Source organism: Mobula birostris, chromosome 1 (assembly GCF_030028105.1).
Source record: "Mobula birostris isolate sMobBir1 chromosome 1, sMobBir1.hap1, whole genome shotgun sequence".
Taxonomy (NCBI): Eukaryota; Metazoa; Chordata; class Chondrichthyes; order Myliobatiformes; family Myliobatidae; genus Mobula; species Mobula birostris.
The window spans coordinates 46,013,605-46,157,783 of record NC_092370.1 but is presented as its reverse complement, the minus strand read 5'-3'; the positions used below and the strand labels follow the sequence as shown (position 1 = coordinate 46,157,783).

The window sequence follows — 144,179 nt, the reverse complement described above, 5'->3', positions numbered from 1 at the left end:
CAACAAAATGTTGTGACTTGCCATAAGCTGCTCCAGGCTGCACTGTTTCTACTTCCACGGACACATCCAAATGCTGCTGTTGGTTTGGTATAACATTTGAAAACCTTTGCTGACGGAATGTAGCAGCCAAACCAAACCAAAATAATTGCCACTGCCAGTGACCCAACAGATTTGTTATACTTGCATGACGCATCCTCAATCCACCGTGATTGCTCCAAAAGTCGAGGATCCCTATTCTGATCCTTTATTAACAATTAGCAAACTACAATATTGAAGCAATGAAACTAAGCATATTCATAAGGTAAGGTAAATGTAATTGAGCATTACTGAGTAATATATGATGTACACTGGTCCCAAGCTACAAACTGCATAGAGCATAGAACATAGCATGAAGATGTAACTTATTCCCTTTGCTGTTACCCCACCCTCACTCATGTGTCTAGTTATCATAAGCGTAATAAATGTGCAACATAGAATACAGTGCAGATAGAAAACAGATTCATGACTCCAACAACTCTTATTTTACCCTTGATATGTATGAGTTTTCCATTGCCAATTTTGAACACTGCTGTGGCATCAGCTGCATGCTCACTTGCTACTTTCTCACAATTGATCTGATATGGTCCACTTTGTTGATCCTAGGTTGAAATACATTGAAGGAAAGATGACAGTAGGAAAGCCTACAAGTTACAATGGTGCTAATAATGCAATAACTGTCCCTTACCTTTGCACCTTGTCCAACTGTTGACATGAAAACTAGATTCAGAGTGGTTGGCAACCGCCTGTCCAGAAGGACAATGGGTGATGATGATCATCATCACAAGACTAGGCAGAAAGTATGGAGATCCTGAGATGCCCAGTCATCAAAATCTTCCTCTCGGCCTCAGCAGTGTAGGGCTCCACTCCGGATTTGCTATCTAGGTTGACTCTCATAGCCTTAGTCTCTCCTGAGATTACCCACAAGGCAATTGGTCTACTTACTCACAAACAAGAGAACATCTGCAGATGCTGGAAATCCGAGCAACACAAGCAAAATGCTGGAGGAACTCAGCAGGCCAGGAAAAAAGTACAATCAAAGTTTCAGGGTGAAACACTTTGGCAGGACTATTTACTCATAGCTGGGGGTCTGATTCACAAGCAGCAGGGCATGTCCACACCCCGGTGGACCTGCGTGCTATGGGTGCAGGAGCCAGACTTCCTCCCTGTTCTCAGTCTGAATGGAGTTCATTTTCTGTGTGTCACCAGCAAGGAGGCACCCTGTACATGAGGCTTGCTGTTGGAGAGTCCATGTACTGGCAGGGAGAGACTTGCACATTCAGCTCTCCTTTTCACAAGACTGCTAGCCAGCAGTGGAAGCTGAAAGTGAGAGACAAGCACTAGCCACTACACTACCACACTAGATGCATCACAGTGACCATTCTGATCCAGAGTAACACACCTCCAAATGCTTCAATCCAACATGAAGCTGATAATCTGTGTGACAAAGGCCCGTCACTAACTATGGACAGCACATGGTGCACTCGGTAAAACACTCATCCCCAGCAGTAATAGTGACTGGGACTGAAACAGAGGTGCTCCATGGAGCTGTCTCATATAGAGGCAGCAGCAACCTGCACAGGTGGGCTGATGGTGGAGGATACCATCTTTAATTGGATAATTGAGTTAATTAGCTTTTGGTTGGTCTAGGGGGAGGGGCTTAGCAGTTATAAGCCTCAGGTTACCAAGGCTTTGGGGTGAATTCCCTTTTGTGTTTAGTCTGAGAGTGGTTTTATTTATATATATTCCTGTGCGTGCCCCCCCCCCCCCAAAGTTTTTGTCTTGTTTTGAGGTAAATAAAAGCACCTCCATCTATTTTTGTGATTCAAGCCATCTGGTTATTTTTCTTAAACAATTGACCCACAGTTTTTTGTGACATTCTGTCCCACAACTCCTCACACTGCTCTGCCCACTTCCTGGCATTTAAATGTACCTGTACTTCTGCCTTTATCAAGACCAGTTATCTTCTGTATGAAGATAAGCAGAGGATAACTGCTTATGCAAACTGCAATATAAACTCTGGTGATTTTGGAGACCTCTACCAAATGAACTCAGATCAGGTGAAAGCATTAATTCCCAAATAATTCTTCTGGCTCTCCTGATTTCTAGAGGCAATTTTAAACTGATACTTTTCAAATTAGAGTCATACTGAAATAATTGATGTACAATTTATTAATGGCAGTTCCTTCTCAGATGGGTTGGAAGGTTCCAAGCTGCCCTGTCAATCCACACGAGCTTGGTACTCACTCTAAGGGGGCTTCAAATAACTTTCCTCCCAATCTCCTTAGACCAGGCCTGAATGCAAACGGGTCCTCTCCCAAAGATGCATGCACTCTCCCAGGTGGATCCAAGAAGTTTGAAAGGAGCTATTTCAAGGGAAATCAGGGGAGTTCTTCTCCCAGGGCTGGCCTGGTCTGGCATAATTCAGGTAGTTACAAGATAGACTGCCACCCCTGAGTTATGAGCCATTCAGGAAGTTACCTGGGAAGCTGTGAACTAGATTCCACTCATCAACTGTGTTGTAAGATTTCAGAAATAGTTGTAGTTCAGTTGATTGGTGGAATTTGCGTGTGGGGAAGAAGGAATCACGGAGGAACATGCAGTCGCCACAAGGAAGCCAATTAGCAGAAAGTGGAAGTGATTTTAAACCTCCATGGGTCCAGCATACAAGTATGCCTGAGCTAAGCAATATCATTTGCAACCTAGAACTACCTGCTTCTGTATGGTGGACACTCTCGGGCTGTAGCTGGGACTCCACTGGATGACAGGAACAGGGAATATTATGTCACCACACTGTAAAATGGCCACACAGTGAGGGTTTATTCACCTGCAACACAATCTACACTCAGTCACTAGCATGAGTTCTTTCAGGCTGCAGCCAGAATTCCACTCAGATATAGAGTTATGGAACTCTACAGCACAGAAACAGGCCCTTTGGCATGTATAGTCTATGCTGAACCATCAATCTGCCTAGTCCCATCAACCTGCACCTGGATCATAGCCTCCATACCCCTCTTATCCATATACAGTACCTATCCAAATTTCTTTTAAATGTTGAAATCAACCCTGCATCCACCACTTGTGCTGATAGCTCATTCCACAGTCTCACAATCTGTTGAGTAAAGGAGTTCCCCCTCATGTTCCTCTTAAACATTTCACCTTTCACCCTTAACCCATGACCTCCCAAATGTAGTCCCACCCAACCTCAGTGGGAAAAAGCCTGCTTGCATTTACCCCATCCATACTACTCATAATTGTGTACACCTCTATCAAATCTCCCCTCAGTCTTCTACATTCTAGGAAATAAAGACCTAATCTAGTCAACCTTTGTCTATAACTCAAGTCCTCAAGTCCCCAAGCCCCAGCAACATCCTTGTAAGTTTTCTCTGAACTCTTTCAATCTTATTTACATCTTTCCTGCAGGTAGACAATCAAAACTGCACACAATACTCTAAGTTAGGCTTCACCAATGTCTTACACAATTGCATTTCCTATACTCAGTACTTTGATTTATGAAGGCCAATGTTCCAAAAGCTTTCTTTATGACCCTATCTACCCATGCCACGAGGTTTCGTAAATAAAAATGGGGTGAGGCATTTTACACTTAAGAAAAATAGCAACTCATTCACTGTACTCCAAACACTAAACTCAAAGCACAGTAGAAGGGAGCCCCAACTCAATGTCTGTAGCTGTGAATTATGTATGTTTCCAGCAATTACATTACCCTACAACACCATTTTCAAGGAATTATAGATTGTATTCCCAGATCCCTCTTCCTTACAGTCCTACTGCTCACCGTGTAAGACCTACCCTGATTGTTCCTCCCAAAGTGCAACATTTCACACTCGTCTGATTTAAATTCCATCTGCTATTTTTCAGCCCATTTTTCCATCTGGTCCAGATCCCTCTGCAAGCTTTGACAGTCTTCCTCACCCCAGAATCTTGGTGTCATCACAAATTTGCTGATCCAGTTTACCACATTATCTTCCAAATATTTGTCACAGAGTTACAACTAATCAAGAGGCATTTGATGCAAAGGGCTGAGCTGTGCAAAATACAGAAGCTGTTTATCTCCTGTAAAAAGCGTTTATTCACAAAAAAAAATGCACATTTGGGAAATAGATCACACTGAAGACCTAGAGTGAGGATCCACACTGAAACATTTTAAATCCTTTGTCCTCTCCACAGGCAACAAGTATTTTGCAGCTTAATCAATTTAAGTCTCAGACAGTACTGTAAACAGATATGATTATCATTGATGATTCCCTTGACTGAAGAACACTGAACAAAACATAATGACAGTCCAATGTACCTATAAACAAGTTTATCCTCTGACCAATTTAGGTAATTAATTGTTGGGAACAGCAGACACAAATTCATTCCTGTAGTTAAATGTCAGATTAGTACACCTAGAAATTAATCTTAATTAATAGTGGTAATCTCCCTCATGCAGTTTTAAAATACTTCAGGAGAATGTAAATTCATTATTAGATGGTCCAGTGTAGCACTTGTGGGCTCCCTCAGACTTTTTCAAAATAATAGACCTTGCAGTTCAAATTTCCCAGATGTCTGATCGTAATACCAGCTCACCATGTACCTCTAATCACACCACTGTATGACCTCTTCCAGCTTGGGGCGGGAGGCGGGGGGGGGGGTGGAGTGTTGGCAAGGAACAAGACCTTGTCCCAGAGATGGGAGGACTGATGACACTGTATTCTCAAGGGAACAGAGTAACTTTCAGAAGCTTCTGCAGAACAAAGAGCACAGTAGGCTATCTCTCATGCAAAAGACGTTTATAGCAAAAACTTGATAGAGAAGTGCTTGTGAATGTTTGCCCTGCGTGGCAGCCAATGTGTACGAAAACAGAAGTTAAATTGACAGGTAGTAAAAGGTTCGCTACTTTGCTGATACACCTTTTTTTGGAATTCTGGATTACAGCAATAAGCAATAAAGAGTCATAATCTGATGCTTAGAGTCATACAGCACAGAAACAGGCCTTTTGTCCCATTTTATTCATGTCAAACTGTTATTTTGCCTAGTACCACTGACACACATCTGAACCCTCCATTACCCTCCCACCCATGTATTTATCCAATCTTCTCTTAAATGCTGCAATCAAACCCATATCCATCACTTCCACGGCAGCTCATTCCATTCTCCCACCACTCTCTGAACGGAGAAGGTCCCCCTCATATTCCTCTTAAATGTTTCATCTTTCAGCCTGAACTACAACCTTTAGTTCTAGTCTGGCCCAACCTCTGTGAAAAAAAGCCAACTTGCATTTGTCCTATCTACACCTCTCACAATTTGTATACATCCATCAAATCTCCCCTCATTTATCTCTGCAGAGAAAGCCTGTGTGGATCTTCAGGAAAGGTTTCTGAGAGTGAAGATGACTCACCCTTTGATATTTTCAGGGGCCATTGCTGTGAGTGATGATAATGTTATAGAGTTACAGCACAGATGCCTTTTGACCCATTAGGTCCATGCTGATCATCAACTACCCACTTTATTCTCCCCACGTTTCCAGGTTTTACCACTCACCAACTCACTAGTAGCAATTTGCTGTTTCTAATTAAGCAACCAATTTGCACATCTTTGGAATGTGGGAGGGAATTGGTACACCAGCAGGAATCCCACACAGTCTTGTGAGAAGATGAATCCAAGGTCAGGATTGAACCCAAGACTCCACCACTGAGAGGAAGTGGTTCTTATAACTATGTCACAGTGCTTTGTGAACATGGGACCACTTCACTTTTTGCTGTTTAATTTTGATGAGGAACTTGCTAAAGCCATCTGAGGATGTGATGACTGGGACTGCTATTTGGGATTTGTTCTGCAGGGAGTTGTGCAAAACCTTGATACTACCGCAGAACTGTGTTTGACAGCTAAATCACAGTGCCTTCATCATTATTAAAACTGATTCTTCTGGGAGTGAACTAGGCTGCTGAGATACTTCCTTGGATGTGCTGGGACACATAATCAGTGATGTAACCTGGGGTCATTGGGTGTTTTGATTCTTTCAATATCAAACACTCTCACCCAGATGACTCAGCCAGGGTTGAGCAGGCCCTGGCTTGTGTCTCAGCAGCGTTGGTCCTTTTGATCGCTTGATCAATAGCCATCTGGAGGCTCGCACAGCAGCCTCTGTGATGGTCCTCATGGCTCTTTTCTTTGCTTCCCCCCTCCCCCAATATCAAGGAGAGAGTAGGTCCTGCACAGCAAGCAGTCAGAAAAGCCTCTACATCCCACTTCTATAGGCCATTAATACCAAAATCTGGTTTTGATCATTATAGTGAACATTACAGTGGAAATAAAGTGACAAGATACAAGAAATTGTTGTACTAAATGATCTATACCCTATTAACAAATTGTGGTAACTCTATCAGACATGTACATTAATTCTTTAACAGTATGTTATTGCACATTTTTGCCTGCGTAAGAGTGGTTTTGCCAACATTTGGCAGATAAATTTAAGTGTTGCAGCAACCTAGGATCTTGGCCCAGAATTTGCCATTTTAATGATAGTGAAACTGTTAGTGTTCAGTGACATTACTGTTTAAAACTGGCATGTGCACTTTCACATTCAAAAGTTGCTATGGTTCCACTCTCACTTGATCTTGTGATCTGCATTGATGCTATGAGAACAGAGACAATGAGTTGACATGAAATTCATTTTCTGCACTTTTCTCACCATTTCAACCATATTTATTGATGTTATTTACTGAATGAACATGCGATTGATAGTAGGAGCTGATTATGTCTAATCAACCATTCTCACCATAAGAAATTAAATGTAAAAATGACACTTGTAAATTTGTTGGATTTAAAATATAAAAAAAAATTTGTTTTACTTTAGAAAATATTTTGCAGATATCAACTCAAAAAATGCTTGGGATTAATGAAGACAGAAATATCATAAGTTACAAGTTGCTGGTTTAATGTTGAAAAGAATTTTTCAACCTTATTGATTGCTTGATTACTTCACTGGCTTGATGCCATGTGTGTTTATATTGAATAATAAAGCCTAGTGATTGTGCCTGGTTTCCTAAATGTAGCAGTTTTATGTACGTTCAGATTGCAGCAATAATTTATAATTTCTACATTTAAACTTTAAACTTGATGTTTTCTTTAACAGTTAACAGTTTTTTTTAAAAACAATTAATTGTTAATGAACATATTACAGATCTCCACCCCATTCAGGTGCTAGTTATCCTATTAACTGAAAGTGATAGACATCTATAAGGATACCCTGTCAAGCATCAGGGAAGCTTAAAATTAAGACAAAAGTAGTTAATGTAGGGAGGATTTTTAAAGAAAAGGTAGGCATTCATATTCTTTTTGATGATATTAGCATACATAAACAAATATGTAAATTAAGATGTATGGAGCCTTGTTGAGAAGAGACACTTACAGTTTAATGAACTGTACAAGTTTTCACAATGTTTTTCTTACAGTTAATCATCATAATTGTTAACACATTTCAGAAGAGAGATAATGAAATTGAGAACAAGAGTAAAATTATAAGGTATAGCCAAAGTCTAATGTTAAACCACTAATAAATCCTTGAAAATTATTAGACAATATAAAAGCAAGTGAATGACCACAGAAAAATAGAAGTAGGAACATGAACATTAAAGAACACTTAGTCGCTCAGAACTATTTGGTAACCAACATGATTGTAGCTGATCTGTACTAGTTTCCTTCCATCAGGCTGCCAACAACTCACCCTTTAATACCAATGGTCTAACATCAAATAACAGTTGCCAGCTGACCAAATGTATTGTTATTTATAAAAATTTCTACATCCTTTTGCTTTCATGTTTCCCTTCCTCCTGGTTGTTTCCCTTCCTCCTGAAAGCCCTGATTCAAACTATTAAGTTGCCTCTCCATGCTTTAACAGTGACCGCAAATAATTTCTTTTTCACTGTTCTGGTTCCTGACAAAGAGCCTAGCCATCTTAATAAAGTTATCTTCCATATATCCCCTAAAGGTAATATTACTTGGTAACTTAATCTTAACAGCCAAGTTACTGTTTTATTAAGCAAAGGAGGCCGGAACAGGAGAAGGCCAATCTGTCCTTTAAGCCTGCAACACCATTTACTAACACCAATCTTGGCACAACACTGTGTTCCTGCATTTTCCCCAGAAACCCTGATTCGTTTCTGCATCGACTATCTGTCAATCTCTGTCCTGAGTATGTTCAGTCGCCTTCATAGCACACTGGGGTAGATCATTCTAAATATTCATGATGCTCAGAGAAAGTTTTTTCCTCATTTGTCTGAAATAGGTGACCCTTATTTTAATATTCTGACCCATATTTTTATGTACCTCCACTATTATTAACATCCTTCAGCCTCCACCCTGAAATGTGCTTCAGTGTCTCATGTTTCAGTAAGAGCCCCTCTTGTTTGTTATACATTATTGTGGTTTATACATCACCTGCTCAATCTTCATATTGCTGACTCCTTCATCTCCAGAATCAACCAAATGACCCTTCTCTATGCTACTGCCGATGCAAGTACATCTTTCCTTAAGCATAGAGACCAATTGGCACATAGTACTCCAGATGTGGTCTCAAGGTCACCTTGTAAAAGTTGCATTGAAACTTTCTTTTTCAAAACTTTATACTCTATTTAATAAAGGCCAACATTCCATTAGCCTTCCTAATTTCTTGTACCTGCATACATTTTCAGTAGTAGACTAAGACAGCTGCACTGCTCCAAAGAGTGCTAAATGAGGTCATTCTCACCCTCAGCCATTAGGCTTTATAATGAGTTAACCTATAGTTGGGGAAGTGATGACTCCCCCCTGTTACACTTTTATTAACCTCTGTTTACGCTCTGGCTCTGTTTTATTTTTAAGGTAACTTATTTTTATTTTTTCTTACTTCTCTTCTAATATTTGTGTATCTGTGCACTCATAATGCTACAGTGACACTGTAATTTCCTTCAGAATTAAAAAGTATCAATCTATCCAACATGTTATTTTGTTTCATGAACTACGATCCCAAAATCACAATGTATATTTTATAATTTTGGTTCATTTAAATAACTTGATATCTTTCATTCTTATTTTATTTCCTTTTTTTCACCATACAGCTCACTTGCCAACCTCTTATCCAGTTATTTATATCTTTGTAAAAACTGTCTCCCTCACAACTGGCCCATTTTTCTAACATCAGCATATTTGGCTACAGTACTCTCAGTCCCTACATCCAAGACATCAACACGGTGTATAAATATTGCAGCCCCAAACCAATCCCTGTAACTGCAGATTACGAATCCAAAAATGACTTATTTATTTCAAATGTTTGTTTTCCTTTCATTTCCCCTGACATGTTTTACCTTTATTCTGCCTGTTCTTATCTTGAGGAGTAGTTTTTTTGTGCAAGAACCTACCAAAAGCTTTCTGGAAACCCAAATACATTGCATCTATTGCTTATTATGTCCTTAAAGAGCTTTAATTAACTCGTGAAATATTATTTTCTTTGCATATAAAATTAGTGACTTTGTATTCAGATTTTCTAAATGTCTTGCTGTTATCTCCTTAATAGTGGATTCTAGCATGTTTCTATTGACAAATCTTAACCTAGCTTGCCCTAGTTTCCTACTTTTTGATTCCTACTTTCTTAAATGGTGGCAGTAAGTTTGTGGTTTTGCAAGTCCTCTAAGACTTCTCCAGATTCCAGGGAAGTTTGGAGATTACAGCCAATGCATTCATTATCACTGCTGCTATTTCCTATAAAATCTTAGTTTACAGGTCACCAAGTCTAAAGGATGTGTTAAGCTTTATCTTCATTAGTGTGCCCAGAACTTTCTTTCTATTAACAGAGACCCTTTTAAGTTCCTCTCCCTCTAACAACCCATTAGTTATCTGTTGTTATTGGGATATTTTCAGCATCTTTTGCTGTGAAACATCAATTCAAAATAATGATTTAGAATTTCTGTTGCTTCTTGTTACACAATACCAGTTTATCAGTCTCCATCTTCTAAAGAACCAGGGATTTTAACTACTCTTTATGTATCTGTTTCTCTATCATTTGCTAGTTTACCCTCATAGTCTATATTAATACTTCTTTAAATATTTTCCAGTCATCATTTGCTGATTTCTAAGAAAAAATGATTCCGAACTTCTGCCCTACCATGAACCTATGCAACATTGTTTTGTCTTTCGTTTAAAATGATATGGCCTTTGATTGGTAATTGATGGTGCAAGTTGTTGAAAAAAATTCCTCACCGAAATATGCTACTGCAAGAAATAACATCATACATATCTGCTAGCTGATCTACTGTCCTACCGTTCAATCTTGTTTCCTAGTCCAGTTTAGCTAACCTTCTCCTTGTGCCATTGTAATTGCCTTTATTTGATTTTAGGACATTGGCTTCAGACCCAAGTTTATCAATGTTTGAAGTTCAGGCATGCAGCGATAGCTACAGTAGTTCTTTGGGGATAGTTCACAACAAAATCATTGATTAATCCTGTACCGTTTCACAATCTTTTGTTTCGTTGTTTCTGAGGGTGAAAAGTTTACTGAGTGTGAGGGACACCAATGTTAAAGGAATACCGAGAAATTGCAGATTTTGAGAAAACTTTGGATCTCATATGATTAAATCAACTGGTAGTTTAAGGGACAATCAAAATTTAAATATCCATTAATTCAGCTTAGCAGATGTTGTTCCCTTATTCAAGGAAGGGAGTAGAGATAGCCCAGGAAATTATAGACCAGTGATGCTTACTTCAGTGGTTGGTAAGTTGATGGAGAAGATCCTGAGGGGCAGGATTTATGAACATTTGGAGAGGCATAATATGATTAGGAATAGTCAGCATGGCTTTGTCAAAGGCAGATCATGCCGTACAAGCATGATTAAATTTTTTGAGGATGTGACTAAACATATTGATGAATGCAGAGCAGTGGATGTAGTATATATAGATTTCAGCAAGGCATTTGATAAGGTACCCCATGCCAATCTTATTGAGGAAGTAAGGAGGCATGGGATCCAAGGGGATATTGCTTTATGGATCCAGTACTGGCTTGCCCACAGAAGGTAAAGAAGTGGTTGTAGATGGGTCATATTCTGCATGGAGGTTGGTGACCAGTGGTGTGCCTCAGGGATCTGTTTTGGGACCCCTACTCTTTGTGATTTTTATAAATGATCTGGGTGAGGAAGTGGAAGGATGGGTTAGTAAATTTACTGATGACCCAAAGGTTGGGGGTGTTGTGAATAGTGTGGAGGGCTGACAGAGTTTACAGCGAGGCATTGATAGGATTCAAAACTGGGCTGAGAAGTGGCAGATGGAGTTCAACCCAGATAAGTGTGAGGTCGTTCATTTTGGTAGGTCAGATATGATATCAGAATATAACATTAATGGTAAGACTCTTGGCAGTGTGGAGGATCAGAGGGATCTTGGGGTCCGAGTCCATAGGACACTCAAAGCTGCTGCACAGGTTGACTCTGTGGTTAAGAAGGCATATGGAGCATTGGCCTTCATGAATCGTGGGATTGAGTTTAAGAGCCAAGAGGTAATGTTGCAGCTATACAGGACCCTGGTCAGGCCTCACTTGGAGTACCGTGCTCAGTTCTGTTCACCTCACTACAGGAAGGATGTGGAAACCATAGAAAGGGTGTAGAGGAAATTTACGAGGATGTTGCCTGGTTTGGAGAGCATGCCTTGAGAATATGAATTCGGCCTTTTCTCCTTGGAGCAACAGAGGATGAGAGGTGACCTGAAAGAGGTGTACAAAATGATAAGAATTGATCGTGTGGATAGTCAGAGGCTTTTTTCTAGGGCTGAAATGGCTAGCACAAGAGGGCACAGTTTTAAGGCGCTTGGAGGTAGGTACAGAGGAGATGTCAGGGGTAAGTTTTTTACGCAGAGTGGTGAGTGCGTGGAATGGTCTGCCCACGGTGGTGGTGGAGGCCGATATGATAGGTTCTTTTAAGAGACTGCTGGATAGGTACATGGAGCTTAGGAAAATAGAGGGCTATGGGTAACCGTAGGTAATTTCTAAGGTAAGGGTATGTTCGGCACAGCCTTTGTGGGCTGAAGGGCCTGTATTGTGCTGTAGGTTTTCTATGTTCTATGTTTTATAAGATAACAGTAAAATATTTTGTGCACATGTTGAAAAAAGTAAGATTGAGATTAAGTAGGATTTTTAATAAGTAGTCAAGAAAAATCCATTGATTACATCATAATTTTAAGCATTTAATTTGCTTTGATATTTGCAGGAAGATGAAATAGCTGGACGTGACTTTGATAATGAAACCAGTACTGAAGTAGGTGAATTTGAAATTTAGTAAAAAGACATAGCTAATCAGACTTGAAGGATAAATCTCCTGATCTGGATGGATTGCTGATTTTAAAATAATCTAGGAAAAGAATAGTGAAGGTATTACAGTGAAACCCCTTTTTACTGGATGTCTCTGGAGATGCAGCTCGTTAGCCACTCGCTAACAGCCACTGGACTCAGTGGTGAGAAAACCACACAGAATGCTGGAGGAATTTAATAGCATCTATGGAGAGAAATAAACAGTCCATGTTTTTTGCCAAGACCTTTCATCAGGAAGGAGGAAGGAGGAAGAATCCAGAATAAGAATGTGGTGGAGAAGGAACTCAATAAACTTCATATAATAATTCACTGGAAAATGATGCAATGGTAGAAGAATTGAAGAAACTGACGTAATACTGGTTCTTAAAGCAGAGATAGGACATACCTTTGAGGTTATAGGCCAAAAAGCTTAATGTTAAAAGTACAAAAATAATGGCGTCCCCACTAAAGGAATAGAATAACATCCAAAAAGAAAAATGAAGAAAGGTTAACATTGATTTCAAAAGGGAGAAACCTTGCTTTAATAGGTAGGGAAAAAAAGAGATGACAATAGCAATGCAGAAAATATGATGTATCTGGATGTTCTAAGGTTTTAAACCATAGAAGACAATCTATCTTGCAAGATTCATTTTTAGTCTAGAATTGAAAAGTAGTCAAGTTCTACTAGCTGTTTATCAAAGCTTGGTTCAACTACAATTGTATCCTGCATGCAGTTTTAGTTATATTGTAGAAAGGTAATGGAAGCAGCAACTCTTAAAGAATGGATGAGGGTATGACCTAATAAAGATCTTGGAAGTGATGGAAATTTGATGGAGTAGGTACAGTTAGAGTGTTTTCATTTGTAGGGAAGAGCATAAATGGAATCCACTAAAAAATCAACCAGGAATTAAAATAAATTTGTTTATCCAAACTATAAAGTGAATGTTGGACTTGTTTATATAGGGAGTATATAAACTAATGAAGTGAATATTATCAATCCACTTGAGGGGAGAGGAGGACAAAAATGAGTTAGAAGAAAACAGAAGGTGAGAAATGATGGGAGATGGTTCAAGCACAGTACAGATACTAATTAGGCTGTAGGGTCAGTTTGGTCTGTATATCTTATGTTTTCTGTCTGATTCTGATTGGTTGTCCATTGTATCTGATGATAATAGTTAGATCTGTGCAGTTCTGTTGTGTGTTTGTAGGTGGCAGGTGGCTGCTGAACCCAAGTTGTCAGTGACATTTACATCCTGAATAAGGACATAAAAACTGTGCTGGATCCGGAAGTGGAGCGGTTGCTATTGCTTTCCTTCTTTGTCGGAAGTGATTAGCACTGCTCGGTGTTTCTCCTCCAGGTTGTTGTGAGTGGTTCCAGCTGGGGCTCACCAGCCACTCCAGTCTTGCGCACTCTGCTCCAGCCATTTTGGTACAAGCGCAACATGTGTAATATTAGCTTTCATGCAGTTTTTGAACCTCTTACGGGGCCTGCCGCGAATCCGCTTGTCCAGCAAAAGCACACCGTATGGTAGCTGCTTGGAGACTCGGGAATCCTTCATGCATATGACGTGCCCTGTTCGCCAAAGCTGTGCTTTTACAATCATGGCCTCAACACTTGTGGTCCCTGCCTTGCAATCTGTATTAATATGAAAAACATGCCAAATGCTAGGCAACAAATGTCAGCTGGAGGAACTCAGTGGGCTGAGCAGTAACTGCAGGAGGAAATGCATTGTCAATGTTTTATGTCAAAACCCTGTATCTGGACTGCCAAACTTTAACCTTACTTCATAAAATCCAGGGGTCCTTTCTTTTGCTTATCTTTGAAACATTACCTAGACTCTATTGTACCTCTGGTGGTAGAGTAATTAGTAGTTACTTCCTTATCCAAATTAGTACCTTTGCATATTTAATCCTCACGCAAAAGTAACTCTGTTTCTAATAAAACTTTTACAATTAGAATGGTATTTCATAGGTTTTTTCTATGAAGAGGGCTTCTTTTTCATGTCCTGTGTGGGATGGTTTTGGTCCATTTAACATGTATTTAAGATATCGATTAACAACATCGATTAATCGATGTTCACGCCACCCTGAGCAGGGTGAATATACGGAAGGCAGCTGGTTTGGATAGAATACTTAGCCGTGTTCTCAGAGTTTGTGCCGGGCAGTTGGCCGGGGTCTTCATGGACATTTTTAATCTACCCCTGGCCCAGGCAGTTGTCCCCACAAGCTTCAAGATTGCCACCATCGTGCCAGTGCTGAAGCATTCCACGGCTACAGGCCTGGATGACTTCCACCCAGTTGCACTTACCCCAATCATTGTAAAGTGCTTTGAGAGACTGGTTCCATCACATCTAAAATCCTGTCTGCCCACTACCCTGGACCCCCATCAATTTGCCTATCGCACCAACAGGTCAACAGACAATGCCATCTCCACGGCATTTCACTCTGCCCTGACCCATCTGGACAGCCCTAACTCTTACGTCAGAATGATGTTCGTTGACTTTAGTTCGGCATACAATACTGTGATCCCCCTCCAGGTTGAGCACCAAACTTTGCCAGCTTGGTATCAGCTCATCCTTCACCAATAGGACCTTGGACTTTCTGACTAACAGACCGCAATCAGTTAAGTTAGACAACCTCTCCTCCTCCACTCTCACCCTGAACACCGGCGTGCCTCAAGGCTGTGTGCTGAGCCCTCTTCGGTTCTCCCTTTTCACCTATGACTGCGTTCCTGTACGTGGTTCTAACTCCATAATCAAGTTCGCAGACGACACCACGGTGGTTGGCCTGATCAGAGGGGATGACGAGACGGCCTACAGGGACGAAGTCCAGCACCTGGCTGCGTGGTGTGCCGACAACAACCTGGCCCTTAACACCTAGAAGACCAAGGAGATCATTGTGGACTTCAGGCATGCTAGGAGCCACACTCATGACCCCATCTACATCAACAAAGCTGTAGTGGAGCGGGTATCAAGTTTCAAATTCCTTAGTGTCCGCATTTCCGAGGATCTCACCTGGTCCCTGAACTCCTCCATCCTGATCAAAAAGGCGCAACAGCGCCTTTATTTCCTGTGGAGCGTCAAGAAAGCTCACCTCTGTCCCAGGATACTGATGGACTTTTACTGCTATACCATTGAGAGCATACTCACCAACTGCATCTCAGTGTGGTATGGCAATTGTCCAGTATCAGATCGCAAAGCACTCCAGCGTGCGGTGAAAACTGCCCAGCAGATTATCGGCACCCAATTGCCCACCATTGAGAACATCTACCATAAGTGTTGCCTGGGCAGGGCAAAAAGCCTTATCAAGGATGCATCTCACCCTAACCATGGACTTTTTACTCTCCTCCCATCCGGTAGGCGCTACAGAAGCCTCTGCTCCCGCACCAGCAGGCACAGGAAGAGCTTCTTCCCTGAGGATGTGACCCTGCTGAACCTCACATCACAGCGCTAAGCAGTATTGCACCCATATTGTACTGTCTCAGTACTTTTATATTTGTGTGCTGTAGCACTTACTTTTTATTCGCAGTTATTTTGTAAATAACACTATTCTTTGCATTTCTGGTCAGATGCTAACAGCATTTCATTGGCTTTGTATCTGTACTCGGTATAATGACAATAAAATTGAAACTAATCTAATCTAATCTAAAATTTCCTCTGGAATGCTCCTATTAACCATTTATATTTCACCTTCATTACGATGATACGTAATCATTACTTATTGAGATGGAACCTTATCAAAACTTTTCCTAAATTGTAAGTGCATTGCTTTTACTTATTCCATTGTATTTCTTCTGCTCATTAAGGCTTTGAGAAAAGGGGGTGGCAGTGAACAGTACAATTTCCTTGTTGTTGTGTGTTTGGAACACTGTGAACATAGAGGCAGGATTTCCTTTTATATGTATTATTTTGGAGCAATTTACTAATTTGCCAGAAATAGAGAATAGAAAATCAATGCTATGCTTAAAGCATCATGAACCCAGACTTAAAAGTTAACCCAACCTTCCCTGTCGCCTCTTCATATTATTTGATTGATTCTGTAAAGCACGTTACTTGGTTTTAATGCAAGGATGAATAGCTTAAGCAAAGAACCACAGAAGATGAAACATGGATTTGAAAGTCTCAAAATTAGCTCGATATTAAAATTGCCTCTTATTCCACTTTTATTCTATAGAAGTTAAAAGCCTTAGAAATGAAGCCATGGATTATGATTTGAGAGGTTGTTAGGTTTAATTTTATTTTATTTATGTCTATTTTACCTTTATTTCATTGTGTGAGTTATGTACAGTACAATTGATATTTATCATATTCATAAGGCAGTGAGCTGCTGCCAAAAGCTTATTTTCATGTCATTTCTAGTCTGGGCATGTGTGCTCATGGTTATGAGCACGAACTTGAACTTGGATTCATTACATAGGTAAGCGAGTGGGAATTTTGAAATGTATATGAAAGGTGGGGATTAAAGGTGGAGAAAAGATTTAACTTCACTGTCCAGCCTTTATCATCTGAATGTTGACCTATTGGTCGGTCTTGCTTCCAGCAGGCTTAAGTCCTCTGAGGCAGACTTCAGGACGGAAGACCAACTCCTGTCTGGTAGTTCATGCGCAGGTCCTAGTTATACACCAATTCCCTTTCTCTCCCCACGTCCTAGTCCTTGATTGTGGGATGTCCATTCCCAGGACATTTCTAATCTACAGTCCCAGGTGTCAGTCAGGATGTTAGATTTCAAACATTGCAAATTGATTTCTCATTGAATGATATTGAAAAGCATGGGCTGATCCCTTGCAGTGGGACCTTGGGAGTTGGCTGAAGGCCCACAAGCAGGACTGTGAAGGGACTTCCTGTGGAACTCTCCGTGACTTTATGCAGCTGCTGAGTTTTCATTATGCCTAGGAAAGCAGATTCACCATAAAACCAACAAAATAGGTGAAACTGGAGGCATGCAGACTTATTAATATAATTGAAATGGCAAACCTATGTCTTAGGAGTAAGTCCCCACAAACTGACAGATTGGAGCTGACTCCCAAACTAAATTTATTTTTTTTGTGGACTTGATGTCATCCATTTCGTCATTCCACCTCCCCACCTTCACTGTCCTCCCGACTTCAAAACATCTCATAAACCAGGACATTAAAATTTCCCTAAAAATAACACGACTAACAGTTTTTTTGGGAGATTTTAAGTTGAAGATTTTGGGGGAATTCTACTATTCCTGGCTATCTTCTGAGACAAAGACTCATTTCCCTAGAACAGGGGTTCACAACCTGGGGTCCATGGACCCCTCAGTTAATGGTAGGAGTCCAGAGCATAAAATAGATTGGGAATCCCTGCCCTAGGGCCATTGGAGAAACACTGTGCTAACTTAATCCCTCCTGGAGAAATAATTTCACAAGGGTCCCTGGGAAGAACCACCAAGCCACATGTAGTGGATTTATTCCTAGAATTGAATAAAGTTTTCAGTATTTACACTTATTAATCCATAGTTGCACAGTCTGCTAGTAGCTGTTTTAGCCTTGGGCCCTCTGCTTAAATATTGATTACTGCCTGAGATTGACGCCTGAATACCCTCCTGCTCATATCTTGTTGTGAGATAGAAACATAGAAAATAGGTGCAGGAGTAGGCCATTCGGCCCTTCGAGCCTGCACTGCCATTCATTATGATCATGGCTGATCATCCAACTCAGAACCCCGCCCCAGCCTTCCCTCCATACCCCCGACCCCCGTAGCCACAAGGGCCATATCTAACTCCCTCTTAAATATAGCCAATGAACTGGCCTCAACTGCTTCCTGTGGCAGAGAATTCCACAGATTCACCACTCTCTGTGTGAAGAAGTTTTTCCTAATCTCGGTCCTAAAAGGCTTCCCCTCTATCCTCAAACTGTGGCCCCTCGTTCTGGACTTCCCCAACATCGGGAACAATCTTCCTGCATCTAGCCTGTCCAATCCCTTTAGGATCTTATACGTTTCAATCAGATCCCCCCTCAATCTTCTAAATTCCAATGAGTACAAGCCCAGTTCATCCAGTCTTTCTTCATATGAAAGTCCTGCCATCCCAGGAATCAATCTGGTGAACCTTCTTTGTACTCCCTCTATGGCAAGGATGTCTTTCCTCAGATTAGGGGACCAAAACTGCACACAATACTCCAGGTGTGGTCTCACCAAGGCCTTGTACAACTGCAGTAGTACCTCCCTGCTCCTGTACTCAAATCCTCTCGCTATAAATGCCAGCATACCATTCGCCTTTTTCACCACCTGCCGTACCTGCATGCCCACTTTCAATGACTGGTGTATAATGACACCCAGGTCTTGTTGCACCTCCCCTTTTCCTAATCGGCCACCATTCAGATAATAATCTGTTTTCCTATTTTTGCCACCAAAGTGGATAACTTCACATTTATCCACATTAAATTGCATCTGCCATGAACTTGCCCACTCACCCAACCTATCCAAGTCACCCTGCATCCTCTTAGCATCCTCCTCACAGCTAACACTGCCCCCCAGCTTCGTGTCATCCGCAAACTTGGAGATGCTGCATTTAATTCCCTCATCCAAGTCATTAATATATATTGTAAACAACTGGGGTCCCAGCACTGAGCCTTGCGGTACCCCACTAGTCACCGCCTGCCATTGCTGAGTACTTGAATGACAACGTCATGGAATTGGTTGGGTCTAGGTGGTCATGGGAGATGGAGTCTTGAGGATGGTCATGGAAGTTCTCATGGAACTCAGACTGGACAAGCTGTGCTTTACTAGACACTCCCACTGTTTTGGCGAATGTTAAGTTGTTAATTTAATGTTTCCTTTAAATAAAAGATAAGTGTTGTCACAGGGTTAATGAAATTACCTTCATTTTGAGAATGATACAAGATTTTTAGTTGACTCCCGTGCAAAAAAGGACATGAATATTGGTTAGATTTGATATTAAGCCACAAAATTTGAAAAGTTGTTTAGTGACATAAAATCACATCTGTGCAGTGAACTCTCAATGTATTTTCTGTTCACATCCGTAACTTTGCATTGTGCATTGAAATCCTAAAAATACAATACTATTATACTTAAAGTTGGAACTTGTCATTCTTTCTATCAGCAAGGCTAATTTTTAACAAGTAAAAATGCCATTAGTTAGTTGAGATAAGTTGCCAAAACTTTAACCCCTGGAAACTGTATAATTAATCCATTCCATTGACCATAAGACCATAAGACCTAGGAGCAGAATTAGGCCATTTGGCCCATTGAGTCTGCTCCACCATTCAATCATGGCTGATCATCCCCCCCCCCCCGACCCCCTTCAGCCCCACTGCCCGGCCTTCTCCCCATAACCTTTGATACTGTGGCCAATCAAGAACCTATCAATCTCCACCTTAAATACACCCAATGACCTGTCCTCCACAGCTGCCTGTGGTAACAAATTCCACAAATTCACCACCCTCTGGCTAAAGAAATTTCTGCGCATCTCTGTTTTAAATGGATGCTCCTCTATCCTGAGAATGTGCCCTCTTGTCCTAGATTCCCCCACCATAGGAAACATCTTTTCCACACCTACTCTGTCTAGGCCTTTCAGCATTCAAAATGGTTTCAATGAGATCCCCCCTCATCCTTCTAAGTTCCAGTGAGTACAGGCCCAGAGCCATCAAGAGTTCCTCATATGATAACCCTTCCATTTCCAGAATCATCCTTGTGAACATCCTCTGGACCCTCTCCAATGCTAGCAGATCTTTTCTTAGATAGGGAGCCCAAAACTGTTCACCAGTTCCTTATAAAGCCTCAGCATCACATCCCTGCTCTTATATTCCAGACCTCTTGAAATGAATGCTAACATTGCATTTGCCTTCCTCACCACTGACTCAACCAGCAAGTTAACCTTTAGGGTGTTCTGCACAAGGACTCCCAAGTCCCTTTGCATCCCAGATTTTTAGATTTTCTTCCCATTTAGAAAATAGTCTGAACATTTATTTCTTCAAACCAAGTGTATGACCATGCATTTTCCAAGACTGTATTTCATTCGCCACTTTCTTGCCAATTTATGTTATCTGTCTAAGTCCTTCTGCAGCCTATCTGTTTCCTCAACACTACCTACCCTCCACCAAACTTCATATTATCTGCTAACTTGGCAACAAAGCTATCTATTCCAGCATCTAAATCATTGATATACAGCATGAAAAGAAACACCGAGCCCTGCGGAACACCACTAGTCACTGGCAGCCAACCAAAAAAGGATCCTTTTATTCCCACTCACTGCCTCCTACCAATCAGCCAGTGGTCTAACCATGCAAGCAACTTTCCTGTAATACCATGAGCTCTTAACTTGGTAAGCATCCTGATGTGTGGCACATTGTTAAAGGCCTTCTGAAAGTCCAAATATACACCATCCACTACATCTCCTTTATCCATCCTACTTGTAATCTCCTCAAAGAATTCCAATAGGTTCATTAGGCAAGATTTTCCCTTAATGAAACTATGCTGGCTTTGTCTTTTCTTGTCCAATGGAATCAAGTACTCCATAACCTCATCATTAACAATTGACTCCAACATCTTCCCAACCACTGATATCAAGCTAACTAGTCTATAATTTCCTTTCTGCTGCTTCCCTCCTTTCTTAAGGAGTGGAGTAACATTTGCAATTTTCCAGTCCTTCAGAACCATGCCAGAGACCAATGATTCTTGAAAGATCACTACTAATGCCTCCACAATCTCTACCACTACCTCTTTCAGAACCCTAGGGTGCAATTCATCTGGTCCGGGTGACTTATGTACCTTTAGGTCTTTCAACTTTTTGAGTACCTTCTCATCTTGTCATAGTAACTGCAAATGAGAAAATCTGCTGATGCTAGAGATCCAAGAAACACGCACAAAATGCTGGAGGAACTCAGCAGGCCAGGCAGCATCTACGGAAAAAAAGTACAGTCATCATTTTGGGCCAAAACCCTTCAGCAGGACTAATAGTTACTGCACTCACTTCTCTTCCCTCACACCCTTCAATACCTAGCACACTGCTAGTGTCTTCCACAGAGAAGACTGATGTAAGATACTCATTTAGTTCATCTACTATCGCCTTGTCCCTCGTCATTATTTCCCCCGCCTTATTTTCAATCGGTCCTGTATCCACTCTCATCTCTCTTTTATTTTCTTATACACTTGAAAAAGCTTTTTCTATCCACCTTGATATTGTTTGCTAGCTTGCTTTCATATTTCATCTTCTCCCTCCTAATGATTCTTTTAGTTGCTTTCTGTATGTTTTTAAAAGCTTCCCAATCCTGTATCTTCCCGCTTATTTTTGCTTTGATGCTCTCTTGCTTTCACATTTGACTTCCCTCGTCAGCCTTGGTGGTAGTATTTTGCCATTTGGGGGTGTATAGGGTGTCAGGGAGGGGTAGCACCTCTGGTGGGGTAACATGTCGTGTCCTTTTCAAGGCGGTTAGTCCACCTTTGGTCCCCACCTGACACTCAGCTCTCACCTGTGGCTCCCCGTAGCTGTTTGCATGTGACAGTGGCCACACCCCAGGCAACGGCTTCGACAAGCCAGCTAAACCAGGTGAGGGTAGCTGACGGGTCTGAAACCCTCGGTGAGATAGGGAGTTGACTATCCCAGCATGTGAAGACAGACTCCGGCAGATTGAGCAGACGAGATCAATGGAAGGTCCAACGGTCAAGAAGGCGGTCTCTGCAAGCGTCGTGGAACGTGTAGAGCAGGACAAGACACAGAAGACGTCCTGGTCATCCACTGCGCCTAGTCCCATCTCCAGCCATCTCGACTCTGTCTTGCCACTGGATCCAGATGGGAATTGGGAAGAGAGAGTGAGGCTGACGCTGCGCAACTCTCCCTCACTTAAATCCAAATCACGCGCTAGTGTCGACACCATCATAATGGTGTCGAGGTCCTCATCAACGTACGATGGACGAACAACATTTTGCCATTTGAGTATTTCTTTGTTTTTGGAATACACCTGTTCTGCACCTTCCTCATTTTTCCCAGAAACTCAAGGCAATGCAGCTCTGTTGACATCCCTGCCAGTATCTCCTTCCAATTTACTTTGGCCAGCTCCTATCTCATACCACTATAATTTCCTTTACTCCCCTGAACTCTATCATATTGTGATCACTGTCTCCTAAGCGTACTTTTACCTTAAGCTCCCAAATCGCCACTGGTTCATTACATCCATGTATAGCTGGTCCCCTAGTAGGCTCAACGACAAACTGCTATAAACAGCCACCTCATAGGCATTCAACAAATTCACTCTCTTGAGATTCATTATGAACCTGATTTTCCCAATTTACCTGCATGTTAAAATCTCCCATGACTTTCATAACATTGCCCTTTTGACATGCCTTTTCTATTTCCTGTTGTAATCTGTTGTCCACATCTCAGCTATTGTTTGAAAGCCTATATATAACTACCATCAGGGTTCTTCTACCCTTGCAGATTCTTAACTCAACCCACAAGGATTCAACATCTTCTGATTCTATGTCGCATCTTTCTACTGATTTGATGCTTTTCTTTACCAGAAGAGCCAACCTACCCTCTCTACCTATCTTCCTATCCCTCCAATACAATGTGTAACCTTGGACATTCAGCTCCCAACTACAACCATCCTTCAGCCACAATTCAGTGATGGCCACAACATCATACCCAATGATCTGTAAAAGTGCAACAAGATCATCCACCTTATTTCTTATACACTATGCATTGAGATATAACACTTTGAGCGCTTTATTCGCTACACTTTTTGATTCTGCATCCCTAATGAACTGACACTTACCCTGCTGCTGCAATTTTGTCCTATCGTCCGACTGTCCTTTCGGACAATCTGACTGCATGCTATCTTTGCTTTTTTACCATCCATCCTATCCTGAGTCCCTTAAGTCCAGTTCCCACCCCTCTGCCAAACTAGTTTAATCTCTCCGCACCAACTCTAACTAACCTGCCTACGAGAATATTGGTCCCCCTCGGGTTCAGGTGCAACCCATCACTTTTGTACAAGGTCATACCTCCCCCAAAAGAGATCCCAGTGATCCAAGAACCTGAAGCCCTGCCCCATGCAACAGCTTCTCAGCCACACGTTTATCTGCCAAATCATCCTTTTTGTACTCTCACTGGCGCATGGCACAGTTAGCAATCCAGAAATTACTACCCTGGAGGCCCTGCTTCTGAGCCTCCTGCCTAGCTCTCTAAGTTGTCCCTTCAGGACGCCTTTGCTTTTTCTTACTATGTCATCAGTATGTACCAAGACATCTAGCTGCTCTCCCTCCCTTTCCAAAATGCTGTGGATGTGATCCGAGATGTCCCTGACCCTGGCACCTGGGAGGCAACATACCATCTGGGTGTCCCGTTGACATCCACAGAATCTCCTGTCTATTGTATTCCTCTGACTATTGAGTGCCCTATCACTACAGTTCCCCTCTTCTCCCTCTTTCTCTTCTGCCCACAGACCCAGTAACTTGGTCTCCATTGCATTCCCCTGGGAGGTCATCCCCCACAACAGTATCCAAAATGGTATAATTAACATTGAGGGGAATGGCCACAGAGGTGCTCTACGCTAACTGCTTATTCATCTTCCCATTTCTTCTCCTGACAGTCACCTAACTACCTGCCTCCAGCAACATAGGGTGACTGCTTCCCTGTAACTCTGATCAATGATCTTCCCAGTCTCCCATACTAGCCGAAGTTCTTCCAGCTGCTGTTCTAGATACCTAATACGGTCTCCAAGGAGCTGCAGCTGGATGCACTTCATGCAGATGTAGTCCCCCAGGACTCCAACATATGGCATGAAAAACACACAACAACCGTTTAAACTACACCAAGTACCCCTGACACAATAAGAAAAAAAGGTAACTTAACAGAAACTTACCCAGACAACTTACCCAAAGCCAACGCCTCTTCCAAGCCAAAGCCTTCTTTGACCCAAAGCCTAACTCTCCCAGTATCACCACTGGCCCACTCCCAACAATGGCCACACCACTTGTCCTTGCTGTTCTTTTATTTACCCCTCATTGCCAACTCTATGTCTGCAATCTGATGTAAAAGCAAAATACTAGAAACTTCCAGTAGGTCAGGTAGCCTCTGCGGAGAGAGAGAAATAATTAATATTTCAGGTTAGATTCCTTTGTTCAAGTTCAATTTTATTGTCATTCACCATATACTGTATATGCATTCAGCCAAGTGAACAACTTTCCTCCTGACCAAGGTGCACAACACAGTACATATAACTCACACAACACAAAGTAATAATACCACAAATAAATTAACAGGTAATAAAGGGGAGTTATAACACAATTTAAAAAGTAAACAGTATACAGTACCGGTGCTTCATTCGTGATGAGACCTGGGTGGTGGCAGGGAGTTCAGTAGTCTCATGGCCTGGGGAAGAAGCTGTTTTTCACCCTAGCAGTCTTTTTCTAATGCTACAGTACCTCCTGCCTAATGGTAGAGGGTCAAAGGGATTGTTGGATAGATGGGATGGATCATTGACAGTGCTAAGAGCCCTGCATACACAGCTCTCCTGATAAATATCTTGGATTTGTGGAAGAGAGACCCTGATGATCTTTTCATCATTCTTCATAACCCTTTGGAGAGTCTTGCAGTCGGTTGCCTTGCAATTCCCATAACAAGCAGTTATGCACTCTCAATGGTGCTCCTGTAAAAACTGGTTAGAGTGGAGGGAGAGTGGGGGAAGTGCCCGCTCTCCTTAATCTCCTCAGGAAGTGATGTGCTTTCTTGGCAAAGGAGATGATGTTGAGGGACTGGGTGAGGTCATCCTAACTTTCTCCGTTTATGAACAGAGAGGAATGGTCAACCAGCACCTTCCTAAATTCCACAATCATCTCTTCAGTTTTGTCCACTTTGAATCTCAACTTCTGCTCTACCTCTTCTCTGCACACTATCGTTGTTGATGAAGCCAGTCGCTATTATGTCATCAGCAAACTTGATGGTTATTCTTGAACTGGTTCTAGCAATACAGTCGTTCATCAGTGGCAGGCGGTGCATGCAGCCTGGGGTGCGCCAGTTCTCAGTGTGGTGGAAATTGAGATCTTGCTGCCAGCACAGGCTGACTGTGGTCTTTCTGTCAAGAAGTCAAAGATCCAGTAAAGGAAATGTTTTGAGACACTACAAAGCAGAACAGCAAAGAAAGGTAATAAAAAGGAGATGGCTTTAAGTTGTAGAAAAGATTGCCTGTTGGGTAGTTATGAGGAAGTACGTCACTTTGTCTGCAGTTTAACCCATAATTATCTCTTCCCATTATTTCAAAGTTCTGTCAGCCTAAGCTATTAACTCTATTTCTCTCTCAACTGATGCATTCTGATATTCAGCACTTTCTGTTTTATTCAGATTTCCAACATCTGCAGTTGTTTTTTTTTTAGCTTTTCAGAATGAACACTTCTTTTTGGTTACTTGTTCAACATTTCCTTGAATTTAGCTCAAAGTGAAGAAGACCTGTGACGTGTATGAGTCACTTTGTGCTATTTCAAATTATAAGTCTTATGCTGTATATTTAGCACATTGTCTGTCTGAAGAGATATGTTACTATTAACAATAATGTTCAATTCCAATATTATTCCACGAGTTTGGGATCCTTAGAGAAATATTTTGAATGATTTTTATGAAGACAATGTAAAATTTAGGTAACACTTGAAGCTATTAGATTCAACTAGAAATTACATTAGTCTTTTCCTGACATTGAAACAGTAACGAGGCATCCCACCATCTCTGTTTGTGAAAATCCACTAAAGACTTAACTCCATAACAAAGTTAAATATAACTCTTGAGGAGTTAAACTCACAGGAGAGAAGAACTAGATTAGAACTAAGATGACATTTTAGTGAATTGAATTGAATTCTTCAGTGATTATTGCCATTAATTCTGGACTGACATGATTGTTTCACTCAAAATCAGCAATGAGAAGTGTATTCTGGAGTCAAAATTAATGAAACACAGAGAAGAAGTGAAAACAGAAGATGCAGGAAACACCCAAAAAATCAGGTTTTGTGGAAAGAGAAACAGAGTTCATATTCCAGATTCGAATCCTTTTGCCAGAAGTGGAAGGAGAAAATAAACTTGGTAACAAAGAGGAAGTCTAAAAGATGAGACCAAATAAGGTAATACAGCAATTAGAATTAGAGAGAAAAAAAGTTGTGTTGCGTTTACCCAGGACACCAAGATGAGTTTTGGTTTGAAATGGGGAATTAAAAGTAGTTGGTTAGTTTCTCTTTGTTAGGGATAAAACACGAGAGCGAATGTTGCATTCGTTATCCTGAACTTGCAATTGATTTTTTTAAGAGAGTATCGTGGAAAAAGCTTTAAAATCTTAATTGATGCCTTTCCTCTGTCATGAGGCTTATAAAGTAACCAACTGTTTGATCTATCATTGCTTGACAAAATAAGATCAATAATTTTGACAAAGGGTATGTGTGAGTTTACAAGTTCTAGTTCTTTTGCAACAGAGGATGGATTGTTAGGCTCCCCAGGCAATGCTATAAGTGGATGCTGGGCAATTAAAGTTAAATCCAGCATGCACAGCTGCTGGGTTCTGCTTAAGGGAGCAGCTCAAGTCATGGAACCTGAGGATGTATTAGCCTGACTTTAAGCAGTGATCATGGTGCTGTAATATTCATACAACTATTACATACTGTCTTCATTTGATCTGGAGATTTTTCTTGCTGGTTTGATATTTATTCTTATTGTGATATCTCATTTGAATTAATTAGTTACTTAACTAATCCATTTGTTTTTTTAAAGGGATTTTTTTTCTATGTTCAACATTAAAAAGTTGTAAAAGCCTGACTCCATGGACCTATCACATTCTCTTCCACTGAAGCTTGGGTTAATGTGCAAGCTCTCTGAGATACTAGATGACAAGGAGAACAATTAAGTTATTCACCAAGAATAAAACTAAAAAGCTGTACATGTTCAGCTGGTCACTTAGCATCTGCAGATGGGAAGAATAAAGTTAACTTTTCAGATTGATGACTTGGAAACTGATCATGTTTCAAATTGCTTGGAAGGTGGGTAGTAGTTTGGAATGATTTATGATATGTCCATCCAGCTCCCTTCCCCTGGCTACTCATCCCAACTGTGAGAAATGCAATACCTTTGCTTTTACATTTTTCCTTCTCCCCGCCCCCACTCAGGCATCTTAACTGATAAAGCAGCAAGTCACCTGTTACACTTTGAAAATTGCATCTTTGATGCTTATACATGGTCTTCTGCATTGAAGAAACTAAACACAGACTTGATTGCCACAATGGAGCAACTCCCCTCAATCCACAGATGTGACGCAGAGCATCCAGCTACTTGTCAGCTTAATTTGCCATTCCACTTCCACTCTAACCCCCATTTTTGGCAGCTTATTTTATTCCAATGTAAACTTAAGGAAAAATAACTCATCTTCCACCTAAGAACATTTTGGATCTCATGGCTCAACAATAAACACAACTTCAGATAACAAGCCTTTCCAATTAATGTCAGAACTGGCCAGTTCTTATGAATGGTCATCAAACTGTAATGTTAACTCTGTTTTAATTTCTCCACAGATGGTTAAGAGTCTTAACTGCCATTTCTCCATTTGTAAGGTACTTTGATTATGGGCTTTTGGCATCACTATATTTGCTACTCCTGACAAAGGTAAAAGTCTTGTTCAGACAAATTCTAGTGATTTATTAAGCCTTAAGAGACCTATCTACGAAAAGAAATATTGTTTAGATGGGAACAGCTAGGACAACCAATTGCGTTTTTACTAAAATTAGTAAATACTGTATGAAGCAAAATAATCCTAAAGAGGAACTGTATCAAGTATTAATATGTTAATTTAAAGAAAATATTAAAATGAAGTTTTTGAAAAATGTAAACGCAAGTCGTTGTGAGAACTAAAATAAGCAACCGGGAACATTGTGTAATTTAAGTCCAGTGAAGACTATTCTATTTTTTGTGAACTTTGTTCGGTTTTATGACCGTTGAGTAATGTTAAACTTATGATTATTAACACTTCCTCCTGAGGTCCCCACCAATCATGGAAGCTTAGTTGTCAACCACTTCAATTCACTCAAAATTATATCAAGAAATGGCCAAGGACACTGGACACAGAAAAGACAGTGGGGCTGGTGAACATTCCCCATGTAATACTGAACTCCTGAGCTCGGAAACCAGTTGTGCTTTAGCCACAATAAATCTCTGCCATCTATTCAACAACATGGAAAATTGTTAAGATATGTCCCATTTACAAAACATAAGGCAAATTCTACTTATTAATTACTGCCTAATCTTAAACATTAGCAAAGTGGAGAAAGGAGTCATTGATAGTTTGGCCGCATGGTGTTTATTCTTTGGGTTTAAGTTTTATTGGGGCCACTTGGGTACAGACTTCAAAGCATGCATCATGTGCTGGATTCCCGAACTGAGGTGAGAATAGCTATCCTTAACATCAAGGCCACACTTGATTGAGTGTTACATCAAGGAGTTCTGGTAAATTGAGGCTCATAATACTGTGCAAAGCACACTAATGAAGATTAGTCCATAACAGAATTAGACCATTCAAGCCTTCTCCATTAGTCCAGGTGATCACAGCTGATCTGCCACAGACCTTATCTCCTGTTTGAAAGTCTGGTTCAAATGATACCTTGCACAAAGAAAGATTGTTGGAAGGTAATCACCCTACCCCCAGAACATCACTTCAGGAGTTCCTTGGGGCTGTGTCCAAGACCCCAACCACCTTTGGGTGCTACTTGAATTACCTTCCTTCATCATGATGTCAGAAGTAGAGATGTTCCCTACAGTCTGAGCAATGATTAATTCTGTCCCCATTCTTCAGCAATGATTAGTGCATGCCTACATGGCAAGACAATATTCAAACATGGGTTAATAAATGGCAAGAAACACGTGCACAATGAAAATACAAGATAATGACCATGCAGGGGAGACTATAACCACCTACCATGACATCAAATGGCCGAATATCTCATCATCATTATCCTGTGGGGCATCAAGGACAAGAAGCTCAAGCGATCAGTGACATATATAACCTGTCCATGAGAGCTGTTCGGAGGCTGGGTATCCTTTGGCTAACAACTTACTCCCTAACACCTCAAATCCTTTCTGCCATCTGCAAGGCAAATTAGGAATATAACTGAACACATTACATTAGCCTGAATGAATGAATTTCTACTTGAGAAGTTTAATATGGGACAAAGCAGCCTATTAGATGGGTTCCTGGGTGATTATATTAGCATTAATTCCATCTACCTTTGGAGAATAGTTGCTGCAAAATGCACTACATTCCTCATCCAGCCAACTCTGAGAAATCCTCACAAACATGCAACTTTGTCCACCAATTAAGATGAGGACAGCAGCCACATGGCAACACCATCACACCTGCAGATTCCCTTCCAAGCTGCATAACATGACTTGAAAATGTAATGCTACCTTTCGGTGTTTCAGAGGATTTATCCTGGATCTCCTTAGTCAACAGCACAATAGACCCATTTTCATATGGAACACTTCGTCATAGGAGGCAGCTCACCACCAACTTCTCAAGAGCAATTAGGGATAGAATAAAACTGATGGCTTTGCCTGATGAAGGGTCTCAGCCCTAATAATCATTAACTCTTTATTCCTCTCAGTAGATGCTGCCTGACCTGCTGTCTTCCTCCAACATTTTGTGTTTGCTACTTTGGCCTTACCAGTAATGCCCAGATCCTGAAGAATGAAAACTTTATTAAGTGTATGTTTAATTTCATATACAGCATGCCTAATTAATTAATTGAATTTAGATTCTCCAGTTGTTGTGTTGGCATTTGATTTCCTGTTTTCAGACCACCACTTCAGGTCTTTGGTTTATTTGTCCACTAATTTGATTATAACATTGACATTCATTTCCTCAGGCAAATGATGTTATGAATAGTGTACAGAATATAATTTGCTTCTTTAAAAATGAAACAAATAGAATTGCATCTTCCTCAATATAGTGCTTCAGTGAATTGAGCCCGATAGCAATTTCAAGTAATTCAGATATTTTCAAGTTTCAAAGAGCTTAAGGTTTTGAAGGCTCACATAATAATTCCCTTGAAAAAATTTAAAAATCAATGTGTACACTTTTGGAGAAAAAAACTGGTAAATAGTTCCATTGCTCAGACACTTCTTTAAAAAATATACATACATGTGTTTTCAGCTACGGTATGCCATTCTATCCCACTTAAATATACCAAGCAATGTTGTGTTATCTGAGCAGGGAAAGATTATTTTTCTAATACACTGTGCTGATGTCATTGTTTGTGGAAGTTTTTTGTCTGTGGTGATATGCAAATATGTTTGAGCAGGAACTGGAATAAAAGATTCTACTTCTTGTAATGAACATGCATTCAAGCACAATTTATGCATGAATTATCAATTACACCCAAGCGGAAACTTTCCTTCACTATTTTAAGAATACTGTAAACTTGCTTTTCCTGCTTTTGTCACAGTTTCCATGGTGGTAATAAAGAAGACCAATGAGTATCAAGTAGACTTACATAGCACATAGAATTCCTAAGTATCTGCAATAAGCATGATTTTAGTTTGTGTTAATATGGCTGAACAAAAATAATGTTAATGAAGCATTTTCCTTCAAGCTTGAATAACTCCTGAATCTAAAGGTTGTTTTATGTCCTATGAGTTCCTGACTCATTTCTGCATGGCAAAAAAGTCATTTCTATCCTAATGTTTTGACATCACATGAAAATGCATGATAGGCTTTCTTTCCAGATACAGAGTTTGGACTTGGAGTCATATTGTTGTTTTCTGTTAATAATTACCCTTTTGAGACCATAAATAGTGTGTTGGAAATTGAGTAAGAATGAAATTATTACAACAGAGGCCTTTCTAGCTAATATATGTATAAAAGCTTTGAACTGAATTCTCACGCTTATTTACTGTTTCACCGGTTTTGTAGCCAAATAACTGGACTGAAGTTCACTTGTATCTCAGCCAAAACTGTCAAGGTTGTGTCTTAGTAAAGAGTAGGCTGGGTAATTTACTGTAGACTCATGCAAATTGTGTAGCCAGTCTGGGCTGGGGAGGTTATTTGATTTATGTAAACACCAGGAAGTAGTGTATGAAAAAAAAAGCACCAGTTAGTTCCTTAATTTTAGTTGTGCCACATAGTGGATTAAGCAGCTTTCTCAAGTGGTTTCTTCTCAATGTCACAGAAATTTTGGTGTGTGTTTTTAAATAATAGGAAATCTACATGAGGACAATTTCCCCTGAATCCATTGAAAATTAACATTTGGTACGGCCATAAAGCCAATTCTATCTGATTCCCATTTGTGCATCGAGGAAGTAAGTGAATTTCAGTTTCTGAACTGTTTCTGTATGAGTGAAGTGAACAATGTATTGAACTTTATCTCTTCTGTAAAATATTCAGTACTTTAATGTTAAAAGGTTAATGGCGGTGTTAAAATAATGCATAGAGCAATTCATTGTGAATATGTAAACTACCAGAAGAGGTGAATTTTTTAATGTTTATTCTTGAAGCTCGCGGACACAAAAGGCATTAAAATGCTTCCTCCAGTAATGACAAAATACTGGAAGATTCTATTTTAAACCAAATTGGTTAACGCTTTAAAAAAAAGATCACAGTAAATATTGGCTGAACTGCACCTAAGGACATAGCGACATAAAACCAGAAGTTTACGAGATAATTTTAAGCTTCTACTTTTTCAGAAAATGGTGTTGGAAATGCAGATATAACTATATTTTCTGCTGTAGAATGATTATTGAAATTTGATCTTTACTTATTCTTTGCCTGGTAAGCTTGTGGAGCAGATTGGAATGCTTGGCGATGTTAAAAACTAAATGGGTGCAAGCTATTGTTACATAGGTTAATTAAATGCTTATTTTCAAAAACATTTCAGTTGTTTTTTAAAACTACTACTGATAAGATGATTAGAATAAAATAACATTAAAATCAGATATTAAAGTGAAAACAGTACAGATATTATATTCCCTTCTAATGTTTAACAAAGGCAACAATCAAACTTAATATTTTCATTTGATGGTTATATCCTATAGAGTGACCATGAGTTGTACATTAGCTGGTTAGTGTACAGAGGAATATTTCCCATCTAGATATGCTTATGGACATTTTCAATGCTGCTGTTTGGTGATACAGAAAGGGAACTCTGGGCTGACCTTGATGGACAATTTAAGAATGCCAAATGAATTCTTGGGAGAGTCACTGTCAGGTAAAACTGTGTTTGAACTGAACAGGATACATAAAGGTGCTTATAACATTTGAGAAAGACAGTGAAAAAAGTCAACCTCCTTACCATGAAGCATTTTCAAAAAAAAGGAGATTGAATCCATTCAGAATTATCAATTACCTGTTAGGGTCCTATAGTGCAGTCCGCTGAAGCATATTATGGAATTGCTAAATTTGCATTTAGAATCATTGGAGTGTTAGAGAAAATCATTTTGGAAGAAAATAAACACCAAAAGAATTACATTATTTTTATGCAAAGTTTGTTTCCTAGTCAACTAGTCTTGTAATAAAATCCTGAAACACATCTTATTCACTATTTGAGGATCTTTTTAGTTTGTTACACGTGTATTAAACAATTATACCTTTCATGATACCGATAAATGGGTTTTAATAAAAGTATGGAGTTGACTTAAAATTATTATTTAATTAATTTTAAAAGGATTTTCAAAGGAGCTGGGCATGACCCTTCAGGCTTGCCCTATTGTTAAATTATCAATCCCCATTCCTCCTCACAATTTCGTGTCCTGGAAATCAGAAATAAAATGAGAAAATGCACTACAATGGGACTTTGATAGGATGCAGAGCTGGGCTGAGAAGTGGCAGATAGAGCTCAACCTGGGAAAGTGTGAAGTTAGAAACTTTGGATGGTTAACCATGAAGGCATAGTACAGGGTTAACGGCAGGATTCTTAGCAGTGTGGAGGAAAGGGGGATTTTTGGGGTCCACATCAAGTTGCTGCACAAGTTGATAGGGTTGTTAAGAAGGTATATGATGGTTTGGCTTCTTTAGTCAGGGGATTGCATTCAAGAGCTACAAGCTAATGTTGAAACTGTATAAAACTCTGGTTAGACCATATTTGGAGTATTATGTTCAGTTCAGGTCGCCTCTTTAGAGTAAGGAAATGGAAGCTTTAAAGAGGGTGCAGAAGAGGATACTGTCTGGATTAGAGAAGAATGTCATGAAGGAAGGTGAATGAGCTACGGCTTTCCTCTTTGGAGCAAAGGAGGATGAGCAGCGACTTGATAGAGGCATATAAGAGGCATAAATCAAGTGGACTGTCAGCATCTTAATCCCAGGGTGGAAATAGCTAATACGAGAGGGCATAATGAGAGTGGTGTGTGCATGCAGCACACCGCCAGGGCTGGTGGTCCAAGCAGATACATTAGGTACAGTTGAGAGACTCTTGGATAGGCACATAGATGAAAGAAAAATTCAGGGCTATATGAGAGGGAAGGATTAGATGATCTTGGACTAGGTTAAGATGTCAACACAACATCATGCTTTGCTATCCTATGTTCTACGATTAAATGTGAATGACCACTGTTATTGTCACTTGGCCTGTAAACCAGTTTGAATTTGAAATGTTCAGCCACTTTAGATTAAATTAATAAGTGTGTATTTTTCTCATATTAGCTTAATTCAGTGGTAGCCTTCTCTCTCAGTCTGAGGATAATCAGTTCACTTACACAACTAAACAGTTGCTTCTTTGCTGAAATACTCTTCTTTAGAAGGGGTATTCAACCAAAAGCTCCTTTATTGATCAGGAGGATGTCACTTTCCCACAAGCAGTTATCGGCTAATTGAAAAATGCCATAAAATAAATTATGTAGCTACTTTGTCAGTATCAGCAGATACGTATGGTATACAAGTTCAAAGTTCAATGTAAATCTATTACCAAAGTACATATATGTCACTATATACAATTCTGAGATTCGTTTTCTTGCATGCATGCACAGTAAATCCAAGAAACACAATAGAATCAATGAAAGACTGCAGTCAACAGGATGCAACCACTGTGCAAAAGCAAATGAAAAATAATAATAATAAATAAGTAATTAATAAATATCAAAACATGAGATGAAGAGCCCTGGAAAGTGAGTCCATTGCTTGTGGGATCAGCTCAGTTATGGGGTGAGTGAAGTTATCCCTACTGCTTTAAGAGCCTGATGGTTGAGGGGTAATAACTGTTCCTGAATCTAGTGGTGTGAGTCCTGAGGCTCCTGTACCTTCTTGCTGATGACAGCAGTAAGAAGAAAGAATGGTGTGGGTGGTGGGGGTCCCTGATATGGATGTAGCCTTCCTGTGACAACTCTCCATGTAGGTGTGCTCAGTTGAGGGGATGGTTTTACACGTGATGGACTGGGCGTATCCATTACTTTTTGTAGGATATTCTGTTCAAGGGCATTGATGTTTCCATACCAGATTGTGATGCAAGCAGTCAATATACTCTCCACCGCATATCTATAGAATTTAGTCATTGATGTCATGCCAAATCACCAGAAATTGTTAAGGAAGTAGGGGTGCTTCTGTTCTTTCTTCATAATGGCACTTACATGATTCTCCTAGGACAGGTCCTCTAAAACAATAATACTAAGGAGCTTAAAGTTACTGACCCACTCCAACTCTGATCCCCTGATGAGGACTGGCTCATGGATCTCTAGTTTCCATCTCCTGAAGTCAATAATCATATCTTTGGTCTTGCTGACGTTGAGTGAGAGTTTGTTGTTGTGACTCCACTCAGTCAGATTTTCAATCTCCCTTTTATATGTTGATTCATCACCACCTTTGATTCAGCCAGTGACAGTGAGATCATCAGCAAATTAAATATGGCATTGGATTTGTGGTTAGCCTCATAGTCATAAGTGTAAAGCACAAAGAGCAGGGGGATAAGCACAGCCTTGTGGTGCACCTGTGTTGATGGAGATTGTCGAGGTGATGTTGCTGCCAATCCAAACTGACTGGTGTCTACAAGTAGGAAATTGAGGATCCAATTGCAAAAAGTGGTGTTGAGGCCAAGATCCTAAAGCTTATTGGTTAGTTTTGAGCTGATGATAGTATTGATTAACAAGCTATAGTTGATAAAGAGAATGCTGACATATACATCACTGCTGCCCAGATGTTCCAGGGTTGAGCGAAGAGCCAATGAAATGGCATCTGCTGTGGACCTGTTGCTCCATTATGCAAATTGGAGAAGATTCAGTTGCTTCTCAGGCAGGAGTTGATTCAATATCACATTTACAGTGAAAATGATAAACACTGAATGCAGCCAGAAACATTTTGTTCTGTAGCAACTGTTTGGATTAACTGTTTTCCAATTAATCTCAATTTTGTTCTTTAGCTATAATGTGTAAATTCATCCCTTCAAATATTTAACCAATTACTACTTGAAAGTTTCCACTATGCTTTTAAAAGAAAATATTATGTCATATGTCTTTCTTGTTGATGACCTTAAATATGTGGCCTCTGATTACTGATCTATCTGGCAATAGAAACACATTCTCTTAAAATTATACATAATTTTGAACAGCTTCGTAAATCTTAACCTTAAATGGAAGTAATAGAATTGCAGATACTGGAAATCTGCAATAAAAAATAAAATGCTGGTGAATTCAATGCAGCATCACTGGAAAGGGAAAAGTGATTAATGTTTCAGGTTTAGGTCCCTTCAGTTCTGACAGAGGTTCCTCAAACTGAAATGTTGATTCTCAGAGGTGTTGCCTGACATGATTATTTGCAGCATTTTCTGTTTTTACTCCACTATATCTTCTCTACCCTGATGAGGACAATGACTGCTTCTTGAGTCTCTCCTTTGAAGAATCTTTTACATAGAAACATAGAAAATAGGTGCAGGAGTAGGCCATTCGGCCCTTCGAGCCTGCACCGCCATTCAGTACGAACATGACTGATCATCCAACTCAGAACCCTGTACCAGCCTTCCCTCCATACCCGCTGATCCCTTTAGCCACAAGGGCCATATCTAACTCCCTCTTAAATATAACCAACGAACTGGCCTCAACTGTTTCCTGTGGCAGAGAATTCCACAGATTCACCACTCTCTGTGTGAAGAAGTTTTTCCTAATCTCGGTCCTAAAAGGCTTCCGCTTTATCCTCAAGCTGTGACCCCTCGTTCTGGACTTCCCCAACATCGGGAACAATCTTCCTGCATCTAGCCTGTCCAATCCCTTTAGGATTTTATATGTTTCAATAAGATTCCCCCTCAATCTTCTAAATTCCAACGAGTATAAGCCTATTCGATCCAGTCTTTCATCATATGAAAGTCCTGCCATCCCAGGAATCAATCTGGTGAACCTTCTTTGTACTCCCTCTATGGCAAGGATGTCTTTCCTCAGATTAGGGGACCAAAACTGCACACAGTACTCCAGGTGTGGTCTCACCAAGGCCTTGTACAACTTCAGTAGTACCTCCCTGCTCCCGTACTCGAATCCTCTTGCTATGAATGCCAGCATACCATTCGCCTTTTTCACGGCCTGCTGTACCTGCATGCCCATTTTCAATGATTGGTGTATAATGACACCCAGGTCTCGTTGCACCTCCCCTTTTCCTAATCGGCTCTTGGCTCCATCCCTCCCCCTCCTGTCTTCTCCTATCATTTTGGATCTCCCCCTCCCCCTCCAACTTTCAAACCCCTTACTCACTCTTCCTTCAGTTAGTCCTGACGAAGGGTCTCGGCCTGAAGCGTCGACTGCACTTCTTCCTAGAGATGCTGCCTGGCCTGCTGCGTTCACCAGCAACTTTTATGTGTGTTGCATTTATTCAGATAATAATCTGTTTTCCTGTTTTTGCCACCAAAGTGGATAACCTCACATTTATCTACATTAAATTGCATCTGCCATGAATTTGCCCACTCACCTAACCTATCCAAGTCACCCTGCATCCTCTTAGCATCCTCCTCACAGCTAACACTGCAGCCCAGCTTTGTGTCATCCGCAAACTTGGAGATGCTGCATTTAATTCCCTCATCTAAGTCATTAATATATATTGTAAACAACTGGGGTCCCAGCACTGAGCCTTGCGGTACCCCACTAGTCACTGCCTGCGATTCTGAAAAGGTCCCGTTTATTCCCACTCTTTGCTTCCTGTCTGCCAACCAATTCTCTATCCACATCAATACCTTACCCCCAATACCGTGTGCTAGTTTGCACACTAATCTCCTGTGTGGGACCTTGTCAAAAGCCTTTTGAAAATCCAAATATACCACATCCACTGGTTCTCCCCTATCCACTCCACTAGTTACATCCTCAAAAAGTTCTATGAGATCCGTCAGACATGATTTTCCTTTCACAAATCCATGCTGACTTTGTCCGATGATTTCACCGCTTTCCAAATGAGCTGTTATCACATCTTTGATAACTGACTCTAGCGTTTTCCCCACCACCAATGTCAGGCTAACCGGTCTATAATTCCCCGGTTTCTCTCTCCCTCCTTTTTTAAAAAGTGGGGTTACATTAGCCACCCTCCAATCCTCAGAAACTAGTCCAGAATCTAAAGAGTTTTGAAAAATTATCACTAACGCATCCACTATTTCTTGGGCTACTTCCTTAAGCATTCTGGGATGCAGACCATCTGGCCCTGGGGATTTATCTGCCTTTAATCCCTTCAATTTACCTAACACCACTTCCCTACTAATATGTAGTTCCCTCAGTTCCTCCATCTCACTGGACCCTCTGTCCCCTAATATTTCCAGAAGATTATTTATGTCCTCCTTAGTGAAGACAGAACCAAAGTAGTTATTCAATTGGTCTGCCATGTCCTTGCTCCCCATAATCAATTCACCTGTTTCTGTCTGTAGGGGACCTACATTTGTCTTAACCAATCTTTTTCTTTTCACATATCTATAAAAGCTTTTACAGTCAGTTTTTATGCCAGTTTTCTCTCATAATCTTTTTTCCACTTCCTAATTAAGCCCTTTGTCCTCCTCTGCTGGACCCTGAATTTCTCCCAGTTCTCAGGTGAGCCGCTTTTTCTGGCTAATTTGTATGCTTCTTCTTTGGAATTGATACTATCCCTAATTTCTCTTATCAGCCACGGCTGCACTACCTTCTTTGATTTATTCTTTTGCCAAACTGGGATGAACAATTGTTGTAGTTCATCCATGCGATCTTTAAATGCTTGCCATTGCATATCCACCGTCAACCCTTTAAATGTAATTTGCCAGCCTATCTTAGCTAATTCATGTCTACTTTGCCACCTGCAAATTTGTCCAGAAGTAAAGACACTACTTCAGCAGAGGCAATACTAGTTTCTTGTAAGCATTTTGCATAACTTCATTGATTTGATACTCTGGTTTTGAAATCGTCTTATACCTCAAAAGGTTCAGTGGACTTGACAGGAACTGTGCATGAGAGCTCTGCCATTGTGGAGGAAACAGAAAAGCTTAGAGAAGTTATATTTTGTGGGGGTAAGGGGAATGCATGAACAGGGTTAAGGGCTTCAGAGCTTCAGTCGATGGGGATGCTGAGGGCAGTGGATTAGAATTGTGATTGGGTGGGGACAAAATGTGGCATTGAGGTTGGTGATTAGAAACTTTAACGGGAACCTAGTTAGATTGAGATTAAAGTCTGCTACGAGCCTTGTGGCCTGTCAGGTCATTGCTTATGCCGGTTTCTGTGGCGTGAAGTGACTGAGAGTACGAGACCCCCCCCCCCCCCCCGGATAGGACACCAGTCTATCGCGAGGTTAACCCCCAGCATTTTTTTGGATAGACTGGAGCATTGTGTGGTTAAGTGCCTTGCTCAAGGACACACAACCTGCTTCGGCTGAGACTCGAACCCATGACCTTTAGATCGCTGGTCCAATGCCCTAACCACTTGGCCACGCACCACACAGCCTAGCTAGACACAAGATTTATATGGCAAAATGCAGAGCAACACAGACCTGATTAACTGGTTCCCTTTAAACTGTGTAGAAGTGCTCCACTGCCTTGTGTAGACATATTCTGAAACACCTGGCTTGTACTGTTTGCAGAGCCCTAATATGCAAATATATTTTGCATGTATGATTACAGTGCACTCTATCTGCCATTTGCCATCACGTGTCCAGCTGTCACCATCTCACCACTTCCTTTACTGTTAAATTAGCAGCATCTTCTTTTATAAAATATAACACATTAGAATAAAAAATAAATTCCTTGCTTCTGAGGTCTATTGGAATAAAGATATTAGAAGTAATGAATAAACACCTCTCGAGCTTCCAGCCAGGTACAGGTGTCTGGCTGGAAGCCCGAGAAGAGTTTATTTGTCATATATGCCAGGAAAGCACTAGATCCTTTTTCATATTAGAAGTTATTTTTCTTTCTCTCCGGGTTCTTCCAGCAGTTAAACTAAGTTTGTTATGCATGGCTCTTACAAAATAATTAATGTTCTGGTGAAGCTCAGGTCAGAGTTTCTGTTTCCTCCAGATAAAATTACCTGCTAGATTAGCAATGCCCTGGCCTGCATTTTGAAGCCAAGGAAATCCACTTCTGTTTCCTTCCTAGTTATTTCTTAAAACTTATTTACTTCCTAATCATCTTGTTTACCCGGGACATAGTAAAAAATGAATAGCACAAATATTTTCCAGCCTCATAGTAAGGTACTTGCAGGGTCTGCCAAGCTATGCTTCATTGTGATAAGCATTGTGTCAGGGGTGGTGATAATGTTACAAGAGAATAATTCACCTAAATTCCTTCTCTCAGTGCCCGTTGAAGGTGAGGGTGCAACCAGAGATAGAAATTGACTCTATCACTGGCTGCTCCCATTTTTGATTTTACTGAAAAATAGCTTATTTAGGAAAGCTTTAGACTTTCATGGATATAATTTTCAAAAAGAATGATGAGAGAATATTAGTTTGCTTGATTAATCCAAAGAAAGGCCTTCGTTTTAATGGTGAGATGATGGCACGAAGATGAGAACATGCTTTATGTTAGTTCGGACTTTCAATTCCTTATTCTGGCTTTATTTATAGTTTCAGGGCAGTGTGCTGTTATTCTCTGGGGGTTAAGATGGATTATCTGTTTGGTGTTTACTTTTATTTGCTCAGTGCACTAAATGTGTTTTCAACATTGATTTAAATGCTCTTAGCAGTGGAATCAAAATATTTCTTTTATATTCAGCAGTGGATCTGTGGAATGCATTGCCACAGGCAGCTTTGGAGGCCAAGTCACTAGGCAAAAGTTGATAGATTTTTAGTTAGTCAGGGATGAAGGGATATGGGGAAAGGCAGGAGATGGGGGTTAGGAGGGAAATAGATCAGCCATGATGAAATGGTGGAGCAGACTCGAAGAGCCAAATGGCCTACTTCTGCTCTTCTATCTTATGGTCTTATCACAAACAAGAGAAAATCTGCAGATGCTGGAAATCCAAACAACGCACACAAAATGCTAGAGGAACTCAGCGGGTCAGGCAGCATCTATAGTCATTGTCATTAGAGTCATTGTCTATAGTCATTAGAGTTCTGAGTTGAAAGCCAAATAATATATCTTCTGAAATCCTTTTTCTCCCCTTCTGTTCCAAAAACTATATTGTCTGAAAACAAGAGGAAAGGTGCTATTTAGAGAAGTAGAAGCTTCATATCTTTTCATTCATTCATACCCAATATTTTGTTCTAAAGCTGGCTGCCAATTGTTTTGAGAGATCAGTAAATATCATCTGGCCCAGACCCTTCTCTTGATTGTAATGTGAACAAATGTCACAGTATAATTTCAATGCTCAAATTATTTACCTGGCAGAAAGTCATTATGATCTTACCATTTGGGATTTTTAACAGAAGTGAGAGTAAGGGGTCCTCATTCAAATTTTGCATATTTCCTCTATACATAGTCCATCGGACTTGGCTGCCACTGGGTCCCTTGTGTAGTCTTACCAATTAGTCTATCAGAAGAGACCATTGTAGTTTTACTGTCAGGTTCAGATCTTGGGAGGAGAATCTGTCCTAGTGGAATCTCAAGCAGATAATTTTCAATGAATTTCCCTTTCTGGAGAAGCAGCACAATGTCTTCTAAACTCCCCAACTTATCTAAGGTGGAACTCTCGCTAGATGGTTTTGGAAGTTGAGTCGATTGGCTTCTTTTTGGCAAGTGACTTGGGAGTTAAGGCAGCCCAAATCTCACTCCTACAGCAGTGCTTATATTCTTAGTTCTCCTCACTCCCCACGTAGAGTCTTATGTACTACAGCACACCAACAGATATTTTGGCCCATACGGTCCATGCCTAAAGTTAAAGTGGAGGTCACTAATATCTTTTACTTAGAGATACATTGGGTTTATCTTATTTGTTTGTGTGGGATTGAAGTGCACTAACATCCCAGATGAGTGAACAACAAGATAATTTGGCTTTTTCACCCTTGAGCTATAATTGAGTTCAGGCACCTAGTGGGGACCATAATGTTGAGTCTTGACATCTGGTGACAAATGGCAATAAACAGTTCTGGGAGTTGGATAAATGTGTATTTCCATAGGCCCATCAGGCTACTATTACCGCTTCTACTCTATTTATCCAATTCCCACTTCAGCGAATAGCTTGGAGCAAAAGTGGCCCAAGTATTCCTAGTGGGGTGTAAAAGAGCTCTTCCACTCCTCAAGGCAACTTAAACACAATTGAAGCCGATGTACTGACCGGCACGGTTGTGCAGTGGTTAGCGTAGCACTATTACAGCGCCTGCAACCCGTGTTCGTTCTACTGCCATCTATAAGGAGTTTGTACATTCTCCCGGTGACCACATGGGTCTCCGCTGGGTGCTTCAGTTTCCTCCCATATTCCAAAGACTTAGGGGTTAATAGGTTAATTGGTCACATGGGTGTAATTGTGGAGCAGGGGGTTGTTGGGCTGAAAAGGCTTATTACTGTGCTGTATTGCTAAATTTTTAAAAAAACTATAAGTAATCATTTAATGGGCCTCTACTGAGTTGCTAACATTCAGGTCTTGGGTCAATATGACAGAATAAGGATCCAATTTAAAGTTAGCTAATGGTTAGAAAACAAAGAGTTCAAGCAAATAGCTAATACATAATTATTGGATTATGACGAGAGAAACATGTTGAAATCTGTTCCTGATGTAAGTGGGAGACCAGGTGAGGAAGACTGTGAGTGGCTTTGAGGAGAGGAAGAAAGCAGCCTGATAGAGGGCCAGTACAAGACACAGTTTAATGTGGATAAGTTTATACTGGTGATTCACAAATCAATTGGGTGGGGGGGGAGGGCTGTTGCATTTCTAGAAAACAGTCCTTGTTGTGGTTTTCTGTATTGCAAAGCTGTCATCTGCATGTGTATCAAGAAATGTGGAAAAAAAACCTTGTGTAGATCTATTTACTGTTATACCATACAAATTCCTTGAGAGAAATTTCATTTCTCAGCTTTTGGGTGGTGATGGATAAATTTTGTAAGGGTGAATTTCTGTAAACCACACGGCCATGACACAAAGTTGCCAGTAATGGTCTTTGGAACAACACACAAGAAATACCCAAAGAAGAATTCTGTACAATGTATAGTAGAACTGAAAATGTAGGATATGGATAAATAATTTTTTGAAAATTGGCATTTCAGTAAATAGAGCTGCAACAAGGTATTTGCAGCATTTTGAACATTTGAAGAATGAAAGAAGAGAAAATGAAATAAGGAATCACAACTGGAAATGTTGGTTTAGCTCCAGTTAGACTGTGCAATTTTCCTGTTACATTATATAAAGATTTATCTGAATGACAGTAAATACTATAAGGAGGGTCTCATCGCAACTATTTTTTCCAATTGTGATATGTTTGAATGAAAAGCAATTTCCTGGAACCTAGGTGATGGGAAATGTGGCAGTCACTTGTTTATAGTTATCACATGTAAACCTTGAGCTCCCAGATTCTACCTCAACTCATATGAGGGCCATTTTCCATTCCATAAAAAATCTTGGTATTGTTTGGGAATTACTGTTTAATTTATTAATTCAATTCAAAATAATGCAGATACACAATTCTGAGAGAAAACATCAATATTACTCCAGCGCCCCTCCCCGCCCCACCATCCATCCCCTAATTTGCTCTTGACCGATATGGCTTAGCTTCATTTAATTTTACTTTACCTGATTTGCTTTTTTGCATTTAATGGTATATTAATCAGAATTCGTGTGATTTGATCCATCATTCTAAAGTTGTAAGCCTCACATTTGCTTCATCAGAGGCTCTTTGAAAGCACTGAAGTGGCTTTCTGTGATTCCCTTTTGTCTAAAGACTGTATCAAGCTGAAATATCAAATGATTCACTCAAAAATAAATTCCAGTTTTGGTAAGAAATTCCATGCTTCAAGTGGATAAAGAGAGGGAGTGTAACATCATTGGATACATAGGGTCTGTGAAGAGCCTCTTAAGTAGGTACAGGGCGCTTAGAAAAATAGAGGACTGTGTGCTAGGGAAATTCTAGGCAGTTTCTAGAGTAGGCTACATGGTTGGCCCAACATTGTGGGCCGAAGGACCTGTAATGTTCTGTAAATTTCTATATTCTATATTTTATGTTCTATCATTTGGAGAAATTTGATTGAATATTCATAAAGAATAGAAAACAAAAGAAAGAAAATTCAAGGACCAAACTCTTTGGTACAAGAAGATATCTGATTGTCTGCTCTTATTTATGATTCCTGGTGGACTTTGTGTTTCATCAGACAAGAATTGCAGAATGTAATCCAGTTCAGTGCAGTAAAATGTCAATTATACTTATACTGCCTTTCTATCTGCCTAACTTAGATCATAGACCATAAAACATTGCAGCAGAATTCGGCCACTTGGCCCATCGAGTCTGCTCCAACATTCCATCAAGGCAGATTCATTTTCCCTGTCAACCTTATTTTCCTGCCTTCTCCCCATAATCTTTGACACACTTACTACCAAGAACCTATCAATGCTCCAATCATTTATTTCTTTTTCAATAGAAGTGATCAAAAGATACCAAAGATAATTTATTACAAACTTGTGTGTTGAAACACACTGTGAATATGATAAAACTGTGATAGGGACATTTGTCAATTGAATAAGGACATAATACAAATGGCCATGTAGTTTATCAGTATTGTTTGTGAGGTCTGGTGAATAAATTCCAGAGGCTGATGTGAAAATAACTGCAAATACAGGCAGCACATCAAGACAATGGAAATAGTCTGTGCAACTGACTAGGTGAAACATGGTTGTTAGTGAGATGTGCTGCTGAGGATTTACTGTGATACTGACATGTGACAACATTTCTATGCACAAATGAGAGCATGTGTCTCAGTTGTCATTGGAGTTTGAGCCGATTCAAGTCTTATTATTGATTAGAGAAAACAACTTATTGTGAGTTAGGAGGTAAATCAGGTGAGGAGTAGATATGGATTCAGATCGGGACCAAGTATATCACTGAAGTTGCAAACAGTAGACACAATGATGTTTTAGCAGTAATATGGATTTCTCTTCCTGAAGCTTCTAATTATTGATTCTAAGTATAAAATGCCTGTTTACCTTCAGAATTTATATCGCATTTTGAGGCGGTTGATGGAAGACATCTTCCTGTATATGAAGAAAAGCTAGCTGTTTGCCTATTATGTTTTTGTTTGGTACTAGTGACTTTCACAGAACTTATAAAGATTAAATCAAGCAATATTTAGATACTCTATTCTTGTTTAGACCAAAACTCCAAATCCATTGCTTCAAGTCCTATCCCAAGACCCTATTACCAGTTCAGCGGTGGAATAGGATTATTGTATGGACAAAATTGTAAAGCCATGCTTCTTTTGCTTGATCCAGTAACGCAGGGTCAATATTAAAGATATCCATGGCCTCGTAGAAAAAGATTAGACAATGAATACTGTGTCAATAAATCCCGTCGATTAACTGGTCAATTATCTTCAACATTTAATGGGATCTTCAGTGCATATCACCCATAGTTGTCCTCCTTTGATCTCACTTGGAAGGGGCAGAACAAATATTTTGAGAAATTAGGTGTATTTTGTATGTTGAAGCAACACATACCAAATTCTGGAGGAACTCAGCAGGTCAGGGCAGTGAGCATATGTGGAAATGAATAAGCAGTCAATGTTTTGGGCCTAGACCCTTTATCAGGACTGGAATGGAAAGGGAAAGGTACCTGAATAAGGTGGGGGAGGGGAAGGAGGACAAACAAAAAGGTGATAGGAGAAACCAGATGGGTGATGGGGGGTGGGGGATGAAGTAAGAAACTGGGAGGTGATAAGTGGAAAAAGCAAAGGGCTGAGCAGGAGGAATCTGATAAGAGAGGAGAGTGGATCGTGAGAAAGAGGGAAGGAAGAGCACCAGGGTTGCTTTGTATGTTAAAAATTGGCTTGTAGTTTGGGCAGAGTGATTTATTTACCTGGATTAATTTAACTTGAGCTGACACCAAAATGCCTCCAGTGTTTCTAGCATTAAAGTTCTTGTATATGGATGATAGCCAGTGAACATAAATTCAGACAATACTTTTTTGGGATTATTTTTATGCACTTATTTTCCTTCCACTTCCCAGTATGACATAAAGAAGTGAAAACATTCTGGTTAAATTATTAGAGCTTCTGTGTAAAATATCCTTTTATAATATTTGATTTCAATCTGCTGATGGGCAGCCAATTTAAAAAGTACAAAAATGCTAAACACCAACTTTGTTTTAATCTGAGATGTAAAATAGAACTAACAAGAATTGCTGGAAGACTTCCTCAGTCCTTCTAGTGAAGTCTCTGTAATGTTTAAGCATGATTGCAGTCCTTAACTTTAAACCAAAGCAGGAGAAGTGAAAGGATTAGATATTTTAGAAGTATGGAAAACTGTGCAAATTTATATTTGTGCTTAAATTTTTCTTTCTCATTCCAGTGGGAATATGTTGTGGGATATCTGTTATCCTTTGACGTTAGTGAGTTTTATCAGAGTCAGATTTTGAATGGTATAGGTAGCTTGAGATTTTTTAAAAAGTCCTGAAACAGTAATTATCAAAATACTATTAGAAATTGATTACTCTCAATGTGATCTCCACCAGTTCATAAAAAGACAAATTCCAATTTAATGTACTGTATGAAATCAAGTTATGGAGAGAACATGTTAAACTGAAAAAGGAGAATTCCTTTCTTTAGCTAAACATACTCTTAATTAAGGTTTCCTAAATGTATTCCCTACGTTAGTAAGTAATAAAATGGTTGATAAATAATCTGCAAATTATTATGTTGAAACTGAAAATAAATGCATGTTGTATATTTACACATTGCATATAAGAGTTGGCAATTGTATTGTGGGGAGATTGTGGCAAATTTAGGAATTTTTCGTGAATGAACTATGAAATAGAATATAATATTACTGCTGAGGAAATTGCTAATGGCAGATGGATTATATTAACATATCTATTTGATGGGGTATGAATTTACTTAGCTGAGTTTTCTGCAGTAACAGTGGGCAGCAAATGCCATCACAGCTTGATTCATACTGAAGTAATTTCTGTATAGTGACCTGCTGTATTATTTGTATTTGAAATGTAGTAATAGTCAGAACTAATAATATGCACCTAATTCTCTTGTCCTTCCTTTCATGAGGACCCCAATAAGCATTGAAAATTATCTTCACTGAATAACTTAGTCAGCTCAGATGTGCCCCACTCTTGTTAGATCCTCCAGGTACGGCATCAGTCCATCAGCCTACATATCACCTTGCTACAGTGCGTACAATGTTGAAATTGGAGCCATGCTGAAGTGTAACAAAATTAAGAGCGAACTATTCTATTTTAGACCATGCTGTGATAAATGCCCTGTGATTGAACAGGTTTGGAAACTGAAGAGGTAAAGAGGTTCTTTACTAGGGAAGTAAAATTATCTGTAACAGCGTAGAGGGAAAGTATTAGTGCCTTAAGAGCTAACATTTCAGCAGGCAGTGATGGAGAAGTTAAAAGTGTCCATGCCTAAAAGCTTCACATTGACAGGAGAGGTGCAATTTTCAAGGCAATTATAGCTAGAGAAAGCTAGGCCTTAGAAGTGTTGGAAAATAGTGAATATCTTCAGAATTAGAGGATTCTTTTAAATGCAAGTCAATGTAGACCATAAGACCATAAGACATAGGAGCAGAAGTAGGCCATTCGGCCCATTGATTCTGCTCCGCCATTTTATCATGAGCTGATCCACTTTATCCTATTTAGTCCCACTGCCCCGCCTTCTCACCATAACCCTTGATGCCCTGGCTACTCAGATACCTATCAATCTCTGCCTTAAATAGGCCCAAAGACTTGGCCTCCACTGCTGCCCGTGGCAACAAATTCCATAGATTCACCACCCTCTGACTAAAAAAATTTCTTCGCATTTCTGTTCTGAAAGGGCGCCCTTCAATCCTGAAGTCATGCCCTCTTGTACTAGACTCCCCCATCATGGGAAACAACTTTGCCACATCCACTCTGTCCATGCCTTTTAACATTTAAAATGTTTCTATGAGGTCTCCCCTCATTCTTCTAAACTCCAAGGAATACAGTCCAAGAGCGGACAAACGTTCCTCATATGTTAACCCTCTCATTCCCAGAATCATTCTCGTGAATCTTCTCTGTACCCTCTCCAACGTCAGCACATCCTTTCTTAAATCAGGAGACCAAAACTGCCCACAGTACTCCAAGTGAGGTCTCACCAGCGCCTTATAGAGCCTCAACATCACATCCCTGCTCCTATACTTTATTCCTCTAGAAATGAATGCCAACATTGCATTCGCCTTCTTCACTACTGACTCAACCTGGAGGTTAACTTTAAGGGAATCCTGTATGAGGACTCCCAAGTCCCATTGCATCTCAGAACTTTGAATTCTTTCCTCATTTAAATAATAGTCTGCCCATTTATTTTTTCTGCCAAAGTGCATAACCATACACTTTCCAACATTGTACTTCATTTGCCACTTCTCTGCCCATTCTTCCAATCTATCCAAGTCTCTCTGCAGACTCTCTGTTTCCTCAGCACTACCGGCCCCTCCACCTATCTTTGTATCGTCAGCAAACTTAGCCACAAAGCCATCTATTCCATAATCCAGATCGTTGATGTACAATGTAAAAAGAAGCGGCCCCAACACTGATCCCTGTGGAATACCACTGGTAACCAGCAGCCAACCAGAATAGGATCCCTTTATTCCCACTCTCTGTTTCCTGCCAATCAGCCAATGCTCTATCCGCGTATGTAACTTTCCTGTAATTCCATGGGCTCTTATCTTGTTAAGTAGCCTCATGTGTGGCACCTTGTCAAAGGCCTTCTGAAAATCCAAATATACAACATCCACTGCATCTCCCTTGTCTAGCCTACTGGTAATTTCCTCAAAAAATTGTAATAGGTTTGTCAGGCAGGATTTTCCTTTAAGGAATCCATGCTGAGTTCTGCCTATCTTGTCATATGCCTCCAGGTACTCTGTAACCTCATCGTTGACAATCGACTCCAACAACTTCCCAACCGCCGACGTCAAGCTAACAGGTCTATAATTTCCTTTTTGCTTCCTTGCCCCCTTCTTAAATAGCGGTGTGACATTTGCAATCTTCCAGTCTTCCGGAACCATGCCAGAATCTATCAACTTTTGAGAGATCATTGCTAATGCCTCCGCAATCTCCACAGCTACTTTCTTCAGAACACGAGGGTGCATTCCATCTGGTCCAGGAGATTTATCGACCTTTAGCCTATTCAGCTTCCTGAGTACTTTCTCTGTCGTAATTGTGATTGCGCACACTTCTCTTCCCTGCCACCCTTGAATGTCCGGTATCCTGCTGTCTTCCTCAGTGAAGACTGATGCAAAATACTTGTTCAATTCCTCTGCCATCTCCTCATCTCCCATTACAATTTCTCCAGTATCATTTTCTATCGGTCCTATATCTACTCTCACCTGTCTTTTACTCTTTATATACTTGAAAAAGCTTTTAGTATCCTCTTTGACATTATTTGCTAGTTTCCTTTCATAGTTAATCTTTTCTCTCTTAATGACCTTCTTGGTTTCCTTTTGTAAGGTTTTAAAAACTTCCCAATCCTCTGTCTTCCCACTAATTTTTGCTTCCTTGTATGCCCTCTCCTTTGCTTTAACTTTGGCTTTGACTTCTCTTGTCAACCACGGTTGCATCCTTTTTCCACTCGAAAATTTCTTCTTTTTTGGAATATATCTGTCTTGCACATTCCTCATTTCTCGCATAAACTCCAGCCACTGCTGCTCTGCCGTCTTTCTCGCCAGTGTCTCTTTCCAGTCAACTTTGGCCAGTTCCTCTCTCATGCCACTGTAATTTCCTTTACTCCACTGAAACACCGACACATCAGATTTCGGCTTCTCTTTTTCTAATTTCACAGTGAACTCAATCATGTTATGATCACTGCCTCCTAAGGGTTCCTTCACCTCAATCTCTCTAATCACCTCCGGTTCATTACACAATACCCAATCCAGTACAGCCGATCCCCTAGTGGGCTCAACAACAAGCTGTTCTAAAAAGCCATCTTGCAGATATTCTACAAATTCTCTCTCTTGAGATCCAGTGCCGACCTGATTTTTCCAATCTACTCGCATGTTAAAATCCCCCACAATTATCATAACACTGCCCTTCTGACAAGCCTTTTCTATTTCCAGTTGTAATTTGTAGTCTACATCCCTGCAGCTGTTTGGAGGCCTATAAATAACTGCCATCAGGGTCCTTTTACCCCTGCTATTCCTTAGCTCAACCCATAAAGATTCTGCACCTTCCCATCCTATATCACCTCTTTCTAATGATTTAATATCATTTCTTACCAATAAAGCCACGCCTCCCCCTCTGCCTACCTTCCTATCCTTCCGATACACCATGTATCCTTGGACGTTCAGCTCCCAGAGACATGCATCCTTTAGCCAGGTCTCAGTGATGGCCACAATATCATACCTGCCAATCTGTAGCTGTACAACAAAATCATCCACCTTATTCCTTATGCTGCGTGCATTTCAGTACAACACCTTAAGACCAGTATTTGATACTTTTTGCTTTGATTTCACTGCAACTTTATTGCACTTCAACTCATCCCAATGGCTACACATTTGCCCCATCACCTGCCTGTCTTTCCTGACATCTTTACTGCTCACTATCTTAGATTTATTTCTGTTTTCCCCTTCCTCCGCTCTATCATTCTGGTTCCCAACCCCCTGCCAAATTAGTTTAAACCCTCCCTAACAGCTCTATTAAACTTTCCTGCCAGGATATTGGATGCCTTCGGGTTCAGGTGTAACCTGTCCTTTTTGAACAGGTCATACTTCCCCCAGAAGAGATGCCAATTATCCAAGAATCTGAAGCCCTGCCCCCTACACCAGTCTCTCAGCCAGGCATTCATCTGCCTGATCCGACAACTCTTGCCCTCGCTAGCACGTGGCACAGGTAGCAATCCCGAGGTTACTACCCTGGAGGTCCTGCTTCTCAGCTTCCTTCCTAACTCCTGGAAATCTCTCTTCAGGACCTCCTCCTTTGTCCTGTCTATGTCATTGGTACCAACATGTACCAAGACAACTGGCTGCTCACCCTCCCCCTTTAGAATATTCAGGACCCGATCCAAGACATCCCGTACCCTGGCACCTGGGAGGCAACACACCATGCGGGTATCTCTGTCATGTAGAGTATCAAGAAAAGAGCGACTAATGAATAGAATTTAGTGATATGCTGGATCATGGGTAGCAGGATTCTGTGTAACCTTAGATTAAGCAGACAGGACTTTGACGGAGACTAGGCAAAAGTTTATTGGAACAAATGCAAAGCCAGCAGAGGTTTGAATATTGGTTGTGATGGCTATGAAAATTGTCAGTCTACGTGAAGCAGTTAAACATAGTCTGAAGCTTTCTCAGTCAAGTTGTGAACAGCCCAGCCCAGACCCAGGCAGTTGCCAAAGGAGGGCAATGGAGCTCAGGCTCGGAAATGGAATAAAAGAGTAATTGATGGAAATACTCAGTAAGTCAGGTAGTGCCTGCTGTCAAATTTAACTTTGGTTTTGTTATAACGTAGGAATGGTGTCTAAAGCCATTAATTTTTGTTTCTTCTACATAGTCATAGTCATAAAGTATGACTATAACTATGACTATGTAGCAGAAACAAAAATTAATGGCTTTAGTCCCCCAATTATTTATATTGTATATTCCTGTTTATTCAGGATTGGATATAAAATAAAGGGTCTGACAACTTGGCACAAGAAAAGAGGGTTGAGAGATTATGGTAACTTAACCATGGAAACCTAAGTTGGGTTTTCAGATGGCATTGCTCAAGAATAATTTTCAGGCAAAATTCAGATGTGGGTAAAATTCAGATGTTAATAATAAATCCTTGGGATGTCCCAGAATTAGTTCTGCTAGACAGAAGCTATTATAAATTCTTTCCAAGATATTATAGGGATATGATTGATGGTTAAATTGATAGATATTCAGAAATTGTTAGATATTTGGCAACCTGCAACTGGGATCCCTGAAGTGTAGGTGCCCTTTCAGTTTAAGCACTACATAGAGGAAGGTGGAACTTAGTACTTCAGTACTTTGGCAAGAATCAATAACCAGGAAATAAAATTATGGAAGATAAGATACAAGCATAGATTTGGGTTAAGCAGCCTCATGCATAGCAGCTTGTCAAAGGCCGTTTGAAAATCCAAGTACACAAAATCAACCAATTTTCCTTTGTCTATCCTGCTTGTTATTCTTTCAAAGACTTGCAATAGATTTTTGAGGCAAGATTTTGCCTTAAGAAAATCATACTGACCACGGCCTATTTTATCATGTGCCTTCAAGTGCTCCAAAATTGCATGCTTAATTATCGACTCCAACATCTTCCCAACCACTGAAGTTAGACTAAAAGACTAACTATAATTTCCTATCTTCTGCCTGTCTCCCTTCTTGAAGAGTGGAGTGACACTTGCAATTTTCCAGTATTCAGGAACCATTCCAGAACCTAGTGATCTTGAAAGATCATTACTAATGCCTCCACAATCTCTTCAGCCACCTCTTTCAGAACCTTTCTGGTCCAGGTGACTTATCTACCTTCAGAACCTTCTCCCCAGTAATAGTAACTTCACACAATTCATGATGCTGACAACTGGAACTTCCACCATGCTACTACTGTTTTCTACAGTGAAAACTGATGCCAAACACTTATTTAGTTCATCTGCCATTTCATTGTCCCCCATTACAACCTCTCCAGCATTGTTTTCCAGCGATCTGATATCCACTCTCGCCTCTCTTTTACACTTTATGTATCTGAAAAAATAATTCGGTATCCTCTTTAATATTTTTGGCTAGCTTACTTTAGTATTCCATCTTTACCTTCCTAATGACTTTTTCCATGTATTCTGTTGGTATTTGAAAGCTTCCAGATCCTCTAACTTACCACTAATTTTTTCTGTATTATATATTCTGTCTTTGGCTCTTATGTTGCCTTCGACTTCTCTTGTTTGCCACGGTTATGTCATCTTGTCTTTAGGAATAAAAGCAAGATGACACAACCTCTTTGGGATGTATATATCCTGTGCCCCCCGAGTTACTTCCAGAAATTCCAGCCATTGCTGCTCTGCTGTCATCCCTGCTAGTGTTCTTTTCCAATCAATTCTGGCCAACTCCTCTGTCATGCCTCTGTAATTCCCTTTACGCCACTGTAATACTGTTACATTTGTTTTTAGCTTCTCCTTCTTCAATTTCAGCATGAATTTGATCATATTATAATCACTTACCACTGAGGGTTCTTTTACCTTAAGCTCTCTAATCAATTCTGGTTTATTGCACAATACCCATATCAGATTAGCTAATCCCCTGGTAGGTTCAACCTTGAGCTGCTCTAAGGAACCATTTTATAGGCATTCTAGAAATTCCTTCTGTTGGACTCCATCACCTACCTCCATATGGAAAACCCCCATGACTATTGTCACATTGTCCTTTTGGCATGCACACCTTCTCACCCTATGTCATCTCTTTCTTGTGATTTAATTTAATTTTTTTACCAACAGAGCCTTGCCACCCTCCTGTCTTCCTGTCTATCTTTCGATGCAATGTATATCCTTGGACATTAAGCTCCCAACTATAATCTTCTTTCAGCCATGATTCAGTGAGCCTACAACATATACTTGCCAATGTGTAACTGTGCTATGTTCATCTACCTTATTCCGTGAACTGTGCACATTCAAATATAACAACTTCAGTCCTGTATTCACCCTTGTCAATTTTGTCCACCTTTTACATTACAACTCATCCTGTTGACTGCAATTTTGCCCTATCATCAGCTTCTCCTTGCTGGGAATCTCACTACACATTCCCTCTGTATGTAAACCAACATCTGCATCTTCAGCACTATCACTCCAGTTCCTACCCACCTATCAAATTAGTTTAGACCCACTAAAACAACTCTAGCCAACCTGCCCACAAGGATATTGGTCCCCCTTGGGTTCTGGTGTAACCCATCCCTTTTGTACAGGTCATACCTTCCCAGAAGAGATCCCAATGATCCATATACCTGCACCCCTGCCCCCTACACCAGTTCCCAGCCACACATTCATCCTATTCTTACCCTCACTGGCACGTGGCACAGACAGCTATCCTGAGATTACTACTCTCGGGGTTCTGTTCCTCAGCTCCCTAAAATCTCTCTTCAGGACCTCCTCACCTTATCTATGTATGTCATTGGTGTCAAAATGTACCAAGATTTCTGGCTGTTCACACTCACCCTTGAGAATGCTATGGACACGATCCGAGACATCCCTGATCCTGACACTAGGGAGGCAACATACTATCGGGTGTCTCTATTGTGCCCACAGAACCTCGTCCCTGTTCCTCTGAATAAAGAATCTCCTGTCAACACTGCAGGTCCTCTTCTCCTCTCTGCTCTTCTAAACCACAACACCAGACTCAGTGCCAGAGACCCGGTCACTGCGGCATCCCCCTTAACAGTATGTAAAGTTATATAATTATTACTGAGGGGAACAGCCACAGGTGTACTCTGCACTGGCTGTGTATTTCCCCTCTTTCTCCTGACAGTCACCAGTTGCTTGTCTCTTGCATCCTGGGGGTAACTACCTCCCTGTAGCTCCTGCCGATCGCCTCCTTATTCTCCTGTATGAGTCGAAGGTCATCGTGCTGCAACTCCAGTTCATGAATACGTTCTTTCAGGATCTGCAGCTTAGTGCACCTGGTGCAGGTGTACTTGCCAGAGGTCTCCCAGACTTCCCACATCCCACACGCAGTACAGAACACTGCTGCTCTATGTGTTGCATTGTACGATGTGGGCATTCATGACCTACGATCATGATTGTTCTTGGCAAAATTCTACCGAAGTGGTTTGCCATTGCCTTCTTCTGGGCAGTGTCTTACAAGGCAGGCGACCCCAGCCCCATTATCAATATTTTTCAGAGATTGCCTGCCTGGAGCCGATGGTTGCATAAACAGAAGCTGGGATATGCACTAGCTGCTCATTTGACCATCCACCACCTCCCCATCTCCATGGCTTCTCATGACCCTGATGTGGGGGGGGGGGGGGAAGGGGGTTGCTAAGGAAGTGCTACATCTTGTCCAGGGGAACTTGCAGGCCACCAGAGGGAAGGAGCACCTTACACGTCTTTTGGTACAGACAAATCTTCACCCTGCCACCCAAAAGTTTTATGTAGCCTCTCAAAATAAAACATTCTTGTATAAAAAATAGAAAACTGGCAGAATGATAACTGCATATGAATCTTATTGATCTCAGAGATGTCAAGAGCTTTGGAGACGTGTATTGATTGATTGATTCTTGGATTGGGTGTACCAGATTGTATGGCTAGCTCAGGAATATTCAGATAAGAAACCTTTGAAACTAGCCAGCCGATGGCGTAGTGGCATCCACACCAGACTTCAAGGTGTGTGGTCCAGCTGGCTCCCTTGCACGCTTTCCAACCATCCTGGGTTGAGTATCGAGCTAGCAGCTCGGCCTCGTAAAAAAAAAAACAGACAAATGCTAAAGAAACAGCAAAGTTGCTGCCTGATGTACCACAAGGTGCCAAAAGGAACAACAACAACAAGCTTTCAGACTGGAGCAAGTGAGGGACAAAGATTTGAAGTGGGAAAAGATTCCTTTATGCCGGTTGGACAAGGAGGGGGTGGTTCTGTCAACAACACCAGCTGGTGTAGGATTTGTTTTCCCTCACATTAGCTCCACAAATTCCTTAAAATCGTAGTTTATCTTCTACCCCTAGCATCACTTCCCTGCACTAATCCCACATCCTTTGAATTGGTCAATATCTAAAAATCTATCTCTGTTTTGTATATACTGTGACTAACTTCCACAGCCTTCTTGAGAAGATAATTCAAGATACCTTATCCACTTTTCATCTTCTCTCAGACTTATTTTAAGACTGTAACCACTGGTTATGTAATCCTGGCTCAGGAAATTATTATCTTTACATTAACCCTGTCAAATCCTTGTTAAGGGCACGTCATTCTTTTAACCTTAGATTAGGCTTAATCTGTTAATCCCTCCCTCATAAAACAAACACACTGCATTGCTGAACTTCTGCAGGGTTTCCTCCATTGTAAACATTAGCCTCCTTGTACAGGGACTCCAGGCTAGTAAACAAATTGCAGATATGGTCTCACCATGGTCATATTTATGTGGAACAATTAGGATCATAAACTGTGAGCTGCAATAGGAATCAGCTCGCTGTTTGCCTTCCTAATTATTGAGTCCACTCGAAGGACTTCCTGAAAACGACGAATAGCTCCTTTGAACACTCCCTACTTGTCCCTGCTCACTAATCTCTCTCCCGGCACTTATCCCTGCAAACAGAAGGAGTGCGACACCTGCCCATTCACCTCCTGTTAGAGCCCCAAACCCTCCTTCCAGGTGAAGTATAGAACCATAGAAACTACAGCACAGAAACAGGCCCTTTGGCCCTTCTTGGCTGTGCCGAACCATCTGTTTAGGTTGCTTACTGTACCTGGTGCTTCAAATGCAGCCACCTCTACCTTGGTGACATCCAACGTAGATTGGGGGGGCCTCTTTGTCGAGTACTTTTTCTCTATCCACAACAAGCAGCATTTCTTGGTGCCTAACTACCTTAATTCCAATCCCCATTCCCCTTCCGACCGGTAGTAATTTCTGGATTGTTACCTGTGCCAAGGGCCAGTGAGGTTTGAAACAGGATGATCTGTCAGATAAATACGTGGCTCAGAAGCTGGTGCAGGGGTCAGAGTTTCAGGTGCTTGGATCATTGGGAACTCTTCTGGGGGAGGTATGACCTGTACAAAAGGGACGGGTTGCACCTGAACCCGAGCAGGACCGATATTCCCATGGACAGATTTGTTAGAGCTGTTGGGGAGAGTTCAAACTAATTTGGCAGGGGGATGGGAACTGGAGTAAAGGGATGTCGGATAGATTGGATGTTAAAAAAGCAAAGACAGCATGCAGTCAGATGTCAAGAAGGTCAGGCAGATGATAGGACAAAATTGCAGTCAGCAAGATAAGTATCGGTGCATTAGGGATGCAGAATCAAAAAGGCCACAGATACAGTACTCAGAATGTTATATCTCAATGCACAGAACAGAATAAATAATCTTATCAGTGGATCAGTGGTAATTTCAGTAGAATAAAAGAAATTACAATGGTATGAGAGAGGAGTTGGCCAAAGTAAATTGGAAGGAAATTGCTGGCAAAGATGACACCAGCAATGGCTTGAGTTTGTGGGAAAAATGAGGAAGGTGCAGGATAAATGTATTCCAAAAACAAAGAAGTACTCAAATGGTAAAATACTAAAATCATGGCTGACGAGGGAAGTCAAGGCTAATGTAAAAACAAAGGAGGTGGCATACAACAAAGCAAAAATTAGCAGGAAGATAGAGGATTCAGAATCATTTAAAATCCTACAGAAAGCAACTAAAAGAATAATTAGGAGGGAAAAGATAAAATATAAAGGCAAGCTAACAAACAGTATCAAGTTGGATTGAAAAAGCTTTTTCAATTATATATAAAAAAATAAGAGAGATGAGAGTGGATATGGGACAGCTAGATAATGAGGCCGGAGAAAAAATAACGGCGGGGGGGAGCAATGGCAAGGAGATGACAGATGAACTAGATGAGTATTTTGCATCAGTCTTCACTGTGGAAGACACTAGCAGTGTGCCAGGTGTTGAAGGGCGTAAGGGAAGAGAAGTGGGTGCAGTTACTATTACAAGGAAGAAGGTGCTCAAAAAGCTGAAAGACCTAAAGGTACATAAATCACCTGGACCAGATGAACTGCAATCTAGGGTTCTGAAAGAGGTAGTGGTAGAGATTGTAGAGGCATTAGTAATGATCGTTCAAGAATCATTGGACTCTGGCATGGTTCTGGAGGATTGGAAATTTGAAAATGTCACTCCACTCTTTAAGAAAGGAGGGAGGCAGCAGAAAGGAAAGTATAGACCAGATAGCCTAACCTCAGTGGTTGGGAAGGTGTTGGAGTCAATTGTTAAGGATGAGGTTATGGATTACTTGGTGACACAGGACAAGATAGGACAAAGTCAACATGGTTTCCTTAAGGGAAAATCTTGCCCTGACAAACTTGTTGGAATTTTTTGAGGAGATTACAGGTAGAATAGATAAAGGAAATGCAATGGATGTTGTATATTTGGACTTTTAGAAGGCCTTTCACAAGGTGCCACGCATCAGGCTGCTTATTAACTTAAGAGCCCATGACATTAGATGAAAGTTACTAACATGGTTAGAGTGTTGGCATTGGTAGGAGGCAGCGAGTGGGAATAAAAGGATCTTTTTCTGGTTGGCTGCCAGTCTTCAGCAGGGGCTGGTGTTGGGACCACTTCTTTTTATGCTTTATATCAATGATTTAGATGATGGAATAGGTGATTGTTTTGCTGAGTTTGCAGATGATACAAAGATTGCTGGAGGGGCAGGTAGTGCTGAGGAAAAAGGAAGACTACAGAAGGACTTAGACAGATTCAGAGAATGGGCAAGAGAGTGGCAAATGAAATACAATGTTGGAAAATGCATGGTCATGCACTTTGGTCGAAGAAGTAAATGTACAGTCTATTTTCTAAATGGGGAGAAAATCCAAAAATCTGAGATGCTAAGGGACTTGGAAGTCCTTGTGCAGAACACCCTAAAGGTTAACTTGCTGTTTGAGTCAGTGATGAGGAAGGCATATGCATTTCAAGGGGTCAAGAATATAAGACCAGGGATATGTTGCTGAGGCTTTATAAGGCACCAGTGATGCCTCACCCTGAGTGCAGGCCCAGAGCCATCAAACGATCCTCACACGATAGCCCTTTCATTCCCAGAATCATCCTTGTGACCCTCTCTGAACCCTCTCCAATGCCAGCACAATTTTTCTTAGATAAGGAGCCCAAAACTGTTCTGTTCTGAAACCTCCTGAATGTTGAAAGCCAAGACAGAGTAAATGTAGAAAGGATGTTTCCCATGTTGGGGGAGTCAAGAACAAGAGGGAACAGCCTCAGGATAGAGGGACATCCATTTAAAACAGAGATGTGGAGAAATTTTGTTCGTCAGAGGGTGGTGAATTTGTGGAATTTATTGCCACAGGCAGCTGTAGAGGTCAGGTCATTGGGTGTATTTAAGGTGGAGAGTGATAGGTTATTGGTTGGCCATGGCATCATAGGTTATGGGGAGAATGCCAGGGAGTGGGGCTGATGAGGGGAAAAAAGGATCAGCTATGATTGAATGGTGGAACAGACTTGATGGGCCAACTGGCCTAATTCTGCTCCTATGTCTTATGGTCTTATGGCCTTATGGTCTTGTATTGGTTCATGGCCTCTTCTTCTGCCACAAATGCTCAACCCTCAGGTAGGAGGAGCAACACCTCATGTTCCATCTGGGTAGCCCCCATCCTGATGGTAAGAACACTGATTTCTCTAACTTCTGGCAATTTTTCCCACTCCCTCTTCCCTCACCTTTCATTCCCCCCCCCCCCGGCTCACCTCTTACCTCTTCTATTCTTACCAACTTCTCACCTCCCCCTGATGGTCCTCCTCCTTCCCTTTTTCCATGGTCCAATGTCCTCTCCTATCCGATTCCTTTTTCTTCAGCCATTTACGTTTTAAACTTATCACTTCCCAGCTTCACGTTTCATCTCCATTCCCCCCTCCAGCTGGCTTCCTAGTTTGTATTCTTACCTGTTCCCCCATCTTCTTATTCTGGTTTCTTCCTCCTTCCTTTCCAGTCCTGATGAAGGGTCTCAGCCCAAACCGTCAACTGTTTATTCTTTTCCATAGATACTGCCTGACCTGTTAAATTCCTCCAACATTTTGTATGTGTTCCTCTGAACACCAACACTTTTGATCTTATGCCATTTTAAAAATGTGTACTATTTTCTCCCCAAACAGATGACCTCACATTTCCCCAAGTAACCTTGTATGCCTTGTATGTGCCCCTTTACCTGACAGAATCTCCCCCACTATCCAATGCTAGCCAGCTTTGTAGCTCAGTAAGCTTGGATATATTGCAGTTGACCTCTTCATTCAGATTGTCTATATAGATTGTGAATGGCTGCAGTCTCAGCATGGATCTCTATGGCAACCCACTGTCACAGTCTCCCAAAAATAGCCAATTTATTCCTACTTGGTCTTCTCTCTTTAGAGAAAAGGATTGAGAGAACTGGAGGATCGCCCAGTGGATAAGATGCAGTTGGCGAGGCCTTGAGGAGAGGTGGGAAAGAAACCAATGTACCATGTTTGAGGTTGACGGAGTGGTAACATTGAGATGATTTTGAGTTTGTGGAACTGATAAGAGGAGGCTGCAGACACAGTTAATTAAATATCTCGATCTTTTGTAGCAAAAATGTGTGAAGGACTTGAGTGATCTAGGGTCTGGGGCTGTGAACTGCCTCATTCTTTAAATGTTAAAGAATGTTACTTTATGAATGGAGGAAATGAGAGCACGATGCTGGTGGAAAGACATGAGTTGAATAGGACAAGAAGGAATACATGTTAAATATGGAGCTGAGGTTGGGGTAAATGAAATACTGAAGATAGTTTTTAATGGGATTGAAAATGTTTTAATCCTTTTCTGGAACTGCAGGAATTCTGATTAGGAGGGGAAAAGGGTTGTGGGGAGATAGTGATAAAAGGATTTGATCAGACCTGATCTTAAAGTTCAAATTACATTTATTATCAAAGTATGTATACTTTATACAACCTTGAGATTTGTCTCCTTTCAGGCAGGCACAAAACAAAGAAACCCAGTAGAACTCACTTAAACAATATCATCAAGCACACAATCTGCAGGAAAAAAAAACAAATTGTGCAAACGATAAAAGTAAACAAATAACATCCAGAAATGAAGTTCACAAAAGTAAGTTCAAAACCACAAAGCCAGTCACAGTCGATCTGGAACCCAATTAGTTGCGGGCCACAGCCTCAGTTCAGCGCAGAGCAGCAAGTTGAACATCAGCCCATCACTTGTCTCTGGCCCCAACCTTTTCAAATTGGCCCGATACATAAATCTGCCAAATAGCAGGTCGTTCCTCGTTCTCAGACCTGCGCCCCGCCACTTCGATACACTCTCAGGCCTGAAATCCGTCACCCTGATTCAGCCTGGTGCTGAAATCAGTCAAACACCGGCTTGTTTGTTGCTCTCGGGACTGGGTCCCACTGCCTCGACTCTGCGGCTTTGAATTGCCTCCAAGCCCATTTCAGCACCCAAATATTGGCTCATTCCCTGCTCTCGGGCCTGCGTCCTGCTGGAACCCAGTCATATAGTATGAGTATATGAAATACTAATGTTAAAAGAGATGGCTCTGAATATGGAGAGGATGATTAAGGGAGGAGAGCAGTAAGCTCAGGAGATAAATTGAGGTAAGGTTTGAAATCTTTGGTTGAGAAGTCACTAGATAGCAAGAAGCAAAGAGTTGAGATACCTTATGGTCAACTTTTGTTACCTGTATGAGTAGTAGAACAAGGACTTTATATGTGATAACAGAAGTGGAAGAAGATGCCATGCTCTAGGAAGTAGAGTGCCAGAGGGATTGGATTATATTTGGCAATCTCCAAAATATGACTGCAACATTTTGAATGAAAGAAGATAGTGGGACGTCACAGCAGGCAGGGAGGTATCCTTTATGTTGTGTGCTGGGGCAGCAGGCTGAGGGTAGCAGACACCAACAGAATCAACAAGCTAATTCGTAAGGCCAGTGATGTTGTGGGGATGGAACTGGACTCTCTGATGGTGGTGTCTGATAAGAGGATGCTGTCCAAGTTGCATGCTATCTTGGACAATGTCTTCCATCCACTACATAATGTACTGGTTGGGCACAGGAGTACATTCAGCCAGAGACTCACTCCACCGAGATGCAGCACAGAGCGTCATAGGAAGTCATTCCTGCCTGTGGCCATCAAACTTTACAACTCCTCCCTTAGAGGGTCAGACACCCTGAGCCAATAGGCGGGTCCTGGATTTATTTCCTGGCATAATTTACATATTACTATTTAACTATTTATGGTTTTATTACTATTTATTATTTATGGTGCAACTGTAACAAAAACCAATTTCCCCCGGGATCAATAAAGTATGATTACGACTATGACTAATTAGCCATCGATTATTGCTTCCTTTCCCTAGAGATGAATTACTTCCAAATAGAGTCATAGAGCAATACAGCACAGAAACTGGCTCTTTGGCCCATCTAGTCAGTGCTGAAATATTATCCTATCTAGTCCCATCAACCTGCACCTGAAGGATAGCCCTCCATACCCCCTCCCAACTATGTGCCTATCCAAACTTCTCTTAAGTGCTGAAATCGAACCTGTGTCCACCACTTCTGTTGGCAGGACATTTCACACTCAGCACCCTATGAGTGAAGAAGTTCCCTTTAAACATTTCACCTTTCACCATTAACCCATGACCTCTAGTTCTAGGCTCAACCAACATCTGGAGAAAGCCTGCTTACATTTATCCTCTCTATACCCCTCATTAATTTTGTATACTCCTGTCAAATCTCCCCTCATTCTATGCTCTAGGCAATAAAATTCTAACCTTTCCCTAACTCAGGTCCTCAAATCCCAGCAACATTCTTGTAAATTTTCTCTGTACTCTTTCTATCTTACTGGTATTGTTCCTGTAGGTTGGTGACCTAAAATGCATACAAATTACTTGCTGCACTTGCAGTGTTTTGTGCTAAAGAACATACAGTCTTCTCTGAATGCCAACGTTTACAGTGAAGTCATCCAAAATAAGATTAGCAAGCCTTCATTCACAGTGGTCAAATATTTTGAAGGGAAATGTGGCTAATTGTCAGGGTTCAGAGATTTGACACTGGAGCTTGGGGGTTGGTGGTCATGGTGGGTAGGAATTAAGGAGGACACTGGAAAGATGATTACTAGATTTCCTATTTGGCAGGGTGATCAGTGGTGAGCAAGTTAATGGGCAATTGGGATTGTTGTTCTGGAGGAGGTATAGGTATTTATCTTAATAAGCCCTTTGAAGGTGCAAATCACAGAGAAAGTTCAGAAACAATGACAGTAAAGTAGAGAGGCAGAGTGCTGTACATTACGTGTAATGATTTCAAAAGCAAGAAAATGAGTAAAGTCAAAGAGGAAACTCAGAGTAATTGGAAAGTCAATCAGAGGGAGGAAATGGTTGGGAATAGAAGTGATGGGAATAGTGTGGATGGAGCAGCAACTAAAACTGATTTGAGCAGGCACAGGAGAGTGAAGTTATTTAAGCTTCATGTTGGAGGGGGGAGGTGATAAAAATGGAGGCCTGTAACTTTGAAAGGCGTCTTTTTCATGCACTTCTAAAACCCTTTTGAAGCTAGATTGAGACATCTGCTCAGATGAAGCTAGATTCATATATATGTAGTTGGGCTACATCTTAACTTACCCACTTAACTCCCTGGGTGTCAAAACATATGTCTGAATAGGCTCAATGTCTCCTTAAACATGTATGGCCTTTCAATTTTTAGGGGCTGCTGTTTAAGTTCAGTATTACTTTCCCACAATATAAAGGCCTCCTGCATATTTTAAGTTTCCTGTTTCGAGTTACAAGTCTCGATTTATGTGCCAGACCTCCTCTCCCCACATTGACCTTCATCGCTCTGCAACTCCAAAAGAGAGTGGGGGAGTGGGTGATGTTAATCTCTTCCTCAACACTTTTTTTCCCTGTTTTCCCTGTCTCTACTGCTGCCTTCCTGTGTGACTGTTCAAGTGACCATCTACTAAATGCCTCTGAAATAGGGAGACAGTTAGCCACAATATTTAACAATCATATATTTTCTTACTGTATTTGCTTTCTGTAACTTCCCCATTATCATAATCAATGCAAATGCATAGTTTCAAACCACAAATGCTCAACACCAATACATTTCAGAATCCTCAGTGAAAAATAAGTAAAAATACAGCTGTTCCATCCAACCTACCCCACAGCACCACAATACTGAATGCATCATGATGCATGCTCTCCTCACCCACCTGTAGATATGTAACATTCTCCACAGACAATAAATCAATTATTAATTATTAAAATGAATAACGAGAAACACTTCAATGGGGAAACAAATTTGGGAAATTCACCACACTTCCTCTTAGATAACTGAAGTCCAACAGGTTACATTGTTCTGATTCCCTTTCCAGAATACAATACTTTTTATTTAAAGTGATCGGCAGAGAATAGACCTAGCTCTTCCTTAAAGAATATTTCAATCCTGTTATTTGTGCATAAGACTTATAAAGTCAATAATCTGTGATATCAGTCTTGCTGCACAACAAAGATCTGAGAAAGGCATAAGAGGGGTGCCTGTCAAAGGTCTGGTCCCTTCTTCTCCAATCCCACCCCACCCAAAACAGCTCACCCATTCAACAAAACCAGGTGTAACTTCACTTTATCCTGTGCTTGGCTAAAGGTGTTCTACTTGCTGCTCTAAACCAGAATCATAAAATCCATTTTTATCCATTTCTCCCTTTGGTTTACTTCCCTCTCACTCCTAGAATTATCCTTGACATCATGACTTTATTCATGCCTCTGCTCATGAAATTACTTGCAGTGCACAGTTGATCTACATTTCTGTTACTTCTCCTTGCTTGGTTCCCTGGTAGATGAGCCTGGAGCAGTTCCCTGTTAATCTCTACACGTCACCGAAAGGCTCACAGAAGCACATTGTCAAACTTCTGTGGGAAGCCTTTTGAATGGAGATGCACAGACAGCATCTGCAGTGCACATTTTGTATACCAGTTGTTGCTCTTATCCTGAAGAAACAGTGCACATTGATTTCTCTATAAAGGTTACATCAGGATCAAGAAACTATAACATAAAATGGATCACAATTTGACTTCAAAGGAAATGTAATTCCAGTTAGCAGAACTTTTCTGAGTGTCTTCATTCACTGAGTGTCAAAGATTAGAATGCAATCTCAGGAAATGTCAATGTGTGGTAAGAACTGACAAATATTAATGTGAATCGGAAAGTTAATATAAATCATTACTTTAATTGTGATAAATGCTAGTCAGGCTGTGCTCATTGAAGTAAAATTGCCTAAACTGGAAATCTAAAGAGTTTGGCATTCCAATGCTTACAATCATTCTCTATGTAATTAAAACAATTTTTTTGAGTTTTTATTGTATTATGTAAAGATGCAAAATATATATTTAGAACATGCCTGATTTGAATGACTTTTGTCAATACATCTTGGTGAGGAATATGCATTGACACTATTGTACTGTGGATCAGAATGAGAGGAAAGATTGAAGATTGAAAATGACATTGGGGCCAGTGAGTCTTACTTCAGTGGTTGGTAAGTTGATGGGGAAGATCCTGAGAGGCAGGATTTATGAACATTTGGAGAGGCATAATATGAGTAGGAATAGTCAAAGGTAGGCTTTGTCAAAAGTAGATCGTGCCTTATGAGCCTGATTGAATGTTTTGAGGATGTGACTAAACACATTGATGAAGGTAGAGATGTAATGTATATAGATTTCAGCAAGGTATTTGACAAGGTACCCCATGCAAGGCTTACTGAGAAAGTAAGGAGGCATGGGATCCAAAGGGACATTGTTTTGTGGATCCAGAACTGGCTTGCCCACAGAAGGCAAAGAGTGGTTGTAGATGGGTCATATTCTGCATGGAGGTTGGTGACAAGTGGGATCTGTTCTGGAATCCCTACTCTTTGTGATTTTTATAAATAACCTGGACAAGGAAGTGGAGGGATGGGTTAGTAAGTTTTCTGATGACACAAAGGTTGGAGGTGTTGTGGATAGTGTGGAGGGCTGTCAGAGATTACAGCGGGACATTGATGGGAATCAAATCTGTGCTGAGAAGTGGCAGATGGAGTTCAACCCAGGTAAGTGTATGGTGGTTCATTTTGGTAGGTCAAATATGATGGCAGAATATAGTATTAATGGTAAGGCTCTTGGCAGTGTGGATGATTAGAGGGATCTTCAGGTCCGAGTCCATAGGATGCTCAAAGCTGTTGTGCATGTTGACTCTATGGTTAAGAAGGCATACGGTGTATTGGCCTTCATCAATCGTGGGATTGTGTTTAGGAGCCAAGAGGTAATGTTGCAGCTACATAGGATCCTGGTCAGACCCCACTTGGAGTACTGTGCTCAGTTCTGGTCGCCTCACTGCAGGAAAGATGTAGAAACCATAGAAAAGGTGCAGAGGAGATTTACAAGGATGTTGCCTGGATTGAAGAGCATGCCTTATGAGAATAGATTGAGTGAACGCTGCCTTTTCTGATGAGAGGCATTGATCATGTAAATAGTCAGAGGCTTTTTCCCAGGGTTGAAATGGCTAGCACGAGAGGGCAGTTTTAAGATGCTTGGAAGGAGGTACAGAGGAGATGTCAGGGGTAAGTTTTTTATACAGAGAGTGATGAGTGCTTAGAATGGGCTGCTGGCGACAGTGGTGGAGGCGGATATGATAGGGTCTTTTAAGAGACTCCTGTGTAGGTACATGGAGCTTAGAAAAATAGAGGGCAATGGGTAAGCCTAGGTAATTTCTGAGGTCAGGACATGTTTGGCACAGCTTTGTGGGCCAAAGGGCCTGTATTGTGCTGTAGGTTTTCTATGTTCTATGTTCTAAAATAGTTGCGGAAGAGGCAGATGAGAGGGCGGGAAAGGGTTGATAAGGAGAGTTACTTCCTAGATGTGAAAAGGCCACCCAAGATCAGTTGCTGAGTGACTTAGATAGTATTTTGATTGATTTGTTATCAACAGCAGCTTTGAAATTGAGGAAAATGGGGACTTTATATCCAATTATCAACATTTTTGCCAATGTGGTAGGGTGAGTTTTAGAAATAAATGCTAAAGTGTGAATTGTAAATCTATATTTTTGGAAAATGGTTCTTAATGTACAAAGTGATCTCAAATTAGTCTTGTATAGCAGCATATCAGTAGCTAGTTTTACACATCAATCTACATTATTTTCAATACGGTTCAATCACAGCCAAAACTTCACCCCTAAATACTCATGACAACATAAGTTTTACCTAGTTCGAGTTCTTGCGGAATATTTGGAATATGTGGCATGAACAGCAGTTAAATCTTGCAGAGCCTCAATAATATATTGTTTTACAGAAAATATGGGATGTATAAAGTCAAAGAACTTCTCGGAAGAACCAAAAGAACTGAAAGAAAATCGAGTACGTAAATCTGAACCAACTATTTATGTGAGAGATCCAACATCCAATACACAAGTGCCAGTAAGTAGAGAAGTGAAGGGAAAGCATCATTGCAAAAAGCCAGGCAGATGCATGACTGACCTACTTAAACATTCATTGTCCCAATTCCAAACCTATGAATTATAATTAATGATTTGACTTGATTTTATTTCATCTACCAATTAATTTTCCATTACTAATAATCAGTGCTCTATATTATTTAATGCATAGTTGATTCACATATTAATATTAAGGTATTCCCTTCATCTAAGCATGCCTACTCCATTGATATATATTTATCTAAATTCTGTTTCACCAGCTTCCCTGGTATCATCTCAACCAAAATGTGCTCACAAATTGTTATATGGCCCCCGTGTGATTAATATTTTAACCATGCAGTATCTCCCCTCTTGAGTACAAGGTGGGAAAACAAGTTGTACCATTTTTCAATCCACCCATCGTCTCTGTAATGCCATGCAAGAACTTTAATCTGTTGCTGCATCTTCCACTGTGATTTTAAAAAAAGGCCTAATCTCAAACAGCATTCTGTTTGGTTAAACATCTCCCAGGACTTTGCCACCACTTACCTTGCCATTCTCCAGTGGGTTTGCATCTTGATCAAATCATTGCAGATAAAATGAATTATGCCATTCAGCCCCTAATATCTGCTAACTCAGTCAAAGTGATGATGTATCTGACTGGAGCTTTGTTTCATTTGAAGTTTCATATCCTTTGATGCCATTCAAGAAAAACAGTTTTACACAGTTTTCTTTCCTTTTGGAGGAAAGAACCTTTCAATACTTGCAGAGAACATGCTGCTTTATTTTCCTCCAATGTGAGTTGGTTTGCCTTGTCTTCACCCTGCTCCTTTCTTCTTGATGCCTTTTCATTACGTGAAATAGGCTTAGAGATCCCATTCCCAAAGTTTGCAATCATGCCATAGAATGAGCACAGAGCCACGTTAACAAGTCCAGTTACTTCATTGCCATGGGAACATGCAGTGGTTCCAGTGGATGTGCTGCACAACACAAAGCTGTGTCTGTGGACAATGATGAATGTGTTATGGAAGAAGGGTTTGTTTCCATTGATCCCCTTCCCAAATACTAGTCATTTTCCTTCCTCCTGTTCTCTGAGGAGCAATGTGCTTGGTCTAAACTGCCCATGGGGGTCGAAATCATTCACATCCTGAAAAGCCCACCTACAACTCATTGCTCATTAACCTATCCCAGTCTGCTGTGCACTATGGCATTAGGGAGGACGCTGATGTTTTTACCTTAGCAAGATGGACTTTGGCTCATTCTAGAACAGAGGCCATCAGTTTAGTAGGGAGAAGGATTTGCAAGGAATGCAGACTTCCCATAGGCTCAATGATGTGCCATTTTCCAGGAAATTTAGACTCCATTCAACATCTGGCCCGCTACATTTATCAGCCACTGTTTTTCAAAAGACTTGATCATATCTTCTGATTCTGTCTGTGTACTGCTCACATTTATAGTGACCACTAGGACCACCACTGTAAACGCCATTGGGTGTGAGTCAGGGATGTCCATAGCTCTACAGGGATTTTTGTTCTGCATTCCAAAGAGTGTTTGGATGCATCATTTTCTTCCGCTGCACCAACAGAAATCTTGCCATCAGACAGGGTGGACCTGGTCAATGTCATCAAACTCTCCACTCCCACCTCCCCCCTCCCCACTCCTTGCCCAAAGCTGGAGGGGAGAGTGGAAGAACAGGTGTTCAATAACAAAGTGATACACTTTGATGCTGACATGACTGAATAGAAATTCTTTTGAGGACCCTCCCCCTCTCCTGCTTCCATATCCAGAAAGGCAAGTAATAAAATAAATCCTATCTACCTTTAGTATTCAATTGACCAGGTCCTATGCTAGGAAGTTTACAGCTTGATTTCCAACCCCTGTTGCCATTGTATTAGAGCCAGCCTGCAATTAATTCTGAATGCCATAATCATTGATAACTGTTATATCTACAAGCTTGCACAAAACTTGCCAAGAGAATGGGCCTGCTTTCCTCTGTGGTGCAAAGCTTCTGTCTGGCTTCTCCCATTGAGTAGGATTTAGCTTCCATCATCTATTGCTGCCTGCCAACACGATCTGCAAACCTTTGAGCTGTGCGTCCAGGATGGATTTGGAATATGCCACTTTCCTTGACAGCTCTTGGAATTTACCAATAATACAATGAGCATTTCCATGAGGATCCATACAGGTGTTCCCGCCTACACTCCACTGTCTTGATTCTCATCAGAGCTTTGTGGAATAGACTGATACACTGCTTCTCTACATTTCTGCGACCTAACTGCCAGGTAGAAAGGCAAGCCTGTTTGACAGTGGTGGTACTAGTCTGGTGGTGTCAAGTATCTGGATGCAGTGTTTTCCTCACCTTTCTCCTACTCTGTGTGAATGTGCCCCTCAAGGGAGATGGGACTAGCCAGTTACTGGAAATATGAGTTTATCAAATTACACAGAGCACTGCTGTATAGTTTCTTTAGAGACTTCTAGCTGTAACTTTTTGAGTATAGTAATTAAATAATTATAACTCTAGTTCTTCAATGCCCCCGTCAAACTTGATCACTGAAGCAGAGCAAGGTATGCTTTGGGAGGGGAAAACATTTTTCCTCAATTGTCTGCATTTCTCTTTATCTTAATATAATCATGCAACCTTGTTTGAATATGAAAAGCAATGCAGACAGAATTGTATTTTCTATGCAATGGAATTAATGCATTTACACCTATGGTATTAAAAGCATGCTCTTGTTTCTTTATGCAATGGAATTAATGCATTTACACCTATGGTATTAAAAGCATGCTCTTGTTTCTTTTGTATTTTGAATGATTTGCATGCATGTGATATGGATCAGCTATTCAGCTGATCCATTTGCAATACCACACGATATAATGCTTTCTTAATTCCAAGCAGAGCTTGTGAGCAGTTTTCTCGTTACTACATCATTTGAAGCTAATAATCAATTGATTGCTTTGTATATTGATATGTGGGAAACAAAATCTAATGATCATCATCTGATTTGGTGAAGTGGTTTGAATTAATGAGCTGCACCACTTTAAACATTTTGGCATTCAGAATATTGGCATTCTTGAATAACAATATCTTGTTGCAGAATTCAAAGAGGGATACTCATCTTTTACCTGGGCAGAAGTTTCAGAAATTTGAAGGTAAACTTGTATTACAAAACAAATTTCAGTGTGGATAATTGTTTCTTGATGTGGAATGAAATTAATAACCTGCCTTCTATATGTCTGAGCAGAGACTGATGGCAAAGTTGTTATTGCCTTATATCCATATGATGGAAACCATGATGATGATCTTTCTTTCAAAAAAGGTGAAAAGCTAAAAGTGCTTGAAGAGTAAGTAGCCACTTCCTTCTTCAGTTAGACTTATCTGCAGGAAGAAAATAAGGAGCATTGATATTATTTTCGTTGCTCTGTAATTCTGCTGTCTTGCTTTCGCACACTGTCCCTTTCTGCAACATATACAATTGTGGACAGAAAGTCAATTCTCTCCATACCCAAGATCCAGACACAAGTAATTAGTGACTGCGATTAGAGCAATTGTATTCTTGGAAAGGGGAATGTGGGTCAAAAGTGAAGTATTTACTGAGGTATTTTAACAATTACTGTATGCTGCGTCAGTAGCTTACCTACCTTCATGCACATCCATAGTAATGAAGTAAATAAAGTAGAATTTCGATAACACAGAGCCCTTGGGACTTTGCTGATTTTCCAGATTGTTGGATGTACTCCTTTTCATGCCCAAATGCACATTTACATCATTTGTTTAAACAGTTGTATGATAAATTTTCCAATAAATGCTGCAAGTTTAAAGGGAGCAAAAAAAAAGAGCAAAATGGCCTCCAAGTTGGGTTCAGTCAAAATCTTACCAATATTCCTGATCCCAACTCCAACTCTGGCTGCGGACTCTACTTGCATGCTGCATTCAGCTCACAGTCCAGACTACACGTACAATAGATGCTGGATTTCTAAATCATCAGGTGCCAGATATCTGTAATATGGAATCTGCTCTACATTTTCTGAAGTTATATTTCAGTTTGTAACCAAAATCATTTAGCCTATTATGACCACCAGCTCATTGATACAGTAAGTTAATCCAGAAAATCCTCCGCTTCACCATTGTCAACAAGCCTGGTGCTTCAATCATGCTTCAATAAGAAATGTAGATGTGCATCCATAGTGTAGCAAGATCTGCCTTGAATGAGGTGCTTTCCTGGTGAAACTACATCTCAGGAATATGTATACTGTATGCTAATAATACTGGAGTGCAGTGACACCTTGCTCCAATTATATTTGACCACAGTGACACCTGCATTGGAAATGCTGTGTATGGATCTCTTGAGTTTAGAAGAATGAGAGGTTGAAATGAACAAATTTCCAAGAGGGTCCTTTTACTAAAAAGCAAAAAAATAGTCATAGCAAAGAGATCCTACGGCCAATCAAATTGGTTAAAATTCTACAAAATGTGTTATGTTCTTCCGCTGAGTGGGAAGAATGATCTGGGTGCACATTTTTACTTTCAATGAAGGCTGAGTGCAAAAATGAAGCAAGTTAGATTGTCCAATGCTCTCCTCCTGAGAGATTGGACTAATTCAATTAATTATTTTTTTTAAAAAGAGCATAGAGAACAGAAGTAGGGAATGCCTGCTCTGCAATAAAAGGCAATTTTATTTTAAATCAGGGCAATGCTTCTACAGTAGTCTATATATTTTATCCAAACATCTATTGATAGGCCTTGAATTTACTGGCAATCTCATTTCTGATCTTAAATAGCCAGTCTGCTATTTTGTTAAAGTTTCTACACACCATGACCAGGGGAAATATTATGCCTACGTCTAAAGTCCTGGAAGGATATGAGAATATCAACTAGGCATTAGCATATTTTAATATTCTTCCAGGACTTCAGATATAGAACCCAGAAGCGAAAGGCAGAACAGAAAGGGAAAAGTCACCGCCTTAAGTTGATCTCTCAAGCAAAGCCCTACCTTCATTATAGGAGCAGTAGCACTGTGGGAGTTCCTCCACCATCAGAACAGCAATGGTCTAAGGCAGCCCACCATTACCTTAATAATAATGAGGAACAGATATTAAATGATGACCTTGTCAGAAGTTCAGATGAAGTACAACACACCGATTGTGTGGAATTCATCTTTCCTCATTGAGGCCCTCCACTGACCGGGGTCAACCATGGATGTTGTGATCCTGCTGTCTGTGATATGCAAGGCAATACGATATGGAGACCAAGCATTCCCATGCAGCAGACTCCCCCTCTCCACACAGCCGATGAATTCAAAGAGACCGATACAATTTGGCACCAGTGGCGTCACAGGAATTGCCAGTCAGCTTTGAACTCATTGTAAGACAGCCTTAGGGACTCCAGCTCCAGATTTTTCATCGGGCTTTACTCCCAAAGCCTTCCCCGTGAGAGAGTACAGCCACAAGACAGCAGAGTTTTGAGTCCTGCTGAAGGGTCTCGGCCCAAAACGTCGACTGTACTCTTTTTCCATAGGTGCTGCATGGCCTGCTGAGTTCCTCCAGCAGTTTGTGTGTGTTGCTTGGATTTCCAGCATCTGCAGATTTTCTCTTGTTTGAGGTTTGACATCAGAGTTTTCCTTCTCCTAAATGAGCTGCCAACTATGGATGACAAACCCCAGCTCCTAAAGTGACTGATTCTAGGGTGCCAGTAACCCGCCTTTGCCTCATCTCTTGTCAGTAGAAACACCTCCACTGGGTCTAGTAGATAAGCCACACATGAAAGTCAGGAGCTGGACTTGGTTGTCAGAAGCTATTTGAGGTGCACGCCATTGGGAGCATTTAATAAGTAGTGGGAGCTTAGTCATAGTCATAGTCATACTTTATTGATCCCGGGGGAAATTGGATTTCATTACAGTTGCACCATAAATAATTAAATAGTAATATGTAAATTATGCCAGGAAATAAGTCCAGGACCAGCCGATTGGCTCAGGGTGTCTGATCCTCCAAAGGAGGAGTTGTAAAGTTTGATGGCCACAGGCAGGAATGACTTTCTATGAAGCTCTGTGTTGCATCTCGGTGGAATGAGTCTCTGGCTGAATGTACTCCTGTGCCCAACCAGTACATTATGTAGTGGATGGGAGACATTGTCCAAGATGGCATGCAACTTGGACAGCATCCTCTTTTCAGACACCACCATCAGAGAGTCCTGTTCCATCCCCACAACATCACTGGCCTTACAAATGAGTTTGTTGATTCTGTTGGGGTCTGCTACCCTCAGCCTGCTGCCCCAGCACACAACAGCAAACATGATAGCACTGGCCACCACAGACTCGTAGAACATCCTCAGCATCGTCCGGCAGATGTTAAAGGACCTCAGTCTCCTCAGGAAATAGAGACGGCTCAGACCCTTCTTGTGGACAGCCTCAGTGTTCTTTGACCAGTCCAGTTTATTGTCAATTCGTATCCCCAGGTATCTGTAATCCTCCACCATGTCCACACTGACCCCCTGGATGGAAACAGGGGTCACCGGTACCTTAGCTCTCCTCAGGTCTACCACCAGCTCCTTAGTCTTTTTCACATTAAGCTGCAGTTTATCCACACTACCACCACACCCCTGGCTATACTCATGTTAAGGATCCTTTTGCTCATCGGGAACCAATTAATTCTCAGTTGAGGTTGAAAACAGTTTAGTTAATCCATCAGTAAACAATACTAAATGACAGTACTATTGAAAGAAATAAATTACACTGAAAATCCTGTGCAAATAAAAAAAATGGTGAGATTAGATTTTCCAAATTTCAGAGTCCATTATTCTTTATTATTTCACTGGAATATGTCGGAGTTCACACTTTCAAATTAACTAGGAATAAATCCAATTCCATTCATTTCTTTCAGTGAATATCTCTGTGTTGCTGCTCTGTGGTCCAGACGGAGGGCTACCCCTACCACTCTCCAAATTTGCTTTTGTGCCGAATGTAGAGCCTTTGTTTCTTCAGCAAACAACAATCTAGTTCTGCGTGCCTTTCATCCCAACAATAACATCACAGAAGCCTGAACAAATTGCCTGACAAGCTGTGCTGTTTGCTCAGAAATGGCTTGCAGGTTTTTTTTGTGTACTGCATCTCATGACTGAATAATTGCTTTTCACAATTTGTTTGCATTCAACTGTTTTCCTCTGTATTTTTCATCTAGCATAATCTCACTAATGACGTTTCCTGTCCACATGATGGTACACTAGACTATTTACGTTTATTCTGGAAAGTACAGTGCAATCTAATTTACCTTGTAATGACATGTATGGTGCTCAGCGCTGCCCAATGGCTGCACTAATCCTTTGTGGCCTGGAGGCCTCACTGGCTCAGGCATTCCACAAAGCATGGATTGGCTCTTGAGCAGTGACTAGGTCTCAGGCAGAAGAACTGGAGCCGTGCTCCGGGATGGTTTGACCATAGACATTTCTCTGATCAGTTGAAATAGATTTAAATCTTAAAATAAATTATTTTGTAACACCTAATATCAATTAATTAAAGAAATAAATGTACAACAAAATAAACAAAAGCAGTTAAGTTTGCATATTTGATGAAAATTATCCCATTCAAATGAATGGGATTGTGAAACAACGGATATGACTACCACAACTGGTGTGAGGCCGAGAAGTTTATCTATCCCATATCACAGTAGTGAGTCCAGGAGTGTTGGAGTTGCTTTATTAAAGAGCATGTCTTGCCTACTGTTCATGGAGGGGAGGGTGGTTTCTGTGATGTGAAAGATCAAGTTGCACTGGACCTGACCCCTATACTGTACTTCTTCCCTGAAATCACAAAAACTAACTTGCAAGAAGTTCTTTTTTTTGTCAATGTGCCTGCAGAGAGTAAATGCAAGTTAAACTGTTGTACAAAGTCTGGGTGGGGTTACAAAGCTGTTGGGGAGTAAGAAAAAAAAAGCAAGAAAAATATGTTTCTCATTCAAATTCAAAAAATACACTGACCTCAGGTACCATGACTGAGTAAACCCTGGCAAATTAATTAATTCTGAGCTGAGAATGTTGCCCTCATCTCGTCAGTGGCTAGACTTATATTCCATAGAATTAGGAAAAGAACAATGGATGAATACTTAAGCAAGTTTGAAATGAAAAGCAAATTTCACAACTAGTATCACAGAATCAACTAGATTGGTGGAAAAGTAGATCTGATGCATTGATACCCCTTGGAGAAGGAAATCTATTGTCCTTATCCAGTCTGGTCTTTATTAGCTTGCTTTCTTATGTATGCCAGTTTTGTAGTCTTTGGAGCTTAGAAAAATGAGTGGTGACCTCATTAAAAGATGAAGACCCTAAATAGACAAGGCAGGATACTTGTTTAGATATTTCTTAAAATCAAAGCACATAGGAACCTCTTCTCACAGAGGGTAATGAATGTTTGAAATTCTCTATGTAAGTCAGCCAAAGAGGCTATCTCATTCAAGATGAGATAGATAATTATTTTTGAAAGATAGGCAATTGAGGGCTAATGGAACCTTGCACAGAAGTGGAAATGAGACCTGAGCTCTGATCAGATTAATGGTGGGATAGGTTTGATGGGCGAAATGACCAGAATCCCACGTCTATACTCTTATGTTGTAGTGTAAAAGACACTTAATTTCAAATAACTCAGTATTACACTCTACCACTTGGTTTATAGTTGCACAATTTATCTTTATAAAAATAATCAATAGAAAAATGGCATCATCTTCAGGTTATTTGAGCAGGGTGTTATTGTTAGTACTTTTTTTACAGCTCACTTTATTGAGCCATTCAATAAAATCACTCGTACACAAATTTCATAACTCATATCAGATTTGCTTGGGTCAAAACAGAGGTGATGATCCCAATGCATTTACTCTGCTTTTAAAAACCTTTGCAAGTCTATCCTTGCCTCCCATGTACAGCAGGAGCAGATAAAAGTTGTTTTGCTTTTTCATACTGTGCTGTATCACAGCATCTAAAAACGGGAATTACGAAGGCAAATGGCACCTTTTACTGTACAAGGTCACATGTTCTCTGGAAAATTGAGCTAATTTTGTCCCAAACTAGACATGCACTGTTTCACATTCAGTGACTTCATCTGTGATTTCCAACCTTCCACCCATGCTTAAAAATGCTGACTGATAAATTTTATTAATGGACTGCAGGGTGGGGGTCACTCTGTTCAGTCTGTACAGTCCATGGCTTGTATACATAGTTGGAAAAGAGGAAGAGAAAAGATTTGACACCAGTTATTTTAAGAAAGCATGAAACTGGCTTAGCCACTTCCTTCTCTAACTTTCAAAGTGTTTCAAAGTTCTGACCATAATTTTTTGTTACTTCTCCTAATTCTCCTGTCAGCATTTGTCATGTACTCCCGTAATTGATATTTTGTACATTTTATTGTGCTAAGGGCAATTCAGTATTTAAAACTGTTGCAGGTGTAGGGAACAGCAGCCTTGTTAGTTCTTATTCACTGTTGCCCCACTTATTCCATTGTTCAAATATGTGTGATTCTACATCTTTAGATATGTATACAAATAGATGCATATGCACATAAGCTTTCATGAGGTGTCAGAAATTTACTGACTAGCAACGTATTTCCTTTTGACACCAGCTGACTTGTTAAATGTCAGTATATCACATGAGTTTGATCTCTAGCCATTTGAATGCTGTGCTGAATCATGTCCTTTAGGAAGAAGAAGAAGAATTTTCTTCTTCATAGAAATAAATATTAGAAAATGAGTCTTTCTCAGAGACTATCATCAAAATTATGTATTTCACTTTGTAAATCCCTACATAATTTGAAATCAAAGTTTAGAATTGCACCAAAAGTAACAAAGCAAGTAGATACTTATCAGAAGTTGTACAAGGATGTTGGCAATTGTTGTGCACAGTGCAATGTTTTTATAGGACCATTTAATCAAAAACTCTGAGTTTGCTGTGTGTGTGGGTGGCAGTTCAATGGAGTGAGCATAACAACTTCAGTCACAACATGGTCAAGACCAAAGAAATTGTGGACTTTAGGAAGGTGCAGGCTGACCACTCCTCACTGCACATTAAAGGGCTCCTCCGTGTAGAGAGTCAGGGGCACTGAATTTCTGCAAGTGCACATAATAGACGATCTTATCTGATCCCTCAACACCATCTCTTCAGTCAAGAAAGCACAGCAGTGTCTCCATTTTCTGAGGAGATTGAGATGAGTGAGGCTCCCTTCCACCCCCCTCCCTCCCCCCCCCAAGCATTCTAAACCCAGTTTTACAGCAGCAGTACTGTGAATGTCCTGGCCAACTGCATCACCATCTCACCACTTGGTACGGGAATCGCAAGGCACCTCACTGCAGGTCCCTACAAAGGAACAAAGGATAGAGAGGACTGCTGATAAGATCAGCAGGGTCTCTCTTTCACACAACAGAAATATTTATCAAGAGTGCTGCGCATGCAGGGAACTTAGTATTATCCATGAGCCCTCCCATCCGTCCAACAATCTCTTTGACTCCTTACTGTCAGGATGTTAGGATAGGAAATGGCTTCTTCCCCCAGGCTGTAAAGGCACTGAACTCCCTGTCACCACCCAGGTTCCATCACATATGACATCCCAGTAACGTTATATTGTTTACATTTTTAATTGTCTCAGAAATGTAACTTATTATTTGTTAATTTATCTCTGCTAATACTGCCTTGTGTTGTGTGTGTAAGTTCTATGCACTTACACACACAACACACACCTGGGTCCAGAGGAACGTTGTTCCGTTTGGCAGTATAAATGTGTACGGTTGAATGTCGATAAACTGAACTATTTGCATCATAATAGAAATATCCCCACACTCTCAGTGACCATAAAACATGTTTTAATATCACTTGTTCAAATGAAAGGTGCAGGTTCTTCATGGCAAAAGAAGGTTTTCATGAGACCGAGACCTGGATTGGTACAGCTAAGAAGGAACGGAGTGGCACCACGGTTGATTTTACAAGGGAATCCCTTTAAAGCATCCCCTTGACCCTTGCTCTAAACCTCTTTCTACCCACACGTATGTTTTCAGTTACTGTCTGTTGTGTAAGGAGATGATAATGTATTAGACCAGCCATTCCTACATTTTTGTTAGGATGCCATTTCTCCTATGCTTTCCACTGACTTGTGATGCTAGAGCCTTGCTATGTTACTTGGCCAGAGGTCACTGTCTAATTATGGTAGCAGATTTATAATAGAAGTGACCAGACACACCACTTGAAATGTCTAGTAGGTGGTTGTTTTATAGGCATCCGTTAGTCTCATGAGACCATGGATTTGTGCCTTGGAAGGTTTCCAGGGCACAGGCCTGGGCAAGGTTGTATGGAACACCGGCAGTTGCCCATGCTGCGTCTCGCTCCCCTCTCCACGCCACTGATATTGTCCAAGGGAAGGGCATTAGGGTCGATACAGCTTGGCACCAGTGTTGCCGCAGAGCACTGTGTGGTTAAGTGCCTTGCTCAAGGACATACACGCTACCTCAGCCAAGGCTCGAACTTGCGACTTTCAAATCACTAGATTAACGCCTTAACTACTTGGCCACGTGCCAACACTGTAAAGCTATGAGAAATGTTCAACACATCTTGACATCTCCTTATTCTTGTCAATGAGATTTATTTCACCATTGCAGAACTTGAGGGGGAACTTAGTGCTGGTTGGACCAAAATTTGCTTCAGGCTGCCAAGCCTGACTATTAGATTTCAGTGTCTGAAAATACAGTATCTATTGTTGGAGGTTAATCTCACATTTACTTATGCAGAAAACGTACAATCCATGTCTTAACACTTAACATTGTGCTACGCTGTTATTTCTCTTCCAGGCACGGTGAGTGGTGGAAAGCCAAGTCCTTATCAACTAGGAAAGAGGGATATATTCCAAGTAATTATGTAGCAGTGGTCAACACGCTGGAAACTGAGGAGTATGTTGTTACTTTTTTGAACTTCAAGAAAGTGCAATTCATTTTTGGTTAACCTTACATGCAAATTAAATGTTCACACTCTTGTTATTTTTGAGGTGGTTCTTTAAGGATATCAGCCGCAAAGATTCAGAAAGACAGTTGTTAGCACCTGGAAATAAAGCTGGTTCATTCCTCATTAGGGAGAGTGAAACATCAAAAGGTATGACCATAACTTTGTCTGCAGTTTTCATATCTCACTGAGGAAGCATGTTTTAATGTTATTTTAACACAATATGACTTACTTGTATTACATATAACCTCTCTTTTCTCTTGTTTATTAGGTAGCTACTCACTGTCAATGAGAGATGCTGACCCTCAAATGGGTGATGTGGTTAAACACTACAAGATTCGATGTTTGGATAATGGAGGATTTTACATTTCTCCTCGAATTATGTTTATTGACCTGAATGAGCTAATTAAACATTATCAAAGTAAGTGTTAACAGATGGTGTATTTTATATCTGCAATGTTAATTAATACATACTGTATGTATCTGAAACAAATCCAAGGCTTGAAATAATTATTTAAGTAGATAAAATTCCAAAATGTGTTTGCCCATTTTTTTGGTTTGAACTGAAACTTACTCATTTTGTTTCTAATTTGCCCATCTATTCTTGGCTTGAATACATTTGCTCATATAAAATCTGAAAGTTGGCCAAACCATATTCCCAGATATCTGACAGACTGTCAAAGATGTCAAACAAAATTCATACTGGTGAATTTTTGTATTTACTAACTTTCAAATACAAAGTTTTACAATTAGTGGTGTTGTTAGAAATATATGCTTTATTTTATATAACCATATAACAATTAAAGCATGGCAACAGCCCATCTCGGCCCTTCTAGTCCGTACTGAACTCTTACTCCCACTGAGTCCCACTCGGCCCATAACCCTCCATTCCTTTCCTGTCCATATATCTACCCAATTTAACTTTAAACGACAACATCGAACCTGCCTCAACCACTTCTGCTGGAAGCTCATCCCACACAGCTACCACTCTCTGAGTAAAGAAGTTCCCCCTCATGTTACCCCTAAACTTTTGCCCTTTAACTCTCAACTCATGTCCTCTTGTTTGAATCTCCCCCATACTCAATGGAAAAAGCCTATCCACGTCAACTCTATCAATCCCCCTCATAATTTTAAATACTTCTATCAAGTCTCCCCTCAACCTTCTACGCTCCAAAGAATAAAGACCTAACTTGTTCAACCTTTCTATGTAACTTAGGAGATGAAACCCAGGCAACATTTTAGTAAATCTCCCCTGTGCTCTCTCAATTTTATTGACATCTTTCCTATAATTCGATGACCAGAACTGTACACAGTACTCCAAATTTGGCCTTACCAATGCCTTATACAATTTCAACATTACATCTCAACTCCTATACTCAATGCTCTGATTATATTTTAAAGAATATAAGTTTAAAAACCAGAAATGTACTAAATAATTAAACTACATTTATTTTCATTTAAATTGCATTTAAATAGGTTACCTGAAATAATCATTTCCATAGTAACTATTCCTTTCCATTGAAGTGAATGAGGTTGCTGAATCTGTACAGGTTCAGGAGACAATGTCCCCAATATAATCCCAGCTGGCAATTTTCCACTGGACTCCAAAACAAGTTCATCATTGGGACACAGACAGGAAATTCCTGTGAGCACACCTCAGGAAGAACCGAACATCTGTGTTTGTGCTTCTTTGTATGAGGGTCCTGAGCTTCCCAAAGGTTATGGAGGGAAATACTGCGCAAGAAAATCTGATCACATACTAAAAGTTCTTGCCAACATGGGGAAGGGTGGGGCTGGGTGGTCAGGAGGAGATGTAGAAGAATTTCCCACTAAAAGGCAGTCAAATCAAGGCCACGATACCTCTCTAACTATTGCTTTCTTTCTCAAAAAAAGATTATGGGCTGATTAGGTTTCTACTAACAATCCCATCGACAATCTACTGCATGCAGATATGTATGTATCTATAACTGGTATTTATTTTATTCTGAAGAATGTTTTTCATTCATTGCAAAGTTGTGGGAACCTTATAATGAAGCTGACAACTGAGGTTGCAGCAACTCTAGAAGATATTTCAGAATAAATTAATTGATCACTCATTGTCTTATTCATTAGAACAGTCTGATGGCCTGTGCCGGAAGCTTGGATCACCCTGTCTTAGTCCTAAGCCACAAAAACCATGGGATAAAGATGCTTGGGAAATTCCACGAGAATCTGTGAAGTTAGTTAAGAAACTTGGAGCTGGACAGTTTGGAGAAGTATGGATGGGTATGTAGACTGGATTAATTCTATAAATGTCTTTTAAAAAATGATCCAAATGAAAATATTTTGTTTTTCAGAATAAAATATGAAGTATGGACTACTACTTTGTAGTCCATTATACAATTAACTATGTATATTATCATTTCGAAGTAAGTGTTCGGAGGTTTATCTTAAATCAGGTCTTTGAATGTTTTTGGGAAGCTTATTCCAATTTGTTACTGGGAAGTTACATACAGAAAATGAGTCTTATTTCAGTGGTTGGTAATTTGATAGAGAAGATTCCAAGAGGCAGGATTTATGAACATTTGGAGAGGCATAATATGATTAGGAATAGTCAGCATGGCTTTGTCAAGGGTAGGTCGTGCCTTACGAGCCTGATTGAATTTTTTGAGGATGTGGCTAATCATGAAGGTAGAGCCATAGATGTAGAGAATAAGGATTTCAGCAAGGCATTTGACAAGGTACCCCATGCAAGGCTTATTGAGAAAGTAAGGAGGCATGGGATCCAAGAGGACATTGTTTTGTGTATCCAGAACTGGCTTGCCCATGAAGGCAAAGTGTGGTTGTAGATGGATCATATTCTGCATGGAGGCCGGTGACTCAGGGATCTGTTCTTGGGCCCTTACTCTTTGTGATTTTTGTAAATGACCTTGAGGATGAAGTGGAGGGATGGGTTAGTAAATTTGCTAATGACACAAAAGTTGGAGGTCTTGTGGATAGTGTGGAGGGCTGTCAGAGGTTACAGCAGGACATTGATAGGATGCAAAACTGGCTGAGAAGTGAGAGATGGAGTTCAACCCAGATAAGTGTGAGGTGGTTCATTTTGGGAGGTCAAATAAATGGCAGAATATAACATTAATGGCAAGACTCTTGGCAGTGTGGAGGATCAGAGGGAACTTGGGGTCTGAGTTCATAGGACACTCAAAGCTGCTACGCAGGTTGACTCTGTGGTTAAGAAGGCATACGGTGCATTGGCCTTCATCAATCATGGGATTGAAGTTAAGAGCCGAGAGGTAATGTTGCAGCTACATAGGACCCTGGTCAGACCCCACTTGGAGTACTGTACTCAGTTCTGGTTGCCTCACTACAGGAAGGATGTAGAAACATAGAAAAGGTGCAGAGGAGATTTACAAGGATGTTGCCTGGATTGGGGAGCATGCCTTATGAGAATAGGTCGAGTGGACTCGGCCTTTTCTCCTTGGAGCGACTGAGGATGTGAAGTGACCTGATAGAGGTGTACAAGGTATTGAGAGACATTGATTGTGTGGCTAGTCAGAGGCTTTTCCCCAGGGCTGAAATGGCTAGCATGAGTGGGCATATTTTTAAGGTGCTTGGAAGTAGGAGATGTCAGGGGTAATTTGTTGTTGTTTTGTGTTTTTTTTACATGAGGAGAGTGGTGTGTGTGTGGAATGGGCTGCCGGTGTTGGTTGTGGAGGTGGAAGCGATAAGAGACTCCTGGATGGATACATGGAGCTTAGTAAAATAGAGGACTATGGGTAAGCCTAGGTAGTTCTAAGGTAGAGACATGTTCGGCACAGCTTTGTATCTTCAGAAACTCCAGCCATTGCTGTTCTGCCGTCATCTTTGCCAGTGTCTTCTTCCAATCAACTTTGGCCTGTATCGTGCTGTAGGTTTTCTATGTTTCTAAGATTTATACATGGTTATTATGGAGTGATACAATGTTTTGGGATAGTATTTTTATTCTGGCTGCCAAATCCTGATTTCTTTGTCTTATGGCTGTGTCCTCTTGGATAGCCTCTTTCTCCAAAATCTCCTACTTAAATGTTAAAATTTCACCAATTAATAGAAATTAGTAAAATTTCACAAAGAAAGGTGACATTTAGTTTTAAATTGGCATCAGAATCAGCACAAAAATATTGAAAAGGGTGATGAATACAGGATTGAAGGTGTTATATTTGAATACACACAGTATATGGAATAAGGTAGATGATCTGTTAGCACAATTAGAAATTGGCAGGTATAACACTGTGAGCATAACTGAGTCGTGGTTGAAAGAAGATAATTTGCTGGGATCTTAATGTCCAAGGATATACATTGTATTGAAATGATAAACAGGTAGAAAAAGGGGTTGGGGTCTATCTATTGGTTGAAAAATGAAATCAACTCCTTAGAAAGTGATGACATAGGATTGAAAGATGTAGAATGCTTGTGGATAATGTTAGGAAACTGCAAGGGTAAAAGGACTCTGATGGGAATTATATACAGGCATCCAAACAGTATCCAGAAAGTAGGGTACAAATTAAAATTGGAGATAGAAAAGCATCTAGAAAGGGCAATGTTACGATAATCATGGGGGATTTCGATAGGCGGGTAGATTGGAAAGATTCATTTGGTGCTAGATCCCAAGTGAAAGAGTTTGTAGAATGCCTACAAGATTTTTTTAAGCAGCTTTTGATTGAACCCACCAGAGAAAAGGCAATTCTGGATTGGGTGTTGTGTAAGAAACCAGATTTAATTAGGGAGATTAAGGTAAAGGAACCCTTGGGAGGAAGAAACTAAAGTCAGATGTATCAATAGTACAGTGGAGGAAAGGGAATTTCAGAAGCATGAGAGAGGAACTGGCCAAAGTTGATTGGAAGAAGACACTGGCAAAGATGACGGCAGAACAGCAATGGCTGGAGTTTCTGAAGGCAATTCGGAAGGTGCAGAATAGATACATCACAAAGATGAAGTATTCTAAAGGGAGGAAGACAGAACTATGGCTAACAAGTGAAAGATAGCAGAAAAACAAAACAGGGGGTATATAACATAGCAAAAATTACTGGCAGGTTAGAGGATTGGGAAGATTTTAAAAATCAACAGAAGGCATCTTAAAAAGCAATAAGGAGAGAAAAGATGAAATATGAATGTAAGGTGCCCAATTACGTAAAGAGAAGGTACCAAAAGATATTTCAGATATATAAAGAGTATAAGAGAGGTGAGAGTAGACATCAGATTGCTGGAGAATGATGCTGTAGAGATAGTAATGGAGAACAAAGAAATGGTGCATGTACTTAATAGGTATTTTGTGTCAGTCTTCACTGTGGAAGACACCTACAGTATGCCTTAAATTCGAGTGTGTCAGAGGCAGAAGTGGGTGTAGTTGCTATTACTAGGGAGAAGGTGATTGAGAAGCTGATAGGTCTAAAGGTCATCTGGTTCATATGGACTACACCCCAGGGTTCTAAAAGAGGTAACCGAAGAGATTGTGGAGACATTAGTAGTGATCTTTCAAGAATCACTGGATTCTGGAATGGTTTGTAGGACTGAAAATTGCAAATGTCACTCCACACCTTAAGGGCGAAGACAAAAAAAGGAAATATATAAGCCAGTTAGCCTGACTTCAGTGGTAAGGAAGATGTTGTAGTCTTTTATTAAGGACGAGGTTTCGGAGTACCAGGAAGCACATGATAAAGTAAGCCAAAGTCAGCATGGTTTCCTTAAAGGGAAATCTTGTTTGACAGATCTGTTAGAATTCTTTGAGGACCTTACTGGTAGCATAGACAAATGAGAGTCAGTGGATGTTGTTGGCTTAGATTTTCAGAAGTCCTTTGATAAAGTGCTGCACAATGAGCTGCTAAACAAGATAAAAGTCCATGATATTACAGGAATCATACTAGCATGGATAGAAGATTGGCTGATTGGCAGGAGGCGGACTGAAAATAAAAGGGAGCTTTTTCTGGTTGGCTGTCAGTGACTAGTGGTGCTCCATAGGGGTCGGTGTTAGGACCGCTTCCTTTCATGTTATATTTTAATGATTAGGGTTACAGAAATGATGGCTCTGTGGCCAAGTTTGTGGTTGATACAAAGACAGGTGGAAAGGCAGATAGTGTTGATGAAGCAGGGAGGCTGCAGAAGGACTTAGAGATTGGGAGACTTGGCAAAGCTGGGGCAAATGGAATATAGTGTAGGGAAGTGTATGGTCATGCACTTTGGTAGAAGGAATAAAGGTGTAAGATGAACTGTTTCCACTCCATTTCCTGGGTTCAGAGTAAATGAAGAATCTGGTATGAGATCCACAGATGGAATGAAAGGATCTTACTGGTGTGGGTGAGAAAGTTGTGATTTTTGCAAATACTTTCTGCTTTGCCAACGGCCTTCAGTTCAAGCTGCTTAGTACCTTATAGGGTGCTCCATTTTAAAGATAATCATAGGGCAGGCATTCCTATGTGAGAATACTACACTTCTTCGGAAAGACATTTTCTCTTCTTGGGAATCTCTTCCTGTGGTGCAGCTTGGAGTAGAGAGCTTGGTTGTGGAATCTGGCATCAGGAATACAATTTTGTGTGAAGTTCAACTTACTAGGGTTGGCGGAATGCAGTCAGAGCCTTGAGCTGGAGATGTTAGCCTGTCAGAGGATGGTTTGTTTATTTTACCAGCTTGGAGAATTTTGCAAAGAAAATATTGGTGATAGTTCACCAGAGCTTCCAGGTGCCAACTGTAGAATGATCATGTCTCTGAAGCATGCAGGAGGATGAGGCTCACTGCTTGGTAGACTATCACCTTGATTATAGGTTTGAGGTCTGGATTTTGAAGCTTTCTTTCCTTCATTTGGTTAAGGGCTGTGCTAGTGAACAGAAAACGGTTATGAATTTTGTCTTTGGTGTCTTTCCTCGCTGAGAGGTCACCCGTGAGATATGGAAGGTAACTTTTGGCATCTGGATTGTCATGTGGTGCTGTGTGGCAGAGGCAAGTTGGTGATGGTCCTTTTTCTACTGAAGGTTTCATGGAAGGTTTCCCTTTCATGAGTTACAATGTACGAGTCATTGATGACTTGGAACTTGGTTTCCAGGTGTGTAGGTACATAAGCAGGACTGTGCTTTGTAATGCAGTGGCAGAGTAAAACATCTGCCCATTGGATTTTAGGCCTTTTGTATCTAATCTTCCAGCAAACAAGGAGAACAGTGAATATCTTACCTCATGACTATTGAGTTTACACGTAGAATATGTACCATGCTGGATGGGCAGGGCGGTGAGCTAGGAGTCAGAGAAAATATAATTAATGTTCAATGTTATCATAATTCAGGACTACATTTCTTCTCATTACTTACCCTGAAATTGAAAAGACTGGAAAAAGATCAACACTCTGGAGACAGAATAAGCTGAAATCTAATTTCTATGAAAGGACCCAGTAGATGGCATTTTTGGACTTGGTCATGGATTACAATGTAACCTTGAGCTCATATAGACTGTAAATATATGGGGGGCGGGGGGGGGTGGAGGGAATGATTAAACCTAATTTACTGCTGGCACACTGGGGGAGTAATAAAAAGCTTGTCTGAAATAAACTGTTCATACTGCTGCCTCGGAGTATATATAGATGTACACTAACTAAACTTGTATGGCATGAAGAATTGTCTTACCTTGTGTATCTCTTTTCAATAATTATGACCCAGTTTAGTTGTTTCACTATTTATTTGCTTACTTTCTTGCTCAGATTGAGCAGATTGCTGATTACTGCTTGTTGAATGTTGATAACTATAAGGTGAATACAATGCAGCTATTTAAACAGGTGCAGATCAATTAGGTTATGGGATAATATTTATATTAAAATCACTAAAAAGGGGACATGTTATACACATTTTTTTAAAGTGTAGCTCGATAGATTTTAAAAATGCAGTAATAATCAGTAATGAGAAACCATGGACTCAGATAATCCACTCAAGTGGAATATGGATGAAGTTTTAAATTTAATCCTTCAATAATTTACCTGAATAGTTCAATATTTCAGCAGTTCAAATGATGTATATTCTGGCTGTTTTTTCCCCAATTTGAGATCAGGACGAAATCACAAATGAGCAGACACTGATTTCACAACATGCTATCATTGGTAAAGCAACCAGTATTCCAGGAAGCTTAGACATCAAATGTGCAGAGTAGTCTGTAGGACAGGATGTTTCCTCTGAGTTGCGTAGGAAAGTTGACGTGTCCACTGGGTGAAGCTCTTCCTTTTGGGATTGTTGTTACAACTGTTGCATTGCATAAAACGACATTGTACATTTCCGTTTGCTACGTCCATTGACTATTCCTTTGCGTTATCAGTTTTCTTTGCATGACTTGCACACAACAAAGAAAACTGGTTATTTTTAAAAGACTGTCAGAACTGACGTACTTGCTATGGTATTGATCTGTAACTATTGCACATCAAACCATTGGTCTTAGTAGAACCAGTCTTTAGCTGGCAATTTAGGGTTAAGTTCCAGTAATCTGGAGGTCTGGACACAGCAATCTAGAGATCAAATTTCAACATCACAGGTATAAAATTTAAAGTCTTTTAATAATCTGGAAATTTAAAAATCATTGGCATCAATAAAAACAGAATTACTGGATTGTCATAAAACCTGTTCATTTCCACCGATGACTTTCAGAAGAAGCCTGCCTGCCATTCTTTTATGGTCTGGCGTGTTTGCGACTCCAGATCTCCTAATGGAGTTGAACGTTGGCCAAGCAAACCAGCTGGTTGTAGCATTACTGCAAATAGCGAATAAAATGGAATAGACCACCTGATGCCGACCTAAGCACCGTTCAGCCAGAGAAAAATCATCCTTCCCCTAAGGCATGTGAAGAGTGGTGTTTAAAAGGGCAGAGTTATCCCACAGACCACTCAAGTAACACCTTTATAAAGCTGCCACAGAATAGTACCTTACAGCAAATATGCCAGTGTCGTCCATCACAGTTTCTAAAAGGATGTTGTCCCGCATGCAGGTTAGAGTATAGTGGCAGAGAGATGGGCAGTGTCAGCGATGGATACTTACATTGCCTTTAGAACCTATTGTACAGGCAAAAGTAATCAAGTAAGTCCCTTGAGGAATGTAAAAAAGGAAATTCAGGAGGGCAGACAGGTTATAAAATATCCTTCACAGGTAAGATTAAGGAGAATCCTAAACAATTGTATGATAAACTCACAGAATATTTTTTAAATTTAGAGATACAGTACAGAACAGGCCCTTCCATCCTTTTGAGTTGCACCACCCAACAGCCCCACCCCCCCAAATTGTACCCGAGCCTAATCACAGGACAATTTACAATGACCAATTAACCTACTCACCAGTATACCCTTGGACTGTGAGTAGGAAGCAGAGCACCTGGAGAAAATCCACACACTCCATGGGAACGATGTACAAACTCCTTACAGGAGAGGCTGGAATTGAACTCTTAACTCCAGCACAACATCCCGAGCTGTGATAATGTCGGGCTAACCGCTACACTACTATGACGCAAGAGGATAGCCAGTGAAGCAGTGGGCCAAAAAGGTCATCTGTGTGTGGAGCCAGGCATTGCAGGTGAGGTCCTAAATGAACACAGCTTGTCTGTATTTACCAAGGAGGTCATGGATGATCGAGCTCAGGGAAGAATATATTGATGAGGAATATACTTATGTTTTTCAAAACAGAGTGGATAATTCACTGGGGCCCGGTGAGATCAATCCCAAACTGCTATGGGAAGCAAAAGAGGAGATCACTGGGGCTCTGATAGAGATTTTATTTTTTGCACCCTTGTTAACCATAGGCAAGATGCCAAAAGATTGGAAGATAGCTAATATTATTCCTTTATTTAAGGTCAACTGGGATAAGCCTTGTACCTACAGAATGGTGAACCTTGCATCAGTTTCAGAAAGTTATTGGAAAATTCCAAGTGACAGGATATATGTTCATTTAGAAAGGCAGGGACTGATTTGGGAAAGTCAGCTTGACTTTGAGGAGGAAATTCTATCTCAATAAATTGACTGTTTTCATTGAGGAAGCAACCAAATAGAATGATGAAGGCAGTAAATGTTATCTGCCTGGACTTTAGTAAGGCATTTGACAAGATCCTGCATGGTAGCGTGATCCAGAAGGTCAAAGCAAGCTGGAAAATAGGATCCAACATTGGATTGGTGATGTGAAGCAGAAGCTAGTAGCAGAAGTCTCGAAGTCTCGAAGTCTCTCTGTGTGTGCTTGGATTGGAAGTCTGTAATAATGATGTACTAATGTCTGAGAATTTGCAGGAACAATAGTGGCAGGAAATAGAATCATCTCCTATAAGGAGAGCCTAGCCAAGTCCCCTTTGTATTCAGTCGTGTTAGAATAGCTAAATCCTCCATCATTAACAGAAACTCAATTAGACTAATCAGAAACTGTGGCTACAATAGAAACTCAGAGGCTGGTTAACCTGCAGCAACAGACTCGGCACCTGATATCATAAACCCTTCCAACCAACTACAAAGCACAAGTTATGAGTGCAGTGGATTGGTGTAGGACGAACTCTTGAAGCTCAGCACCACCCAGCTCAAAGCAGAAAATATTTGACTGTTGCCCTATTCACTAATCTAAGCATGCATTCCCTCCACTACCAACATACTGTGGCTCCTATGTGTACCTTCTACAAAATGTACAGCAGTTCTTCACCAAAGTTGCTCCAACATCAACTCCTCTATCATCAAGAAGGGCAAAGGCAGCCAATGTATGGGTGCACCTGCATTATTAAGTTCCACTTCAAGCTGACTTAGAAATTCCAGATCTCCCTCCTCCACAACAATTCCAGAAGGCAGCTGACCCTATCAGCAATACCAGATCCTGAAAACTGAATAAATAAAAATATATTAACTATCCAGAATGCCAATGCTCAACAGCTTCCATTTGTTTTTCTTCCAATTAAGGTAATGATGTATTAATAATTTTCAAAACAAACCTTATAAATTTATCTTTTTTTTAAATCATACTTCACTCATTCCAGTTGTAGCTTAATTTGAGTGTGAGCACTTATTTGTGTGTGAACGACAAGCAGCAGCTGGGATCCATTTCATTAATAACTCATATAGAACTAAGGACAGAGACGTGGCATGTGCTGATTTTTTGGCAATTACAGAACAAGAGATAAAAAAAACGTTTGGTTTGAATAAGTGATCATTCCCATAAAAATATTACACAAATTTCATGATACTTCACTGAGATAAATCTAGCAATTTTTAGTCATCCATGCCATTTATAGTAAAGTAAAGAGCCTTCAGGCTGACCTGACAATATAAGCCTGCACCTGTCAAAATACTCTGCCACTGAAAAGCAGGCATCAGTTTTCCCAGGATTTCTCAACAATTTATGAAATGAGGAATGTGCTCTTACATTCCTTAACAAGTTAGAACTGGAGCAGAATCATTGAAATTTCAATGGAATGTATGGGACTGTGGAGAAGAAAGCAATCTTTTTAGTATTTGTGTCTAACTCTGTTTTAATCCTAAATGTTATTTTATAAATCTTCAGGTTCTTTTATTTATCAGAAGTACATCAAAACATGCAGTGAAATGCATCGTTTGTATTAACAACCAACACATCATAAAGATGTGCTTGAGACAGCACACAAGTGTCACTGCACAGTCCAGTGCCAACATAGCATGCCCACAATGTTCTGCAGTACAACAGCAATGAAACAAGATGGCTTCATCGAGGTCATGGCTCTGACTTAGCTGTTTTTTTTTTAGCTTCATAGGGATGGTTTTGGGGACAGAGAGGAGAGTTAGCGGTCAGCCTTATATAGTCAAGTCAGCCTGAAGGCTCTTTATTTTACTATAAATGGCATGGATGACTAAAAGAGACACAGATGTGGGGAATTAGAGGTCAAGCTGGATTCTAAGGTCTCTCCTCAGTATCTGAAGGCCAGCGACAATGTAGACAAAGGACGCTGGTAGATGGATATCTACTTACCAAGTGAGGTCTCCTCCATGATCCTGACTACAGTTTACATACCACCAAAGGCCGATGTTAAACATGCATCAATAAATAAACAAGAAACAGCCTACACCAACGCCTTTCAAATCATTGCCAGAGATTCCCTGAAGAAATCTCTGCCCAGTTATCATCAACATATCACCTGCAGCACCAGGGGTCCCAAAACACTTGGCCACTGCTATAATACCATAAGGAATGCCTACTGTTCGATGCCTAGACCACAGTTTGGGAAATCTGACCATCTGGCTGGCCTCCTACTTGCATACAGACTGCAGCGGCTAAAGAACAAGGCCCCAGAGGTGAGGACAGTGAAGAAGTGTTGCAGGAGGCAGAGAAGTGGCAATGGGACTGCTTCGTGTCAGTGGACAGGGCCATGTTAAGAGAGTCATCAGAGAATCTGAATGAATATGCCACAGTTGTCACAGACTTTATAAAGTCAGTTGTGTCCCAACAAAATCACTTAGAGTCTTCCCTAACCAGTAGTCCTGCATGAACCAAGAGATCTGCAATCTCCTGAGGGCCAGGTCAGTGGTGTTCAGGTCTGGTGACCAAGTATAAGGGACCCAGTAATGACCTCTAGAAAGCCATCCCACATGTGAAGTGGCAATTCTGGACCAAATTGTGATGGGCTTGAATGCTATCACCCACTACACAGCAAAACCAGATGACATATGTGCCAACAGGGGTTTGCTCCAGATAAGCTCAATGCCTTCAATGCTCGCTTTGACTGACGAAACATGCAACCACCCTCACGAACTCCCACAGCCCTGATGACCCTGTGACTTCCGACTCTGAGGCTGACATGAGAGCATCCTTCAGGAGGCTGAACCCGTGGAGTGTATCTGGCCCAGACCGGGTACCAGGCTGGGTACTAAAGAACTGTGCTGATCAACTGGCTGGAGTTTTCCTGACATCCTCTTGCTTTGACAGTTTGAGGTGCCCACCTGCTTTAAACAGGCCTCAGTTATACTGGTGTCCAAGAAGAATATTGTAACCTGCCACGATGACTTGCATCTACTGTTATGAACTGCTTTGAGAGGTTCATGACAAAACTTAACAACTCCTACCCGAAGAGCCATCTGGATTTGCTCATTTTGCCTACCATCACAACAGATCAACAGCAGACGCCATTTCATTGTCCCTTCACTCAAACCTGGAACACCCAAACAGTGAAAATCCTTACATCAGGATTGACTACAGTTCTGCATTCAATACCATCATCATTTAAAAACTAATCAATAAGCTGCAAAACCTAGGCCTCATTACCTTCTTGTTCAACTGGATCCTCAATTTCCTCACTTTCAGACCCCAGTCAGTTCAGATTGGCAACAACATCTCCATAATCACCATCAGTCCCCTTGCTCCACTCGCTTTATCCTGATGACTGTGAGGCTAAGCACAACTCCAATGCTATATTTAAGTTTGCTGATGACAGCACTATTATTGGCCAAATCAAAGGTGGTGATAGATCATCATACAGAAGGGAGATTGAGATCTGGCTGAGTAGTGCCACAGCAACCTCACACTCAATGTCAGCAAGACCAGGGAGCTGATTGTTGACTTCAGGGGGTGGAAACCAGAGGACTATGATCCAGACCTCTTTGGGGGGGTCACAGGCGGACAGTGTGGCAACCTTAAATTCCTCAGCATTATCATTTCAGAGGATCTAGTATAAGATTCTAGGTCCTCTGCTAGTATAAGATTCTGTGGCAACGCTTGCAGGCTGCCCATGGCACACCCTCAGTTTGTGTTGGTTGTTAACATAAATGATGCAATTAAATGTATGTTTCAATGCACATGTGATAAATAAATGAATCTCAATCTTGCAAGTATTTACAGTATATATCATTTACAAAAAGTCTTAAATGTATGTTCAGAGACATTTTAAGAACTCTGATCGCTCTCACCTATCAAAGCTTCCAGAGATGGTCCTTAAAGCTTATCCACAGCTTATCCCATCCCATTGCATCAGTAAGATAGACATCCCTCTCCTGATCAAGTTGGTTCAGAGCTAGGGAGAATGTAAATGTCATTATATATAACTAGTTCAGGTCAGCAAGGTATGACTCATTGTATTTGACACTTGCTTGCTTGTATGGGGTAGGTACTATCCGTTTCTGACTGTATTTCTGAGAAACACCTTGAGAAACATCTCCATGTTAAGGCAACATAGTTCTTATTGGATATAATCTGATATTGACTTACTGAGAACAAAATAGTTTCCTGAACTACACTTTATCTGATAGTGTTTATATTCCAGCATGTTTAAAAGAATGATTTGTTGAAAAGCTTTCATCTTATTTGGATTTCAGCTAGTTTCACTCTCTATTTGCTGCTAAAGCTCAGATGATTTCACAAATATACTCTGAAGTCAGTTTTGACCAGTTGATGCAAATGAATCATTATTTGCCTTCTGTGCGCTTATTTGAATTATAATTAAAGTAAATATTAATTGGTGGGGGGAGTAAATAGAACTAAAAGCTCCAGTACAGATGAATGGTTATTGAATAACAATAAAAAATTAATTTAAAATAATAATTGCAAAAGTTATATTTATGTAGCTTCTTTAATATAGAAAAACATCCAGATCCTGTATTTATAAATGGCATATCACCATGCCAAACTGATCACTCTGTCAAAGATATTCCCGTTCCACTATCCATATACGACCCCATACACTCACACATTCTCTCTCTCCCTCCGTCTGTCTCTCTCTCTCTCTCTCTTTCTCTTTCTCTCCTTCCAGCTTTCTTCTTATAATCCATCCAAGTTTAAGAAAGTTAACAGTAAACTGGAGGAGTGTATAAGTGGGAGGATCAAAATCCTAATCAAGGAAATGGCTTTAAGCAGGGGAAATCCAGAGGAACAACTTATATGGCAGAAAATTAAATGATTAAGTATGTTGATAAGCTGGTGAAGGAAAGATGAATGCTCGATAACAAGGCAAGTTATAAATGCAGATATGAAGATCTTTTAATTAATAATATGCCGAACAAAATATTTGAAGGTGGAGATGGATGATAAAGTGTAGACAAAAGTCATTGGTAATAAATACAGAAGAAAAGGGGCACATTACCAATGAATCTGAAAATTATGTGTTCTTTAGTGCTGTGGTTTGAAGTCTCCCAAACCTATGGTATTGAAGAAGTCTATCAGCATAGTATGATATAAGAAGTAACCAATCAATATTTTCATTGAATGAAGGCATTGCTTGAATTTATATAAGACTTCAGAGGTGGGATTCTGACAGACATTTTTCCTACTCCCTGTACCAGAACATAAAGGGAAGGATGTGATACATTAGTTGAGCAGAGTGGCCAGCCTCCATCTGGAATATTGTATTCAGTGTTCTGCATCACAGCTCAAGGAAGCTGTATTGGCTTTGAAGGAAGTGAAGACTGGCTCAGCTGATAATAAAATATAAAAGATTGAATCAGAGGAGTAAATTGCATAAAGTTGGCTTGTGTCTTGCAAAACTTAAGACACCATACTTCCTTATGACATACAAGGAGATTATTTGGCCCATCAAGTTTATGCTGGCTCATGCGAAAGAAAGGAAGGAGGCATGGGATCCAAGGAAACCTTGCTTTGTGGATCCAGACTTGGCTTGCCCACAGTAGGCAAAGAGGCTGTAGGTGGTTTGTATTCTGCATGGAGGTCGGTGACTAGTGGTGCTCCGTAGGGATCTGTTCTGCAACCCCTCCTCTTTGTGATTTCTGGAGGGTTGTCAGAGGTTACAGTGGGACGTCGATAGGATGCAGAACTGGGCTGAGAAGTGGCAGATGGACTTTAACCCAGATAAGTGCGAAGTGGTTCAATTTATAATTTGAAGACAGAATATAATACAAATAGCAAGGTGGAAAAAGGTAAATGGCTAGCACAAGGGGACATAGATTTAAGGTGCTTGTAAATAGGTACCGGGACCGAGGGTAATTTTTCTCACACAGAGAGTAGGGAGTGCGTGGAATGCACTGCCGGCGTCAGTGGTGGAAGCGGATACAATAAGGTCTTTTAAGAGCCTCTTAGATAGGTACATAGAGCTTAGAAAAATAGAGGGTTATGCGCTAGGGAAATTTTAGGCACTCTTTAGAGTAGGTTACATGGTCAGCATAACATTGTGGGCCGAAAGGTCTGTAATATGCTGTAAATTTCTATGTTCTATAACTCTAACTTTTCCAGCAATAGGTTGAGTGAACTCAGCCTTTTCTCTTTGGAGCGACAGAGGATGAGAGGTGACCTGATAGAGGTGTATAAGATGATGAGAGGCATCGATCGTGTGGATTGTCAGAGGCTTTTTCCCAGGGCTGAAATGGTTGCCACAAGAGGACGCAGGTTTAAGGTGCTGGGGAGTAGGTACAGAGGAGATGTCAGGGGTAAGTTTTTTACTCAGAGCTTGGTGAGTGCGTGGAATGGGCTGCCAGCAATGGTGGTGGAGGCAGATATGATAGGGTCTAGAGAATTTTAGATAGGTACATGGAGCTTAGAAAAATAGAGGGCTATAGGTAAACCTAGTAATTTCTAAGGTAGGGACATGTTCGGCACAACTCTGTGGGCTGAAGGGCCTGTATTGTGCTGTAGGTTTTCTATGTTTCTTTGTTTCTAACTGGTTCACTCTATATAGCCTTTAGTTCAAACACTTTTGTTCTGAGCAATTTACAGTGCTAGTTAACCTATCAACCCACAGCCATATGGGAGGTGGGAGGAAACCTACAGAGGACTTAGGGCGATTGTGCAAACTTCACATAGACAGCACCAGAGGCCAGGATTGAACCCAAGGTGGTGTCCATGCTGACAGCAGCTTTACCACTTGCACCACTATGCATCCTTGTAGTGGTCAAACTGCAGTCTTTAAAATGTTTTATCCAGTCAGGTAGATGCAGAGAAACTACTTCCTCCAGTAGGGGAGATGTTTAACAAGGAAACAAATTCTTTAGAATAATTTTCTTTAAAAAATTCATGGTATTTTTCTTTTTAAAAGAAGATGATGTTTGAATCCATTGTGATAATGAGTTTCCTCCTATACTAATGGCTATTGTATTTTGTGCTTTGATGATTCCGCACTTTGCTACCACACAAACATATGGACTCACATAATGTATGTGGTGTGTACGTTTGCCTACTCAAAATATAAATCACATCTGGCCCTTCGGCTCCACTCATCCATGCCAATCAAGATGCCCATCTATGCTAATCCCATTTGCCTACATTTAGCCCATATTGCTCTAGATCTTTTCTAGCCATGTACCTATCCAAATGTCTTCTTAAAGTTATTATTGTACCTGTTTCAAGAGGCTAAAACTATAAGACATAGGAGCAGAATTAGGCCATTCAGCCCATTGAGTCTGCTTCGCCCTTCCATCATGGCTGATCCTAGATACCACTTAACCTCTTACACCTGCCTTTTTTGCTATATTCTTTGAAGCCTTGACCGATCAAGAAAAGATCAAATATATCCATGGATTTGGCCTCCACTGCAGTCTGTGGCAGAGCGTTCCATAGATTCACTACTCTCTGGCTAAAAAAAAAACCTTCCTGACCTCTGTTCTAAAAGGTCACGCCTCAATTTTGAGGTTGTGCCCTCTAGTTCTTAACACCCCGACCATAGGAAACATCCTCTCCACATCCACTCTATCAAGTCCTTTCAACATTTGGTATGTTTCAATGAGATCACCACACATTCTTTTAAATTCCAATGAGTACAGGCCCAAAGCTGCCAAATGCTCCTCATATCTTAACTCCTTCATTGCCAGAATCATCCTTGTGAACCTCCTTTGGACTCTCTCCAATGACAATACATTCTTTCTGAGATATGGGGCCCAGAACTGTTGACAGTACTCTGTGCAGTCTGACTAGTATCTTATAAAGGCTCAGCATTATCTCCTTGCTTTTATATTCTAACCCTCTTGAAATATATGCCAACATTGCATTTGCCTTCTTTAGCACAGACTCAACCTGCAAATTAGCCTTCTGGGAGTCTTGTACGATGACTCCAAAGTCCTTCTGCACCTCAGATGTTTGAACCTTCTCCCCATTTAGATAATAGTCTACACCATTGTTCCTTTTACCAAAATGTATCATCATCCATTTCCCAACACTTGTATTCCATCTGCCACTTTTTTTGCCCATTCTTCCAATTTGTCTAAGTCCTGCTGCAATCGCATTGCCTCGCCAGCACTATCTACCCCTCCACCTATCTTCGTATGATCCACAAACTTTGCCTGCAATTCCATTATCTAAATCATGAGAAACACTGAAAAGCAGTGGTCCCAATACTGACCCCTGAGGAGCACCACTAGTCAACCACTTACTTTGGCAGCTTGTTCTATATACACAACAGTATCTGTGAAGAAGTTGTCTCTCAGATCCCTTTTATATCTTTCCCCTCTCACCTTGTCCTCTAGCCACACACACAAAATGCTGGAGGAATTCAGCAGGCCAGGCAGCTTATATGGAAAAGAGTACAGTGAACATTTCGGGCTGAGACCCTTCAGCAGGGTAGAGAAAAAAAGATGAGGAGTCAGAGTTAGAAGGTTTTATTCCCTCCCCTTGGATCAAAAACTATTTACACATGTTTGTAAAGGTTGCTGCTTGCTGTCATGGTAACGGTGGCATCAGCATGCATCATGCTGGAGTCCACAAGTGGGCAAAAAGAGTTGACTACTAATTCCATCCCAGAAAGGATTTCACAAGTTCTCTTCAAAGTCATGTGCAAGATGCTGCTGAATTCTCCTTGATCCTCATTCATTGAACATATCCCTGGCAGTTCTAACGGACCTGGAGTTTCATTGTGATTACTCATTAACCTCTATGGGTGGTTTATCCAGTTTTTCATCTTACCCTTAAGAGGTAAGATCCAAGACACTGGCCATCCATTTACAGCATTACCACATGCATTCCCTACACAACCATCCATTAAATTTCACGGTATGTCTCCCTTCATTGCTGCTGCCACGGTATTAGATTATGAAGACACGCAGTCCTCTTTTATTGTCATTTAGTAATGCATGCATTAAGAAATGATACAATATTTCCTCCAGTGTGATATCACAAAATACAGGACAGACCAAGACTGAAAAAAACTAACAAAACCACATAATTATAACATAGTTACAACAGTGCAACAATACCATAACTTGAAGAAGTCCATGAGCACAATAGAAGTTCAAAGTCTCTCAAATGTCCCACATCTCACGCAGATGGAGAGAAGGAAGAAAAACTCTCCCTGCCATACCCGACCACAGTCCGACTCTGAGTCATCCGAAAACTTCGAGCTCTGATCAGCTCTCCGACACAGAGTACTGAGCACCATCTCTATCTGAACGATTCGACCTCCTTCACGGTCGCCAACAGCAGGCAAAGCCGGGGATTTTGATTCCCGACCGCGCAGTAATGACAGCAGCGAACGAGCGTTTCAGAAATTTCTCCAGATGTTCCTCTGTGCTTTCACGTCCATCTCCATCAAATCAGAATTGTCCACGGCCCCTATTTAACAGTTTCAATATCATTTTTCATTGGAGGGCTGCGCATGCGCAGGCGCGCCACCATCTTCTCTCTCCTCCCGCAGTATCCTGTCACTGGTCGGCTTCCTAAAAGAAAAAAGACACAAGGATAGTGGTGTGAATGATAAATAAAAAGGAGTCATCTCCAGCTACTAGATCAGAGGATTTGAAGGGGTAGTGAGATACAATCAGGAGGGTGGGGTACATGGACGTTGACACTTTCAATTGTGTTTTCCACCTTGGCTTTCAAGAGGGAATGAAACATTCTGATCAATGGCCTGGCCAGAGAGTTGGCAGTGGATACAAGCTGAGTTGTGATGAGACCCTTGCAGCCTTGCTTTGGGTATGAGGGTGGGTGGAGTATCCAAATCAGTTCCAGTAGAGGCCATATTTGAAAACAGATTGATGGACCTTAATCACGCAAGACCATGGAACTGCTTGTGGCACCATCCTATAGTATCCTTGGTTCCTGGCATTGAACACAATTATCTGCTCTGATTATCTTCTAAGCTTATCTGGAGGTTTCATGTGGATGTCAATAGAGATAAATAAGTACAATAGCTTCCAGTTAATTGGGCCATCATTTAATCAGGACAACCACTTATTTGGGACAACTCTTAAAGAACAAAAATTAACTGAGAAAATTGCCAGGATTCCTTACATTTATTTGGGACACTATGCTACTTAATTGGGGCAGGAGACTGTTGCCAAATAAGTTCCAACTAGCACAATTTGCGCGCTGCGTCGCTGTTAGATGCTACACCATGCTACGAGCGAACAGTTTTAAAATCAAGTCAGCTGCGTGTGTTTGTGTTCAAAAAGCAGTGATTTTTGTCACTTATGGTTGGCCAGAAATAGGCAGTAAGACAGTGCCAAATTGTTTTGCTAACTGCAGCTTCAAGCATTCAGGCTGCAGATGCCAGAAATGGCAGAGATTGAAAATGAAACCATTTCACTACTTCAATAAGTTTGGAAACTACAAAGAATTTAAAGATATAAACAACCATCTTGAATGTTACAATGAAAATTAAGATTTGGAGGATGCAATGGTTGAAAGCATTGTATGAAGGCAATCCATTATCATCTGTTCTAGGTGCTTGTGTTTATTTTGTTCATTGTGTACATTGGATTAATTACTGTGTGGATAACTATTAGGTACTGATACAGTTTTATAATATTGTAGTATGACTGGTAGTGTTCTAAACTGTTTTGTATTTCATTTAAATTCTAAATTTGTTTCTCGGATTGTCTTCTTATTATACCTTTTTAGCTATTTCCATGAAACTGTGGTTAAATAGGGAACCTACTTAACTGGGCCAAAATGTACCGGTCCTGATGCACCCCAATTAACTGAAATCCTATGTAATACTTTTTAAATTTGTATTAATAAACAAAAAGTGGCTTGGAACAATGTAGTAGAAGATGTGGATTAATTTGCCCTTGCTGGATTTCCTTCAGAGCTTGTATTGCTTTTTGTTTCAGGTTACTATAACAATACTACAAAAGTAGCTGTCAAAACTTTGAAACCAGGCAGCATGTCTGTGGAAGCTTTCCTCGAAGAGGCTAATCTGATGAAGAAGCTCTTACATGATCGACTGGTGCGGCTCTATGCAGTGGTGACCAAGGGAGATCCAATCTACATTATTGCTGAATTTATGGGCAAAGGTCAGTTTGGACTCTAAAAGCTGGTCAATGATTCCTCAAAGGTTTGGCCTACTCTCTGTAATTAATTCTAAAGTATGCTTACTGTGAAATAACCACATCCCTGCTCTTGCTGGAATTTAGTACTGAATTAGAGTTATACAACATAGGATCTGCTAAAGGATCACAGGGAGGCAAGCAGCATCTTTGGAGGCAAAAGGTTGATGTTTGGTGTTGAGACCCTGCATCAGGTTGGAGAGAGAGGGGGAATATCAGTATATAAAGTATGAAGGTCTGGGGGGGGGGGGGGTTGGTGGAGTTTGATAGAGACAGGTAAGAACTGCAACCAAATGGGGGAGGGCAAGGGGATGGAAGGTGAACAAAGGCAGTAGGTGGATGGGTGTGTGTTACCTTAAATTGGAAAATGCTATGTTCTTAACCATTGGAATTTAAGCCACCCAAGTGGAACGTGAGATGCTGTTCCATACCATTAGGTAGTATCGATCCTGGATGCCTTCTGACTTGAGAAGGGTGCTGCAACTGACTAAGGAAGGGCTGACACTCTCAGCACCAGGATGCACTAACCCTGAGAGCAACAATTAGAATAATGCCTATATATGGCTTATAAATTCTAAAAAGGCCATGTGCACATTTTGCATTTAAATACAAAAATATGTGTTCTTCATTTTCCATTACTTCAGTAATTCTTACAAATGGCAGTCAAATACCAAAGAATTAAATGTTATTATATAACTTCAGAATTCACTTCTTTAATTTATTGAACCAAAATATTTTAATTCCTGGGATTTAAAGACTGAAATTTTGCAAATAAACAATTACTTGCTGTTTTTAAACCTTTTGTTCATTGAGTCCATGTTTTGAATCACAGGTAGTTTACTAGATTTTCTGAAGACTGATGAAGGAAGAAGACTTACCTTACCAAAAATGATAGATTTCTCAGCACAGGTCAGTAATTCTATGGAAATATGTGTCACACACCCCGTGACGGGTTAAAGAACCAGCAGAAATGGAAAACACTTTGGAGTTTGGTATTGCTATTAACTAATGGTATTTATTAGTAACTATCCAATACAGTAATATAAATGCAGATATATCAAACAGGTTAACAATGATTATATTTAAGTGTGGAAATATATGAAAACCAAGCTTCAAGTCTAGGGGTAAATAGATAGTCTTACGATGATGAGTAAAGTTCAGTTTGGTTCGTGGTATTGAGTTGAGTAGTGATGGGGGGGGGGAAGAGAGAGAGCGAGAGAGAGAGAGGGAGAGATTTGAGTCTTCAGGTGAGCTGACGCTGTTGATCTTCCCGTTGTCCTCCGAAATCCTTTAGAAGTCATCGACTGTGACCACAACAAAGGGGACCATTCTTCTGTGGTGGAATTATCAACCCAGGCGAGGGTCGGACACACGAATAACTCCTCACCGGTCACACCCTTTTCACATTGATCCACACTGAGCCACTGATCGATCCACCTGATCGATCCTCCAAAACCCACTTTTTCTGTGGGCCCAACAAAACTCATTCAGTGTCCAAAACCATGTGTCTGTGGGTCTAACAGCTGACCTTCTATTTATCTCCCCAGGCTGAACACCAGTTATCCATCAGGCAGCTCCTCCCTTCCCTATCCGTAAAAACTTAGAAGCTGCCAGTGTCCATGAAAAGTGTAAACATACTGCAGAGAAACCATAACATCAATTGTCCATCAAATAACTCCACCTCTCTCTCTTTCCATGGCAACCCAAAAGCTGACAGTAGTCAGTGTCCTTGTAAAAGTGTAAACACGAGCTGAAAGGCAGACTCTGCCCCTTTCTCTCTTATAGCAGAAAGCCAAAAGTTAGTCTCAGTTCTTTCTTGTGCCTTAAAGTGACAGTCCACAGCCAAAAAGGAACCCCAGGGGTACATAACATAAAATAATACCCATTTTAAATGTTTAGCTTTGTACAGAACAAATCTTCAGTGTGCCTTTATATAAAGTGTGTTCAGTTTTTTCAAAGCCTTATATGTCCAAGCAATATCAAACTGATTTCCTCCTTTCATTACCACAGTGATGGCATTTAGCTTTTTATTCCAGAAAGGTGCTTTTTTGGGAAATAGCAGTTCTCTTGCTGACCATAGATTATGAATGCCAGGCTTTGTAAATATTAGACTTTTTTTTCCATAGTTAATTTCTTGTCAAGATGCTTAGGCCAGTAGTTAAGATTGATGTTATTCCATGCTTTCACCTCAGAGCAAAATGTGCTCAATCACAACATTCTCAGCACCAGTCAGTAAAACATCAATAGATTAATCAATGCCCAGATCTGTCCTGAATGTGTCTGTTGTCACTCCAACAACTACCGGCTGTATTTGCATGCCAGTAGCTTTCCATGCCAAAGAATTCATTATAATATTTAAATCCAGACCAGCACATTTGGGAATCTAATTTAAATTTAATGCTGACTTTCCATGAATTCAATGAATCCATTTAAATGGAGCTGACAGTTTTGACTACAGAAAGAGACTGCTTTGTGGAGAGATCCCAGTGAAACAGATAGCCATCAGCCAGGTTCTTTTCTCGCCTCCCCCTCCAAAATGCGGACTTCCTCTCACTTCAATTCAAATGAATAGGACTGACTTCAGTCACCTTTTGCTAGGAAACACATCCCTTTGGCTAGAATACAACATTTTGAAAAGGATGAGCTGCTGCTGTTAAATTTGGCAGAATCTGTGTTTCTGGGAATTTTCATCCATCTCCCAGCACAATACCATGCTTTCACATTGCCATTTAGTCTTCCTGCTCCCACTTCCCCTTGAACCTGCTCAATCTACCTCTGCATTCCAGCCTCCCGTAGGTGTCTGGTACTAATGGGCTGGCTGAATTCTTCAGCAAAAATTCTTTGTGGCTGGAGTTCATTCAAGCATTTCTGAATGTTCCTCCTTCCCATTTACATTCCTTTCCTCTGTCGATGGCATTAACCTGTATTCAAGTAGGTTTTCATAAGTGTCAGACATTTTCCTTTGTCCCAAAATGGCAGAATGTCAATTGCTACAGTATACAGCTTTAGAGAATCACAACTTCAATGCAGTGAAGGTTAAGGTAACAGAAGAAGAAACTATGATGTCAACTTTGTACTCTTAATCCACAGGTTCTAAATTAGTTGTTGTGATCTAGCTAAATCCATGTAAACAGAGGGACAAACTGCTAAATTGACTCTGTTCCATTTTTCTTTATGATATAGATGAAGGCCATTCAGTCGATGCTGATTCACAGAGCAATCCCATTCCCCAACCAATTTTCCCTGTCATCTATTACCATTTCTATTAATTCTACCCACCTCCACCAGGGCAACTTTATAATTTCTAATTAACCTGCTAAGCTGAAGATATTTTGGGGATGTTTAGGGAATCAGAGCACCTGGAGGGGACGGACACGGACACAGACACATGCACACACACACTAGAGACAGCACCAGAAGTCTGCATTGAACTGAGGATTGCTTTACCTCAATCAGGTGTGCCCATGGCATCTATTTACCTGTAGTATTTTCTTGCTCCTTGTTAAGGTTTTTAATTGATTTGTGGGGTTATTTTCTTGCTCCTTGTTAAGGTTTTTAATTGATTTGTGGGTTTAAAAGACCAACAATTATTTCTCATCCCTAATTGTCCTTGAGCACATAGTGGTCCAAGGAGGCAGCTCACCATTATGGTCCTTCTGGTGAAATTCCAGGGATTAGGACAAGTGATGTACTTCCAATTTAGGATGGTGAGCAACTTGTGGAGCCTGCAGGTGGTGATCATAGAGTCAAAGAGGGAAACAGCATAGAAGCATACCCTTCGGCCTATTGAATCCACTCGGACAATTAACCATCCATTTACACTAATCCTAAATTAATCTCACATTACCATCAGTCCCTCCTAAATTTTATCACTCATCTGCACGTTAAGGGCAACTCACTGTGGCCAATTAACATACCAACCTGAAGCTTTTGTGGAATGAAACCAAGGCACCTAGACGAAAATCATATGGTCACGGGAAAAACATGTCAACCTCACACACCCAGCAGCTAAAGTTGAGATAGAACTCAGTCTCTAACACTATGAGGCAGAAGATCTATTAGCTATGTAACTATTATGCATCTGTTGTCCTAATCCTCCTTGCGTTCGAGGTCACTGGAATGGGAGTTACTGTCAGAACAGTCTGTGTAAATGCATCTTGTAGATGGTGCACGGTGTAGCCACAGTTTACTGGTGCTGGCGGGAATGTACATTGATGGAGCCTCAGTCCAGACTATTTGCTCTGTCCTATTGTGTATTTCCTCTGTGTACTCAATCATGTTCTTAATTTCGCCTTGTAGATAGTAGAAAAATATAGGGCAGTTAGAAGATGTGTCACTCCTATTGTGTGGTCAGTCCAGTTGAGTTTCTGGTAAATGGTGATGTCTACACCCCTTCTCAGAACATTGGTAGTAGGAGCCTTGGCCATAAAAATGCCATTGAATCTGGAGTTATTGTCCATTTGACAAATGAGTACACTGCCTTTTTGTGGGACCTGGTTTGTTCATTATGTGGGAGTGGTATTTGTCTTTCCATTCAGCCATAATCCTTTCTTGTACAGGATCTGACAAAGCCTAAGAGTAATAGGAATCAACTAATTCACTAACAGGATATAGTGCGTCTTGTTGTCACCTCTCTCTTTTTCATAAATGTGCTTCCGGTTGTTGGCTGAACTAATACCAGAATATCCTTATGAAACGGAAAAGGTTGAAATTTGAAAGCAAATTCTTTCCTGTACTGTACTAACAGAACATCTACATTTGAAATCCTCACCTGGGTTTTGGTTAAAATCTCTACAATCCACCACTGATGATTTTTTGTTATTGTTTGGAGAAGTTAAGTCAGAAAAAGGATCAAACACTATTTCCTCATTTACTTGCACATCATATTCAGGAAGACTTCAATTTTCTGCCAAGGTTAACCTGAGAGAAAACAGAAGAAAAGTTTTTAAATGTGCCCAGAACATGGTACTGTACTGATCCTTGCAATCATAACAGTCAACGCCTTTTGTGAAGACACTCATGAATTCTCAGTTTAGTATTTTGAAAACTGAGAATCCGGGTGCTTGGTTATTTAGTGAGTTGGGAATGGAAAGTAAAACATGTTGCCTATTGCCCGAAAACTAACTTGCACGTCAAACCCTGCATCTACACACAGTGGCCACTTTATTAGGTACCACTGGTGCCTGATAAAATGGACAGCCAGTGTTTGTTCATGGTCTTCTGCTGCTGTAGCCCATCCACTTCAGGGTTTGACGTGTTTTCCCTTCAGAAATGCTCTTCTGCCCACCACTGTTGCAACAAGTGGTTATCTGATTTACTGTCGCCTTCCTGTCAGCTTGAACTAGTCAGGCCATTGTACTTTAATCTCTCTCATCAACAAGGCATTTTCACCCACATAACTTGTGCTCACTGGATGTTTTCTTTTTGTTTTTTTTCCCCCCACATGACTCTCTATAAACTCTAGAGACTGTTAGGCTTGAAAAGCCCATGAGATACTCAAACCACCATCTGGCACCAACAATTGTTCCACTCTCAATGTCACATAGATCACATTTCTTCCCCATTCCGATGTTTGGTCTGAATGACAACTGAGCCGCTTGGCCACGCCTACAATGCTTTTATGCATTGAGTTGCTGCCACATGATTGGCTGATGAGACATTAACGAGCAGGGTGTTGAGGTGTACCTAATAAAGTGGTTGCTAAGTGGACACCGACAGCTTGTTATTATTGGTGAGGTTTCCATAGCTGCAATATCAGTTTTGCTCAGAAACACTATAAAGTTTTTATGGAATAAACTGTACAACTTAAATCCATGTCACGTGAAATATTAATCATAGGTGAACTTTTTAAGAGAGTAGAGAGGTTGGAATTGGAATCCCAGAGCTTGTGACCACTCGATGTTGGTTGAACTTACCTTAGAATGAGTTATGACATGAATGGCATATCTTTTGAGACAATGCAGCAGCTAGTGTATTAAAGAATTAAGTCAGGTGGCAGAGAGTATAGGTGAAGATTTTAGGTAGCAGAGGTCCAGGAAGAACAGAAAGGATTTCCCTTGAAGCTTCCACCTTTTCCATTTGATTTACAACATCCTGGTATCAGCTCTATAATTGCTGGAAGCACCTTTGTGAAAGTGGGAATGGTGATAAAAGATACTGAATACTGTGAATGAAGTTGATTGGTTTGGAATACCATTCCAATGGTTTGGCAGGTGCTGATTGGTGACCTTAAGCAATGGTGGGCATTGTTCTGCAGGAACAAGATTCCACACTCATTCCCAGCTTTCCAGCAGGTTCTTCATAACTAATAGTGAATATTTCATTAGTGTTGATTTGCTGGACCATTGGAAGAGTTAATTCTCTGTCGCCTTACTTTATTAAATAAAATGTGTAGAGTACTTGCTCTCCCTTGAGGTTTGATATTTTGAGGTTGATGGTGGGTCAGCACTAGGGCTGTGTCTGTATTTTACTTTTGGTTTGTGTGTTCCACCTTGAGGTACAGCAGGTACCTAACAAAGCGGCCACTGAGAGTATCACTGTACATTGAAGGTCTTCTGCTGCTGTAGCCCATCCACTGCAAGGTTCGATATGTTGTGCATTCAGAGATGCTCTTCAGCACATCGTTGTTCTAAATAATTTGAGTTGATGTTGCCCTCCTGTCGCTTGAGCCAGTCTGGCCATTCTGCTCTGACCTCTCTTATTAGCAAGGGAATTTTGCCCACAGAACTGCTGCTCACTGGATGTTTTCTCATTTTTCACATTTCGATTTAGATCACATTTGATCTAAATCGGGTCAGATGCCGTTCCTTCTCATTGCGAAATGGAGCAAGCCAACTCTAGCGATTTCTTGCTTGATTTGTCTTTAAGATTTTGTTACTGTGCCAGTTACTGGAAGTTTCACAGGCATTCTACTTTCCATGTGTGAGACTGTATGAAAGGCTAGAAGTTGAAGAGCAGAGGAAAATGTGACTTAGTCATTTTACCTTTTTGCGACATAGTGCAGTGAACAATACAGAGATGTAGAGAGCACTGTAATTTATATTTAGCTAAAATAAAGGCTAAGAAAAAATATTAAATGAGAAATAAAATTAGACCAAGCAGATATTAGAAGGCTGCGGTGTGCACGTTAGTTTTTCGTGTACAGTTATTGCACCATTTAATTCAGACATGTGGCTCCTTGGAATTTCATGGGCGTAGTGTCAAAGTAACAAGTGGTTTTGTGGTTGAAAATTCTGATCAACCTGACTGCCTTACCATTGCTAATCTATTTTGTACTTATCTATTGGGAGAGAATAATTGACGTATGGAGTTCATGTGCTATCGTTTCTCTGTAGAGAATAACTAATGTATGGAGTTCATATGTTATCGTTTCTCTGTTACGACATGAGCCCTTTCAAATTAATGGGGTGAATGTTCCCAGGATATCAAAGCTCTATTTGAAGCCTACTGGGCTGCTTGAAGCTTTACTAATGTTAAGTCTATTATTTCTCAAGAGTTGGCAGCCCCACAAACCCATAATGGTGGTTGATTATGCAAAAAAAATCTATTATTTATAGATCATATGTAACAGTAATTTCTACAGGTGTTCTGCAGCTGATCTGCTTATGATATTAGCGAACTACACTGTGGGTTTTGAGTCAGAGCTGCCAAGAGAATCTGAATGATGCACCTAACTTTCACTTCACATACAGTACAGTGATTGTACTTTAACCACTCCTTTATCATATAGATCATTCAGCACTTTACCTTTGCTGTCAGCAGCTCAGCCAGCATTTATTGGCCTTTCATGACTTCCATGAAGTAAGTGGCAATGATTCTTTGTGCAGACTGTTTGGAGCCCTGGTAAAGATATCACAGACAGATGAATGGGTGAGGATGATGTCATTGAGGTTTACCCCATTTGTTGAAATGGCTCGTACTTCAGGGACATACTGTTGCTGTTGCACCCTCAGGTACGGGCCATTTCAGGCACTCCTGATGATGGAGAGCTGAAATCCTCCACTCAGAATGGAATCTGTGCTCTAATCATTCTCATGCCAACTTTCAAAGTTTGATCAGCCTGAAGGAGGACTAATTTATTTATCCACTGTAGGCAGAACACCTCTTTGCAAGTGACCTAATGTCATAACACTGGAAGAAGTCCAGAGCTAATGCTGATGATTCTTGGAGTACTCTCTTCTGCCAATATACTATTTTGTTGCCACCTGGGTTGGGTCCATCTTGTCTATGGAATGGGATATGACCAGGTATTATGATACAGGGCTCTGAGATGTTGGTATGATTATCAGGTGGTTGCTTGCTCTGCATCTGTCCCCCAGCAATTCATGAGGAGGACTTTGTAAGGATATTTGGACTGGTAACAACTTTTCCAGGGATCTGCTTTAATTTTATTTGTTTGTTTATGTCACCTTCGAGAGCAGGGGTTCTTAACCATTTTCAAACCATGGACCCCCTTGGCAATCCAGTGAAGCCTATGGACAGCCCCATTCTCAGAATAATATATTTAAACATATAAAATAAGGTGCGTAGGATTACAAAAGAAACCAATTATATTGGAATACAGTTATCACATTTTTTTAAAAAAACAATTGTGATATAGTACTAACACGCAAACATGAGGAAATCTGCAGATGCTGGAAATTCAAGCAACTCACACAAAATGCTGGTGAGCGCAGCAGGCCAGGCAGCATCTCTAGGAAGAAGTGCAGTCGACATTTCAGGCCGAGACCCTTCATCAGGACTAACTGAAAGAAGAGTGAGTAAGAGATTTGAAAGTGCGAGGGGGAGGGGAGATCCAAAATGATAGGAGAAGACAGGAGGGGGGAGGGATGGAGCCAAGAGCTGGAAAGTTGATTGTCAAGATACAAGACTGGAGAAGGGAGAGTATCATGTAACAGGAGGCCTAGGGAGAAAGGAAAGGAGAGGGGAACATCAGTGGAAGATATAGTGAGAGGGACAGAGGGAGAAAAAAAGAGAAAGGGAAAAAAGATAAATAAGGGATTGGGTAAGAAGGGGAGGAGGGGCATTAACAGAAATTAGAGAAGTCAATGTTCATGCCACCAGGTTGGAGGCTACCCAGACGGAATACAAGGTGTTGTCCCTCCAACCTGAGTGTGGCTTCATCTTGACAGTAGAGGAGGCCGTGGATAGACATATCAGAATGGGAATGGGACGTGGAATTAAAATGTGTGGCCACTGGGAGATCCTGCTTTTTCAGGCGGACAGAGCGTAAGTGTTCAGCGAAACGGTCTCCCAGTCTGTGTCAGGTCTCGCCAATATATAGAAGGCCACATCGGGAGCACCGGACGCAGTATATCACACCAGCCGATTCACAGGTGAAGTGTCACCTCACCTGGAAGGACTGTCTGGGGCCCCAAATAGTGGTGAGGGAGGAAGTGTAAAGGCAGATGTAGCACTTGTTCCACTTACAAGGATAAGTGCCGGGAGGGAGATCGGTGGGAAGGGATGGGAGGGACAAATGGACAAGGGAGTCACTTAGGGAGCGATCCCTGCGGAAAGCAGAAAGGCAGGGGGAGGGGAGGGAAAGATGTGCTTAGTGGTGGGATCCCGTTGGAGGTGGCAGAAGTTACAGAGAATAATATGTTGGACCCAGAGGCTGGTGGGGTGGTAGGTGAGGACAAGGGGAACCCTATTCCTAGTGGGGTGGCGGGAGGATGGATATGTGCTTTTTTATTGACACATTAAAAAAACAAGCCTATACATTTAAAATATAGGCAAGTTCAAATTAAATTTTATTTTATTGAAAACATATCAGTGTGACAGCTGTTGTTACTTAGCTTCAATAAGAACATTAAACTGTGGGAAGATCTTTGACAAAGCAACATGGTGGACATCTAATCGCCGGGCTGCCCGATAGTTGACCAGCTACGCCGCACTACCATCTGCAGACAGGAAGACTGCGATCATGTCCAATCTAGGGTCTAATTTTGAAGTAGTGATGAGCCTGCCATAAATGTTATTTTGATATATTTGTAACAACTGTAATGTGATATGAGAATATCTATAATTTCTATTGGTGACAAAGTCACAGATACTGCTTATAGTACTGTGGTTTGTTGCCTACATTAATAATTGAAGAAAATACTAAATTTCAGATTGAGGTTAGGGAAAATAAAGACAAATTTTTTTTCCCCCCCATCCAAGTTCACAGTCCCCATTGAACCTTTCCCCAAACAACTCCCGTTCTAGATGGAAACTATAGTTGGTAATGAAAGCAGTCATTGCTATACTAAGATGACAGTTTTGTAGAAAAAAAACATGTTTTTAGGAGTTCTTTAGAAAAGATTTCTAGCCATTTCACCACTAATAATAACTTTGCTGCTTCTGTTCAAACACGTCAGTTAGCAAAAATAACACTGTGATCATAATTTCCATTAGTACTTCCCAAAAGAGGAACTGGAAAAAGAGTGATGTGCTGTTCTAAATATCACTGAAGCGTACTGTATGTGATACAATTTCAAGGCCCTGCTACTTGATCAACGTAGCAAAGTGTAAACTAGTCTACAATTGTAATTGATAAATCTGTTCCATTGCCTTCACTCCCTCCCATCTCCTTGCCTGTTCAGTCCCATTCTGATGTTAAGAGGAGAGGGAGGAATAAATTAAAACTGCGACTTTGGAGGAGGGATTTCCTGAAACTCTTTACCAGAGGCTGCAACTGCTCAGTTTGTTCCCCTTTAACCAGTGGCAAAGCAGCCCTTGCATGTTTTCGGCAGGGTCTCCCTTAATTACACCCTCACAAAAATTGTATTACACTACCACAGATATGCAAAAAAGATTTACAGAACTTTAGGAAGCAGAGATATTGAAAGGGTTTCCATTTGACAGTGCAGTTTCTGTAATACAGTATCCTCTTTCTGAATAAAGACACAAGTTTTTCACTTACATGCTTTCGTGTACTAAGCAGTGCACAGAAGTATAGTTCCTGTCGTGGAGAAATAGATTCTGCAGTTGAGCAACACACACAGAATACTGGAGGAACTCAACAGATCAGGCAGCATCTATGGAGGGAGATAAGTAGCCTAAGGCAGACACACTTCATCAAGACTGGAAAGGAAGGGGCAGAAGCCATAACAAGAAGGTGGGCAGAGGGGAGGAGCACAAGCCAGCAGGTGTTAGGTGGGACCAGGGGGGGGAGGGGCGGGTAGAGAAGGGGGAATGAAAGGGAATGATTTGAGAGGCTGGGAGGTGATACATGGAAGAGAGAAAGGGCTGAAGGAGTCTGATAGGAGGGGACAATGGAGTAAAGGGAAGGGAACCAGAGGGAGGTGATGAGCAGGTCCTGAGGCAGGAGAGGGAAGGGAAGGATTTGAGAGGGCCACTAGAATGAGGAAAAGCAAAGGCACCTGCAGGAGCCGTAGCTATGCCTGCCTTTTCATCAGCAAAGTGGGGTCAGTACATGTTCCAAGCCTACATGGAAACTCTCATCAACTCTTTCTCCACTACATTGACACCTGCACTAAAGCTGCTTCCTACACCCATGCTGAGATAGTCAATTTCACCAATTTTTCCTCCAACTTCCACCCTGCTCTAAAATTTACATGATCCATCTCTGACATCTCTCTTCTTTCTTGATCTCTGTCTCCATCTCCAGAGACAATATCTATGGATATCTTTTACAAACCCACTGACTCTCGCATTTATTTTGACTATACCTCTTCCCAATCTGTCACTTGTGAAAACAGTATTCCCTTCTTCAAGTTCCTCCGGCTCCACCTCTTGGAAGGATGCTTTCCATTCCAGGGCATCCGAAATGCCCTCTTTCCACCCCCCCAGTAGCATATTTCTCCTTCCACTACTTTTGATGCTGCCACCACCTGTATCTCCTCCAGCATGTCTGCCCTCACCCCCTCCCCACCAACACAACAGGGATAGAATTCCCCTTGTCTTCACCTAACACCCCACAAGTCTCCATATCCAACATATTATTCTCCACAGCTTCTGCTATCACCGGGATCCAGCAACAAAGCACATCCTTGACTCCTCCGCACCACCCTGCTTTCTTCATGTTTCCTTGGTTCACTCATCCCTACTCACTGATCTCCCTCCTGGCACTTAACCCTCAACTATGACAAGTGCCATACCTTCTTCCTCACCACCATTCAGGGCCCCAAGCAGTCCTTCCACGTGATGTGGTGCTTCATTTGCGAGACTACCTATGCAGATTAGGAGACTGCTTCGTTAAGCACATATGCTCTGTCCACCACAAGAGCCAGGATCTCCTAGTCACCACCCATTTCAATTTCCATTCCCACACCGACACATCTGTCCATGGCCTCCTCTACTGGCACAATCAGGTCAATTGCAAGTTGGAAGGGCAGTACCTCATGTTCTTTCTGGTCATAGTCTCCAGCATGATGGAATGAACACCATTTTGTCTAACATCCAGTAATCACTCATCTCTGTTCCCCAAATATCCTCCACCTCTCAGCCCTTCTCTTCCCCTCCCCCGCACTCATGGCCTGCCCATCATCTCCCTCTGGTTTCCCACTTCATTCTCTTTATTTCATGGTCTACTCTCCTCTCCTCTCCTGTCATGTTTCTCCTCCTTCAGCCTCTGTCACCTATCATTTTGTAGCTTCTCATATAATTCCCTTTCTTTTGTCCTCCCACCCACCTCCCCCCACCCCATTTGCCAACTTCTGCTCCTCTCCCTCTCCCACCTCCTTATTCTAGTTTCTTCCCCTTTCCTTTCCAGTCCTAATGAAGGGCTTTGGCCCAAAACATTGACTTTTAATTCCCCTCCAGAGATGCTGAGTAGCTCCAATATTGTATGAGGGGTGATTGATAAGTTCGTGGCCTAAGGTAGAAGGAGTCAATTTTAGAAAACCTAGCACATTTATTTTTCAACATAGTCCCCTCCTACATGTACACACTTAGTCCAGTGGTCATGGAGCATACAGATCCCTTCTTTGTAGAAGTGGTCCACAGCAGGGGTGATTGATAAGTTCGTGGCCTAAGGTAGAAGGAGATGAGTTATTAACTTCAAACTTTCTGCATTACCACTCAAAGAGTTGAACTGCACGTGCATGTAACAAGAGCGTCTTGGACATCCAGGTGGTCCACAGCAGGGGCAATTGATAAGTTCGCGACCTGAGGTAGAACGAGATGAATTATACAGCCCACTTCTGGAGGTCCAAAACGCCAACTTCTACAAAGAAGGGATCCGTATGCTCCACGACCACTGGACTAAGTGTGTAAATGTAGGAGGGCACTATGTTGAAAAATAAAAGCGCTAGGTTTTCTAAAATTGACTCCTTCTACCTTACACCACAAACTTACCAATCAACCCTCATACGTGTGCTGTTCGTAGTTCCTGCCATCATGTGATAATCCAAATGTGACTTGCTGTTTTAGAGTTGAATGAGGGCAATTATCCATTTGAATAAAATATGGAAATAGAGCATTATTTGTCAAAATCATTGTAATATTTGCCTTAATACTTCAATTTATTTTCTTCCTATTTAAAAAAAAGGATAAAATATATGCTCACAGAAAAGGCTGCCAAAAGTTACATAGGTGCTGGTGAAGGGCTTTGGCCTGAAACCTTGACTCTTTATTCCTTTATTCAGGATGCTGCCTGATCTGCTGAGTTCCTCCAGTATTTTGTGTGTGTGTTATTCTGGATTTCCAGCATTTGCAGAATCCCTTCTGTTTAAAGTAGTTACATGTTAGATCTTTCTCAGTGCTTTTCTGAAACTGTTCATTCAAACTGGGGTAGAATTCTACAGGTACAGGAAGACAGCACATTTAAAAGCATTTTTTTTTCCCCCTGGGGCAGCATAGATGGGATCACTAAACTATTGATTTCAAGGAGCTTATAGACTTAACATAATTGAGTCATACCCGATACCACTAATAGAAGATTATACCCATTAAGTAACAACTTGAAGAACTGGACTGATTTTGCCATTCCTGATTATAGCTTTGTGCTACTACCCCAAGCTGGTATATGGTACTGTATCTAACAACAGAAATCAACAATCACATCCAGGAACAGGGTAATTCAATAACACATCTCAGAGTATATTTTACCTATAGATATTGTAGGCACACCATACCTTTTTAAAGTTGAGGAGCATGAGAAATAGAATCCCATACCCCAATATAATTGTTGTTATCAGAGTTGCCTTGCTTTTTGTGAATGTTCATGATTACAATGTCTCTGAGTTTCCCTGGTGTTTCCTTTGGTCACAAATCTATCACTTATTCCTATATGCAGGAAGTAAAGTTCCTCTCTACCATGTTTTAGAACATCAGCACGATGCTATCTGCTCATTGGGCCTTCTAGCTTTTCAGCTGGCACAAGGCCTTTTTCACAGATAGTCATTCAGCGTGGTGGAGAAGTCAGAGTTAAGAGTCTGGTGTGGAATTCAACAGACTGCATTCTTTTCAAGGACAAAGTTAAGATGGAGAAACTCTGATGGAGTTCGTTCCAACCGGTGCTATCTTCGTCCCGGTCCTTGAAAAGTTCCCCTCTCCTCTTAGTTCTAAACAAGAGGTCCCTTGGATGCTTTAGCCAACGATGACCTTATACGCACTGTAGATTCTGCAGATCATGGTTATTAGTAAATTGCTGGACCTGTTACATTCTTTCTATCCACCATCTGGGCTCTAGGTTGTTGAATCTTCTGTTGGAACCTTGTATTTGACTCTGATTAGAGCCATCATTTTTCCTTTGAATAATGATGAAAGTTCTAATCTATTTTTTAGCAAAACAAATTCTAGGCTCCTTTGTAGTCAGTGGAAGGAGACAAAGGTACAAGAATATTTTCAGAGTACCCTTAAAAGACTGCAATATCCACTAACTCAGGGCACTTCTTAAATTTTGATTGCTCAAAATAGAAGAGAATTCAGGGTGGCATTAAGAACCTGAAGTCTATCTATTGGGACCACACAGAAGCTCATTGTAAGTGGTAGAAGAAGCTTATCATCTTCCTAACTACCCATATCTCCTTCCCATCAAGTACCTCTTGCTCCAAATTCATCCCGCATTGGTCTTCCCAGAATCATAGATGGTTGAGGAGTTCTTTCAAGTGTTCCTTCCAACAAGTTCTATCTTCCTCTCTGTCCTTGATAAGTTCCCCTTTCTCCTTAGTTCTAAGCAAGTCATCATCAATTGTAAGGGATTATCTAAGAAAAAGGTGATATGTTATAGGGGCAATTTGATCCTGGTTCTAAAATGGAATTCAAAATTCTGTGAGATGACCAGTCAATGGTTGAATTGGGGTCATTCAACTGATATATTATTCCTGGTTGTTAATGTTTGTCATGTCATTGTTTCCTTGCTGAGCCATCCTTTGCTAATTTGTTGCTGGTCATTAAGCATAGCTCACAATATCTCTCACACATTGTCTTGACAAGGTAACATGAAACTGGTAGTCCATGAAGTTGAAGTAGGTAACTTAATGTGTGGTGTTTCATGCAGAAAATCATTTTCATCCAAGCTACTTTGTAACTTTAAACTCTGTACACTTGTTTACTGCATTATTGCAGGATAAATTAGTTATATCTACAATGTTGTTTCTCTTTCTCAGAGGCTGAGCCGTTGAAATTTTCCAGCACTTCTGTTCTCAGTTTAGATCTTTAATAATTTCCTTTTCTTAATTATGTGAAAATATCCACAATTAACAGATTCTGTCACTAATTATGCAAAAGTATTACCCCATGTATTAGAAGCTTCTCTTGGATTTAACTGCTGTTTTCCATTTTATAGATTTATGAACAAAAACCAAAGGGGACAGACTACATTTCATAGGCTGAACCTTCCTAATTCTTTAAATGCAATTTTGACATTGCATACAAAGTTCTTTCAATGCTCTTCCTTGTACAGCGGATTTTTAAAGTTCCTGTTTTCTGTTTCCTTTGCTTGCTCATTGTGTATTGTAAAACCAAGTGATGATCAATAGTGCATAAAGCCCACTGAAGGGTTATTTAATCCTCAGTTTTCCATTTTAATCATCATTACTATTCTACAGTATTTTCCTTGCTCAATTAGATCCTCCTATGAACTGGTATAGCAGATCGGGTTACTTTGCAGCCATCACATCTATTGTTTACAATCTTACATGGCACTACTTTGTTGATATGGCAACCCCTAAAATGTACTTTGCTCTCTTGTAGATTGCAGAGGGAATGGCATACATTGAAAGAAAGAATTACATCCATCGAGATCTTAGAGCAGCTAATGTTCTAGTATCTGACAGCCTGATGTGCAAAATTGCCGATTTTGGCCTTGCACGAATAATTGAAGATAATGAATACACAGCCAAAGAAGGTACATTTCAACTGCCTGAGCTACAAAACTAATAGCAATTTTATGAAAGTCTAATTCCACTAAACTAACAATATAAAGAAACTAAAATGGTTAATGATAAATGGCCATAACTAATGAGTTATTTATCTTCTAGGTTATAAATAGAAAAATATCTGACATTTTTCCAGTGGTGCTTTGGGAATTTAAGGGGAATTTTCCTTCAATGTTCCCATCCTCCAATTTTGTTAGATACGCATAAAGGGTATGCTTCAGTGCCTAAAGATCTGCTTTCACTTTATGGATCCTAAGGGCAACATGAATATATCTTTAATACCTAAACTGCTTTAATTTTCCACCAATTGTTTTTTTCCCCCCAGACTGTTGTGAATCAAATGGTTTAAATGTAATCCTTAAACTAGCTGCAAGTTTATAATTTTTTTTTATGTTATTTATCATGAAAATCAGCAATCTGCAACAATAAAAATAGTGACAGAAAATTTTAGCCACAGAATGAAATATTATTTATCTGTTCAAACGACATCTTGTGATGATGTTGACTTATTCTAATTGGCAAAATTTTGCTTATCTAAGAGTCGCTTAAATGTCCCTAATGTGTCAGCCTCTATCACCAGCCTTGGCAATGTGTTCTATGCACCCACGACTCACTGAAAAAGAATCTACCTCTAACATTCCCCACCTACCCCATCTTCCCCCTGCCCCCCCCCCCATACACAATCACCTTAAAATTATGCTCTCTCACATTGGCCATTTCTGCCTTGGGAAAAAGGTGCTGACTGTCCACATTATCAATGCCGCATATTATCTTGTACCCCTAAGTTACAGGTGATCCTCCTCCACTCCAGATCGCTCAACCTTGCTTCATATGATATGCTTTCTTATCCAGGCAGCATCCTAGTAAATCTCCTCTGCACTACCTCTAAAGCTTTCATGTCCTTCCTACAATGAGGGGACCAGAACTGAACACAATCCTCCAAGTGTGGTCTAGCCAGAGATTTATATAGCTGCAACATCATCTCACTGCTCTTGAACTCAATTCCCTTCCAAGGTGCATCACTTCACAATTTTACAGATCACTTCTCCACCCAGCACCGCATCCTGTCAATGTCCCATCCTACACTATCCACAACACCACCAAACCATGTCATTTGCAAACTTCCTAAACCACCCTTCCACTTTCTCATCTAAGCTACTTACAAAAATCACAAAGCTCAGGGATACTAGAACAGATCCCTGCAGAATACCACTGCTTACTGTCCTCCAAACAAAATGTGCTCCTCCACAACCACCCACTGCCTTCTGTGGCAAGCCAAAATCTGAATCCTTGCAATCAAGTCTCCCTGAATCCACTGGCTCCCGACTTTCAGAATGATCCTACCATGGAGAACCTTATCAAATGCCCTATTCAAATCCATATACACCACATCCACTGCTCAACCTTCATTATCATGTTTTGTCACTTCCTCAAAGAATTCATTCAGGCTCGTGAGGCACAACCTGCCCCTGACAAAGCCATGCATAAACTGTCAGTCTATGCTTCTCCAAATGCTCATAAATTCTATCTCTAAGAGTGCTCTCCAAATATTTGCCCACCACTGAAGTAAGACTCACTGATCTATAATTCCCAGGATTATCCCTATTACCTTTCTTGATAGAGAAAATGTTTTTTGTAATATGGTACAAACCTAACAATATGCATGTTCCTGAAAGTATACTTCAAAGTCAAATTCGAAATATTCTGGGGTAACAGTAAAATTAACAAGTATAAGAGAAGGAAAAACAGAACAATCTGGAAGGGGCTAAGCAGGAGAGACAGCTTCAATGGAGTCTCTTCCCTCGCTTCTTATAACCTGGGATACACCCATCCAGCTCGGGAGACTTACCTACCTCAATGTTTTTCAAAAGTTCCAGCACATCCCCTGTCTTAACGTTGACATGTTTCAGCATATCAGCCTATTCTGCATGGTCATCACATTTGTCAAGGTCCCTCTCACAGAAGCAAAGTATTCATTAAGGACTTCCCCTACTTCCTCCGACTCTGGGCACATTTTCTCTTGTATCCCTGATCAGTTCTACCCTCACTCTAGTCATCCTCCTATTCATTTAATCCAGGAGTAGTTAAAAGGAAGTACTGAACTGCTGGCAGAAGCTACTGTCAATGTCCAATAACTCCAACTTATTCATTTCAATGAACATTCAGGTACTTTGTACTTGGAAACAAAAGGTATCCTGTTAACAAAATTCTGATTCATTAAAAATTACTTTGAATATAATTAGCATCCTTGATGACTGTTGACTGTGAAGATACTATATCATCCAGACAGGTGCTTGCAACATAACAAAAGTTGTATACTTTCTGTTTTAGGAGCTAAATTTCCAATTAAGTGGACTGCACCTGAAGCTATAAGCTATGGATCTTTTACAATTAAGTCAGATGTATGGTCATTTGGAATACTCCTGTATGAAATAGTCACCTATGGCAAAATTCCATATCCAGGTAAGAATGTCAACACTAAGCAGTTGTTGTTCACTGTTATAATATTGCTGGACACCATATGATAATTTTCTGGTTGTGAAACTAAATCCAGTGTCAATATTTTTCTCTTGCAAAACTTTTTTGCTTTCCACTTTCTATTCTCATTTACACCGTAGCTTCCACATGACAGTCCCACTGGTAGATCAAGGTAGTACCCTTACAAAAACCTATAACAGGCTTTGATTAAAGAATACCATTGTTATGTTCTATGCAGTACAAGTGCAGCATTCATATATGAAAATTTCCGGTTAAGATCTTCCATTGACAATCTCACAAATCATGCCTTTGCTCTTGCTCCTCAGTACTGAAGTCAATTATGATACCCCAGATAAGTCTGCACAGATTGAATCAAACCTGAGTTTGCTGACAGTATATTAGAGCACATAGAATTGTATTAGTGCTGTCTAAGAGCTTTTTATCCATCATTAGATAGGAGGAGATTTTATCAAAAATAAAGTAGCAAAAAGTCAAAATCCATTGCAAACCTTCTGTTGTCACTTCTATAGCACTTGTTAATAAGCCTGAACAGAAGATAATCCTATAAAATAATTTCAACAAACATTATATGGTTAGCAATGTTTCAAATGGAAGACAACATTTGGGCCATAAGCGTCAGAAGTTGTGTTCAGTGCAAGAGTGTTCAATACAACATAACTAATGCAATTCGAAATAGAACACCCACTGTATATAAAAAAAAATAATTATTATTCTTCACCATGCACCTTGTCCTGGGATTAAAAAAAACACTGCCTATTTGCCCTAAGTTTGTAAACCTCCATTAGATCACTCTTAGCCTCAAACGCATCTATGAGAATAAACCCAGTCTATACGGTCTTTTCTTATAACTACAGCCCTCCATTCCAGGCAAGATTCTAATCATGTTATTTTAGTTCACTATCAGAAATCCCCCACTAACCTTTTCATCTTTGGCTTTATACACTTTTCACCAACACATTATTTAAGTTTGTCAAACAGCATCTTATATTCATTCTGGGCAATTACAGAAATTTTAGGGAAAAATGATTTTTTTTCCTCAGATTTGCTGTACCTTTCCCTTGCTTCTCTCCATGTTATTCCCCTCTGCAATTTAAAACATGCTTGTGTCCTCACTTTTCCATTTTCTCGTGAAGAATGCTTAATCTAAAGCACCAACTCTGTTTCCCTCTCCATTGTAGTTGTCTCACTTGCTTAGCCTCTTCCAGAATGCTCTATTTTTACAAACATAGAAAATCTACAGCACAATACAGACCCTTTAGCCCACAAAGCTGAGCCTAACATGTCCTTACCTTAGAAATTACCCAGGATTACCCATAGCCCTCTCTTTTTCTAAGCTCCATGTACCTGTCCAGGAGTCTCTAAAAAGACCCTATTGTATCTGCCTCCACCACCATCACCGGCAGCCCATTCCACACATTCACCACTCTCTGCACAAAAAAAAAAAAAACAACTTACCCATGACATCTCCTCTGTACCTACTTTCAAGCACCTTAAAACTGTGCCCTCTCGTACTAACCACTTCAGCCCTGGGAAAAAGCCTCTGACTATCCACACGATCAATGCCTCTCATCATCTTATACACCTCGATCAGGTCACCTCTCATTCTCCATTGCTCCAAGCAGAAAAAGGCCGAGTTCACTCAACCTATTCTCAAAAGGCATGCTCCCCAATCCAGGCAACATCCTTGTAAATCTCCTCTGCACCCTTTCTATGGTTTCCACATCCTTCCTGTAGTGAGGCAACCAGAACTGAACACAGTACTCCAAGTGGGGTCTGACCAGGCTCCTATATAGCTGCAACATTACCTCTCAGCTCCTAAACTCAATCCCACAATTGATGAAGGCCAATGCACTTATGCTTTCTTAACCACAGTGAACCTGCGCAGCAACTTTGAGCGTCCTATGGTCTTGGACCCCAAGATCCCTCTGATCCTCTACACTGTCAAGAGTCTTGCCATTAATGCTATATTCTGCCATCATATTTGACCTACCAAAATGAACCACCTCACACTTATCTGGGTTGAATGCCATCTGCCACTTCTCAGCCCAGTTTTGCATCCTATCAATGTCCTGCTGCAATCTCTGTCAGCCCTCCACACTATCCATAGCACCCCCCAACCTTTGTGTCATCAGCAAATTTACTAACCCATCCTTCCACTTCCTCATCCAGGTTATTTATAAAAATCACAAAGAGTAGGGGTCCCAGAACAGACCCCTGAGGTACACCACTGGTCACCGACCTCCATGCAGAATATGACCCGTCTACAACCACACTTTGCCTTCTGTGGGCAAGCCAGTTCTGGACCCACAAAGCAATGTCCTTTTGGATCCTATGCCTCCTTACTTTCTCAATAAGCCTTGCATGGGGTACCTTGTCAAATGCTTTGCTGAAATCCATATACACCACATCTAATGCTCTGCCTTCAATGTGTTTATTCACATCCTCAAAGAAAATCAATCAGGCTCATAAGGCATGACCGGCCTTTCACAAAGCCATGCTGACTATTCCTAATCATATTATGTCTCTCCAAATGTTCATACATCCTGCCTCTCGGGATCTTCTCCATCAATTTACCAACCACTGAAGTAAGACTCACTGGTCTATAATTTCATGGGCTATGTGAAGATCATTGCCAGAGACTCAGAAATCTCCTCCCTCGCCTCCCTCAGTAGCCTTGGGCACATGTCATCCGGTCCCAGTAACTTACCCAACCTGATGCTTTCCAAAATCTCCAGCACATCCCCTTTCCTAATATCTACATGCTCAAGCTTTTCAGTCCGCTACAATTGCCAAGGTCATTTTCTGTAATGAATACTGAAGCAAAATATTCATTAAGTACATCTGCTATCTCCTCCGGTTCCATAGACACTTTTCCATTGTCATACTTGATTGGTCCTATTCTCTCATGTCTTATCCTCTTGCTCTTCACGTACTTGTAGAATGTCTTGGGGTTTTCCTTAATCTTGTCCACCAAGGCCTTCTCATGGCCCCTTCTGGCTCTCCTAATTTCTTTCATAAGCTCCTTCCTGCTAGCCTTATAATCTTCTAGATCTCTATCATTACCTAGTATTTTGAACCTTTCGTAAGCTCTTCTTTTCCTCTTGACTAGATTTACAACAGCCTTTGTACGCCACAGTTCCTGTACCCTACCATCCTTTCCCTATCTCATTGGAACATACCTATGCAGAAATCCACACAAATATCCCTTGAATAGTTGCCACATTTCTGTCATATCTTTCCCTGAGAACATCTGTTCCCAATTTATGCTTCCAAGTTCCTGCTTGATAGCCTCATATTTCTCCTGACTCCAACTAAACTCTTTCCTAACTTCTCTGTTCCTATCCCTCTCCAATGCTATGGTAAAGGAGATAGTGATCACAATTCTATCTCCAAAATGCTCTCCCACTGAGAGACCTGACACCTGACCAGGTTCATTTCCCAATACCAGATCAAGTACAGCTCTTCTCTGTTATTATTACACCTTTCCAGAATCTGTCTCCCTATCTGCTCCTCGATGTCCCTGTTACTATTGGGTGGTCTATAAAAAACACCCAGTAGAGTTATTGACCCCTTCCTGTTGCTAACTTCCACCCACAGAGATTCAGTGGACAATCCCTCCATGTCTTTCTCCTTTTCTGCAGCCGTGACACTATCTCTGATCAGCAGTGCCACATCCCCACCTCTTTTGCCTCCCACACTATCCTTTCTGAAACATCTAAAGCCTGGCACTCAAAGTGACCATTCCTGTCGCTGAGCCATCCAAGTCTCTGTAATGACCACAACATCATAGCTCCAAGTATTGATCCATGCTCTAAGCTCATCTGTTTTGTTCATAATACTCCTTGCATCAAAATAGACACATCTCAAACCATCGGTCTGAGCATGTCACTTCTCTATCACCTGCCTATCCTCCCTCTCGCACTGTCTCCAAGCTTTCTGTACCTGTGAGCCAATCGCCTCTTCCTCTGCCTTTTCAGCAATCGTAGTTTGAACTCTTCCCCAATAGCTTTAGCAAACCTTGCCGCCAGGATATTGGTCCCCCTGTGATTCAAGTGCAAACCGTCCTTTTTGTACAGGTCACTCCTGCCCCAAAAGAGGTCCTAATGATCCCAAAATCTGAATCCCTGCCCTATGCTCCAATCCCTCAGCCATGCATTTATCCTCCACCTCACTGTTCCTATACTCACTGTCACGTGACACAGGCAGTAATCCTGAGATTACCACCTTTGTGATCCTGCTTCTCAACTTCCTTCCTAACTCCCTGTAGTATGCTTTCAGGACCTCCTCCCTTTTCCTGCCTATGTCATTGGTACCAATATGTACCACGACCTCTGGCTGTTCTCCTTCCCACTTCAGGGTGTCATGGACGCGATCAGAAACATCCCAGAGCCTGGCACCTGGGAGGCAAACTACCATCCGTGCTTCTTTCCTGTGTCCACAGAATTGCCTGTCTGAGCCCCTAACTATAGAGTACTCTATCACTGCTGCCATCCTCTTCCTTTCCCTGCCCTTCTGAGCAACAGGGCCAGACTCTGTGCCAGAGGCCCCCTTTATATTTGTTAATTCAGCTGCTACCCCAGAGTATTTTGAATTTGATTTCCAGGAACATGCCTGCATATTGATAGGTTTCTACTGTTATAAAAATTCTCAGTCACACCCTAGTTGTTTCTGAAGGAATTTGTGTCTTTTTCTTCAAATTAGTGTAATTATCATCTTTATCAGTATAACCTCAACTTCTGCCAGACACACTCTACTAGGGAAGTCTAACTTTACCACTAACACTGTAAAAAATAGTTTGGGGCCAAGCTCAGAGCTGCAATGAATGCAGAATTTTTCAGCCTATAGCAGGGTTTCTCAGAATCATGGGGCTCCAGCACCAGATCAAGCTACAAGTTCCTCAGTCCCAAGCAGTCATTGTGGGATTCCCCAGCACTAGTGATTTCAAATCCTTCTTCTACGGAGAGGAAGGCCTGCTTTTAACATTCAAAGTCAATTTATTATCAAAGTACATACAGTATGTGCCACCAAGTACAACCCTATGGTTTACTTTTTTGCAGGCAATCGCAGTAAATACAAAAAACACAATAGAATCAATGAAAGACCACACCCAACCGGGTGAACAACAAGCAATGTGCAAACAAAAATCAACAAACTGCAAACACTGCAAAGAGAAAAAAAAAGAAATAATATTAATAAATCAGCAATAAAATTAAGAATGAGATGAAAAATCCTTGAAATTAAGTCCAGTTCGGTGGGAACAGGGATGTGTGAGTGAAGTTATCCCCCTTGGTTCAAGAGCTTGATAGCTGAGGGGTAATAACTGCTCCTGAACCTGGTTTAGTTCAGGTCTTGAGGCAGCACAAGGTGTGGGCAGTGGGGGGGTAATTGATGAAGACTGCTGCTTTCCTGCCAAAGTGCTCTGTGTAGATGTGCTCAATGGTGGGGAGGGCTTTACTTGTGATAGACTGGGCCGTATCCTCTACTTTTTGTAGGCTGTTCTGTTTGGTGTTTCCATACCAGACTGTGATGCAACCAGTCAGTTTACTCTCCACCACTCATCTGTAGAACTTTGTCAAAGTTATAGATGACAAGCTGAATCTTCACAAACTTCTATGAAAGTAGAGGCGCCTTCTTCATATTGGTACTTACATGCAAGACATAGGAGAGATCTACTGATATTATAACACTGAGGAATTTAAAGTTGCTGACCCTCTCCACCTCGGATCCCTGGGTGAGGACTGGTTCAGGAACCTCTGGTTTCCTCCTCCTGAAATCAATAATCTGCTCCTCGGTCTTGCTGACATTGAGTAAGAGTTTGTTGTTGTGGCACTCAGCCAAGTTTTCAATCTCCCTGCAATATGCTGATTCGTCAGCACCTTTGATTTGGCCAAGACTGTGGTATCATCAACAAGTTAAATATGGCATTGGAGTGGTGTTTAACCTCACAGTGTAAAGCGAGTAGAACAGGGGGAGACGCACACAGCCTTGCTGATGGAGATTGTGAAGGAGATGTTGTCAATCTGACCTGACTGGCGTCTGCAAGTGAGGAAACTCAGGATCCAATTGCACAAGGAGGCTTTGATTTGTTGCACATCGTTTAGTTTTGTGCGGATGATGGTATTGAATGCCGAGCTGTAGTCAATGAAAATCTTCCTGATGTGAGTAGTTCACATGGTCGGCACAACATTGTGGGCCAAAGGGCCTGTAATGTGCTGTAGATTTCCAAGTTCTGTGTGTGCACCCTCGCTGTCCTGATGTTCCAGGATTGAGTGAAGTGTCAACGAAGTGGCGTCTGCTGTTAACCTGTTGTGACTGTAGGCAAGCTGGAGTGGGTCCAAGTTGCTCTCAGGCAGGAGTTGGTTTGTATATTTCATCACCAACCTCTCAACCTTACAGTGGATGTAAGTGCTACTGGATAATAGTCATTGAGGCAGGCCACCAGGTTCTTCATAGATATCAATTGAAGCCTGCTTGAAACAGATGGGTACCTGAAACTGCCGAAGCGAGAGGTTAAAGATATATAATCTAAACTCCTCTGAGATTAATACATCCCCCTATAAGATAATGACCTTCAATAAACTAGATCTTGCATTCTTAGTGTGCTATAGCCACACAGCTAATAGAGCTGCTAAAGACCAGTGGTTCAGCTCAATCCCAACCCGAGGTCATATCTGTGTAGAGTTTGCATAGATTTCCTGTGCGTGCTCCAGATTCCTTCCATGTTGCAAAGATTGGTAGGCTAGTTAGCCACTGTAAATTCCCCCTTGTGCGTAAGTGTATGGTGTGATGGTGCTGGGGGATGGGATTCTGATGAGTATACGGGAAGTATGTAAAAAAGAATTAATGTAAACTTTTTTCTTTGTCAGCACAGACTCAGTGGACTGAAGGACATTCTTTTCATACTATATCCTTCATGCCTTTGGAATTTTATTCCTGTATAAGCACAGTTAAATATGTCAATCTATAGAATTGAGACCTTATGTCGGTCGGGGTCAACTACGGATGTTCTGTCCTAGCCGTCCAAGTGTCCATACGCAAGCCAATATGGAGAGCAAGCTGTTGCCCATGTAGCAGGCCATCCCTCTCCACTCAGCGGCAGAGGCTGATACTATGTGGCACCAGTCGTGTCGCAGGAGTCGCCAGTCAGCATCGAAGTCAATGTAGGACTGCCTTAGGGGCTCCAGCACTAGATTTCTCCTCGGGCTTTACTCCTGAACTCTTCCTCATGAGTGGGTATAGCTGCAAGATAGTGGAGGCTTGAGCTCAGTTTTCCTTCTCCTAGATGAGCTGGCAAGCCCAATCTGCCTGAAGCGACTGGTTTTAAGCCACCTTTGCCCTGTCAGTAGAACTGGCTCTACTGTGCTTAGAAGCTAAACCACATGTTTAGAGAAAATGTTACCATCAAGTTAGTGGGGGAAATGGGACTCCTGGGGATGTTCTGAGAACTAGAATAAGCTGAATTCCCATTTTGTTATGAGAAGTAAACAAACATAGGAAAACAATATCTTTCAAAATGTTTGGGGTATTTTGAGACAGTTTCTTTCTTAATCACTTGTAACTAAATTTTGAAAAAATATGAAATGACTTAAAGTTACATGCTCCTTTAATTCCTTAAGCCTAACAACTGAGGGCGACTGGACAAGCCTCCAATTGAAAAAGTAGTGCAATATTTCATGCTTGATATCTAATCTTCTTCTCTTTCTCCTATGATGTATTGAAATCCTTCCCAAGGATGAACACCAGATTTACTTTTTATTGTTTTACAATTGCATATATTTTTGTGAAACATTGTATTTGATTCCAAGGCAATTAATGAAAAGTTGTTTCAGAATTGCCCTGGGTTATTTTCCATTTAACACAAGCATTGATATTCAGTGAACTAAAGCTCCATCAATTGCCACAAGATCACCAACAACCTGTTTTACTCTTCTGTTCTTGGTATTAGTGCTATGATTTACTTCAGTAAAATTTCAACAGAATCTAGGTTAATTCACACTTTTTTTTTAAAAAAAAGGACCTTCCTGGAACTGAGCTTCTTTGGAGCATTTTTAAAAAGGTTTCATTTTTTGCTGCTCAAGTATAAAATGCAGCATACGTAGCAGGGATCAGAAATACCCGAGGGCCTCAGGAAGCAGGCATCAGAAGTACTTGAGAGACAACATAGTCGGCATGTGGAATCACAGCATAAAGATCACTTACACACAGCAACCACCAGAATAATGCAAATTGGTTTTAAAAACTTGTCATCTAAGATTTCCATTTTTTTCAATCCTTCATCCTACTACAGAGCCAAATTTCAAGCAATCATTTATTCATAAGAATAGCATTTTCATATAATTTTCTTTGGTTTTGTTCTGATCTTCTAAAGATCTTATGGAACCAATCATTTATGTAGTAATCCCTTCGCATTCTGAATCAAGTTTATATTGACAGAACCCACATCAGTAAATTTCCGCAATATATTTCATAGAAACAAAGAAAACCTACAGCACAATACAGGCCCTTCGCCCACAAAGCTATGCCGAACATGTCCTTACCTTAAAAATTACTTAGGGTTACCCATAGCCCTCTATTTTTCGGAGCTCCATGTACCTATCCAGGAGTCTCTTAAAAGACCCTATCATATCTGCCTCCACCACCATCGCCGGCAGCCCATTCCACGCACTCACCACTCTGTGTAAAAAAAACTTACCCCTGACATCTCCTCTGAACCTACTCCCAAGCACCTTAAAATTGTGCTCTTTCCTGTTAGCCATTTCAGCCCTGAGAAAAAGCCTCTGACTATCCACATGACCAATGCCTCTCGACATCTAATACACCTCTATCAGGTCACCCGTCATCCTCTGTCGCTCCAAGGAAAGAAAGCCGAGTTCACTCAACCGATTCTCATAAGGCATGTTCCCCAATCCAGGCAACATCCTTGTAAATCTCCTCTGCACCCTTTCTATGTTTCTACATCCTTCCTGTAGTGAGGCGACCAGAACTGAGCACAGTACTCTAAGTGGGGTCTGACCAGAGTCCTACATAGCTGCAGTAATACCTCTCAACTACTAAGCTCAATCCCACAACTGATGAAGGCCAATGCACCGTGTGCCTTCTTAACCAGAGTCAACCAGCACAGCAGCTTTGAGTGTCCTATGGACTCAGACCCCAAGATCCCGCTGATCCGCCACACTACCAAGAGTCTTAACATTAATACTATATTATTTTTCCAATTTTATTATTAATTTTACATAATAGAGTACAAAAATATGATTATAAAGGCTCCTTACCCTATATGCATACAAATTAATTTGTAACATTGAAATATAGTAATTTTATTATATTAAAAAAAATCTAACCCACTACCAAGACCGAAGCTGATTAGTAAAGATAAAAAGGAAAAAAAAAAATTAGTCATCATCTGTGCTTTAACAGCAAATCAAAGGTTTTGAAAATAATTCAAAAAAGGTCCCCATAATGCTTGAAATTCTTGGCCAGATTCAGAGATTGAACATCGAATCTTCTCTAAATTTAAACGTGACATCACATCACGTAGCCATTGAGCGTGAATAGGAGGGGCAGCATCTTTCCATTTAAGCAAGAGCGTCCTTCTGGCCATAAGAGAAATAAAAGCCAAAATGTGCAAGTCAGATGGCTCCAAAATAATATCCTCTCCTCAAATAATACCAAATAAAGCAGTCAAAGGATTAGGCTCAAAGTTTACTTTGAAAAGTATTGAGAAAGTTTGAAATACTTCTTTCCAATATTTTCCAAGACTCAGACATGTCCAAAATATATGAATGAGTGAAGCTTCTCCATTATTACATTTATCACAATACAGCAATATATCTAAATTAAAAACGAGAGAACTTATCCTTGGTCATATGGGCCCTATGGACCACTTTAAATCGTAGGACAGAGTGGCAGGCACATAACGATGAAGTGTTGACCAATTTTAAAAATTTGATTCCAAGTTTCCTCACAAGCTGAAGTCTGTAAATCTTGCTCCCAAAGATTTTTAATTTTATGTAAAGGAACACTTCTCATTCCCAACAGCATATTATAAATATTAGCTATAGATCCATTATAAAAAGATTTCAAATTAAAAATTACATCTAATAGATTCTTATCAGGACTTTTAGGAAATGTACTTATTTGAGACCGTAAAAAATCTCTTTTCTGTCATCGTATTTGACCTACCAAATGCACCACCTCACACTTATCTGGGTTGAATTCCATCTGCCACTTCTCAGGACAGTTTTGCATCCTAGTGATGTCCCGCTGTAACCTCTGACAGCCCTCCACACTATCCGCAACACCCCCAACCTTTGTGTCATCAGCAAATTTACTAACCCATCCCTCCACTTTTACATCAAGATCATTTATAAAATAATCACAAAGAGCAGGGATCCCAGAACAGATCCCTGAGGCACACCACTGGTCATTGACCTCCATGCAAAATATGACCCATCTACAACCACTCTTTGCCTTCTGTGGGCAAGCCAGTTCTGGATCCACAAAGCAATGACCCCTTGGATTCCATGCCTCCTTACTTTCTCAATAAACCTTGCATGGGGTACCTTGTCAAATGCCTTGCTGAAATCCATATACACTACATCTACTGCTCTACCTTCATCAATGTGTTTATTCACATCCTCAAAAAATTCAATCAGGCTCATAAGGTGCAACCTGCCTTTCACAAAGCTATGCTGTCTATTCCTAATCATATTATGCCTCTCCAAATGTTCATAAATCCTGCCTCTCAGGATCTTCTCCATCAACTTACCAATCATTTCCTGCCATCAAATACAATATTATTTCAAATGTATCCAGCTGTTATTTTAAATAATAACATTTTGAAATGAATTGGATTGACTTTATTACTTACATCCTTCATATACATAAAAAATATTACATTACATCTCTTTTCAAATGAACAATTATAGTAATTTATAATAAATATTATATACAACAGGACAGTCAATATAACATAGAAATACGGTTGCGTCAGAATGAAATAAGCAGTCTGATGGCCCGGTGGAAGAAGCTGCCCAGGAGCCTGTCAGTCCTGGCTTTTATGCTGCAGTACCGTTTCCTGGATGGTAGCAGCTGGAACAGTTTGTGGTTGGGATGACTCAGGTCCCCAATGATCCTTCAGGCCCTTTTTACACACCTGTCTTTGTAAATGTCCTGAATAGTGGGAAGTTCACATCTACAGATGCACTGGGCTATCTGCACCACTCCCTGCAGAGTCCCATGGAGGCAGAATGCTCTCAATCGTGTCCCGAAAGAAAGTCCTTAGAATTTGGGGGGCCCCATACCAAACTTCTTCAACCAGCTGAGGTGAAAGAGGAGCTATTGTGCCTTTTTCACCACACAGACATTATGTACAGACCACATGAGATTTTTATTTTAACATATAGTGCACATCATCTTGTTGAATACATCATAGTACTCTTCTGTATTTTTGATAATAACTTTTACTATTTCTGCATATCTATGTTTTGTTTAGATTATTGATAATTTTCCTGTACTGGTGAAGGGTCTTGGCCTGAAATGTTGACCATTTACATTTTTTGATAGATACTACCTGGCCTGCTGAGTTCCTCCAGCATTTTGTGCGTGTGTTGATCATTGATAATTTTGCCTGGTTTGTTTAGTGAGCTCATTCTTTTTTTTTAAATTACCTCATGACTTTAGCTCCTCAGATGAAGCAAACAGACAGAGAAACAGACAAAGAGAAAAGCAAAGTTAACCTTTTGGTCAACTGACTTCATCAAAATTTAAAATGAGAAAAGTAAAGCTATTTTAAATTGCAGAAAGAGGAAGTAGCAGAGATACAAGAAGGGATTTATTTTTACACTGCACTTACTCTCTTTCATTAGCTGCTCTTCTGAGCAATATCACATAACTTGTATTCCTCACTCTCTAGCCCGCTGCTTATGTACGTGAGGCCTCAGTATGAATAGTGTACAGCTTGCTATGGTTTTGGATTTGCTGCGTCCCCCTTGAACATGAAGAACATCATGTATATTTTCATACTTCCTTATGATATAGAAGGAAGCCATTCAGGACACTGAGTTCGTGCCAGAATAAGCACTGAGGCAAGTCTGATTCTGAGTGTACAACTTACCCCATTTTTAACAACTTGGCTTCATGCTTTTCATAAGGAAACTGTTCTGACAGCAAAGTCCTAATTGAGGGAAAGCTGGAGTGTTAGAGAATTAAGTCAAGAACTTGCACACCAATATTTCCTTTGGGCTCAGGATTTTGAGAGGCACTTTTTCTGATCCCAACAGTTTCCCTGGCAGAGAAGAGATCACTACTGTTCTTTTGCATTTCTTGATCTACCTCTACACCGTAACCAGTGCTCATTCCAAAAAGGCATCACTGCCTTGGGGTAATCTTCTGGAGAAGTAAAATTTAAAACTGGTGCAACAAAGGATATGGTGCATCCTTAGTCCTGTCACCTGGTTTCCAAAGGCAAAACCTAATCTTTTTATTTTAAGTACAACTACATAAAATGGAGCGAGCACTTATTAAACTACATATATTGTTGCAGATTGCTATATAGTATATGTTTTTTAAAATCATTTGAGGTAAAATATGCAGCCAATATCATAAATTTTTGATTGTTAACTATCTGAGCCTGGACCCATCTACCTGTGCTTTCTCTGAATAACACGCACAACTTTAGAAGTTCTACTACATGAGTAATATTTGAACTGTTATCACTCAGGCACTTCAATGGATATTGGATTTATTTTGTGTCTTAATGTTTATCAGAAGTAAACTTATTGATGCTTTTAATTATATTTTTAAATCTGACATTGTCTAAGAAAAATTACTTTTCTTTCATCTAGGCATGTCCAACACAGAAGTTGTAAACGCTATTGGGCGTGGTTATCGTATGCCACGACCTGAAGAATGTCCACAGGAGCTTTATGATGTTATGAAGGATTGTTGGAAAAACAGCGCTGAAGACCGTCCGACATTTGAATACCTGAAAGGACTGCTCGAAGACTTTTACACAGCCACAGAGGGGCAATACCAGCAGCAACCATAGAAGAAATTAAAATGGAAAAATCAAATTAGCAGATTAAACCTGTATATCACAATTCTATATGAAGAAGCCACCTATGATGATTTTGAGGATCACCGGCATTATTTTGGAGAAATGCAGAGAAGTTGACCTATGACCCTCATCTCTAAATCCAATGGTCTAATTATTAACAAATCGCTTTTATGGGCATTTGCTGTGCACGTTCACTCCTGCACAGTTCACTCCTGCAATTGCTGCAACAGTGACTACATTTGAAAAGCAATTCATTGTCTGTGAAACATTTATGAAAATCCTGAAGTTCAAAACAGCACAATGTATATAGCCTTTCTTTCTTCCTTGAGCAAACAGAATGTTAGGCAACATCAACAAAATAAGACCACACCCACTCGCACTATCTCTTCTATGCAAAACTTAATCTAGGCTGGTATGAAGGCTGACTGCTCTGAAGAGCAATGGATGGAAGCAGAAGTTGCATCAACATGTTCTGAAATTCATTTATGAAAACAGTGCCAGTTGCAAATAAATTTCTAATGCAAGATGGCTAGCCGGGTGGGGGTATGGTGAACTCCAGATGATTGATATTTAATCTTTGATCCTAATCACTACACAGCTCTCCCATGATACCCACATGGTACTTCACAGAAACAGAGAAGTCCTGCAGATATGTCTCAAATTTGGACCTAGCTGGATGAGTGATACACAGTAGCCAAAGGTGGCTTGTGGGTACTTTAACTGTCAGTGGAAGTTTGCCACTACTTCATTCATAATAGTTGTTATACCTTACCCCAGGGTGTCCCAACCTGGGATTCATGGACCCCTTGCTTAATCATATTGGTCCATGGCATAAAAAAGGTTGGGAACCCTGCCTTATGCCAACAACTAAAAATGGGGCACTCATGGCTCATAAATGTGTAAAGTCAGCAGGCCTTTCCAATTTAGGAAATAAATATTGTAATAAAAACTGATATGATAGAGGAAAGTTTTACTAGTAATCATTGCCATATCTAGAAATAATCAATTAAAAGCAACGACAATCGTCAGTTTGACGATTCCAGAAGATTCAGGTATATTTCAGAACTTATTTTCTGTAATTCTATTCATTTATAATTTGGCTATCCAAATGAATCAAAAGCTGTTCTGTTTACACAGACTTTGTAATATTCAACAAAGCATTCTATTTAACCTGCAATTACTGACTAACTAAGAATACAGAAAGTGTGAGGCAAATATGAGGATTGTTTTGTATGGTATTAGTATGCTGAGTCGTGTATTTAAAAGAAAAAGACAGATCTTGTTTTTAAAAAAAGTAGAGGTAGCACCTTCATTCCTGATTTTATTGGAGCGAAAATGTTGATTTCTCCACATGGCACCTATTGAAAAGGTATCATTTAAGAAATGTTACTGCATATAGATTTTATAATTGTGTGATGAGCAAAGTCCTCAAATAGTACAACAATAAATCCAAACTGATAGAAAAAAAATCACATTGACTATAGTACAGAGGGTGAATTGCCTATGCATTACATTTATAAAAGATTTTGTATTATTCACTAATTCCATCTGTCTCTGCTACTAACCATTCTCCTCAAGATTAGGATATATAAACTTTCAAAAGATAACATCCTGGAATTTAAAGTCCAGCTCTACATTTCAGAAATGAATTGGGTCAGATTCTATACAATGTAAAATGTTCGTGTCAGGTTAGGTGAAAAAAAAAAAATAATCACTCCAAAAAGCCTGTTCAACATTTCCATTATATAAATGTCTATGGAATTGAGATGAATTGTGAAACAAATGTGCATTTTTCAATCCAGTGAACTTCCAGAGGAAAAAAAATGTGTAAGGTGCCACTGCATTTATATGAAAAGAAAACGTAGCCTTTTCCGTTCCAGATGAACTGAAATACCATTTTCATGTATCAGGTATAGCAAAAGACTTTTAATGAAACTGTTAATTCTTATATTGTAAATGTGCAATAGTTTGTAATGCTTTCTTTATTTTCCTGGTGTGCAAAAACCAATAAATTATAAATTTGTAACATGGACAATGGATATAATAAAGGCATCTGCCCAAGTATTTTTAGTATACTTCCTGGCAAAATACAACTTGTATTTTCAAAAAAATTTATATATTTAAAAAGTCTTATAAATAAATTAGGACATTTCCACTTGTCCAAAGAGGATAAATAACAGTGATTCAATATAATACAGTATTTTAAATAGTCAGATTGATTAATTCAGACCTATGACATGAAATTTGTTGTTTTGCAGCAGCAGTACAGTGCAAAGTTCCATAGATTACAAAAAATAAATGCCATAATTAAAGGAATAATGAGGTTGTGTTTGTGGGTTAGTAGATCATTCAGAAATTTTATGGTAGAGAGAAAGAAGCTGTTTCTGAAATGTTTGTTCCAGAAGTGAATGTCAATTGGACGAAACTTAAATTAGTCCACATACTGAGCATGCACAGAGCTTGCAAAATCAATCAATAACAACTTATCACAATGTCCAAGCCAAAGACTGAGGTGACCAATGAGCCGAAGTAGTCTGTAAAGTTGGTAGCGTGCAAGATTGACATTACGGGTAGCAAGTGATGTCGCAAATTATAATCACTATCGTTCAATACCAGTCACTTTTTAAAAAATTACAAAAGTCTTTTTAAATTCCCGCTTCAGAAAAATCATGTTTAAAGAATTATAAATCCATAACCTATCTGTGGAGTGAAGCAAGTCACCTAACCTTTAAGACTATAAATTGCTTGTAACTAGTCTAATATTGAATAGTCACAAGAAACACACCCCATCAAAGTATGCCATATTTTAAATGTTGCAGACAGGAAGTGTGGATGTTTTCCACCTAGCACAAATGTTAGCAGTACTTATCAGAATGTGGTGGCTGAAGTTTTCTTTAAATTCATTCAAGGAATGTGAGCTTCGCAGGTTGAGTCAGGATGCAAGCTTTCTTCTTGAACTGCTGCAGTCCTTGAGGGCCATTAATATGTGGAGGGTGTTCCACAATTTTGGCTCATTGGCTCAGAGATGGAGGAGGAGCAATGATATATTTCCATTTCAGAATGACATGTGAATTGGAGGGCACCTTATAGAGTTATAGAGCACTACAGCACAGAAACAGGCCCTTTTGAGCGGTCTATCACAAACTGTTATTCTGTCAAGCCCCATCAACCTGCACCTGAACCTGAACCATAGCCCTCCGTACCCCTCTCATCCATGTACTTATCCAAATTTCTCCTAAATGTTGAAATCAAACATGTAGCCACCATTTGAACTGGGAGCTTGTTCCACACTCTCACCACCCTCTGATTGAAGAAGCTCCTCCCTCAGGCACCATTCAACTATTTCTAGTTGGTATTGCTCCCAGGATTTTGCCAGCCTTGCCCCTTCCAGCATGTAGAAGCCATGGGTTTGTGAGGTGCCATGCAAGGAGTCAGCTGAGTTGTTGAAATGCACCCGACAGATGGTACAAACTGCTGCTGCTCTGCATCAGTGCTGAAGTGTGTGAATAATGATGGATGGGGTTCCTGCAAAAGAGGCTGCTGTAGCCTGTATGATACTAAGCTTATTGAGAGTTGTTGAAGTTACACTCATCCAGGTAAATGGGAAGAACTCAATCACAATCCTGCCTTGACCCTTGTAGATGGCAAACGATCTTTGCGGAGTGAATTACTCACTGCTGGATTCCTTGCCCACGACTTGCTCTCGTTGGCACATCTTGGAGAGGTACAGTTCAGTGTTGAGAAATATTTTCACAGACTTGTGGAAAGTGCCAGATCTGAACTAATACTATTTATTTCAATGAAACATGGCTGCCTTTCTTTTACAAGGGTCGTTTCTGTGATGTAGGACAAAGAAAATCTATTTAAAAGCATTTCAAAAGCAAAGGCACTGGCAAGAGTATGTGTTGCATTACTGTGCAGTTACCACTCATGAGTGGTGGGCAGTTATGAGTGACGGAAAAACTACCGAGTTTTGCTTTGAGCAGGAAGACGTGAAGGTGTGAGCTAATCTATTGAATATTGAATGACTTAGACAGAGTGGATATGGGGAGGATGTTTCCTATAGTGGGTGGGTCTAGGTCAGAGGGCACAGCCTCAGAAGAGAGGGCCATTTATTTAGAACAAAGATGAGGAATTTCTTTAGCCAGACAACAGTGAATCTGTGGAATACAGATGCAGATAGTGAGGGGTGCAGATAGGAGTTTCTGTGGTCGTGACAGAGAATCCAGGATGGTTTGTTGCCTCCCGGGTGCCAGGGTCAAGGATGTCTCTGATCGATTGCATGACGTTCTGAAGTGGGAGGGTGATCAGCCAGATGTTGTGGTGCACATCAGTACCAATGACATAGCAAGGAAGAGTGAGGAGGTCCTGGAAGGCGGCCAAATTTGAAGAAATGAGAAAGGATCTAAAAAGCGTGGATTGGGACAGGTTGTTCTCTGGCATGGATGTGATCGGTAGGTGGGAAGCCTTCAAAGCAGAAATTTTGAGAGTGCAGAATTTGTATGTTCCTGTCAGGATTAAAGGCAAGGTGAATAGGAATAAGGAACCTTGGTTCTCAAGGGATATTGCAACTCTGATAAAGAAGAAGAGGGAGTTGTATGACATGTATAGGAAGCAGGGAGTAAATAAGGTGCTTGAGGAGTACAAGTGCAAGAAAATACTTAAGAAAGTAATCAGGAGGGCTAAAAGAAGACATGAGGTTGCCTTGGTAGTCAAAGTGAAGGATAATCCAAAGAGCTTTTACAGGTACATTAAGAGCAAAAGGATTGTAAGGAATAAAATTGGTCCTCTTGAAGATCAGAGTGGTCGGCTATGTGCGGAACCAAAGGAAATGGGGGAGAACTTAAATAGGTTTTTTGCGTCTGTATTTACTAAGGCAACTGGCATGAAGTCTATGGAATTAAGGGAAACAAGTAGTGAGATCATGGAAACTGTACAGATTGAAAAGGAGGAGGTCCTTGCTGTCTTGAGGAAAATTAAAGTGGATAAATCCCCGGGACCTGACAGGGTGTTCCCTCCGACCTTGAAGGAGACTAGTGTTGAAGTTGCGGGGGCCCTGGCAGAAATATTTAAAATGTCGTTGTCAATGGGTGAGGTGCCGGAGGATTGGAGAGTGGCTCATGTTGTTCCGTTGTTTAAAAAAGGATCAAAAAGTAATCCGGGAAATTATAGGCCAGTAAGTTTAACGTCGGTAGTAGGTAAGTTATTGGAGGGAGTACTAAGAGACAGAATCTACAAGCATTTGGATAGACAGGGACTTATTAGGGAGAGTCAACATGGCTTTGTGCGTGGTAGGTCATGTTTGACCAATCTATTAGAGTTTTTCGAGGAGGTTACCAGGAAAGTGGATGAAGGGAAGGCAGTGGATATTGTCTACATGGACTTCAGCAAGACCTTTGAGAAGGTCCCGCATGGGAGGTTAGTTAGGAAAATTCAGTTGCTAGGTATACATGGAGAGGTGGTAAATTGGATTAGACATTGGCTCGATGGAAGAAGCCAGAGAGTGGTGGTAGAAAATTGCTTCTCTGAGTGGAGGCCTGTGACTAGTGGTGTGCCACAGGGATCAGTGCTGGGTCCATTGTTATTTGTCATCTATATCAATGATCTGGATGATAATGTGGTAAATTGGATCAGCAAGTTTGCTGATGATACAAAGATTGGAGGTGTAGTAGACAGTGAGGGAGGTTTTCAGAGCCTGCAGAGGGACTTGGACCAGCTGGAAAAATGGGCTGAAAAATAGCAGATGGAGTTTAATACTGACAAGTGTGAGGTATTGCACGTTGGAAGGACAAACCAACGTAGAACATACAGAGTTAATGGTAAGGCACTGAGGAGTGCAGTGGAACAGAGGGATCTGGGAATACAGATACAAAATTCCCTAAAAGTGGTGTCACAGGTAGATAGGGTCGTAAAGAGAGCTTTTGGTACATTGGCCTTTATTAATCAAAGTATTGAGTATAAGAGCTGGAATGTTATGATGAGGCTGTATAAGGCATTGGTGAGGCTGAATCTGGAGTATTGTGTTCAGTTTTGGTCACCAAATTACAGGAAGGATATAAATAAGGTTGAAAGAGTGCAGAGAAGGTTTACAAGGATGTTGCGGGGACTTGAGAAACTCAGTTACAGAGAAAGGTTGAATAGGTTAGGACTTCATTCCCTGGAGCGAAGAATGAGGGGAGATTTGATAGAGGTATATAAAATTATGATGGGTATAGATAGAGTGAATGCAAGCAAGCTTTTTCCACAGAGGCAAGGGGAGAAAAAAAACCAGAGGACATGGGTTAAGGGTGAGGGGGAGTAAGTTTAAAGGGAACATTAGTGGGGGCTTCTTCACACAGAGAGTGGTGGGAGAATGGAATGAGCTGCCAGACGAGGTGGTAAATGCGGGTTCTTTTTTTAATATTTAAGAATAAATTGGACAGATACATGGATGGGAGGTGTATGGAGGGATATGGTCCGTGTGCAGGTCAGTGGGACTAGGCAGAAAATGGTTCGGCACAGCCAAGAAGGGCCAAAAGGCCTGTTTCTGTGCTGTAGTTTCTCTGGTTTACGTTCCCACAAACAGCTGTGGAGGCCGAGTCATTGTGTTTATTTAAAGTGGAGGTTGATAGTGAGGGTATCAAAGGTTACAGGGAGAAGACAGGAGAATAGGGTCGAGAGGGATAATAAGTCAGCCATGTCGGAATGGTAGAACAGACTCGATAGGCTGAATATCCTAATTCTGCTCCTATCTTTTATGGTCTAAGTGATATGTTTAACCACAAAAAATTTATGAAGAAAAATAATGGTCTGAATTTCATGATGAAATACCAATATTCCCCAACACAACCAAAAAGTTTGGAACTCCTGGCCAAACAGGGCAAGCATGCAGAAATCCTAAACATTCCTGAGAAGTGTTCACCATTTCCTTTCCAACTACCCTTTGGGGGATATTTAATGGAATCCAGTGGGAGGAAAGAAATGACCTGCAGCTTCCAAGTGATTATACTGGGGAGATCTGCTGCTGAACCTGCACCAGGTTCCTAGATCTGGTGCCAATTTAATGACTACATTAAATTCACACGGACTGAATGGCTGTGGGAAGAGGAAAATAATGAATAAACACAAGGAAGTATGCAGATGCGAGAAATCTTGAACAAGGCATGAAATGCTGGAGAATCTCAGCAGGTCAGGCAGTATCTATGGAAGACAAAAAGCAGTTGACGCTTCTGGCTGAGACCCTTCATCAGGATCTGATGAAGGGTCTCAGCCCAAAAAGTCAACTGCTTATTCCCCTCCGTACATGCTGCCTGAATATAATGAGTATTTTTGGAATAAGTTGAGTTTTTTTTGTGACTAGCCAATTTAACTTTAATTTTTAAATCTTTAATAGTATGACAGTCAAAATATTAAAAATTAATCAAAAGCATTCACAGATTTAAAAGTTTAGCTATGCAATTCAGTCCGGGAGCATTGCACATCTAGCTGCCGAAACCATTCTGGGAACAAGGATTGCTACCTGTGGTTGAACGATTGCGCATTGATCAAGGCCTGAGCCATTCAGGTGGACCAAGCTGGCACTGGGTTATCCAATCCAGGGGTGCGCAGACTAGAGCACAATAAGTGCTTGCTCTGAGCATGGAGATTTGTTTAGAAGTCTTTGAGACTAGATCCAGGGCATCTTTTTTGAAAAATGCCTTGATTCTACCTTACAGCTCCCCAAACCCAAATTCCATACACTTATTGTTGCAATGCAATTTGCATTCGGTGTGAATTTGTAGCAATTTCAGTACAATTTAAGGGAAATATTACTTGCAATATCTACAGACCAGTTACATCAGCCAAAGTCAAAAATAGAAATTCCACTAGACTTTTCTATCAAGACTGAATATTCTTTGCAGCCAAGGCAAACTGGTTGATGCTACCTTCCTACCAAATACTGTATATGCAGAGGGAAATTTAACTACCACTATATCAGCAGAAGACTTAAACTTGTATATGCAGAGGAAAATTTAACTACCACTATATCAGCAGAAGACTTAAACTTGCAGAGATGATGATGAAGCCCTAACAAACCAGCTCTTGGTTTTATTTTCTATGGAAGCAAAGTTAGGAAAATTTCTATAATAACCTGGTATTGCAAAATGGGGTATTTTATGCTGCTGTGGCTAACAGGCAGTTCAACAGACATTAAATCATCAAATTTAATGATTTGAACAAATGGGGAGGTTTGCTAAGGCTACTGGGAGAGAGTTTAAATGAGAATTCTTGGGGGGTGGGAACTGAACTGAAGAGACTGGGGAAGAGGCGGTTGGCTCACAAATAGAGAAAGCTTGGAGACAGTGTGTGAGGGAGGATAGGCAGGTGATAGAGAAAGGACGCGCTTAGATGGACGGTTTGCGATGTGTCTATTTTAACGTAAGGAGTATTGTGAACAAAGCGGATGAGCTTAGAGCGTGGATCAGTACTTGGAGCTATGATGTGGTGGCCATTACAGAGACCTGGATGGCTCAGGTACAGGAAGGGTTACTTCAAGTACCGGGTTTTAGATGCTTCAGAAAGGACAGGGAGAGAGGCAAAAGAGGTGGGGTCGTGGAACTGTGGATCAGAAATAGTGTCACAGCTGCAGAAAAGGTAGACTTCATGGAGGGATTGTCTACGGAGTCTCTGTGGGTGGAGGTTAGGAACAGGAAGGGGTCAATAACTTAACTGGGTGTTTTTTTTTAAATAAGCCGCCCAATAGTAACAGGGATATCGAGGACCAGGTAGGGAAACAGATCCTGGAAAGGTGCAATAATAACAGAGTTGTCATGATGGAAGATTTTAATTTCCCAAATATTGATTGGCAGCTCCCTAGAGCAAGAGGTTTAGATGTTCAGGGGATATTTGTGTGGAGTTCTGCATAGGTACGTTCCAATGAGACAGGGAAGTTATGGTAGGGTACAGGAACCGTGGTGTACAGCGGCTGTAATAAATTTAGTCAAGAAGAAAATAAAAGCTTACAAAAGGTTCAGAGAGCTAGGTAATGTTAGAGATCTAGAAGACTTGCAGTAGACTGAAAAGCTTGAGCTTGTAGATATTAGGAAAAAGGATGTGCTGGAGCTTTTGGAAAGCATCAAGTTCGGTAAGTCGCCAGAACCGGGTGAAATGTACCCCAGGCTACTCTGGGAGGCGAGGGAGGACATTGTTGAGCCTCTGGCGAGGATCTTTGTATCATCAATGGGGACGGGAGAGGTTCCGGAGGATTGGAGGGTTGCGGATGTTGTTCCTTTATTCAAGAAAGTGAGTAGAGGTAGCCCAAGAAATTATAGACCAGTGAGTCTTACTTCAGTGGTTGGTAAGTTGATGAAGAAGACCCTGAGAGGCAGGATTTATGAACATTTGAAGAGGTATAATATGATTAGGAATAGTCGCATGGTTTTCTCAAGGGCAGGTCGTGCCTTACAAGCCTAATTGAATATTTTTGAGGATGTGACTCAGCACATTGATGAATGCAGAGCAGTAGATGTAGTGTATATGGATTTCAGCAAGGCATTTGACAAGGTACCCCATGCAAGGCTTATTGAGAAAGTAAGGAGGCATGGGATCCGAGGGGACATTGCTTTGTGGATCCAGAACTGGATTGCCCACAGTGGTTGTAGATGGGTCATATTCTGCATGGAGGTCAGTGACCAGTTGTGTGCCTCAGGGATCTGTTCTGGGACCATTTACTCTTCATGAATTTTATAAATGACATGGATGAGGAAGTGGAGGGATGGGTTAGTAAGTTTGCTGATGACACAAAGGTTGGAGGTGTTGTGGATAGTGTGGAAGGCTGTCAGAGGTTACAGCGGGACATTGATAAGATGCAAAACTGGGCTGAGAAATGGCAGGTGGAGTTTAACCCAGATAAGTGTGAGGTGGTTCATTTTGGTAGGTCAAATACAATGGCAGAGTATAGCATTAATGTAAGACTCTTGGCAGTGTGGAGGGTCAGAGGGATCTTGGGGTCCGAGTCCATAGGACACTCAAAGCTGCTGTGCAGGCTGACTCTGTGGTTAAGAAGGCATGCACTGGCCTTCACCAATCGTGGGTTTGAGTTTAGCAGCCAAGAGGTAATGTTGCAGCTATATAGGACCCTGGTCAGACCCCACTTAGAGTACTGTGCTCAGATCTGGTCGCCTCACTACAGGAAGGATGTGGAAGCCATAGAAAGGGTGCAGAGGAGATTTACAAGGATGTTACCTGGATTGGGGAGTATGCCTTATGAAAACAGGTTGACTGAACTCAACCTTTTCTCCTTGGAGCGACGGAGGATGAGAGGTGACCAGATAGAGGTGTGTAAGATAATGAGAGGCATTGATCCAGCAGAACAACATGAGAGAGGTCTGGAGGGCGAATAAGAACCATCACTGGGTTCCGGCAAACTAGCAACAGAGGAGCTGAAGGCAGTGTGGACAGGGCCAATGAACTTAACCTGTTCTTTAACAGATTTGATATTGTGGCCCCTGCCCAACCCCCACATGAGCCATCTGTTGTCGGCCCCCAACCAACACATATTCCACTCTCCCCTCCTACCCCTCCTCACAGTCCCCCACCCTGCTCTCATAACTATACCCCTTCCCCACACGAAACCACCACCGTGGGCTTCATAGCTGAACAGTTGAGAAGACAGCTGAAACGTCTCAACCCAAGCAAGGCTGCAGGACCGGATCGTGTCAGTACCAGGGTGCTGAAAGCCTGTGCCCCTCAGTTATTTGGAGTACTTCGCCATGTCTTCAACCTGAGCCTGAGGCTCCGGAGGGTTCCTGTACTGTGGAAGATGTCCTGCCTTGTCCCTGCGCTGAAGACGCCGCGCCCCAGCAGCCTCAATGACTACAGACCGGTGGCATTGACCTCCCACATCATGAAGACCCTGGAGAGACTTGTTCTGGAGCTGCTCCGGCCTATGGTTAGGCCACACTTAGATCCCCTCCAGTTCGCCTACCAGCCCCGACTAGGTGTTGAGGATGCCATCGTCTACCTGCTGAACGGTGTCTACACCCACCTGGACAAGCCAGCGAGCACTGTGAGGGTCATGTTTTTTGACTTCTCCAGTTCGTTCAACACCATCTGCCCTGCTCTGCTGGGGGAGAAGCTGACAGCGATGCAGGTGGATGCCTCCCTGGTGTCATGGATTCTTGACTACCTGACTGGCAGATCACAGTACGTGTGCTTGCAACACTGTGTGTCCGACAGGGTGATCAGCAGCACTGGGGCTCCACAGGGGACTGTCTTGTCTCCCTTTCTCTTCACCATTTACACCTCGGACTTCAACTACTGCACAGAGTCTTGTCATTTTCAGAAGTTTTCATAGTTGGATGTACCAGCAAGGGAGATGAGGCTGAGTACAGGGCTACGGTAGGAAACTTTGTCACATGGTGTGAGCAGAATTATCTGCAGCTTAATATGAAAAAGACTAAGGAGCTGGTGGTAGACCTGAGGAGAGCTAAGGTACCGGTGACCCCTGTTTCCATCCAGGGAGTCAGTGTGGACATGTGGAAGATTACAGATACCTGGGGATACAAATTGACAATAAACTGGACTGGTCAAAGAACACTGAGGCTGTCTACAAGAAGGGTCAGAGCCATCTCTATTTCCTCAGGAGACTGAGGTCCTTTAACATCTGTCGGACGATGCTGAGGATGTTCTATGAGTCTGTGGTGGCCAGTGCTATTATGTTTGCTGTTGTGTGCTGGGGCAGCAGGCTGAGGGTAGCAGACACCAACAGAATCAACAAACTCATTCGTAAGGCCAGTGATGTTGTGGGGATGGAACTGGACTCTCTCACGGTTGTGTCTGAAAAGAGGATGCTGTCCAAGTTGCATGCCATCTTGGTCAATGTCTCCCATCCACTACATAATGTACTGGGTGGGCACAGGAGTACATTCAGCCAGAGACTCATTCCATCGTGATGCAGCACAGAGTGTCATAGGAAGTCATTCCTGCCTGTGGCCATCAAACTTTACAACTCCTCCCTTAGAGGGTCAGACAACCTGAGCCAATGGGCTGGTCCTGGACTTATTTCATAATTTACTGGCATAATTTACAAATTGCTATTTAACCATTTATGGTTCTATTACTATTTATTATTATGGTGCAACTGTAATGAAAACCAGTTTCCCCCAGGATCAATAAAGTATGACTATGACTATGATCGTGAGGATAGTCAGAGGCTTTTTCCCAGGGCTGAAATGGTTGCCACAAGAGAACACAGGCTTAAGGTGCTGCGGAGTTGGTACAGAGGAGATGT

The 144,179-nt window shown here is 40.9% G+C and overlaps 1 protein-coding gene across 2 annotated transcripts; it reads left to right on the top strand.

The window, feature by feature from the left end:
* The first annotated feature begins 31,388 nt into the window (after positions 1-31,388).
* Positions 31,389-134,004, top strand: lyn (LYN proto-oncogene, Src family tyrosine kinase). 2 transcript variants are annotated; one of them, XM_072254793.1, is made up of 13 exons: positions 31,389-31,645; positions 66,806-66,870; positions 70,022-70,076; positions 70,169-70,268; positions 78,738-78,836; positions 78,932-79,035; positions 79,157-79,306; positions 80,998-81,150; positions 99,830-100,012; positions 100,878-100,954; positions 116,189-116,342; positions 118,705-118,836; positions 131,718-134,004. In XM_072254793.1, the coding sequence occupies exons 2-13, from the start codon at positions 66,811-66,813 to the stop codon at positions 131,918-131,920; spliced, it is 1,470 nt and encodes a 489-aa protein (XP_072110894.1). In that variant the 5' UTR covers positions 31,389-31,645; positions 66,806-66,810; the 3' UTR covers positions 131,921-134,004. The 2 variants fall into 2 exon arrangements, with proteins under 2 accessions (XP_072110894.1, XP_072110890.1); XM_072254789.1 differs by having other exon boundaries at positions 31,390-31,645; positions 66,806-66,930.
* Positions 134,005-144,179: the final 10,175 nt, after the last annotated feature.

Excerpts from the sequence above, each read along its gene's own strand:
- lyn (XM_072254789.1), top strand. The coding sequence starts at position 66,811 with ATGGGATGTATAAAGTCAAAGAACTTCTCGGAAGAACCAAAAGAACTG. Across the intron at positions 70,077-70,168 it reads GAAGTTTCAGAAATTTGAAG|AGACTGATGGCAAAGTTGTT; the intron begins GTAAACTTGTAT and ends ATGTCTGAGCAG. Across the intron at positions 81,151-99,829 it reads GTTTGGAGAAGTATGGATGG|GTTACTATAACAATACTACA; the intron begins GTATGTAGACTG and ends TTTTTGTTTCAG.